Genomic DNA, 144,179 nt, shown 5'->3' on the forward strand with positions numbered 1-144,179 from the left:
TCCGCATGGAACGCTCCTGCCATCTAACGGTAAAGCTTCGCATAAGATATCCCTATTAATATACTGTCCAGCTTGGCGGCAAGCAGGTGTAGAATTTGCAACAACGCGGCCAGTTTAAGACGTAAACAAAGAGGAGGAGTCACGCTGGAAATAGCAGCGACTCGTCCACAGTGAATATATGAAGGGATGGGAATGGGACAGTCCAAAGTCACACTTTGAAGATAAATAGTTTCTTGTGGGAATTTATTTCTTATGTATATGGGGAATGTACTAGTAAAACGTTACATAATTTACTAAAAAATTAACACAAGTATACTCTGAAGAAATTATGATACCACACCGAATAGAATTGAAGTCTAAACTTTTAAGGGGTTAGGTGCAGCTTACAGCAGTAAACTTTTTGGAAATATTTAACATCTTTTTCCTCCTTTACTGTATCTTGTACAATAATTAAAATTGGTATGTGTAAAACACTGTCTTTCTGCTATGTGAAAAAAAAATAATTTAACGATTTAAAAAAATATATATTTATATATAGCTATTTTTTTTTTCAAAATTCAAAATGGTGGTAATTTACTATACAGTGATGAAGCGTTCTCTCTCATAACTCATAAACTTGGTAACTTTTTAATGTTCTCTCTCTTTTATTTTATTGCTGAAAGTCATGTTCACAATATAATGCTCTTTCAACTACATTTCTTAATGTATAATATTTTTTTTTTATTTTATGTTAGAAGAGAATACTGATATTTGACCATTTTTTAAAATGAATTTATTTTTTATCAGACAATCTATCAAAGGTAGAGAAGTGATTTTACATCATATTGTAGATATGACATTCATAAATACACACAAAAATATCACAGAATGTTGGATAGTTTTTGAGTTATGAGGTATGTACATTCCTTAAACGGCATTCGAAAATCCTTCCGCTATCACTCAAGAAAATACTAGTGGAAACACTAGTAATGCCCCACTTTGATTATTGTGATTTTCTACTGACTGACCTCAATGTCAATCAGTCGAAAAAATTACAACGTGTTCATAATTCTTGTGTTCGCTTCATCTACGATGTCCGTCGTGCTGACCCCATTACCCCATCCTTCCAAACTCTAAACTGGCTACAGCTTAACGAACGTAGAAATTTTCATTCTCTTGTTCTCCTTTTCCAAGTCCTTCACACCTCTACACCTACCTACCTTGCCTCCCGTTTCAGTTACCTGTCATCATATCATAATCTCTTCACACGCACGTAAAATAGCTGCATACTAGCCATACCAACACATAAGACATCATCGTATTCATCATCATACACAATCTCGCTCTCGCGCTTGTGAAATACCCTACCCAGTGACATCAGAGTCTGTCGGAATTTAGTAGCGTTCAAAAGCAAGCTTATTAAACATTTTCTTACTGCGTAGAGTAGGTTTAATTTTTACTTAATCAATAAAAGAAATGCTTCTCTCTACTTAACTTTTACAATAAACTGTCTAGCTTTTATTAATCAGTTAAACTTTTAGTACTTTGATTTTTATTGTATTTGTAAATTTAATTTTAATTGTAATTATAATTGTAATTGTATTCTTAATATTGGAATTGTAATCCCCTGGTAGAGGGGAAGAGAAAGCCTGATGGCCTTATCTCTACCAGGTTAAATAAATAAATAAATAAATAAATAAATAAATAAATAAATAAATAAATAAATAAATAAATAATAAACGTTTCATCACTGCAAAGTGAACTGCCACCAGTTTGAATTAAAATATATATATATATATATATATATATATATATATATATATATATAATCGTAAAATTATTTTTTTTCATATAGCAGAAGGACAGTGTTTTATTCATATTAATTTTTATTATTGTACAAGATGCAGTAATGCAAAAACAAAATGTTGAATATTTCCAAAATTTTACTCCTGTAAGCTATACCTAACCCCTTAATACGCTCTCTTGTGAAATTTTGTCGGTGTGGCTTAGGACTGTATCATTCTCACCTTTCATACGATTGAGTTTATTGATATTAATAATGATTTTGTGAATGAGTAGCCTATATTTCTGTGTAAAATAATTGGTAATAAAACGAGGGAAAAGTAACTATGCAAAATGAAATATTTAGTTAATAGAAGAACAAGCGAATGAAATAATCTGATAGTGAATTCATGAACGGAAAAATATATTTATTTTGTAAAAATTAATGACTGCAAGTCTAAGGATGACTTCGTAAGCTTGACATGATTGCTTCCATGAGTTCTAGCGTTGACCCTCCTCTTTGAGGAAAGGTGAGATGGGGACTATTGGTCCATCTGTGAGAGGAATGTTGTGTGCTTCAATAAAGGAATATGACATTGCATATAAAGTTATTATCTCGAAACTCCAGATTACTGGATATTTCCAACGAAGAGAACACTGTTACACTTTTTCAAAATATCGTGCTTTAAATTTCCATCGCTACAACCTTCCATTTTCACCCTTATATCTGCTCATTTCCGCCAGATCCATTAATTCTCACATGAGAATTATATTCTTTTTCATTCGAAATAAAATTAGGTACTTTGTCAGGACACCGGTGGCCAATTATTCTAAAAGTGCAACTCTCACAACGAATGCAAAGCAATTTATTCTCTTAGAATCCTATGCAGACGGTTACATTAATTCTTGTTCAGCGCTAAAGTAACGTGTAATTAAATTTGAGAGGGAGACAATTGAAGTCTGCGCGGATACGTGAGTTAGCGAGCCCAACGGTGGTTTTGCATGATAGGTTGTACATTTAGCTAAATGCATTTCCATCTTCCCTTATTTCTTGCAGAATAGATTAACTATATGTCATTGGTCTTTCACGTTACAAATCATACAGTATTACATTCGTTTAAATGTAATAAAAATCTATATCTATCTGTCTGTCCGTCCGTCCGCCTCTTCGCCCGCCTGCTCACAAATTTCTGAAAGGTTATACAATACTGACGTATGGACTAGGCCTATATAAATATCGCCCCTGGGCTTCAAAAAGGCGTAGTGGCAAAAAAAAACCTATTGCCATCATCACACAAGGAACATTTTCCTACAAAAAGAACTAATATTATTTTTTTATCTATAGTAATCTCACTGAAGGTTTTCCAGTAATGTGGCTCTTCTATATCCAGATTTCAATCCGGTAACTTTTGGTTGTGTGGTTACCTAAAAGAACGAGTTTTCCTGACACATCCAACAACCCTACTGCAACTAAAAGATGCCAACTCGCAAGAAATTGCCGATATTCCAAGACATTATTTGCAAAATGCTGTGTATGGTGTCGCAGACAGAATACTGTACGTTGAACAAGAGAACGGTGGACATCTTCCCAATGTTTTGAAAACCCCGTTGATTGCCCAACACTGTGATGTTTTTTTTAATAAGTTATTTTACGACGCTTTATCAACATCTTAGGTTATTTAGCGTCTGAATGAGATGAAGGTGATAATGCCGGTGAAATGAGTCCGGGGGTCCAACACCGAAAGTTACCCAGCATTTGCTCATATTGGGTTGAGGGAAAACCACGGAAAAAACCTCAACCAGGTAACTTGCCCCGACCGGGAATCGAATCCTGGCGACCTGGTTTTGCGGCTAGACGCGCTAACCGTTCCTCAACAGGTGTGGACATGTTTTTGTTTCTTCCTATCTCAAATATAATAATATATATAGCGGTTTAATGTTTGAACTGACTTTTGAAATATCCTATATAACTTATTAAGTAATGTCTGATACGTGACTATCCATAATATCATAAAGAATAAGCCACAACATAAACTAAATAATATAAGGAAGATAAGTGATAGAAAAGTTTTAATTAAGGATGATGACATTAACATGAATAATTGTAAAAGGTACTAATGTTGAAAGTACAATGTAGGGAAATAAAGAAACAAATGTAAGGGAAGTGATAAAACAAATGCTAGGGAGGTGATAAAAATTGTGGGATAAGCATTCATGATTGGTTGAAACACGTTGTTCCGTACCGTTTTACTGGTCAAAAGTAGTATGACATAGTAAAAGTGTAATCGTCATTGTAAAAACTCTGTTCTAGTATCCCTTAATTTTTGTTGTGTTGTCTAGATGTCTGGAGATTCCGCAATGTGTGAGTAGAATTTTAAGATCGAAATTTCATAAAATGTAGATTATTTTAGGAATAAATAAATTCCATTATTTGATTTCAGAAAGAAGTGTCCAGGTATAAATCTTTTCCTCTACGTAATAGTCGAAATGAATCTAAGAGATAAATCCTCCCCACCCACATCACATCACAGCGACTGGCGGTCTGATGACTTCTATTCTTCGCCGCAAATCAAGAGGATCCCCTCAACGACTCCAATATTACACCATTATGAGCTGCTGACCGACATTACGGCTTCTGCGCACCTGTCTCCACCATTTTCTGTCTGCGATGAGCTTGCTCTCAGATTTTGTAAGAGTATATAGGTAGAAAAAAACTAAGGTTTTTTTCCTAATATCTTTTGATTCTAGCGTAGACTATAGACATTAAGATAAGGTGAAAGCGGACGTTTACTTATACAGTAACGGCAATGGAACATTTTTAGTCGGTTACATTTTAACGACGCTGTATGAACTACTATTATTTAGAATTGGTGGAATTCATGGGAGCAAAATGGTTTTATACAATTCATGTTGAATTTTTCGGTTCCGATAAGCTATAGGCCTACTTCTTTTCATGCTACTTAGGTAATAGAGATCGCGGTATTTTAGCTGCCCAGAACAAAACAAGAGCCATTCGCGCCCAAGCAGCGTTGACTAGTTATAATGTTAAGACTCAGTCGCTGTTAGTTATGATAAGTTAAATATTACATGCGTCGAGATAAAATATTGTAGCCACAAAGATAAGATGTAAGAACTAATTCGCGTGAAAAAAAATTATAATGATAACAAACCTACCAAAATTGTTGTAAAAATTTTCACTCTGAATGACTTATCTAAATGGTGGAATGAAACATTTACAGTTTTACGCATTCATATGAACAAATGTTTTAGTCTCTTAACATCATCATGTTTACATTGAATTTTTACAATATCTAATACGTCACTACTATACAATTTGATATTTTAAAAACATTTTACAGAAAGTTCATTAATACAAATTAAGTTCATTAACATGGGTTGTGGCTGTCATATTATGTGATAACGATTTAGAATTATAAATGTAGCATGTTGTAATATGTTATAGAATAATAATTAGAGTTCGAAGGTTTAGCCAGTATTCTATCCACGACGTGCAGCATAGCGTTTGTGTACTGCTGCGCGATGAATAAGACACGTACAGTCAACTCACAAAAACACTCATGCAGTAGAATCTCGATTTTTTGCAATCGTAATAAAGCATTATTAAATGTTACTGGGTATAAATATTATTTGTTTATTTTAAGGTTAAATAGACAGACGTTTCATTTCTAAAAAAGACAATCATATAAAATAACGAATTGTGTTATTAACAACATATTATTTATGTTTGCATTTGATTGTTCTTTAAGATATCGTCAGTCTGTGGTTTTGATGTAGTATTTGAATAATAATACGTGTGTGGTTGCTTTTACCAGCTAGAGTTGAGGTTGAATATTTTATAACATACATTTATAATTTAATGTAATATTATACTAATGATGGTAGGAAAACAAGAGAATGCTAGGAGAAAAAGGGGATTGCAAGGAGTACAAGCGAATTACAACGAGAACAAAAGGATTACAAGCACAAGGGGGATATAAGGACAACAAAGGGAATACAAGAAGAACCAGGGAAAGATAAGGAAATGGGAATGACAACAGATGATAGCACCAACACTTACTTCCACATAAAGATACGCAGCATAACAAGGTTATGCAATTGTCGATAGATGATCGCACCCACACGTAGTTCTACATAAAGATGTGCAGCATAGTAAGACTATGCATCTGTCGACATATAATCGCACCTACACGTAGTTCTACATAAATATGTGCAGCATAGTAAAGCTATACATCTGTCGACAGATAATCGCACCTACACATAGTTCTACATAAAGATGAGCAGCATAGTAAAGTTATACATCTGTCGACAGATAATCGCACCTACACGTAGTTCTATATAAAGATGAGCAGCATAGTAAAGTTATACATCTGTCGACAGATAATAGTCGCACATACGCGTAGCTCTACATAAAGATGTGCAGCATACTGAAGCTATGCATCAGTCGACAGATAATCGCACCTACACGTAGTTCTACATAAATATGTGCAACATAGTAAAGCTATACATCTGTCGACAGTTAATCGCACCTACACGTAGTTCTACATAAAGATGAGCAGCATAGTAAAGTTATACATCTGTCGACAGATAATCGCACCTACACGTAGTTCTACATAAAGATGAGCAGCATAGTAAAGCTATACACCTGTCGACAGATAATCGCACCTACACGTAGTTCTACATAAATATGTGCAACATAGTAAAGCTGTACATCTGTCGACAGTTAATCGCACCTACACGTAGTTCTACATAAAGATGAGCAGCATAGTAAAGTTATACATCTGTCGACAGATAATCGCACCTACACGTAGTTCTACATAAAGATGAGCAGCATAGTAAAGTTATACATCTGTCGACAGATAATAGTCGCACCTACACGTAGGTCTACATAAAGATGTTCACCATACTGAATCAATACATCTGTCGACAGATAGTCGCACCTACACGTAGGTCTACATAAAGATGTGCACCATTCTGAATCAATACATCTGTCGACAGATAGTCGCACCTACACGTAGTTCTACATAAAGATGAGCAGCATAGTAAAGCTATCCATCTGTCGACAGAAAATCGCAGCTACACGTGGTTCTATTTGATGATATGCGGTATTATATAGCTAGATGCATCTGTCTGATCGTACCTAAATATAGTTTTACGTAAAACAATGCAACTATAAATTTATACAGCTGTCGATACTTGCGGAGTAAGGAATACCAGAATTTATATGTATTTCCTCGTAAAGCTCTAAGTAGATTTTGAGCAAGAATCATTTTCCCTCTCTGTGAGAAGGTAAAAATGTAGTTAAATTTTGTGACTATCAGTTAACTCAATACAGAAATATTCCATACATAGTAAAGTTAGCCGAGTACCACAACCGCTTCTGCCATATTCGCGCTCGATTCCACAACAGAATAGCGTGATCAGTTTCCCATGCAAAAATATAAATTCATAAACAGGCGGAAGTGGATGAAAATAGCAGGTGACCCGAAACTGTGGAGCCGGGAAAGTTAGGTTGCAATTTAATGCAGTGCGGCCAACCGTGTACTAAGCATTTTGTCGGTCCAATGCGCTCAGAGAACGCAATTAGTTCGATTGCTACCACCGAACGTATGAATATTCTACGATGTGCGGCTTTACGCGTCTTTAAGCAGACGTGGTGTGGAGAGGACCTGTCCTCTGCACCAGCAAACCACAATCTCTCTGTTGCCAGGCCTTTGTGTGGCTCATCGGAGTAACAGGGAGAGATATCCTGGATAATGATGCCCCTTTATTCACCAGATTAACACAAAATATAACTGGAGATAGATATAGAGAGGTAGTTCGAGATCAAGTTATCTCGTTACTTGTATGAGAGATTAAAAACTTAATTATTAGCTATGACTTAACACTTCTACAAAATTTACCGTGTATTTAGATAGGATACTTCAATATATATTTCTAAATTATGGACATCAGCTCAAAGAATTTGAGTGACCACAAGGGTCCTGAATACAATAAACATGTACAACAATATAATGTGATGTGATACATTAAAGAAAAAAGAAAGTTAATTGTTGAAGGCAAATAATATAAGTGGATTAATTGAAATAGAGATGATGATGTAATATTTGAAGAGAATCCTTGATAATATTTATAAGAATAGACATTACATAATGATTCATCTGAGTTTCATTATGACGTCCGTAACCAGATGGAGAGATTATTTGAGTCGGAACAGGCCATGAGACAGCCTACCATGATGACGATGATGATGACAACATTACATAATCAAAAGGTATGTGAAGTTCCTTAAGATAATTCCATGTGAATTTTGTAATCGAACCTCTTCTGCCAAACAGCAAACCAATGACAGACCATTATTTAAGAGGGACGTACTTTTGAGAAAGCTAAGGCAGACAAGGTTCATATATAGACTTCTTCTCAATATCAACTTCGGTGGCCTGATTTAGGTTTCTTTCGAAACGGATAGTAGGGTCAAGAACAAGAGCCCGTTTTAAGCATCCTTTAATAGCAATAATGTCTGCCCGTCTAAAAGAACCATCTGATGATACACAATGTACTTCCTCATGAATCTCCCAATTTAAAGTTTTCAACGATGTCGCCAAAGCATGTCGTACACGACGATGTCTAGCATTGATCAGCAGCTCGCCTTTAGGGCATTGTCCAAGCACGTGTCCAAGTGTTTCAAGCTCGCTACAGTCTGGATGACGGCAGCGGGTTGTGCTTAGAGTTCTGCCCGGTATTGCGCGAACCGCCGAAATATTGCTTGATATTTTTAAAGCATTGGTCCATTCTGAGGAAGATAGGCCCTTTCGATTGCTTACCCATGAGTTAGCCTTGGGGAGATCACTATAAACAATAACCCCTTCACCACGCAAGGTATGGTTTGTCCAAGTTTGGAATGCGTCATTTACTTTTAATAATATGTATCTGCGAGTCTACAAACGGATGAAAATGAAACGCAGGCTAGCGCAAAAGGATGCTTATCAAAATTAGTCTGTATAAATTATTACATTTCTTACTAACTTATAAATGGCTTTTAGAGAACTCGCAGGTTTATGGCCGCCCTCACATAAGCCCGCCATCGATCCCTATCCTGAGCAAGTTTAATCCAGTCCCTACCATGATATCCTACATCCCTCAAATCCATTTTAATGCTGTCCTCCCATCTACGTTTCGACTTTCTCCCAAAGGCCTTTTTTCCTCACGTCTTCCAACTATAAAACTCTCAACCATACAGAACAACCGGTAATATAACTCATTCATTCATTCATCCATTCATTCATTCATTCATTCATTCATAGTGTTCTGCCCAATGGGAGGTCTATCACTGTAAACCCAGCATTCTGCAATCTTTCCTATTGTCCGCCTTCCTGTTTATCTCCTATGGTAATATAACTTTTTTTTTTTTTGTAAATTATAACGTTCAGCTGTTTTGAGAGCAGACTGGATAACAAAAGCTTCTCAACCGAATAATTACACGCATTTTCCATATTTAATTTGCGCTTAATTTCTCCCCAAGTGTCTTAATATCCACAAACGATTAGGGAAAACACGGGAATTTTACTGGAAGCAAGTAAAGAGATAGGTTTGGAAGTAAATCCCGAAAAGACAAAGTATATGATTATGACTCATGACGGGAATATTGTACGAAACAGAAATATAAAAATTGGAAATTTATCCTTTGAAGAGGTGGAGAAGTTCAAATATCTTGAAGCAACAATAACAAATATAAATGACACTCGGGAGGAAATTAAACACAGAATAAATATGGGAAATGCCTGTTATTATTCGGTTGAGAAGCTTTTATCATCCAGTCTGCTGTCAAAAAATCTTAAAGTTAGAATTTATAAAACAGTTATATTACCGGGTGTACTTTAGGGTTGTGAAACTTGGACTCTCACTTTGAGAGAGGAATATAGGTTAAGGGTGTTTGAGAATAAGGTTCTTAGGAAAATATTTGGGACTAAGAGGGATGAAGTTACAGGAGAATGGAGAAAGTTACACAACACAGAACTGCACGCATTATATTCTTCACCTGACATAATTAGGAACATTAAATCCAGAAGTTTGAGATGGGCAGGGCATGTAGCACGTATGGGCGAATCCAGAAATGCATATAGAGTGTTCGTTGGGAGGTCGGAGGGAAAAAGACCTTTAGGGAGGCCGAGACGTAGGTGGGAAGATAATATTAAAATGGATTTGAGGGAGGTGGGATATGATGATAGAGAATGGATTAATCTTACTCAGGATAGGGACCAATGGCGGGCTTATGCGAGGGCGGCAATGAACCTCTGGGTTCCTTAAAAGCCAGTAAGTAAATAAGTAAGTGTCTTAATATTTCTTACCGTTGCTCCAAGATATTTGAATTTTTCCACCTCTTCAAAGAATAAATTTAGAATTTTTATATTTCCATTTGGTACTATATTCTGGTCACGAGATATAATCATATACTTTGTCTTTTCGGAATTTACTTCCAAATCTATCTCTTTACTTGCTTCAAGTAAAATTCCCTCGTTTTTCCCAGTAGTTTTGTTTTGATTTTCTCCAAACATATTCACATCATCCGCATAAATAAGCGTCTGATGTAACCCGTTCAATTCCAAAGCCTCTCTTTTATCCTGGACTTTCCTAATGACATATTCTAGAGCAAAGTTAAAAAGTAAAGGTGATAGTGCATCTCCTTGCTTTAGCCCGATGTGAATTGGAAAAGCATCATACAGAAACTGGACTAATACGGACTCTGCTGTATGTTTCACTGAGACACATTTTAATAATCGAACTAATTTCTTGGGAATATAAAATTCAATAACATTATTATTTATAATACTTCTCTGTTAACCAAGTCATATGTCTTTTTAAAATCTATGAATAACTGATGTACTGTACCCTAATACTCCCTTTTTTCAATATTTCTTAAATATAAAAAATCTGATCAACAGTCCATCTCGTATTACGCCTAAAACCACACTGATGATCGCCAATAACTTCATCTACATATGGAGTTAATCGAATTCTGGTACGTACTCGAATAATAGCAGTTGCCTGAATTTCGTAAATGTAGGGTAGAGTTGGGTAGTATCGGACATCGGGTAATATCGAACAGTGCGTTTCTTTCATCTACTACCAGATGGTAGTACCTGAATGACATGGTTACGTTTCTGTATGCGACATCACAGAAACGTAACCATGTCATTCAGGTACTATCATCAGGTGGTAGAGGAAAGAAACTCACTGTCCGATATTACCCGATGTCCGATACTACCCAGTCCTACCCTAATAATTAATTACTAAGGCATTACAGAGCGTTATATTTTGAAACACTTTCAGCAATACTCTGGTAACCAAAATTATATTAGACGTCATTTCATTCCTCATTTCTCAAATGGCAAGCCACAGTTCAGTTCAGAAGCTCGGAGAGTGCAGTCGGGTTTTTTGTATGCTCCGTGGTGCGAGTTACTACAGTCTTAACAATGGGTAGAAACAAGGGTGCAAACTGTGAAGGAGGGAGTGGGAAGGATCAGGACAGTCAGATTATTTCCACCCTCAAACTTATGTTTGAGGATATTAAATCTTCAGTGCAGATGGAGGTGAATGAACTAAGAAAATCAGTTGAATTCATGTCTTCCAAGTTCGATAGTCTTAGAGAGGAATTGGCGCACACAAGACATGAACTCAACTCCACGCAGGAGGAGATGAAGAGGCTAGTGAAAGAAAATGACCATCTTAAGCAGGAAGTGAGTGATCTGCAACAGTACACACGCAGAGACAATATAATGCTATTTGGAGTTCCGGAGGTCGATGAACAATCAACTTATGAAGTTATTGACCAAATATCGGAAGTCATAGGCGGTAGTGAATTGGTGCAACATGATGTAAGCATAGCACATCGTATACCATCCAGGCCAGGAAAGACGCGTCCTATTGTCATCCGCTTCACAAAGAGGAGAAGTCGTGATGAATGGTTCCAGCTGTTCAGGAACGAGGCCAAGAAAGACGACAGCGGCCCTGGGATTGCGACAAAGAAAGTCAACAGGGAACTTCCGGAAGGAAGAATCACAGCAGGTGACCAACTGACAGCAGTGACCAGAGACCTTTTGAACAAGACAAGGGATGCAGCACGACTGAAGAATTATAAATTTGTATGGACAAGAGACGGTAAGATATTTGCAAGAAAAGATGAAGCCAGCCCCGTGAGTAAAATCACTAATGTTGACGATGTAAATAATTTGTAAATAATATTGTGTCGGTAAACACGTTTAATTATACAATATAATTGACTTAAAAATGGCTAGTAATACTATATTAAATGAAATCCATCAGTGCAAATTTAATAACAATAATAACACAATGGTTTTTAACGATTTACTTCACTGCAATGAGTATATTACCAATATTCTATCAGATCTTAAAATATTTCACTTAAACATTCGTAGCATCAACAAAAATTTTTCCGAACTCTGAGTTTTACTTAATAATTTTTCCTTTTACTTTGATATTCTAGTTCTAACTGAAACCTGGCTTGATCATGACTCTGGCTATGATATTAATGGTTATAAAAAATTTGTTAAAAGTAATAAGTATAATAAATGTGATGGTATAGTTGTATATTTTAAGAAAAACATCGTAGTGTCTTTAAGTGATATTGACATTTCCCATTGCAACGCTATACATTTTCAATTAACACTTATTGATGATACTCTTGTTAACCTAACTGCAATTTACAGATCTCCAAAACTATGCAAAAATGAATTTCTGAAAAATTTTGAAAGCTTCTTGTCAATATACAAAGATTTAAACAACCATGTTATTCTGGGTGACATAAACATTCAAATTTTAGAAAATAGATTAGATAATTTTGGCAACACGTATTTAAATATCATGCATGAATATGGATACGTGAAATACTTAAATTCCATTACTCGTCCATCATCCAATTCATGTCTTGACCATATTTTCCTAAAAACGGGAAATAACTTAAATTTTATACCTGGAGTATATGCAAGCGCAATAACAGATCATTATATGACTTTTGCATTGTTGTCAATCAGTAATAAAAGTATTAGCAGAGAAGCCACTGAACCTTCGGACAATTATAAGCCAATTATAAACCATAAAAGCTTAATATCAAATATTAATAATATTAATTGGGAATCTATATTCTACAATGAAGACGCAGATACATGTTTCGATAATTTTTATAAAATACTCTGTAACCTAATTTGTAAATATTCTAATCATGTCCCTCTCAAATTCTCAAGTAAGTACAAAAAAATTAAATCTTGGATTACCACAGGTATTGTTAAATCAATACGATCTAGGGATAAGTTAGCTAAGCAAGTTAAACGAGACCCACAAAACAATGTTTTATTAAATTACTACAGAAAATATAGAAATATTCTCACTAATGTAATAAGAAATCAGAGAATCAAATATTATTCTGAAAAATTTAACAAAAATAAAAATAATCCAAAGCAATTTTGGAAGACCATAAACGAAACTACTGACACCCAATGTAATAAAAATAGTATATTAAAGACAATTATAAGTCGAAATGGAATAACAATTGAAAATAAGGAAACTATCGCAAATGAATTTAACGATCGTTTTACTAATGTAAGTCATGACATCGTATCTAATATAAAAAAGAAAGTATTTGGTACTCATCACTATAAGCTTTATAATAAAAGTATATCATCTATGTTTATGTTTCCTGTAAACGAATGTGAAATCATTAATATTGTAAACAGTTTAAAAAATAATGTGGCTCCTGGTATTGATGGTATTACAACAAATACCCTGAAACTTATTATCGAAGCTATTTCTAAACCACTTGCCTTTGTATTTAATTTGTGCATATCTCAAGGTGTATTTCCCTCAGCCCTAAAACATGCTGTGGTGATACCAATTCACAAGTCTGGTGACAAAAGTAATCTTAATAATTACAGACCCATTTCACTATTACCCAGTCTCTCTAAGGTATTTGAAAAATGTATAAAAACACGGTTAATAACATTTTTAGAAAAAAATAAACTACTAAATGATAATAAATTTGGTTTCAGAAAAAAATTGTGCACTGATTATGCTATTATGACAGTTACCTCAAAAATAATTCAAGAATTAGATGTAGGAAATAAATGTCTAGGAATTTTTCTAAACTTACAAAAAGCTTTCAATACGGTCAATCACAGTATACTTTTGAATAAAATGGATAGATTAGGGATTAATGGAGTTGCTTTAAAATTATTTAAATCTTACTTAAGTAACAGAACTCAAGCAACTAAAATAAATGATCACCTTAGTAAATCACGTAACATTGATATAGGTGTACCTCAGGGGACGATTTTAGGTCCTGTTTTGTTTTTAATATATATCAACGATTTACTTAAAATTGACATTGAGAAATATTCTGGTACTCTGTATTCTTATGCTGATGATACTGTGGTTATATTTAGCGGTTCGAGTTGGAATGAAACTTATCAAAAATCTAACAGTGGTATTAATATTATTAAAGAATGGCTGGATGCTCACTTACTTTCTTTGAACGTTTCTAGAACAAAATTAATACCATTTTCATTAACAACACATGGCCTTGAGCAACTAGAAATAAATAATAATATAAGTATAACTATACATGATTGTAACCTACCTACTTGCTCATGTAACGCTTTGAGTATATCCTCACAAGTTAAATATTTAGGCATTATTATTGACCAACATTTAAAATGGGACAAGCATATCTCCTTTCTGTGTAACAGATTGCGTAAAACAATCCACAAATTTTCCATTCTACGCTCTTATTTACCTGTTTATGTTCTGCGTACTGTGTACTTAGCTCTGTTTCAATCAATAATTCAGTATGGTATTTTAGGTTGGGGAGGAATGGCAAAATCGACTCTCCGTCCTTTAAATCTGCTCCAAAAAAGAATTATCAAAATTTGTCTATATAAACCTTTTGATTACCCAACAAAATTAATTTTTCAGGAATTTGGCGTATCAAATCTAGAACAAATTTATAAACAAAAATTGCTGATTTACTTCCATAAAAACCACAATAAATTTAAATATGATCCTCATGAATACCAGACGAGACAAAACTACAGTTTCTTTCTAAATACTCCCAAATGCCACACAACTGCTGGATTAAAACACAGCAGAAATTTTGGACCCAAAATATATAATACATTAATTAGAGCTTACCCTGAGCTAAGTACACTTAACACACATAGATTTAAGAAACAAATCAGATTAATTATTTAATTGTTTAAGCTAATTGAGTTAAAATTGTTACTCTAATATTCATGTACTTCTGTATTTTTTATTTGTATATAGACCCTGTTATTACATGCTGTATGTATTTTACCATTTATTAATGTGATTGTGCTCAATGAACTCTCGTAATTTTGTGATATATTTTGTATAACTGATCTGAACTGCGCCCGAGCACGAGCTTCTGCTCTTTCGGGCTGCAATGCCTAATGTAGCTCAAGTGTATAGTATTAATAAATATTATTATTATTATTATTATTATTATTATTATTATTAAATTTCCTTGCATCCTTCCAGATATTAGACGATTATTATTATATATTCGTGACATAAATTATTTAACGAACATAATCAAATCCTCAAAGGGCCATCGATTCATAAGCGTACTAACAAACATATGTTCCTTGGGGAAACACACTTGCTTGACTGGAGGTGCTGAAATCACATTAATAAACCAACATCAACCTCTGTGGCTTTCGCATCCCTAAGGTTGATTAAATCACGGATATACGCTGTTCCTGTAATCAATGCTGTGGTTGCTAAACAATAACGACATATTCAATTGCACTGCGATTGTCGATAATTAAACAGGTTCGAGGAAACAATGACAGCCACGAAATAGACTCATCCTCAGTTCGTGCATAGCAATATGGGATGACTTCACAGATTACCAAACCTGTTCTTAAAGTTCAAAACGGTACTAAACAAGAAATAATGAATGTCTTCTTTGGAGTTATATTTTTGCCTAGCATCACCAACTTTATTGTAACTTTATTTAACAGAAATACGTATGGGAAATAATGAGGAGGAAGCAATATAATAGTACATTATGCAACGAGCCTATAATGATAGTAATTAAGAAGCGAGTATGGATGTTTATGAAACGAGCGCAAGCGAGTTTCATAATTTTCATACGAGCTTCTTAATTACCGTTATAGGCGAGTTTCATACGACTTTTTATGCTCGACCATATTTCTAACTTGAAATTATTCAGATGTATACATTTTATTTGTATCTGACAAGATCCGAAGTGACCTTGTTCTAGGTCGTGAATTGTGAGATGTGCGCAGACGCGAAAGTATTAATTTTTTTCCGAGGAACAATAATGTCATTGACCTTGATGTAATCCCGTTAAACTTGATATAACCTTGATTATTGAATTCGACATTGAAAAACAAGATGACAAATTGAATTTATTTGAATATTATTTAGAATTAACGCTAATTATTATAGTAACAGAACATAACCTTCTGCGAAAGTATTGGATTTCCAGCCTCCGTGACTTTTCGCTAATTCTCTTTCGATTGCATATCCGAGAATAATCGATACTTGCGGTTTTATAACTGTACAAAGCTGACTTGTCATTGGCTGAACATCTGTAAGCTGAGTTGTCATTTGCTGAACACCTGTACTTTAATGAGTAGGTGTACTTTAATGGCATGCATTAAAGGACTGCTATCAGGTGTATAATTACTACATTTCGGCATGGTCGAGCATAAACGGTATTAAAATTTCAAGAAGCATAGAAATTCAGATTATTTCATTTGCAAATGATCAGGTTCAAAGAGCAAAATCAGAGGATACACTGCAAAGATCAATACACAAATTACAAAAAATAAACTCTGCCTATGGCTTTTAACTTTCATTGTGTGGGAGTAGATACATTTTGAAAAACTAAAAAATTAAAAATATGTATATATATACAGGGTGTTTCAGAAATACTTTGACAAACAAGAAAAAAAGTTCATATAAACATATGTCCGAGAATCCTTAGATTTTTAATTATTATTGAAAGAACACATGAAACATCTGTTAAATATTGTCAGCTTGGTAGCAAGTGTTGCAAATTTAATCAATTCCTAAACTCATAACAATGAAAGTTTATGTTCAACTCGTTTCGTGGTACAATTCAACAACTTAAGTTTGTAACATATTAATATTCATTTTGTTAGATAATCGAATGATGTTATCAACACAAGTCTGCTGAAGCACCCATTGTATCTTAGATGGCTATGTGTTCCAAGGGGACTTGTTTGCTATAGTCATTTGTCATTTGAACATTTGTTATGAGTTTCTGAATTGATTAAATTTGCAATACTTGCTGCCAAGTTGACAATACTTAACAGATGTTTCATTATGTTCTTTCATTAATAACTAAAAAACTAAGTATTTTCGGACATATGTTTATATGAACTTTTTTTTTGTTTTGTTGAGAGGAACATACCCCCAATATTTTTAAAAGTATTTCTGGAACACCCTGTATAATATATAGACAGGAATCTTCAAATACTTGAGTAGTACTATAAGCCAGGAAATCAAAAGAAGGATAGCAGTGGCCAAGGAAGCTTTTAATAGAAACAATCTTCTGCGGATTTCTGGAAAAAGAACTAATGAAGAGATTAGTGATGTGCTTTGTGTGGAGTGTAGCATTGTATGGGGGCAGAAACATGGATATTACGACGAAGTGAAGAGAAGCGGCTAGAAGCACTTAAAATGTGGATATGGTGAAGAATTGAGCATGTGAAATGAACAGACAGAATAAGAAACGAAAGTGTTGGAAAGAGTGGGTGAAGAAAGATTAATGCTGAAACTGATCAGGAAGAGAAAAGGGAATTAGTTGGGTCACTGTCCCACTCAGAACTTTTGTACCAGGGCCGGGGTCGCACTGAAGTAAAGTGAGGGCAAGGTGTTCTCAGCATCAGAAGTTCGAGAATCACTGAGCCTAACGACTATAGGCTACCGTTAGGCATATTACTCTTTGAGTTGTTACAGAATATTATCTTCAAAAACCTATGATTAATCTATACTAATAATAAATCTGTAGCCGAAATTTTTCTGGTAATTTTCGATTTTCCAAAAATAATTGGTCCTAACCGTCCTGAAACCGAAAATCCCTTTTTTGAAATTTTTGTTTGTATGTCTGTCTGGATGTTTGTTACCATTTCACGCGATAATGGCTGAACCGATTTATATGAAAATTAGAATATAAATGAAGTTCGTTGTAACTTAGAATTTAGGCTATGTGGCATTCAAAATATTTTATTTAAAAGGAGTGTTATAAGGGGGCTTGAATTAAATAAATCAAAATATCTCCTTTATTATTAATTTTCATGAAAAATATTACTTAAAAAACGTTTCTTTAAAAATAATTTCCGATAAGTTCTATTCTATAATAAATTTTGATAGGACCGATATTTAATGAGATAAATGAATTTCAAAATTACAATAACAACGCCATCTAAGGCGGTGTAATGAAATAAAAAAGAAATGACTTCGTCTATATGGGGTCTTGGACAACAACAATCGAAAGCTATGAAACATAGCCTACAGAGAATGTTTCTGTGTCCGTATGAAGTAATGTCGGAAGCTAAATTAACCGATTTGTATAATTAATTATTAATTCACCATTGGAAAGTGTAGTTTCACTAGATGGACATAATGGTATAATGTTATTACAGTAACTTCTGAGTGAATCGAGAACAGGTAAGATTAAAATAGCTTCTTATGCACAGAAAACTTGATAGGCTAGTCTGTACATTCGTTTCCTGTATTTCCTAATAGTACATTATGCAACGAGCCTATAATGATAGTAATTAAGAAGCGAGTATGGATGTTTATGAAACGAGCGCAAGCGAGTTTCATAATTTTCATACGAGCTTCTTAATTACCATTATAGGCGAGTTTGATACGACTTTTTATGCTCGACCATATTTCTAACTTGAAATTATTCAGATGTATACATTTTATTTGTATCTGACAAGATCGAAAGTGACTTTGTTCTAGGTCGTGAATTGTGAGATGTGCGCAGATGCGAAAGTATTGATTTTTTTCCGAGGAACAATAATGTCATTGACCTTGTGTAATCCCGTTAAACTTGGTATAAAATTATATATAATAAAATAATATAATACAGTTATATGAACACTTTTTAATAATTGAATAAAATTAATAAAATCGGTTAAAAACCATACATTTTTCGGAGGAATGCTCCTCCATCTTCAGTGGTAGTACCACGACGCTGGTACAGATGTTCGACCGCGTAACGTGGCTTAAGGAAGACTGCTTTTTTGTTTAGCAGTTCAATTTGGAGATGCATGTCGTGGTACTGATTGATGAAGTTTTCTTCACTAGTAGCCATGATTAAATTACATAAGTTAGGTCAGATGCAACAGTGTTCATGAGTAAGATAGTTATATATAATAAAAATAATATAATACAGTTATTTGAACACTTTTTAATAATTGAATAAAATTAATAAAATCTGTTAAAAACCATACATGTTTCGGAGGAATGCCGATTTTATTAATTTTATTCAGTCATTAAAAAGTGTTCATATAACTGTATTATATTATTTTTATTATATATAACTATCTTACTCATGAACACTGTTGCATCTGACCTAACTTACGTAATTTAATCTTGGTATAACCTTGATTATTGAATTCGACATTGAAAAACGAGATGACAAATTGAATATATTTGAATATTATTTACAATTAACGCTAATTATTATAGTAACAGAACATAACCTTCTGCGACAGTATTGGATTTCCTGCCTCCGTGACTTTTCGCTAATTCTCTTTCGATTGCATATCCGAGAATAATCGATACTTGCGGTTTAATAACGGTACAAAGCTGACTTGTTAATGGCTGAACACCTGTAAGCTGAGTTGTCATTGGCTGATAACACCTGACCTTTAATGAGTAGGTGTACTTTAATGACATTCATTAAAGGACTGCTACCAGGTGTATAATTACTACATTTCGGCATGGTCGAGCATAAAACAATTTTTATGACCGAATGAGTGGTCTCTGGATCAAAATGATCGCATTTTAATTTTTTAACACAATTTAAATTAAGTAACATAATAAACGATATATCCTTCTATCAAACACGAATGTTCCCTGGATCAAATGTCCTATTTTAATTATGTAATTACTTTATATTTATTTCTAACGGGTGCAGCGGAGCGCACGGGTACGGCTAGTTTATAAATATGCAGAAAAATACACACTATCTGAGGAAACTTATATGCGTAAGGAACGGATGTTACACGCTTACGTCCACAGCACACAACTTTGAAGATGTTCTGTATGGGGAGGCATCTGATCTATTCAATATTTGCGCTCAGGTTGTTTGAGAAAGTTCCTGTACAGTACATATTTAAACTCTTGTTCAAGAAACATGGTCGGGGAAGTTTAACCTATAGAGTGAGAGAGGGTTTCGAGGGAATTTCATTACAAAACTACCAAAAACTACTACGAATCTAGTCCAGGCGTTTTGAGTCGAGTGGTCTGTTTAACAACTTCGAACTCCAAAAGGTTATTGAAAAAGGGGAAGCACTAGACACCAGTACACTCCAAGTATATTGGAGTAATAAGGAGAAATGCTGAAAGAGGCAAAGGATGTCATATAACTTAAAGCAGTTCTCTGTAAACACTTCTTCCCCGTTAGTTGTGCGAGTTTCAGTCAATATAACACGAAGAAGGAAACGATTGGATTTTCCAATACAATAAGAGCGTGGTTCTTTGCTTGCAGTTGGAAGTTCTTGGTTATGTAAGACTTTAGGTTGCTTTCCATACGTGAGAAAAACATGTCAATATTGTACTGTTAAGGATTTTGAGAATTTTATAAGTATAATGAAAAAAGATCTGAGGAGGTACATAAAATATTTAGGACGAGTAAAGGAGGCCGGAAAGTATGAGGAGGGAACGAGTTGGGATAGCAAATCACAGTACAAGGAAGACGAGGGAGGTAGGTGCAAACAACGAAGAGTGAAAATTAGTTGCCAATGAACATGTAGAACTATCAGATCTAATAACGAACCTGTTTCCTGGATGGTGAAACAATGACTAGAGATAATATAGGGCCAGGAAGTTCATGCCCTTAATAACCTAATAAATATGCCTGCAAGTATGTCTTTAAAAATCCTAAAATATACCAATAAAATAATATGCACGAATAAAATTCTATATTTTTTGATATCACTAATAAAAGTAATAAATAATAACATTTATTTATTTATTTCTTTACGTACTTACTCATCTATCTATCTATCTATCTATCTATCTATCTATCTATCTATCTATCTATCTATCTATCTATCTATCTATCTATCTATCTATCTATCTATCTATCTATCTATCTATCTATCTATCTATCTATCTATCTATCTATCTATCTATCTATCTATCTATCTATCTATCTATCTATCTATCTATCTATCTATCTATCTATCTACCTACCTACCTACCTACCTACCTACCTATCTATCTATCTATCTATCTATCTATCTATCTATCTATCTATCTATCTCATCTATATCTGTCTATCTATATCTGTCTGCCTGCCTGCCTATCTATCTATCTATCTATCTATCTATCTATCTATCTATCTATCTATCTATCTATCTATCTATCTATCTATCTATCTATCTATCTATCTATCTATCTATCTATCTATCTATCTATCTATCTATCTATCTATCTATCTATCTATCTATCTATCTATCTATCTATCTATCTATCTATCTATCTATCTATCTATCTATCTATCTATCTATCTATCTATCTATCTATATATCTGTCTGTCTCTCTGTCTGTCTGTCTGTCTCTCTGTCTGTCTGTCTCTCTGTCTGTCTGTCTCTCTGTCTGTCTATCTATCTATCTATCTATCTATCTATCTATCTATCTATCTATCTATCTATCTATCTATCTATCTATCTATCTATCTATCTATCTATCTATCTATCTATCTATCTATCTATCTATCTATCTATCTATCTATCTATCTATCTATCTATCTATCTATCTATCTATCTATCTATCTATCTATCTATCTATCTATCTCATCTATATCTGTCTATCTATATCTGTCTGACAGCCTGCCTATCTATCTATCTATCTATCTATCTATCTATCTATCTATCTATCTATCTATCTATCTATCTATCTATCTATCTATCTATCTATCTATCTATCTATCTATCTATCTATCTATCTATCTATCTATCTATCTATCTATCTATCTATCTATCTATCTATCTATCTATCTATCTATCTATCTATCTATCTATCTATCTATCTATCTATCTCTCTGTCTGTCTGTCTGTCTGTCTGTCTGTCTGTCTGTCTGTCTGTCTGTCTGTCTGTCTGTCTGTCTGTCTGTCTGTCTGTCTGTCTGTCTGTCTGTCTGTCTGTCTGTCTGTCTGTCTGTCTGTCTGTCTGTCTGTCTGTCTGTCTGTCTGTCTGTCTGTCTGTCTGTCTGTCTGTCTGTCTGTCTGTCTGTCTGTCTGTCTGTCTGTCTGTCTGTCTGTCTGTCTGTCTGTCTGTCTGTCTGTCTGTCTGTCTGTCTGTCTGTCTGTCTGTCTGTCTGTCTGTCTGTCTGTCTGTCTGTCTGTCTGTCTGTCTGTCTGTCTGTCTGTCTGTCTGTCTGTCTGTCTGTCTGTCTGTCTGTCTGTCTGTCTGTCTGTCTGTCTGTCTGTCTGTCTGTCTGTCTGTCTGTCTGTCTGTCTGTCTGTCTGTCTGTCTGTCTGTCTGTCTGTCTGTCTGTCTGTCTGTCTGTCTGTCTGTCTGTCTGTCTGTCTGTCTGTCTGTCTGTCTGTCTATCTATCTATCTATCTATCTATCTATCTATCTATCTATCTATCTATCTATCTATCTGTCTATATGTCTGTCTATCTATCTATCTATCTATCTATCTATCTATCTATCTATCTATCTATCTATCTATCTATCTATCTATCTATCTATCTATCTATCCACCCACCCACCTACCTACCTACCTACCTATCTACCTACCTACCTACCTACCTACACTGGACAACAGCCAGAAGTCAATTACAGTTGAGCACATTGTAAAGACAGAAGAAACAAAGGATGTAAAATATAAGCGAGAATAATTAAATTAATATGCATACAAACAAAACATAAATAAAAATAATGTAAACAAACGGACGTACATTACAATAAATAGTCTATATTATACTCGTACGTTAAATGGATCTGAATTCATCCCAAGCAAATTCGCGTAATTTATGCATCTACAGACCGGACAAAGAGATTATGAGTTTCTGATGTAATTTTTTTTTTATATTAATCCCTTAGTAGGAAGACGAAGGCTGATAATAATAATAAAATAATAATAATAATAATAATAATAATAATAATAACATAGTTAATACTAGATGAGATTAAACTTATATTTATTGTTGAGAAACTTTCAATATTTTCCTGGTAAAAATAATTATAAGAACTTCACTCTATGCCAGTTTTTTAAAATATAATATGGTACTCTTATTTTAAAAATTGAAACTATGTATTTTTATGCAGCATAATATCAGCTTTAATGAACTTATATGCGAATATATATCACAATAATATAATTATCATGATATTACGCATTTATAAAAAACCCAAAATAAGCAAATATACGCAACATACAATTTGGTTTGATAAGCTTAAAAGTTGATTATTCGTAATTATTATGCATTTCTTTTACAGTCTTAAACTTTCAAGTCGACAACGGTGTGGTCGATTTATTCCATGTTGAAGGAAACACTGAAATTGTAAGATAGAGTAGACATATATAAATATGGAAAGGTTACTGCGTTTTTGAAACAGAATAACGTGAGATATCAAGCAAAGAAAGCTAGGATCGTGTCGCGACTTTTCTGATAAAAGGAAATACCTAACAGAAAGAATCTGCATAACTCCTCAAAATGTGAAATGTTGAAATACATTTTGACGAATTTCTAGTCTTGTATTTTGCCAAGAATTTATCAACAGTAATCCAACTAGAGGTTTTGATTTATCTAGAGAAAATCAAAACTCGAGTGGGATTTAATTGACTATTACACGATTAGAAGAAAGTATATAAAGATTAGAAGTAACGAAGTACTCCAATACAATAAAATATTGACTTACGAAAATACATAACTGTCTTCAAATTTGTACCATCTCAACATTACAAATATTACGCTAGTAGATGGCAGTAGTGTGTTATGATTAGCTGTTTTCTTGTGCCAACTATGGAATCTTCATTGAACTCTGTGGACGGTTACTGGTCAAGAAGGCTTTGTTAATTCAGTTTCATTTTTATTAAAACAGTTGCATTCCACTTCAATTATCCCGATCCCAGTAATCAACGTCACTTGACAGATGATTTTCAATAAATCTTAGTATTAAACAATCTCTACGTGACTATTCATAATATCATATAGCAGAAGCTATAACATAACCTAAATAATATAAACAAGCGTTAGAAAAGTTTTAATTAGGGATGATGAAATGAACAAGAAAAGTTTTAATTAATGATGTTGTAATAAAAAATGAACATTAATAATTTTAAAAGGAACAATTATTGAAAGTACAATTTTCAAATTTGAATGTTTTAGCGGTTGGTGGTTCAGTTGATATATTGAACATGTGCGTAAAAGAAGTGGAACTCGTTGATGTACATCTGACATGGTGTATTCTTCAACTTATTCAGGATTTCCGAATGGTGCTCTTCATTTATTTGTAAATAGGATTTCAGGGAATATGCATAGCTATGACTAGTGATCTTTATTAATTCTTGTTCTTGAATGCCAATGCGAGTCATATTTGAAAGTGCTGTGTATCGACTGGAAGTGGTTTGTAATTTTTTTTTTTTTTTGAAGTCCAGACCAATGCAGTTTGAAATGTTGGCAAACAAAGAAACAAATGCTAGGGACGCGATAAAATTGAACAAATGCTAGGGACGCGATAAAATTGAACAAATGCTAGGGACGCGATAAAATTGTGCGATAACCATCCATGATTGGTTGAAAGAGGTCCTTTCGTACCGTTTTATTGGTCAAAAGTAATACGACGTAGTAAAAGTGTAATAGTCTATATAATAAACTATTTTATAGATATTTGAAACCAGGATAATTATTTTGTTGTTGTTTGTTTTTATTTCTCTCGGTTAAAATATGAATGTAAGCTGTGATATAATAAGCGGCAAAAACTTCAGCAAACTCATCACGTTAAGAGTTTTTGAATGAAAAATCTTAAGACAGGTATAGGAGTCGAACTATGTGAAACAGAATTCTGTGACGTAAGGCCTACGTTTTAAGAGAGCTTTGCGTGTTATTGTTGCTGGATTCTATATGTTGCTATATAACCGCGTAATTAGAAGTTATTGACGTTTGCGATTTTCCACTAATTTACACAAATTAAAGCATAAATTAATGTAAGTGGGGCTGCCGCCAGGCAGTGCGTCTTCTGTGTAGTGTTGTGACGTTATACAGTTGAAACCAGTAAGTGGAAACTCGTGCTTTATTGAGAAGTATTTTGCAAGAAAGTATGCCGAAATCAGGGTCTGAACGGAGGGGAACCTGATATACAAATACGTAAGAAATTTAATTGAATAAATGCGTAATTTACGCAATGAATCAACAACAGGATCTGGGACAACTATTGATACAGTTTTCTCGCGTCATTTGGAACGATTGCAGTCTAGAGTTTTCATATTATTTTAACCATCATATTATCAAAAGCCTAAAAGAACAGAACTTCATTATCCACTTCGGATGGGTCAAGGCTCATGTAGGAATAGAGGGCAATGAACTCGCGGATAAAACAGCAAAAGAGGCAGCAACAGAAGATGGCCTTGAAGTGGCATACAACAGGAAACCTAAGTCCACAATTGTAACGGAAATAGAAGAAGAAGGGTTCAACGAATGAGAGAACGACTGGAAAAACACACTTAAAGGAGCTATATGTGAGAAGTTCTTCCCATCTGTAGGTCAGAGGATGAAATAAAATATCACGCTGACAGCAGAAGTAACCGCCATGATCTCAGGCCATGTAAAAACCAAATACCTACACAGTTTCGGGATCAAAGACGACTCAACGTGTTCATGCCTTCAAGATGCACAAACGGTAGATCACCTAATATACTCGTGTGTCAAATTGAATAAACAAAGGGATATACTGAAGAAGGGAATATATAGAAATCAAGATAGATGGCCAGTGTCACATGAGAAACTATTGTTAAAACACTATAAGGAATTCAGAAACTTTATTCAATCAATAGATTTCACATCACTGTAAATATTGTACAGTAAATAGTGAAAATACTACTCTACTTAAAATTAGTATTAGTAATAGTAGTACAGTAGTAGTAGCAGTAGCAGCAGCAGCAGCAGCAGTAAAATAATTATAAGCAATTCACGACCTTTATTAAATCAATAGACTTCACGGCAGTGTGTTATATTGTAAATAGTGAAAATACTACTCCAGTTAAAATAGTATTAGTAGACTATTAATAATTTTAAATAATTCATAAATTCTATTCAGTCAGCTGACTTTACATCCTTGTAATCATCATATTTAATTCTGAAGAGGTTTGAGTATAAAGATGTTAAATTTAATTCTAATGTACGTCCCTCATTGCAGGAACATTTGTAAGCTCATTACACATATTTTACAACTACAAAAGTTTCACTTTTTCTGCGAGTAAATGTTACAAACTAATTCTTTTCTGTTTATACAAGCTTGGGATTAATACTAATATCTATACAAAATCCATTAATTCATAAAATAGTTATACAATTTGTATTGTAGTAAAAAATATATAATGTAAAATATTCCATTAAAAAATGAACAGATTAATACTAAAATAACGTGAATTTTGAAGCTATATAGACCCAATAAATTGGAAGTGAAGGCTATTCACATGAAACTTTGGTCCCCCAATAAAGCTGTACAGTTCAGATAATTACATACGAACTTTAAATATGAATAACGAATATGCAATTACCAATTGGACCGTGTCTAACATGAATTATCTCTGTACCCCGAAGCAATAAACATATCTGCATACTAAACAGAAAATCTGCTATGGATGTTACTACAAAATGTAGTTATGTATTATTTGTGAACATATGACCACGTATGAGCGTAAATAATTATGATGATTTAATATGGATAATAAAATTTACGACAACGAGGTGGAATCATTTCAAACACATTTTTTCTCCTATAAAAACAGTATCAAAAAACATGCAACATAGACATGCTTGTTTCGACAACATTACAATATCGGATGTAATGATGCAATAGCACCTGTGCAGCCAATCAAGACGTGGCTGAAAAATTTCGAAGAGACGGGTTCTGCTCTAAAGAAGAAGTCTACAGGTAGAGTAAGATGTGTGCGAACATCAGAGAACATCGATGCTGTAAGAACCGCATTTGAGCGAAGCCCTAAAGGTTTTGATCGACGTCACTCTGTTTCTCTTGGAGTATCGCGTTCTATGTAATCTGTGCCGAACATTGCATAAAGACTTTAAGTTTCATCCATACAAAATCCAAATCGTTCTAGTGTTACAGGAAGGTGACACAGTACGTCGTGTGGACTTCTGCCAGTGATTCCTACGTCTCGTGAATGATAATGAGGACATCGTCCATAACCTAATAACTAGCAATTAAGCAATTTTTCATCCATCGGGATATGTTAACAAATAAAATTTTAAATACTGGACCAGAAAAACCAACGTGAATTGCACCAGGAATCATTACACAGCGCCAAGGTCAATGTATGGTGCCCCATGTCGTCGTTTGGAATCATTAGACCTTTCTTTCATGAGGATGACAATGACAACTTTATTACAGTAACCGCACAGCGTTATGCCGCAACGATCGATAACTTCCTAATAACTCAGATTCCCCAGCACCCAAAAAGCAACAGAGACACATGGTTCCGGCAAGTTAGAAAATTAATGAGACGCTTCAGACACTTGTTTCCGAGTCACATCATTTCAAAATAGAGTGATATCCCACGGCCCGCAAGGTCACCAGACCTAACAAGTTGCGATTTCTTCTTGTCGGGTTATTGAAAATGAAATTATTCAGTCGTCCTGCACTACAAGATATCTAACTGTAATAACTATGTAAGCAAATGTATTCAATTAGAATTAGAGTCTGGCTGGGCGGAAGAGAAGGCCTACTGGCCTTAGCTCTACCAGATTAAATAAATAAATTATTATTGTTATTAACAACTGAAAGAAATAATTTGTCTTGAAGTGTCTCGAATCCTTGCGCAAAAGTTGCGCCATGTGATGGGCTCTCTACGATCCAGAATCGAAGAATGTGTAGAGCTAAATAGAGCACATCTTAGGAACATCAAAACTTGAGATTTTTTTTACAAGAAAGCAAATGGTATGTTAAGTAAGAAATATGATAAGATATGAAAAACCTCAAATCCCATAAGAGCAACGGCTTCCTACAGAATGTAGGGTGAGCTGAAGGCCTACTACATTTGGGGAGCCAGTCCAAGAGAGCTTCCAATATACTTACAAACTAAACACATAAACAAACTATGCAAATTAAACATATAAATTATACAAACTAAACACAAGTTATGCAAAGTAAACACACAAGAAACTATACAAACTCAACACATTAAATTATACAAACTAAACATAGGTAGAAACTACCCAAAGTAAACACACAAAAATCTATACAAACTAAATACACAAATTATACCAACTGAACACAAATTGTAACAACTAAAATATGTTGAGTTCTTAGTACTAATTATAAGTAGCATTTGATGAGACATATATTTACTTACTTACTTACTTACTTACTTACTTACTTACTTACTTACTTACTTACTTACTTACTGGCTTTTAAGGAACCCGGAGGTTCGTTGCCGCCCTCACATAAGCCCGCCATTAGTCCCTATCCTGAGTAAGATTGATCCAGTCTCTATCATATCCCATCTCCCTCAAATCCATTTTAATATTTGATGAGACATATATCAGTAATAAATATCAACGATTCAAAATCTCCTGTTTTTTGGTCCACCTAGTACATTCAAGGGGGTATTATTTTGCTTAAAATGTTAGTAAAATGACAAATGTCTCAGTTCCGATGGGGATTATGTTGAAAAATAGCTCAACAATTGCTGTATCTGCTCCAGTACCTATATCTTTCCATGAAATTGTGTTTTCTTTCTTAAACTTGTTTTGACATTGCTAACATGGTTGAAGATAGAAAATAATAACTTTATCTGCCCCATGAGAATGTTCGCTTGTAAGATGATTGAAAGCAATGTTTCTGAGATGTCAACATGAATAAATAATTTAATTAATTAATTAATTAATAGAACGCTACTAGGAATCGGAATGGGAAGACGTCATCGATATTAGGTAACCGATATATATATATATATATATATATATATATATATATATATATATATATATATATATAATTAAATAAATGAATGACGAGTATATATAGGCTATATTTATTTATTTATTTATTTATTTATTTATCTGAAGTCCACACATGTGGAGTAACGGTCTGCGCGTCTGGACGCGAAACCAGGTGGCCCGGGTTCGAATCCCGGTCGGGGCAAGTTTCCTGGTTGAGGTTTTTTCTGGAGTTTTCCCTCAACCCAATACGAGCAAATGCTGGGTAACTTTCGGTGCTGGACCCCGGACTCAGTTCACCGGCATTATCACCTTCATTTCATTCAGACGCTAAATAACCTAGATGTTGATACAGCGTCGTAAAATAAGCCATTAAAAAATTATCTGAAGTCATCCATATATACATATATTTATTTACTTATGTATTATTTATTTATTTATTTATTTATTTATTTCCTTGCTTTGCGTAGCTTTATACCTAATTCATAATTTGTTTCTTGGCTGGTTGTTCGGGTGGACAATGCAATAATGACGGGAGCAGCAAGGGACATGTTCCATATTGCAGAATATGTTGCAGCTATGTAGCTCAGAACTTGCCCGTGAGAGACGAGGAACAGCTGTAGCCACAAATAAAGGAGTGTTTTTAAATAGGGGACTGCAGTGCACGGTGCATGGGACGAGGCATCCGGCGAGGGTCGTTATATCCGCCTGCCGGATCTATTTTGGGCAACATTACCGCAAATAAAATAAACGCACCCACTAAGTACGGAAGAGGTAGCGGCGTAAATACTGCGAGGGCCGCAACCAGGTGCGCCGACAAGATCTAGCTTCCCGTACGCCCGTCTATTACAGGACTCCCTACCTATGCGGTGCCGTCCTGTACAGAAATAGTTTCTAGTTTACGATGCACGTTTCAGCTCTCAGGTAGCTAGTCAGTGAGCGCAGGAAGACTATTCCAACAATTGCTTCGATTCCGAGTATTAACATTAGTTATATTTGTATTTAATATTGATTTACTTAACTCTAGCATTATCAAGATTTTTGTTTTGTCGTGGATTACGAAGGATGGGCAAAAATAGCTCACCAAATTAAATTTAAATAGGTCTATACTACTACTAGTGTAACAAAAATTCGTATTATTGTATTACTTTATTATCAATGAACAGTTAACTTCTTTTCTAAAGATCAAATTTTATCACCAAAAATGTTTACATTACTTTAAAAATTGCACATCAGTTTTTCGTCGCACTATTACCTTTACTTTCTAACTTTGCTCTAGAATATGCTATTAGGAAAGTCCAGGATAACTTTTTTTAGGTAGGTTATTTTACGACGCTTTATCAACATCTTAGGACCTTAGGTTATTTAGCGTCTGAATGAGATGAATGTGATAATGCCGGTGAAATGAGTCCAGCGTCCAGCACCGAAAGTTACCCAGCATTTGCTCATATTGGGTTGAGGGAAGATTCCGGAAAAAAACTCAACTAGTTAATTTGCCCCGACCGGGAATCGAACCCGGGCCACCTGGTTTCGCGGCCAGACGCGCTAACCGTTACTCCACAGGTATGGGCTTCCAGCATATCAGAGGGGGTTTGAAATTGAACGGCTTATATCAGCTACTTGGATGATGTGAATATGTTACGAGAAAATCCACGAGCTGTTATGGAAAACACGAGAATTTTACTTGAAGCAAGTAAAGAGATAGGTTTGGAAGTAAATCCCAACAGATAAAGTATATGATTATGTCTCGTGACCAGAATATTGTATGAAATGGAAATATAAAAATTGGAAAGTTATCCTTTGAAAAAGTGGAAAAATTCAAATATCTGGAAGCAACAGTAACAAATATGATGCCACTTGGGAGGAAATTAAACGCAGAATAGATACAGGAAATTCATGTTATTTATTATTCAGTTCAAAAGCTTTTGTCATCAGTCTGCTCTAAAAAAAACTGAAAGTTATAATTTGTAAAACAGTTTTATTACCTGTTGTTCTGATATGGTTGTGAAACTTGGACTCTCACTTTGAGAGAGGAACAGAGGTTTACTATGTCCTGTGTGTTGCCTACATTCAGGGCAGCCCTGAAACGTATTGTCTCTCGTACTAGCAAAAACAACAAAAGTTGATAATATAGGCTAAAACACGATTTAACTATTATGAAAATTGATTATGTTAAGATCGAAGCATCATATCTAACAACTTATTGAAACTCTAGTTCATGCAATAAAACACTCCTTTCTAGTACAGTTTTAAATTGTAGTAATGTCCGGCTATCCCTGACTTCATTAGCTTCAATGTTGCATCTTTCCATGTAAATATATTATGATGGCTGCCCTTCATAAATTATAACCTTAAAATAACTTAATAAAAACGTATTTCCATCAGCACCGGAATCGTTGGTCCCCCTGCTACATTTCTTTCTATGCGAAGTGCAGGTTTCGATATTTTTGAAAACAAACATGAGCTGCACGTTCAGCTCTCGCGATGTGCCCTGTGACAATATGACCGACACGCAGGCAGATTGTGACGCTCCGTCGCCGCAGCTCTCTCTATCGATTAAAAGAATAGATTGCTGCGGTCACATAACACAGCTAGCTGCAACCAGAATGCTGAATACCACATCCATCAATCAATAGTAACTGATTGAAAAATACTCCCTCCGTTCAGTAGCAGTCACAATCTTGAGGCCACATTCCTCGTGTAATGGATGTTCAAGGGTGTCCAGTAGAGATGAGCAAAACTAACTGCCGCTCTCGCTCGCTGTGTTCGTTGCACTCTTCTTTCGAGTCTCGTCTCGTAACTCTCGTGCGCTTCGAGCCTTGCTGATCATTCTGGAAATAGCATTTGGTCTGCGTGGAAATATTTCGTAACATACATCATAGTTACCTTATTATATCACAAAATATTTCAATATCCGATAATTTCAAGACTATATAATTTTATTATCCTAGGTATAAATAAAATTGTACTTCAGTAAAAAAAATCTTTCTTTGTTCCTAACTTCTATAATAAATTGTCTAGCTTTTATTAATCAGGTAATCTTTTAGTACTTTTATTTTTATTGTAATTTTAAATTAAACATTAATTGTAATTATAATTGTAATTTCCAAATAATATAGTTGTAATACCCTGGTAGAAGGCAAGAGAAGGTCTGATGGCCTTACCTCTATCAGAATAAATAAATACATACTACACTACACTACATCATTGAAATAATATTAGAGATGTTTTATTGATAGAAAAATACAAAATAAAACAGTATCATAGTTATCAAAATGTTCTGGTTAACAGATATTACCTATGGTTATATAAATAGAAAATTTTCATTTCTAAGAAACATAAAACATAATGTTAAATAAATCGTTAATTATTTTTACTTGGAATTGTAAACTTGATCTCAAACATACGAAAAAAAAATTCCTAGCCTTTTAAAAAGGGTCTAGTAATTAAATAAAGATTATTATACACTGAAAAGTAGAGATGATATTTCAAATAGGCTACTTAAGGGGTTAGGTACAGCTTACAATAGTAAAATTTTTGTAAATATTCAACATTTTTATCCTCCGTTATTGTATCTTGTACAATAATGAAAATTGGTATGTTTAAAACACTGTCCTTGTGCTATATTAAAAAAATAATTTACGATTTAAAAAAAATATTTATATATATTTTTTACAAATTCAAAATGGTAGCAGTTCACTATGCAGTGATGAAGCGTTTCCCTCATAATTCATAAACTTGTTAACTTTTTCATATTCTCTCTTTTTTATTTTATTACTGAAACTCATGTTTACAATATCATGCTCTTTCAACTACGTTCCTTAATAAATAATAATTGTGTTAGGAGAAAGTACTGATATTTGACCATTTTTAAATGAATTTATTTTTTTTATCAGATAATCTATCAAGGATAGATAAGTGATCTTGCACCATACTGTAGAAATAACATGCATAAATAGACCTACACACAAAAAATGTTATCAAAGAATGTTGGATAGTTTTTGAGTTATGTGGGAAATACTTCATCACTGCACAATGAAATGAATTTAAAAAAATATATAAATAATTTTTTTTAAATCGTAAAAATATTTTTTTTTTTAAATATAGCAGAAGGACAGTGTTTTACACCTACCAATATTCACTATTGTACAAGATACAGTAATGGAAAAAAAATGTTGAATATTTCCAAACTTTTACTGCTGTAAGCTGTACCTAACCCCTTAATTGTTTATACATGTATAACAGTTGCCAAAACAGATAAAATTTCAGTCTGGTATAAACAACTGTGACGATTCAAGGCTGCTTGATGTTCGAGAGTTGACCACTCCCGAAGTCTTGATCGCTTGATTCATTTACAAGGAGTCAACGACGTCGTAGCAATATTGTCGTGCGGGTTTTTGGCTTTGCGGGCGCTGTTAAACTTGATTTATCGATCGTTGTCCAAGTCCAGTGTCCAGCTCCTGATAAAGTTCACAGTTAATATAAGGTGCAACGGAAACATTTCTATCAAGAGTTTTCATACAGTTGTCGTGATTCCATTTTTGACGTATACGTTTATGCTCGACGGTCAAATAAATAAAACGTTACGGAAGTTTCAACATCTGACGTCAATTGCTTAGCAACGGATGAGACTCTTTAATGATATGGTGTTTGTTAGGCTGATAGACTTACTTTGTTGCATGAATTATAGAGGGTTCCCATAAATGACCTTTCCGATTTCGAACATGTAACTTAAGTCTAGTGAAACTCAGATTCGTAACACTGGTACCAATAGAAGGAGAAACTCTAAAAGTTGTGTTGTAATATATCACATGTGGTAACACTACTACGTAATAACATTTGCTCATTGTTGAGGCAAAATGGCTGCTATGGTGGACAGAAAGCTTCACACATCATCTCTATATTCACACATCATCTCTGTATTCCTCATCTTTCACTGTTGCTACCTCTCGTCACTGGAACTCTCTGCCGCCAGAAGTCAAGGGCTGCCGAACATTGAAATCTTTCAAATCCAAGTTAGAAAATTATCTTATGACGAGTTGCCAAACTAACTTACTATTATGACAAATGTTGTATTGCATGTTTCCACGTATTCACATTTTTTTAAATGTTCTAGTGATATTTAACTTATTTTATATTTTTGTTTTCATATTTTCCGATAATGGTATATCTACAATGTAATAAGTTGGGCTATATATAATCATAATTTTCCTTACTGTGTGTACTTTAAAATATTGTATTCATTGTATGCTTTGTACTGCACTATTTTACTACTACTACTACTACTACTACTACTACTACTACTACTACTATTATTATTATTATTATTATTATTATTTTGTCATTATCATTATTATTATTATTATTATTATTATTATTATTATTATTATCAATAATTGTCTTATTTTTTATACTTTGTATGTCTCATTTATTTTGATCTGCTGTTCACATTTTATTATGCTTTCTCCTTTCTTTCTATATGTTATATAAGGCGTTCAGAAGTCAACATGATTAACTCCTTTTCCAAAGATTTTGAGATATTCAGGGTTAAAGATGAATACACACAATTGATTCTGTGTTGTAGTCAAGAAGAATATTGCATTCTTTGGGCTTTTTACTGAACTACGGAGTTAATCACATTGACCACTGAAAATATACTCAATTTAATACATTGCCAACTTAGAAACTCTGAAATAACCAAAAGTGGAGTTAATCATGTTGACTTCTGAACGCCTCAATATTATGTCTGATTTCTACTTACTTGTTGTTTACATTTTATTATTATTATTATTATTATTATTATTATTATTATTATTATTATTATTATTATTATTATTCAGTTTTGTGTGTAAAATTGTAGTGTACTTTGTAAATTTGTAGTGTTTTTTGTAACGCAGTTTTACTCCTGGTTGAGTGTTAGAGAAGGCCGTATGGCCTTAACTCTGCCAGGTTAAATAAATTATTATTATTATTATTATTATTATTATTATTATTATTATTATTATTATTATTATTATTATTATATCCTTGATTTTCATGTTAACTAGTCAGTTATTAAGCCCACGATATTTCCGAACAAGGTTTGCTGCAGAACCAACCAGTGGTCCTACAATCTGCAAGCGATACTCTGATTTTAAGGCAAGGGAATGTACTGTATTTTTGTAAGAGGAAATCCACCTCACGCCCGCCAGTAAGCGAGGAAACAGTTGAGCGTATCATAAGCTTCTCACGTATTCCGCGAAAATCTACAATCAGAGCCAGCAGAGAGCTAAAAATATCGAAGTAGACTTCCATCTTCCTATTCCGGGCAGTACAATGGGCCCACCCAAGCGGCCTGCATGCGAGGGCAGTCCCCAGCTAGTTCTCCTCTCCTCTATGGGGACTAACAGAATAGATCTGAATGGTAAATTCACACGCTATCCGCAGAACTAAGCTTGAGGGCCCTTATACTGTATTCTCAATTGATTTAAAATTATGCAATTCCTGTCCTTCTCCACAATTAAAGGCCTCCCCTGAATAAGGGTGTAACCAAAATATCTATAATACACGTTTCAAGGGAAATGAAAATGATTTCAGGGGCATATTTCGTTAGGCATATATTTGCTAGCAGAACCATTTGACTAATGAAGGATACAAGTTTATTCAGCTATTAAATGCAATCATTTATTGCAATAAATAAATGCTTCATAATTACTTTTTACTACTGTTGTGGGATTTAATCGATTAATCGAACAATTTCTGTTGTAAGATTAATCGATCAAAAATATTTAATCGAATAATCGAGTCGATTAAAATTAATTCATTGTAGTTGATATTAATTATTATTTTGTTAATATAAACTCATACTAAAAATTCCGACAATATTTCTCTCTCGGAAATTGCTTACTTAAAAGCATAATAGTACTGTTATTTTCTAACTGTAAACCAGGCAGCGTAGAGAAAATCTTTGCACAAACACTTCAGAAAGAAATGGAGAAGTGAGGACAGTGACCTAGTCTACCTCTATTGAAAGCTGAAACACAATGCGAAACCCTTATTAAGTTTTATGGTTTTCCAAGAAAACTTCCACCTTGTTGTCAGCTCAACTTCCTAGCATATGAAATACATACTTTTCTGGAATTCGTCCTCATCCCTTATAAAATAGCCATGTGTACACTGTGTGCAAGTGAGAGCATAACTACCTTCTTCTCTTTCTAAAACCTGGTAATTCGATTACAATAGGGGCCAGTCTTCTTGTTTCGACCACTGTAATTTTGCAGGAATTGCAGTTTCTGTACTGAGTTTGTATATGAAGGTTGTGTGTTTAGTTTGATAAAGAAAAAAAAAAATCAGTTTTCTGTGATCTGTGAAAAGTGTAAACTCCATTATATGATATGAGAATTTTAGAGGTAAACTCGGTGAAACGTTTGGATTTAAATTGAACGATCGTGGAGAAGTGCTTGACAGAAAAAAAATCATGTTTATTGATGCAAGAAACATTGCTACTAAACGTAGAGCGGCACTTAATTCGGAGAATGTGAATGCAGCAATCACATGTTTAAATCATGGATGAAGCGGTATTAACTAGGTGAGTCTTCATACTTTTTTATTTATGTTTGTCTAAAAAATTCCCGGAGAAATTGACACAATAAATTATAAGCCCCATAATAAATATGTCAGTAAGTAATTAAAATAGTTGTTTTGTAATATAACGATACAATATATACAGATGTACAACATTTAAAACGTATTTAGCAATAATTGTGTATTACAGTATATTAGAATATTTTTTGAACTCGATCAAAACTCGATTAATCTATCGATTAACCGATTAAATTCAAATAGTTGATCGATTACATATTTTGATCGATCAACAGCACTACTTTTTACACCTAAGTCACATATTTCATTAATTTGATGTTACGTCCTTTTTCAGGGGTAGTCATGAATTGGATATTCATAAGAAATTTTGGACGATTCTGTTTCTGGACATGGTGCTAAAAAATAACACTACCTGCGTTAAACTCCGTGTAAGTCTTATATCATACATTAAAATAATAGAATATTTTCTAGTCGACGTAGAACATAAATTTTCTACTTTAATAGAAACGCAAATATCTATGAAGTTACATAGACTGTCAGTAAAGGACCTGTCAATATTTGTTTTCCATTTACAAAGCAGGAAAGAGTGGTATAAAAAGAAATTGTATGAAAACATGTGGTCACATGCGGTTATATTGATATTCAGGAGGCTTTTGATAGTTTTAAAACTACAAAACAAAAGCTGTGCACAATATTTGTGGCTGTTCTGCTTTGCGAGGTATGGAATCGTATGAATGTCAGTAATGTGGAAAATGTACTTTTATTTGATTCGTGATGCACAGAGCTATGCCATTCATACCTTTAATAATATGCTAGAAATTTACGTAGCTTCTCGTACCTTAGAGCCTTATACGATAACATTGTAGCTACAGGCATTTGTTAATATAAGTTGAACAGCATTTGTTGGAAGGATGTACTATTTCTTTGGTTGCTCAGTTTTACAAATTATAGTGACCTTATGAATCTCACGTAAGAGCCTACAATTTTTCGGGGTATACATTTTTTCCCTTTCTTCTACTCGTATATTTTACTTTTAAATCCAAATTTTTTACCGTACTGCTGTAGTTTTCATATAAGAGTGATGCGTAACCCTAATATCTAATGTTTTGCCCAGAGACAAATGGTATTAAGGAGTACAGAAATTCCGAGACTCGTCCCGACGAGAATTTCTTGTTTATGTTTCTTTTATACTACTAATACTGCTATTATTACTACTGCATTACCATTATTATTATTATTATTATTATTATTATTATTATTATTATTATTATTAAATTTAATTTTGCGTGGTTCAGGAAAAATACGTCATGGTAATGGCTTCACGTGACTCCAACAACCAACCGAACCACATAATTAGCTTTTTTTAAGATGGCGAACTAGCTACATCTGCTCTGAGCAATTTTGAGGTTAAGTACGATTGAACCACAAAGCAGCCATGGAGACATACATTCTTCCATGGGAAGAGGGGTGATATTTTGATGGTGACAACATTCAATGTGACAAACATTCAAGAAGTTATCGTTTCTAAGATTTTAAAATAAATAATTCGTATGGAATGTATCGTTTCTAAGATTTGGAAGTAAATAATGCTGGTTAAAATGAAAGATTCAAGCGTGACCAACATTCTAGAACTTATCGTTCCTAAGATTTAGAAGTAAGTAATGTTCATTAAAATAGTACATTCAGTGTGACCAACATTGTGGAACATATCGTTTCCAAGATTTCGAAATAAAAAATGGTGGTTAAAATGGTAGAACGGTATTAAAGATAATCTTTTTTAACAATACTTTTGTCATGTTAATATCTTTCACGCTCACTCACTTTAATTCTTTATTTTCGTGACTAAGTAACAAATTTAAGTTATTACTTTTTTAACTTTTATAGCAATAATAATAATAATAATAATAATAATAATAATAATAATAATAATAACAATAATAATGATTTATTTAACCTGCCAGAGTTAAGGCCATACGGCCTTCTCTAAAACTCAACCAGGAGTAAAACTGCGTTACAAAAACACTACAGATTTATAAAGTACACTAAAATCTTACACACAAAACTGAATAAGATAACAATAATAAAATGTAAACAACAAGTAAGTAGAAATCAGACATAATATATAACATACAGAAAGAAAGGAAAAAGCATAATAAAATGTGAACAGCAGATCAAAATAAATGAGACAAACAAAGTTTAAAGTACCTATAAAAAATAAGACAATTATTGATAATATGTTTTATTGTTGTCAAATAATTTGATTTTTTACAGTATGATAGAAGTTGAGCTAAACCTGAATTTGGTACAGTGTGCAGTTAATATTTTTAAAGTTATTTTGAAATCATATGCAATTATGGAGGAGTTGTATATTCAAAACTTAAAAAAAGAATAGCAATCTTTCAGTTATGTAAATTTATCCTTCTTATTAAAATAAAGACATTTTCCAGTTTTTCCGTAACTGTAAACAAGGCACAATGCCAAGCATTCGATAAAATTGGATTTTTTTACAGCACCCAGTTTTCACACATGGAAAATTTTATGTAGCGCTATCGATAATACGATCGCAAAATACACGGTGAGCATAAATGATTGCCCTAGTTTGGGGATTTTTTTATAGACAAACCGTGAATGATACAACAATGGTACTAATATTACCAAATAAGGTTTCTCTCAAAGTTTTATTTGAAATTATCCGCGCGGCGCAATTCCACTTCTTACCGGTAGAGGACTTCAGTTTCCAGAGTTTACAGAAATGGCTGGTGTTGAGCGTGCATTTGTAGCGTTGGAATTTCATTCCACAAGATCAGTCATAACAGTGCAGCGAAATTTTCGAACAAGATTACATAAAGATCCACCAGACCCCAAGATCATTAGACGATGGTACAATCAATTAGTGACCACAAGATGTCTGTGTAAAGGAAAATCTCCTGGTCGGCCACGCGTCTCACAAGAAACAGTTGAACGAGTGAGGGCATGCTTCCAGCGTAGTCCACAGAAATCTACACGCCGCACCAGCAGGGAGTTAACTGTACCGCAAAAAACTGTACCAAACAGATGGATTGGTCGTGCGAGCTGAGACGATAAGCAGCTATTGTCCTGGCCTCCACGTTCCCCTGACATAACACCCTGTGATTTTTACCTGTGGGGATATTTTAAAGACTCTGTTTTTGTACCTCCATTACCGGAAAATCTGCCAGAGTTACGCGACCGCATCATCAACGCCATCGCTGCAATCGACATGGATACACTTCATCGTGTATGGGACGAATTGGACTACCGGCTTGATGTCTGCAGGGTCACACATCGAGCACCTATAAGGTATGTTAAAAAACTTGGAGAGTTTCTCTATCTACTTGTATATCTAAATATTTTCTATGTTAAATCGTTAGTCCACAAATGATTTTCGTAACTAGGGCAATCATTTATGCTCACACTGTACTATAAAAATATATGTGACACAAAACGGGGAAGAGGACCAGCTTTTAAAAAAGAGCTGAGTTTTTATGACAAACGTAGCCTACAGAGAAGTATTTCTGTTTGAGGTGAGCGACATATTGCTTCTATATTTTTATCAAGAAATTGTAGGTTCCTTTATTGTCAATTATGTGTATAGGCTACATTTGCAATTAAGATTCTGTACATACTCAATGAACCATTGACTAGCAACAGCACAAATAAGGTGGAGAAATTCTGGAAAGAAAAATAACAAAATGTTGGAAAATCGCAAAAACTATAACTAAGTTAACAAATTTAGATGTTCATACATTCTTTTCTAATTATATCACCATGGATACATACATTGTGGATCCATGAACATTTTAATTAGTTCTGTTATGTTTTTTTTCGCTGTTTCCCAAAAATTTATTATTTAAAACGTTTCCCCTTTTGCAAATCGACAACAGAATTAAAGGCAAAACTTTCGTTATTAGACTGTAATTATTTTATTTTTTGAAAAAAAAAAATAATAAAATAAAAGTTTAATTTGTGACGGTCTCCACATAAAAGTTTACATCTTTGGTAGTTAAAATTTATGAAAAAATAAAAAATGGTGATTTTTGAGTTGTGAAGGTCTTCTTCCAAGACAACGAAAGATCCACTTTTACTTTTTCAATACGGCAAATCAATAAAAGCATGCAATTGTATGAAGTTTGCAATCTATTTATTTCTGTATAATAACCTTAATATTACAGCGACCATAACTTTTATTTAGCTTGTGGGCGATTTTAATAATGCAGTATTCGTACCTTGACGCATGACACTTGAAAGTAGTAACAATATCCAACGTTATATTTGTTTTATTGACATCAGAGTTAAAATCACAGTGAACATACTGTTTCCGTCGAAACTAAACAAAAAAGAAAAAAAGATCTTTAAATTGCAAGGTGTTATCCTCATAAGGCTCTACTCAAAATTGATAATTCAACATCTTATTATATCTCTCTTCACGCTTAATTTATTTCTTTGGATTCAGTATGTAGTTTTATTAATGAATTTGTTTCTTTATGGCATAGATAGATCGAAATGAGTTGCCCGGGGCGAATACGATGAAGTTAGATGTTTAAAGTGTGTACACAGAGCTCAGTCGCTACATATCTGAGCGGTGAACGGGACAGAGTTAGCAACTACTGATGTGGTAGCGCTCTGGAGAGTTTGTTTAACGGAAATCGTTTTCCTACTTTATTCTCTCCTTTTCCTCTAGTGAAAGAGACCTCATCCTCTGTTTTGTGTTATTTAGAAGATCCCATACACTGTAACCGAAAATTATACGAATGAAGCGTTATCATAACTTCTCAACTGTGGTTTAAGTATGAAATATACATGCAAAGATAATTATAGTACGGAGATAAAGTGTACAAAATATGAAGTCTCTACCTTAAAAATTTTATAAAATAGAAATTTCACTCATAATCTTTACCAAAAGTGTATTTCATTTTTGATTTCTTTTATTGTTTTCTATAGATCTTTTGTTGTTATTTAAGCTTTAAGATGTGGAAACAGTCAAGAGTTACAACATTTTTGGCGTGATGAGATGATGATACCAGCGAGTGAATCTCGCTGTAGAATACCGTTAACAATATACAACTATAAACAAGTAGGAGAACAATGTGTTGACAGACAAAGGAATCGCTTGAGATAATGTTCTTGAGAACACACAAGACTTCGTGAATTCTGAACAGATCAAGAGACCTAGGGTCGAATTCATAGTCGTCACTTATAAAATGAGGAAACACTTAAGTAACGAGCGTTTTCTTAGCACTTATTTTAGATCGTATTGCAGAGACGTTACTCTTTCATATGCACTGAGCATTCCCTTGGCATCGAAAGAAATATGGCAACAAGGCTAGATGTGAGCGCTTTCGTACATTCAATTGTTTTCCAGCGCCTTGAAATTGTTAAATCGTACACAAATGCAGAAGTAAATATTATAGAGCTAAAAATTATACAAAATGTCGTGAAAGCATTTTACAGAAGAAGAAAGAAGTGAGTTAAGAGAACTAGTTATGAAATAAAGAGACGTCGAAAGTAAAAAATCTGATAATTTATCTCTAGAAAAGAAGAAATTAACATGGGACAAAATTGCAGTTGAGTTTAATGCAAACTCCGAAAATATTCCTGTAAGTAAATAATTTTAATTAATTTTTCAGTAATTTTTATGGTATACAAAGTGGAAGTGATATAATTATGCAAATTTTAACAGCTTATTCCTTGGGTAGAACACAAACGAAAATGAAAATAATACTTTTTTGGGACGTGAATACTTTTCGAAAAAAAAAAAAAATACCACTTAACCATATCTGAAATTATGCTGTAGCATAAAATCTCAAAGGAACCAGTATTTTCAGCAGTGGTGAAATCGGTAAGCCTTATGGTTGTATTGTGAATTTCAATGAGAGATACCAGTGTTCTTGTTGAAACTATATCTACTCTTAAATTGTTGGTCATTGTACATCTCTAAAGGGTTTTCCATATCTCTGATATATCTTTTGTTTTCCCAAAACAAATTTTCATTTTCATTTTCGTTATAGAAATCAATAACTTCATCAAAATCATAATCATCATCCACTATATACTGAATCAGCTGATTACAAAGCATATAAGGAAACACTTGAGTAAGCTGACAGGCTATCTTATTTGAATAAGTGTTCACTTCAGTGGGATTTATGAATTGGAAATGATTATAAGTAACTGCTTAAGGGTTTCCTTACGATAAGAGTTGACTATGAATTCGGCCCTTAATCCGTGATGTACTGTATATGATGAATGTGAACTCAATATTCCAAAGCATTTAAATATGTTTTAATACCGCGCTAAATTTTAAAATGTGATATGCTCACATGATGTTGCGTTATTACAGTGACGGAAATAATCGTAGATAGGCCTATATATTGCTACTAGTAGGCCCTAGTAGTAATCTAGTAGTAGAGGTGTACTAGCCCACCGGCCGCATGAGACCCCCCACCCGCTCACCCAATGATCCCCCTATACCCCCCACCTTAAGTTCATACTCCCAAGAGCGTCGCGCTGAAATGAAAGACTGAAAAATTACTTCGCTTGTAGAAAACTACGAAGATTTGTAAGCTGAGGTATCCCCATTATAATAATCAAGCCGTTTCTTACATATCGTGGTTGTTTTTATGAAACCTCCTATATGACAGAACAGAAAATAATATCAATAGGCCTACACTCATCCTCGATGATGTCATTTTTATGTTCATCATGTTCACCAATGTTTTCTACCGACTTATTTTGTTATTTTATGTACCCTAATTGATTTTTAATTAACTTTTATGCTCGACTATGCCGAAATGTAGTAATTATACACCTGGTAGTAGCCCTTTAATGCACATCATTAAAGTACACCTATTCATTATAGTTCAGTTGTTCAGCCAATGAGAAATCACTTTTGTACCATTATAAAACCGCAAGTATCGATTATTCTCGGATATGCAATCGAAAGACAATTGGCGAAACGTCACGGAGGCTGGAAATTCAATACTGTCGCAGAAGGTTATGTTCTGTTACTATATTTTTTTTATTTTATTGAGTTATTTTACGACGCTGTATCAACATCTAGGTTATTTAACGTCTGAATGATATAAAGGTGATAATGTCGGTGAAATGAGTCCGGGGTCCAGCACCGAAAGTTACCCAGCATTTGCTCGTATTGGGTTGAGGGAAAACCCCGGAAAAACCTCAACCAGGCAACTTGCCTCGACCGGGATTCGAACCCGGGCCACCTGGTTTCACAGTCAGACGCGCTGACCGTTACTCCACAGGTGTGGACGTTACTATAATAATTAGCGTTAATTGTAAATAATATTCAAATAAATTCAATTTATCATCTCGTTTTTCAATTCTAAATCAATTTCCAGGTTATATCAATATTAATGTTGATGTTATTCTCTAGATTATATCAAGGTCAATGACATTCGTCCCTTGGAAAAAATCAGTACTTTCGCGTCTGCGCACATCTCACAATTTAGAAGGTCAGTTCCGCTCTTCACTTAGATAACCATAACATGAATACTTATGAATAATTTCAAGTTAGAAATATGGTCGAGCATAAAAAGTCGTATGAAACTTGCCTATAATGGTAATTAAGACGCTCGTATGAAAATTATGAAACAAACATACTCGCGTCTTAATTACTATCATTATAGGCTCGTTGCATTATGTACTATTTCTTCCTCCTGAAAATTTTCTGTATTGTCACATAGAAGGTTTGATAAAAACAACGACGATATATTATGTAACCAATATATCTTTCGTTTCACCCTTTTCAATTAATAAGCATGAAATAATTACAATTCTTTTTTCGCTATCACTCAGAATTAATGGGCCTAATCTCAAAATTCCTCTGTTTTCAATGTCAGTACTGTACGTCATATGATTCAAACCAAATAGCTGATAGGGAATCCGATGAGGCGATGAGGTATAGCCGTTACAGTGAACGCACTCCACTTGAAATATCCGTTGCGTGCTATTCGTACGAGGAGTGCGATACGATGTAGTGAACGCCTACCTTAACTCTACGTCAACAACCCCTGAGCTCCTGTCGTAACTTTTGCAGTATTAACACAGTCTAGAAGCTTGAGTTGTGGGGGTGCTAGGAACAATAGACTGTGCCGGTACTATTTTGCATTGTCTGTAATGAGACGATAGTAGCGATCGTAGTGGTTAGCAACTATCTATGGATGCATATTTACTACGTATTGAGCTTCGTAACTGTATATACTAGACTGTGGTATTAATGTGGCACAAAGATGTATGAAACGTGTTACTTGGAGGTTCCGTATCGTCATGATAAATGAATATATCCTCATATAAAATCAGTTGTATAAAATAAGAGTGAATGTATACTGTACTTACTTTATTTTTCACATCAAGAAACGTCAGGTATATTGTGTCTTAATGACTGATGTTTGGCAGTTGACGACACATACCTGAAACCATCGAAAGAACAAATTATTACATTCTATTGACCTCAGAATGATTTCGTTATACGGAAAATACGGTCATTATATATAATGTTTGAAAATTTATTTCAAGAAACACAATACATTATACTTAATCAGAGTCATTTTACAACCAATTGGCTAGTCTCATAAATTGAGACAAATCATCCTGCCTGTGGTTTTCAGTGGATTTCCTGTGGCGCTAACAAGCAAACATTCTCATGGGGGCAGATAAAAAGGTTAAATTTATTTCTTCCACCATGTTAATAATGTCAAAAGAAGTGCTTATACAAATTTTGGCCACACGACGCAATTACGTGATTTTCTCTGGGGCTGTTTACAGAAAAAAACACAAGTTCATATAAAGATTTATTAAAACGGATACATCAATTGTTGCGCTATTTTTCAACATATTCTCCACTGGAATTGAGACATTTGTCATATCATGGGATCAAATTTTGTATCCTTGTGTCGTGTTGTGCACCTCTCTGTTGATCCCACAGTATGAGAAATGTATCAATTGTGGTGGGGAATATGTTGAAAAATAGCGCAAAAATTGCTGTATCTGTTCGAATAAATGTTTCCATGAAATCGTGTTTTTTTTGTAAACGGCCCCAGAGAAACCCACTTTTTGGACTGCCTCGTAATTGCGGTGGAGTGGCCAAAATTTGTGTAAGCACTTGTTTTGACATTATTTATTTATTTATTTATTTATTTATTTATTTATTATTTATTTTCTTTATTTATTCTGTTGTAGTTAAGGTCATCATGCCTTCTCTTCCACAACACCAGGAATACAAATGCAATAATAGAAATAAACAGGAAAAAATACATTATATACAAAGTAAATCTACACAAGAAATAAAGAGAGAGAGAGGAAAAAGCACTATAAACAAAGTAAAGCCACACAAAAATATACATAGGTTGCAGTCACACAAACTTTAAATGAGTGATTAAGTATCATAATTAATTGTATCCTAACTAATTAACTAATGTAAACAAGAAACACAGATCAATACTTCTAGCAATATCTAAAAACATTAACTAAGACAAAATTTTCCAATTTAATTTTGAATTGTCATAAAGTCTGGCAGTCCCTGACATCATTAGGTAACGAATTCCAGAGGCGAGGTATTTCTACAGTATAGGAAGATGAGTATAAAGACGTTCTATGATGAGGGATAGAAAGAAGTGCTTGATGTCGGTTTCGAAGAGTGCAAGAAATTGAAAGCGCGATAACAGTTCGGAGTAGAAGTATGCATGATTCTAAACAGAAGAGATAGTGAATGTATTGTTCTGCGTTCCTTCAGACGCACCCATATGGTGGAAGAAAAAATATAACTCTTTTATCTGCCCATATGGGAATGTTTGCTTGTTAGACAAAAACGGTGGGATGACCCCTAAAGAATTATACCACAGACCAACACCTTCACTCTCACTCAGATTTCGTACGTTTGCTAATTAGAACCTCTTGAAATCGTAGTCGTGTCTTTGTATGTTGCCTCCGTTAATCTAGGGCGGGTTTATTAGGACAGCCGAAGGGCTCGGAACTTTTCTCTTTAGTTGTTTGTAGTGATGGGCGAAGTTGTTCTTTTCCCGGAACAGTTCCGACGGTTCCGGTTCCGAAAAAATACTATGTTCCAAATAACAGTTCCGAAATAACAGTCACCAGTGGTGATGAGTCGGAGTCGTTGAGTCGTTCAAACGAACGGTACAGTACCCTCCCTCTTCACCATAGACAAATAACACCATGCAGCTCACACTGGAGCACTCATAGGCATGACATAGTACACATTCTTATCTATAGATGGCACTGCAATGCACATTCGAATCGATTTTGGAAAATTGCTGTGCATGCGGACAGAACTCAAAAGCTTAATGTTAGTAATTACACAGCTGTTGACTACAAGGACAGAATACAACACTTTGTTTTCGTACATAAAGTTATAAAGACATGGTAGCCAACTAAAAAAAAATAACATAACATTTAAAACATATGGTATGTAATTTCTGTTCTATTACATAATAATAAAAAAACAAATCATTAATTTTTATTTTTACTTTTCTTAATGCACAGTTATAATAATAATAATAATAATAATAATAATAATAATAATAATAAATATTACAATTTCATAAATAAAAAAGATATATATTGGCAGTACTGAAACCTGGAAACCCCGCAGTGGGTTAGTAAAATGTTGGAATCGCATCTTTACCAAAGTGTAATTTAAACTTCGCATTAAACCTCGCTCTCCAAATTAGTACTTATATGGGTAGTTTCCAACAAATAATGCTACAACATTTTTGTCGTTCTTTGATAACAGAGAAGATAGCACAAAAACTTGTGCTTGTCAGACTTAACCTCAACAAACGACATACAGACATTGTAACTAAACCACTCATTACCATTTACGACTTTAACCTTTGTATAGAATCAGCTGATCAATGAATTAATAATAGTATGCGTACTTTATGACTTTGTAGAATGTTTATAAAACAGAATTAGTCAACTAATGGTGAAATAAACCATAAAGCGGGAATCATATTACAGATTATTGAATACTTACTATAACATTACAGATGATTGACCAGTCTTACAAATGTTGATATTAAAGTTCGCGCCACCGCAAGGATTTCAATGTCCATGCGCCCCCCTCCAACCATGTGAGAGTTTCAAGTACAGTGTAACTGCAGCTGTCGTTGGTTCATCGGAACAAGCTCCGACGTTCCGACTGTTATCTCGGAGTCGGAACATACCTTGTGCAACGCGGTACTGCGAGCCCGCAACAGCTGGGCAAGTGAGCAGCTCGGAGTCGGAACACTGTTATTTCGGAACGGGAGGTTTCGACCTACTGTTCATTTTTGCAACAGTTCCGAGGGAGTCGGAACATACCTTGTGCCACGCGGTACTGCGACCCCGCAACAGTTGGCAAGTGAGCAGCTCAGAGTCGGAACACTGTTATTTCGGAACAGGAGGTTCCGACCTACTGTTCATTTTTGCAACAGTTCCGAGACCGGAACAGTTCCAAAATAACTGTTGTGTTATTTTTTACCCATCTCTAGTTGTTTGTTCAAATGACCTAAATAAATTCGAAGTCTATAATCTCCAATGTTTCTAAATTAGAAATACGTCAACCTCGTAATACATTTTCAAAGAACATCTAGATAGATGATGAGAATTTTACGCAATCAGTAATTTGTTCTGTAATGTTGGCATCGCAATCGATAACTTATATAGGTGCAACAAATGGGTATATCCATCAACCCTCCCTATATATGCAGTCGCACATCCTCGGGTTGTATGTCGAACAAGCTTTATATTACATCTGCATGGCATCAAACTTTGAAATGCGCTGCCGTAATATAGAAGCCCCCCATCTCTTTGTATATAGAAACTGTTCAATTAGATCTATTGGGCTCCACACAAAGTAATCAGTAGTGTAACATAGTTTTGGAGGTTTAGCGACCATGTTAAAGTAAAGCTACCGTTTGTGATGGAGCCCATAGCTTTCAATTCTGTCCGACCTTTGAAAACTCATATTCTCAATTTCAAAATATAGTGTGTTGCCCTAGGGATGAGCACGATAGATTTATTGGTGCATTTGTGACGGAATAAAAAGAATAGTCTGTCAACTGGGCTATTCGGAGAATTCAGGTTATCTATGTTGTGTTAATATTGTACGGTAATAACGGAACAATATAATATAATAGATGTGACGTGATGTGATGTGATGTGATGTGATGTGATGTATATAATATAATATAATATAATATAATATAATATAATATAATATAATATAATATAGTGATAATATCGCCGCCTGAATGCAAGAACTAGGTAACTTCATTTTTCATATTTTGTGACATTGCCTATTTACTTATTTATTGCACTAAGGAATATGTCTCGTTTTATTTTACCTATCTGTTATATTGGAAAATAGATGTCGCTGGTATCGTTCGATCAGTTACCTAGATCCTGGATTACATTCTGTGCGATTTTTGCTATGCTACAAAAGGGGCAACTAAAAAACGCAAATTTCGAGTTACCTAGTTCTTGCATTCAGGCGACGATATAATATAATATAATATAATATAATATAATATAATATAATATAATATAATATAATATAATATAATGTAATATAATATAATATAATATAATATAATATAATTTAATATAATATAATGTAATATAATACAATATAATATAATATAATATAATATAATATAATAGAATATAATATAATATAACATAATATAATATAATATAACATAATATAATATAATATAATATAGTATAATATAATATAATATAGTATAATATAATATAATATACTGTAGTATAATATAATATAATATAGAATAGTACAGTATAGTATAATATAATATAGTATAGTGTAATATAATATAATATAATATAATATAATATAATATAGTACAGTATAGTATAATATAATATAATATAATATAATATAGTATAATATAGTATAGTATAGTATAATATAGTATAATATAATATAATATATAATATAATATAGTATAGTATAGTATAGTATAATATAATATAATATAGTATAATATAATATAGTATAGTATAATATAATATAGTATAGTATAGTATAATATAATATAGTATAGTATAATATAATATATAATATAGTATAGTATACTATAATATAATATAATATAATATAGTATAATATAATATAATATAATATAATATAATATAATATAATATAATATAATATAATATAATATAATGCAATTCTATGTTTTTAACGAATATCTGTACTGTCTATTGTAATTGGGGCTTTGCCCTGTTATAGGCATAAATAAATAAATAAATAAATACATACATAAATAAATAAATAATATTCACTTTCATTCATACTGTTCTGCCCAAGGGCAGGTCTTTCACTGCAAACCCAGCATTCTCCCAGCTATTTTCTGCCGTCCTCTTTGTCTCCTCATATGATCCACATATCTTAATGTCATCTATCATCTGATTTCTTCTTCTACCCTGAACTTATTTCCTGTTCATCGTTCCTTCCAGTGGATCCTTCAGAAGACAGTTTCTTCTCAGCCAGTGACCCAGCCAATTCCTTTTCCTCTTTCTGATCATTTTCAGCGTCATTCTCTCTGCACCCACAGTTTCGTTTTTTTATTCTATCTGTCCATTTCACACGCTCCATTCTTTTCCATTTCAACATTTCAAATGCTTCTAGTCGTTTCTCTTCATTTCGTCGTGAAGTCCATGTTTCTGCCCCATACAATGCTACACTCCACACAAAGCACTTCACTAGTCTCTTCCTTAGTAATTTGTTCAGAGGTCCGCAGAAGATGCTCCTTTTTTTATTAAAAGCTTCCTTTGCCATTGCTATCCTCCTTTTGACTTCCTGACAGCAGCTCATGTTACTGCTTATAGTACACCCCAAGTATTTGAAGCTGTCCACTTGCTATACTGCCTGATTTAGAATTCGTAAGTTAGCTTCTTTACTTTTCTTCCTATGACCATGGTCTTCACCTTGCTGAATAATATAATTTGACTTGTGTGTGCGTGTGCGTGTGTGTGTGTGTGTGTGTGTGTGTGTGTGTGTGTGTGTGCAATGCATTGTATTATATTGTATTTAATTGAATTGGTTGTTTCAGAAACAGCACATCTCCACTTTTGACATTGTATGTGGCTTATGCGTATTTTCGATGGCTATTTACATAGGGTCATCGTTCTGTGCATAAAGAACGTTTCTGTCATTCTTCGTTCAGGTTTAAAACATCAAGGGAAATTGTTTTGTTGCTGCAGAAAAAAGCATTTCTCTTGCAGATGTGTTATTTCTGTTATATACTCACGATAACGTTAGCATACCAATCTTTGCAAAATGGTGTCTAGTAAAGAGATAAATAAGGAAAACAGATCACATTTATTCACTGAAGGAATATATAGAATTAATTGCTATTTCGAACAGAAACAATAAGTTCACGATACAAATGGTTCACACTGGTGATATTATTGATGACCTATACAGCGTAGAATTACTGTAAAATTCACATACTCATTACATAATTCACAAAATACTATACATATTTTTGTCAGTTTGTTTCAGAAACGACACTTCTGTATGACTTTAAAAGAACCGCCAAATTTTTTCTATAAGGACAGAGGGTCAAGACTATCAAGTCGCGACGCTGTTATTCCCGGCGTGACTCTTCCTCTTTACTTACGTCTTAGGAAGTGAAGACTCTATAAAGCCTAGGTAGCTAGCATGTTCGCCATTTTTGTTCTTTCGTTGCCGAGCTACCATACGAGGAATCTATTTGCCACACCGTTAAACATTATCATGTCGTAGCTCCTATGATAATAAATCAAACGCTCTTTAATTCAGAAAATAATTGAGCGGCAAATAACGTCTGCGTGTGCTTTCTGCGAACGCCAACGAAAGAGCGAAAATGGCGGGCGATTATATTAAGTATTTATCGAGCTTTAAAAAATGAATAACGTCTTCCTCAGCGAATCACAAGACGCACACGTTTAAATGTAGCCGACCTGCAACGCGATTTGCTGCCGGAAATTAGAGCGACGGGACTATAATTATTATCAAATGTTTCATTATTTATGATTTAATGCACAAAAAGAAAAAAACTTGTTTAAGTAGAACTTTAACTGGCATATTTACACAGTTTTTTGTTTTCAATTTTCCAACAATTTTGATTCTTGGACATGTGCTGTTTGTGAAACTACGGATTCAATTGTAATGTATTGTAATGTGTAATACAATTTAGACTCATTTCAGCAGTTTCTACTTGCCGGTATTTTTTTTATTAAATTAACTGATCTGTATACTATTTATCAACATATTGAAGTAAAGATCAGTAATTGGTATACACTAGAAAATAGAAAGAAACTATGCAAACGTTGCAGAAATTGGGCTTCCGTCAGCTACGTCCAAATTGTTGGAATTAAAGATAAAACGAGTTACGGTCCCTGAACCTCGCGCTATCAGATTTTAGATGTTACATCACTCAAAGTCTGGATTTCTAGGAGCCTTATATCGCATGCATCGCGTGCGAACACTAATGTTGCTGTAAACGTCACTCCCCTAGCAATTACCTTCAGCTGGATGACATGCTTTTGCAATATAATGTACTCTTTATCCCTTCGATCTGTTTCTATGCATATTCACACATACGCCTTCAATCACGCATGACACTATAGAAGTGTGTTTTTTTTTTTTTTTCAGAGTGAATAAGAAATCTCTTTTAACTAATCTTTCATTTATTGTTATTATTATCAGAGACCGGAAGTTTGGCATTATGAATCATTAAAATAGGCAGGCAAAAAGGCATTATAAATAGATAAAATACGCAATAAAAGGCAATTACAAAAACCTTACACTGGACCCACAACCTTGCACTTTCCACAAAGGGATTTCGGCAGCAAGAAAGGCTTTACATAAGTCGAGTGCAAATTGAGATGTTCGACTCGATGTTGCAATTACTGCTGGAAGCAAAGAAATCTTCTTCCCAGTAGCCTTGGAAAGTGCATTTTTGTGTTTGGTTCTACTGATGTTGCGATATTAAATATTTAGCTATAGTCGCGACGCTGTTATTCCCGGCGTGACTCCTCCTCTTTGCTTACGTCTTAGGAAGTGAAGGCTCTATAAAGTCTAGGTAGGTAGTATCGTTCGCCATTTTTGTTCTTTCGCTGCCGAGCTACTATACGAGGAATCTATTTGCCACACCGTTAAACATTATCATGTCGTAGCTCCTATGATAATAAATCAAACGCACTGTAATTCAGCAAATAATTGAGCGGCAAATAACGTCCTCGTGTGCTTTCTGCAAAGGCCAACGAAAGAGCCAAAATAGCGGGCGATTATATTAAGTATTTATCGAGCCTTAAGAAATGAATAACGCTTTCATCAGCGAATCACAAGACGCACACGTTTAAATGTAGCCGACCTGCAACGCGATTGGCTGCCGGAAATTAGAGCGACGGGACTATACCTACAACAGGCTACAACAACGTCGCAATGAAAACTGAAAGAAAAATAACCGTTAAAAATAACGTTAGACCCGCACTCATTGTTGCCTTGTCAAATAAACACAAGCGAGAATTAAAATGCTTACTGTTATACATTTTTGCACGGCAGCACTCATGTTGCAAAGAGAATATGAACTGATTGAAAGACAATAATATAGATTCGGTGAAGTCACTTTAATTGTAGCGGTTATAGAAATAAATTAAAATATACATGTAGGCAACTTTTTAATAATAAATTAATAAATAATAGATAAATAATCAAATAAAGACAAAAAAGCATTTATTTTGTAAATTAGGCATTTATATTAAAAAAAAAAAGGCAGAAAAGGGCAACATTAAACTGTGACGTTTCAATCACAAAGGTATAATTCGTATAGCATTTACTTTCAAAATGAAGATAGGTTTAACACATTTAAAAAGGCATTCTGCTAAAGTTCCGGTCTCTTATTATTATTATTATTATTATTATTATTATTATTATTATTATTATTATTATTATTATTACGACATGATAATGTTTAACGGTGTGGCAAATAGATTCCTCGTATGGTAGCTCGACAACGTAAGAACAAAAATGGCAAACGATACTATCTACCTAGACTTTATAGAGCCTTCACTTTCTAAGACGTAAGCAAAGAGGCAGAGTCACGCCGGAAGTAACAGCGTCGGGACTATAAAACTCTTACTGTTATAAATTTTTGCACGGCAGCACTCTTTGTTGCAAAGAGAATATGAACTGACTGAAAGACAATAATATACATTCGGTGAAGTCACTTTCATTGTAGCGGTTATAGAAATAAATTGAAATATACCTGTAGGCAACTTTTTAATAATAAATTATTAATAAATAATAGATGAATAATCAAATAAAGGCAAAAAAGCATTTATTTTGTAAATTAGTCATTTATATTAAAAAAAGTCAGAAAAGGGCAACATAAAACTGTGACGTTTCAAACACAAAGGTATAATTCATACAGATTTACTTTCAAAATGAATATAGATTTAACACATTTAAAAAGGCATCCTGCCAAAGTTCCGGTCTCTGATTATTATTATTATTATTATTATTATTATTATTATTATTATTATTATTATTATTATTATTATTACTAATTCCTTCTGAAATATCCAACGTTTAATATAACTTTATAAATACTTTTTTTAGAATCCCGCGATGTAGGGTAGTGTCAGTTTGCTACGCAAATCTAAGCTATTCACACTTTTGGGGTTAGAAACAGAGGGGAATGCAGGGTGAACCGTAAATAATGACCTTAACTTCAGAGATTAAGGTTATTCTTTGAGATATTTCTAACAAAAAAGTCTGATAGAGTTTTGATGTTTTTTGCTTCCTTTTGGAGATAAAAAATTGTTTTATATGAAACATTTCACCGAGTGATTTAGGAATGTCATTGATTTAATTCCCAATATGTTAAGTCAATTTACGAGAGCAGTATAATATGATAATAAATGATTGAAAGAATTTTAGTTTTGTCCTTTGAATTTGCAGAAACTTGATCCGAACAAATATATAGCATTGTAAAAATTACTTTGCAGATCGAAAAGTTACATAATGACATTTAGTCCATATTTATGGTCCTTTATTCTGATTCGTGGATCCTTTAGTCCAGTCGTCATCAGCACTCACTGAAATGTGCAACGGGTACGCGGTGCCGTCCCGTGTGCACCGTAGTGCAACAGGGAGAGATAGAGAGCATACCCGCTAGCAGCTACGAGAGCACTATAGTGCACTGCGTTTTCCGCGGGTAAGAGAGGCTAGCCCCAGCGTGCTCTGTGCTGACGACCCCTGCTTTAGTCCATACCTTTATTCTCCTAAAGTTTGTCTTAATTCTAAATTAGTTCCGTTAAATCTCGTATATTTACTTCAATCTTTTTTAATTAACATTAATTAATTTTTTCTTTATTCCAAATCGTTGATCACTAGTTCAAATCGGTGATCCATTATTCCAACATTTTTTCCCCTATAGTTTCTCTCCATTCTCTATTGTTTTGCCTTGAATCATTTGACCTGATTCAAAATTATTTGTATCTATATTTACTATTTTTTTTAATTATTCCAAACCCTTAGTCCTTTATTCAGAATAGTTAATCTTTAAATCCAAATGATTTTTGACCCCATGGTTTATCTTAATTTTAATCAACTTCCCATCAATAATGTGTCTTCTTTCCAATCGTTTTTATTTAATGTAAGTTGTTTGTCATTTATTCCTGATTGCTTATTTTGATTCCAAATCATTGATACCTTACTGTCGGCCTCGGTAGCGCAGTCGGTATAACTCTGGCCTTCTGCGCTCGAGGTTGCGAGTTCGATCCCAGCCCAGGTGGATGGCATTTAAGTGTGTTTAAATGCGTCAGGCTCATATCAATAGATTTACTTGCATAGCTATAAAAGAACTCCTGCGGGACAAATTTGCGGCACACCGGCGACGCTGATATAACCTCTGCAGTTGCGAGCGTCGTTAAATAAACCATATTTTTTTTTAATTTTTTATATCTTACTGAAACTTTTTGGGTCCTTTAATTCTAATCATTGATCCTTTATTCCAAGACGTTTATTCTCCTATAATTTGTTATTATTCAATACTAATATTTCTTGAATAAATTGTCCTTTTTTTCAAAATTGTGTGTATATGTAATGAATTATTCGTCCTTCACTCCAAATCCTCGATGCTTTAATCCAAACCCTTTATTCTTCTATAAATTTTATTTTTTCTTAATTACGGTCTCTCTAGCCACCGGCGTAGTTCAGTCGGCCAAGGCGCTTGCCTGCCGATTGCGCTAGAGTGACGGTGGGATTTCCACTTAGGTTGATTACCTGGTTGATTTTTTTTTCGAGGTTTTCCCCAACCGTAAGATGAATGTCAGATAATCTATAGCGAATCCTCGGCCTCATCTCTCCAAATACCATTTCGCTATCACCAATAAAATTGACGCTAAATAACCTGGTAGTTGATACAGCGTCGTTAAATAACCAAGTAAAAAATTACTGTCTATTGAATCTTATGTACTCTGCTCTGTCGTTTGTATTTTTTATACAGTATATTGTTTGTTGATAATTCGAAATTGTTCTTTCTTTACTCCAAATAGTTCATCCTTCGTTCCAAATTTCTGGTGTTTTAATCCAAACCGTCAATCTTCTATATGTTAATTCTGTCTTCCTTTCCAATTACTTTCTTTTAATTTGTTGTATTTATTTAAGATCGTTTTTATTTATTTTCAATTACTTCAAAATCGTTGGTTAGGAGTTTATTACTCTGTTTCATTTCGTTCGTGAAATACATCTATAAACAACACTCGAGGTTTTGTTACCGTAGCTAAATTTACTCGTAAATGTAACGATAACCACGAAACCTCTCATTACCTACCATAATCTCCACATCAACGTATAAATTTTGTTAAATAAAAGTATGATACAACCCATGATATTTAGGCTATAATATATTTTTTAATATACAGTATAATTCAGTTACAAGTTATACCACTGAGTCACCGTACTATCCAACATTTCTTGTCCCATTTCGCTCAACTTTTTTTTTCATTCTTACTAAAGAGTTTGTAAACAGAATATAGACTACCTAAACCAATTTTATTAAGGTTATATGTACTGTACATCAATATTTTTGAAGGAACCCTTTTTTGTTTCTTTTGTATTAAAAATTACGCAGAGTTTTCTGAATCCAGTGATATATAGGTTATTTATTTATTTATTTATTTATTTATTTATTTATTTATTTATTTATTTATTTATTTATTTATTTATTTATTTATTTATTTATTTATTTATTTATTTATTTATCTAAATTTAAATATCGTATACAGAATAAAGAATATAATTACAAAACAAACAAGAGAAATAGAAATAAAATAATACAAGCAATATAAAAAGAAGATACAGTAGTATTAACAAAATTTGAGACCGAATGAGCAGCGCTCGTGCTCGGTCGCAGTTCAGATATAATATTAAAATAAAAAATAATAGTAATAATAAAAATAAATAAGTAAAATAAAATAGGAACTATAATATAATTACAGCGTCAATGGTATTATATAATATAATATTAACACTGAAGAAGAATAATATTGCACGTGAAAAGTAGGACTAAAATATATATATGAAAATTATAGAATATAAATATAATATAGGTTGATTAATTCGTACACATAGGCTATAAATTTATTTAATCAAATTGAAGATATTAACACGTTTCTAATTGTCTTGTTATATGTTAGTGGGTTACATGTTAGAAGTTCTGGGTGTAATTTAGTTAAAGCATTGTACAACCGAGGGCCAAAATTTATGCTATGCTTTAGACCAGCAGATGTGAGACATTTAGGTTCTATTAATGTTGAATTAATATTTCGTCTTGTGTCATAATTGTATGTCTGTAATACAAACTTATTACGATTTTTATGATAAAATTTTAACAGCATATACTTATAAACTGGTTCAATATTAAATACATTAAATTCAGAATAAATTAATTTAGTTGGATAATCGAAACGTTTCTTCAAACAAATTTTAATTATTCGTTTTTGTAGTAAATTTAACGGACTAAGATTATTTTTTGTACTTCCACCCCAAACAATTAACTCTAATGGAAGTAATCTCTGTGGTGATAGTGATGAACACAAGGCTTAAATGCAATTTTCATGTTGCATAAATGTTGCGGAGTTGGGTTCAGATCCAGGGCATAGATTTTTATTCTGTTTTATGCTCCGTTGCCTTGTCTTTATTATAGCATAGGTGGCATATCGACTACACGTAATGGAAATTTCACCGTGTGTCTCGCTAAACGCCGGGTGAGATAACCTCAATTTGCTTAGGGCAAACGGCGACAGGGAATTGGAAACTTTCAATAGATATAAATTTATCACTGTATTTGATATAGAAGCACGAAGCTATTACTCTTCTCCCACCTGGACAATGCGTCTCCATATATTCAACGCCCAAATGCTTGCAAAGCCTGTGGTCAAGGGAAGTCGCAAAATAAATCAGGATCTATCTGCAGCTGTAAGCCAGAGGAGATCAGTTGGATGAAAAAGTGGTAGCATATTCTCTCCTCGTAGCGTCACCCGATAAATCCATGATCCCACCATATTCCCTTGAAACACGCACTCCACGTCTTCAGTTCCTCCAGTCTCATGTTTTTCAGACTTCCCGATTGAATCTCTAGTTGCTTTACATCAATGTAGCGCAATACAACTCAGTTCATTTCCTGTAGATGTAACGAATGTAAAATGAGTCGGTTAGAGTCATAACTCACATGTTCAAAAATTAAAATGTTCACAAATGAGGTAATAGTAATATACTTTACAAGAGCGGCATGTTGACGTTTTCATGTTCGAGGAAAAGATTGAAAAAGCGAAACGTAGTTGAGCTTTTTTAATTTCCGAGAACATGAAAACAAACATACCGCTCGTGTATCGTACATTATTTTGTGCGAAGATCGTTTATTACATACCTGAAAGACGAATTTCTAATTAGTTGCTATGAAATCTCCATGTTGGTTTCTGTTTAATGACGGCAACTTCGGAAAGCCAAAATATCTTTCTTCAACATTGTTGCTATAAAATGTTTTCTGTGTTTACTATACTCCAGCAGGCCGTGATATACGTCTGTCTTTTTTCCCCCAGTCTATAAATGCGAACTTACAACAAACGGTAAGATTATGTAATGATTTATTTTTCATTTTAATATTTTAACAATATTATTTATATAACATATTGCAGTAATAACATCGGCATCTGGAATCTTGTTGATTTTTTCACGGCTTCCTTAATGTTACTTGCATTACAAATGCAGTAACTTTTGTGGTGTTGTAGAGTTTACTTAATTTTTGCAAATATTTAAAAACAATAATTAACATTGCAATTTAGGTGAAATTGCAGTGGTAAGTTTCCAATTTATAATTATTACTATGTTAAACGTGTCTAAAAATAATATGTTAAAAGCCTAAAGCTGTAACATGAATGTCGCGCTTAAGCGGTGAGAAGAGGGAAATTGTTATGTGTGTTACGTTGGGAATACTGAATGTGGTATTTCACACTTATCGCGTATTGGTTCTGTGCGGAAAACAAACAAATACGCACGATCTCGCACAAAACATATTTGTAATACTTGGAGCCCAGTTACTTCACAATGAAGGTTAATAAATGAAAGAGCAATGATTAAAAAATACTATTCAGATTTGTAACCGTATTTATTTATACAGGAGTAAAAGTTATTTAGCTTTAAATTATGGATCATACGAGTTTTGACAATGACCTTTGGATCATGAGTGTTCTGAGAGTGCTCCGTTTGGAACATGAGATTTTAGATAATGACCAGATGGGATCATGTGAGATTTGACAGTAACAAATTGAAATATTACACAATAACATTACCTCAAGCATATTCTTAAATTCAATGTAAAAGAATAGGTGTCAAATTATTAAATTTTTCAGTTGTGTACATTTTACAATATATAGTACAATATAAATTGAGGGGTCCAGTCAGAGAGAAGCATAAGTCACAAATCTTTGAATAGGGAAATTAAGTATCCTCAGAAGAGTCTGAGAATTTATGGTGGAAATTTAAATTCCAATGGGCTAAGCTATTGCCAGAGTTATTGCAATTATGACACAACATTCTAGAGACGAGAAAACTACATTTTTAAAGGAAAGCGGTTTCTCCCCTTATTTGAGTCGACCTCTCAATTTACAACCTATAAAATAAATACTGATTGTAAATGTTATTGAAACTCAAATTTTCGTTACTACGTTCCTTTATATCACAAGATTAATATCTGCTTCCATCAATTCGCACATTCAGTATTGTCCAGTTGATTATTATTCACGGCACTATCAATGACATACATGTAGAACTTGAATATATTACAATTGTGATAAAACACTAGGCCCTACTTAATTTACCAATACATCAGTAGGAGCCAAGCAGAATCAGAAAAGAATATTAACCTTGCTAATTTGGCCTGGTTTCTTTTCGTTATTTCTTGAGCTGCTATACAATTCCGTGGTCGTCCTCTTTCTCCAACTGGTAATATGTTCTCTTCAATAATGTTACGTTTACTAAATGCTCAATTACAGCCGCTAAATTCACTGATATTTATAAAAATAACAAGGTTACACATAAGATACTCATCCATAATCCTATTCTACACAACAAGAAGTGGAGAAGCGGGAGGGAAATACTGATCGGTGATTGGTCGAGAAGCGTTATACAACAGAACTCACAAGGTCCAGTGGATCATGAGACTTTTGACATAAACCGGGAAGTTTGTCGCCTGTTTACATAAGCATCATGTAAGAAATGTGACAAATTAACCTCTGAATCGTGTTACGCAGAAAACGGCATGGGAATATAACGGTATCTCAGTTTTTCATTTTTTGAAGTATGTGAATTATGACTCTAACCGAATCAAATATCTTCTGTTCACCTTCTAATGATAAGGAGCAAAACGACGAAATATTGTTTTATAAAAAGTATATTACAAGATTATCTTGGAATACATGAGTTCACCATTTGACTTCAGAAAATTGATTTGGAGTATGCTATCTATTTACAGACAACAATATCTCCTACACTATTTCTTGTTTTCGGGGTAAATTAAAAGGATTATTCCTAAATTTTTATCCCTGTAATGTGCAGATGGCTTAAACTACAAACGATTTGGAATGAAGTAAAATTGACTTCAGATAAATTAAAATAAATATTGTACCGATAAAAAATATATAATAAAATGCAAACAGTACAAGAAAAAGCCAGCCTAGAGTGAAGCGCAGATGACTAAGGGTATATTGAAAAAAAAAATGATAATAAAAAAGATTGAGTGAAGAACAAAATCGATTTAGAATGGAACACAACCGACTTGGAATAAATTAAAGGCGTTATAAAGACAAATGATTTCTAATAAGAAACAAACAATTTAGAGTGAAGAACATAATATTAAAATAAAATTTAAAGCATTGTTAAAAAGAAGTGTTATCGCAATGTACTATTACGTGGTATTGTAAGTGGCATAGCATGAAATACGTTACCGGCGTCTTGATTGTATATAGACTTCTTCACGAAGAATTTTAAGCAATGCGGAATTCGGATTTTATAATGGAATTGGAAATGATTTTGGACCAAGTGAAAAGTAACACAAACTTTAAATAAGTTTACGTTAGAAATTCACCTATAATTTTGAGAAAGTTTCTTCTATTAAATCAGTTACATAACTTTCCCTTTCAAAAAGGAATAAATGAGCTAAATAAGTTTACGTTAATTGCTTAAAAACTAATTATCGTGGAAATACCGCATGCCTCAAGGTAGAGGTGCTGAGGTGTGTTAAACTTACAACTGAAAGTTTGTGTTGTGAATGTTGCGAAGTTGCAAGTATGAAACGCAGGCCGCAAGCTTCAAGAAAAGTGAGAAATACAGGAAGAACCTTAATGCGCACAACAGCTTCCAGTGGCGTAGTTTCTCGTCACAAAATGAGAACAAGATGTCATACAACTAATATTCTGCTGGATCGAATTTTTGAGCTAGCAAGTGCCGTAGAATGGAATAGTATAGAGTGAACCGTAAATACTTTAATTTCATTAATTTCAGGGGGTTATTCTTTGTGACATTTAAAACAAAAACGTTTAATACAATTTGCTCGGTTTTGCTTCCTTTTCGAGATAAACATTCTTTCATAAATGAAACATTTCATTGCGTGGTTTGGGAAAGCCATTGATTTAATTCCCAATATGCTCAGTCAATTTAAGGCAACAGTGTATTATAATAATAAATTATAGAAAAAAATTTAGTTTTGTCCTTTAAGTGTTCAGAAATTTGATCCGAACAAATGTAACTTTTCGATCTGCAAACGAATTTTACAACATTACATTTGTTCGGATCAAATTTTTGCGCATTTAAAGCACAAAACTGCAATTCTTTCAGTAATTCTTCTCGACCTCTGCCTGATCGATGGCATTTAAGTGTGCTTAAATGCGACAGGCTCATGCCAGTGGATTTACTGGCATGTAAAAGAACTCCTGCGGGACAAAGTTCCGGCATACCGGCGACGCTGACATAATCTCGGCAGTTGCGATCGTCGTTAAATAAACCATAATTTAAAAACATTTTTCAATAATTTACTATTATAAGACACTACTCCCTTAAATTGACGGAGCATATCAGGAATTAAACCAACGAAATATTTCGTATATAAAAATTTTTATCTCGGAAAGGAAGCAAAAATAAGCAAAATTGTATAAAACTATCTTATTTGAAATATCTCAAAGAATGTCGTCACGTATCACTGCCACCAGGTATTTACCCATTTATAGTGTGAATACACACATACCAACGTCTTCCTCCGACGAGTTTAGCGCTGGGACCTGAGGTATTCTTGCCATCGGTGGGGGGGGATGTTGCAGGTAGATTCTTTTGTTGCTACAACCAAGCCGAGCCGAGCGGAGTGGGAGGTATTAATCGTCCAAAAATATGCAGGCTTCAGTTTGTAGTAGTGTGTCAATATGTCATATACGGCCTATATGGTTTTGTTATTAATATATTAAATATATTGTTGCAATTTTTGCTCAAACATCTCCCTGATGTCAGCTATGTTAATATTATATGAATTACTGATATTAAATATTTCACCGTTACAAGTCATTTTTAAGGAAACATGCTGTAAAAACGTTTTTGGTTTTATTCTATTGGAATTTTGGGATATGTGATTGGTATCGTGAAAAACAGATTCCTATAATGTCATGCGAAAATCATTTGTTGGTCATATCTTAAAATACAGATCAAGTAATTTTACTTCTCAAGTGAGTTCAGCAGTACAGTATATTTAAATTGATTACTTTACAAATTTAATTCAATTCTACTTATCACTAAATTTTATAGTGTGATTCTTCTTTTCATTTATATTATTGTAGTTGTATTATGATTTTTCTTTTTATTTATTTTATCGTATTTGTATTTCTAGTGGTGTGATGGCCTTAACTTCACCAGAATAAATAAATAAATAATAAATAAATAAAAATAAATAAATAAAATTTTCTACAATATTTTCCTTCTCTGAACACGTAAGTACGAATGGTTGTATCTCTATCTCGCCAAAAATACGTTAGGAAACTAATAGGCATACTGCTCTCGTAAATTGGGCGAATGTTTTCAGTATGATTGTACTTCCTTCCAGACTGCCGCTGTCACTGTTCCCTCCCACTCCAGTAGCGCGTTAGACTAGTCGGAACCGCATTCCTCTCAGCACTAAACTCCTCAGAGGACGACAGTACATACATACATACATACACGGATGGCAGTAAAAGTGAACGTGGAGTTGGAGCAGGAGTAGCAATATTTCAGAGTAATGAACTAATCCAACAACTAAGATTCAGATTAGACAATAAATGTTCAAATAACCAAGCTGAACAACTTGCTATCATGAAAGCGTTAGACAATATAAAACGACTAAGAACAATAGGTGAAAGACCATTAGACGAAAGACGAATAGCCATCTACACTGATAGTAAAATTACTCTGGATTCTCTAAGGAATGGAAGCAACCACAACAACCTAATTGAAGGCATCCGAACGAATCTACGGCTGGTGGAGAACGACAGATGGCTAGTGGACTTCGGATGAGTCAAGGCTCATGTGGGGAACTACGGTAACGAACTGGCAGATCGTCTAGCGAAGCAGGCAGCGAGTGACGTCGATCTACAGATCTGTTACGACAAGGTCCCGATGAGTGAAGTAAGGAACCAGCTAGCGGTCATATCCAAAGGAAAAATGGGAAAGTGAATGGTCAACTACTTCCAAAGGTACTCTAACCAAGGCGTTCTTCCCTAGTGTCCAAGATAGATTGAAATTGAAGATAGAAGTAACTCCTAACTTGACGACTCTGTTGACCGGACATGGAAGACTTAACGCATATTTTCATCGATTTAAAATCAAGAATAGTGCGACATGTGTCTGTGGGGATGGGGATCAGACAGTGGATCATATCATTTATGACTGTACGAAATTAGGAAAGGAAAGAAGAACACTAATCCAGTCTATACATAAATGTGGTGGAAAGTGGCCTGTGGACAAGACAAAATTAGTGAAAAGTTATGTAAAATATTTTATAAAGTTCGCAAATAGTACAGACTTTGAACAACTACAGTAGGCTGGCTAGTATATAAGGATAAGTTATTTGGGAAGATAGGTTAAAAGTCCAAGTATATTTATGTATATCCTTATGGGGGAATGTTGTACTTTTGACAATTAAGTTTTTCGATGTGGCAAAGTTGACTAATCTAACTCCATTGTCACTACTAATTGCGTGTAGGCTCTCTTTTCCAATAGTTGGTCTAAAAATATCCTCCCGTCCTACTTTAGCATTGAAATCCCCCAATAAAATTTTCATGTGATATCTAGGGAACTGATCAAAAGTATGTTCCAATTCCTCATAGAAGCTATTCTTTATATGGTCGTCTTTCTCTTCTGTAGGGGTGTGAGCATTTATAACTATGATGTCGCACCATCTACCCTTAAGTACTAAATATGATAACCTGTCACTGATAAATTCGACCTTTTTTACTGCTGATTTTATTCTTTTATGAACAAAGAATCCTGTTCCTAATTGGTGATTATTGTTTCCTTCCCCATAATACAACAAGTAATCTCCTATTTGTGATATGTCATTCCCATCTAACCTAACCTCTTGTACTCCTACGAAGCCTATTCTATATCTAGCTAGTTCTTTTGCTACTAATGTTACCCCTCCTGTTCTATAAAGACTAGTTACGTCCAAGTGCCAAATCTCAAATCCTTATTCCTTTGCAGTGGTCGTGCCAGAGAATCAGTCCTATTCCGAGGCTTATTATAGGGATACGTAACAAGCTGTTTTTTACGGTGATAGGTTGTTAGCCCTTCGCCCAACCCCCAAGCTGGAGGACCACCCCTTATCGGCGGTATTCCCAAGAAACTAGTTCGATTAATTAAAATGTGTCTCAGTGAAACATACAGCAGAGTCCGTATAGGTCAGTTTCTATCTGATGCTTTTCCAATTCACTGCGGGCTAAAGCAGGGAGATGCACTATCACCTTTACTTTTTAACTTTGCTCTAGAATATGCCATTAGGAAAGTTCAGGATAACAGGCAGGGTTTGGAATTGAACGGGTTACATCAGCTTCTTGTCTATGCGGATGACGTGAATATGTTAGGAGAAAATCCACAAACGATTAGGGAAACACGGAAATTTTACTTGAAGCAAGTAAAGCGATCGGTTTGGAAGTAAATCCCGAAAAGACTAAGTATATGATTATGTCTCGTGACCAGAATATTGTACGAAATGGAAATATAAAAATTGGAGATTTATCCTTCGAAGAGGTGGAAAAATTCAAATATCTTGGAGCAACAGTAACAAATATAAATGACACTCGGGAGGAAATTAAACGCAGAATAAATAGGGGAAATGCGTGTTATTATTCGGTTGAGAAGCTCTTATCATCCAGTCTGCTGTCCAAAAATCTGAAAGTTAGAATTTATAAAACAGTTATATTACCGGTTGTTCTGTATGGTTGTGAAACTTGGACTCTCACTCTGAGAGAGGAACATAGGTTCAGGGTGTTTGAGAATAAGGTGCTAAGGAAAATATTTGGGGCTAAGCGGGATGAAGTTACAGGAGAATGGAGAAAGTTACACAACACAGAACTGCACGCATTGTATTCTTCATCTGACATAATTAGGAACATAAAATCGAGACGTTTGAGATGGGCAGGGCATGTAGCACGTATGGGCGAATCCAGAAATGCATATAGAGTGTTAGTTGGGAGACCGGAGGGAAAAAGACCTTTAGGGAGGCCGAGACGTAGATGGGAGGATAATATTAAAATGGATTTGAGGGAGGTGGGGTATGATGATAGAGACTGGATTAATCTTGCACAGGATAGGGACCGCTGGCGGGCTTATGTGAGGGCGGCAATGAACCTTCGGGTTCCTTAAAAGCCATTTGTAAGTAAGTAAGTAAGTAAGGTTAAAAGTCAGAATTAAGTGATAAGGGTCAAAAATAGGTTACTTACATTCTGTAAATAAGCTACAATATTAGAAGGTATAATTTATCTGAAAATAGGCTGATCAAGAGATAGTAAATATGTAAATACTGTAAATATTTTAATGCTAGAATATGTAAATAGATTCTTGTACTTCATAGGTTAGGAATAGGAAAATAAGTTAGATTAAGAAGTACCAATATTATCTTGGCAGTTACACATAGTAGATGAACTACACTAGTCCATATTTAATCTAGAATGGCAACATAATAATATATAATGTAAATGGATTATGTACTTGAAGGTAAACCTAGGTATGTAGTATTACTTTCCATTTGTAATGGAACATGCTGCTCAAAAAAAGGCATACATACATACATACATACATACATACATACATACATACATACATACATACATACATACATACATACATACTGTCCACACCTGTAGAGTAACGGTGATTCCCGGTCGAGACAAGTTACCTGGTTTGAGGTTTTTTCTGTTGTTTTCCCTCAACTCAATATGAGCAAATGCTCGGCAACTTTCGGAGCTGGATGCCGGATTTATTTCACCGGCATTCCCACCTTTATCTCATTCACACGCTAATTAACCTAAGATGTTGATAAAGTGTCGATAAAATTGTCTTCGTTCGAATGTAAAAACCATTATTGGCAAAAATCCACTTTTAATTTTTCAATATGGCGAAGTTGCGTGAAGTTGTGCGTCCTTTTTATAAATATCATTTGAAATTGAGCTTGAGGAGCGAGCACCACTTACTGAAGCCAACCACGAACCTAAGTCAGCGGAAGTTGTAGCTAATTATAGTGAATACGGAGATGCGTCATTTGCTACAATTGGCTACCGTTTTCAAACCGAGCGGTATTATTTATATCAGAGACAGGTATTGCTTGCTATTTTATAACTGGAATATTAGCTTTTAGCATATAAAATCCGGTCTGTAAATGAAGGAGGGAAACGAGTGTATACCAAGAAAAATCCCTTTGTTACTTCTTCTTTGTTCAGCAACAATTTTATTACGTCCTGAATGGAATATTTCTTCAAAAACTGATTTAATAACAAATTGTTGTAAGTATTCTTATAAATTTTCTATGAGCGAAAACAGTTGATTTGATTTCTTGTGCTTTAAGGTAAACCATAAGTGAAATTTGAAACTCTAAAACTACTCTCCCACATTCTGTCACACATTCTTATAAATTAAAATAAAAAAAACTGGCAAAATTTCAAATCCGTAGACCAAATAGTTTCCGAATCATAAAATAATTTTTATGTTTTTGTAATTACATCACAAAAAATATCCCCCTTGTTATAATTTTTCTTGTAAGTGTTACTTTTTTGTGAAGACATTTATCGTGGTTACGGTTCTTAATTAGATATCAATTTATTTATCTACATTGATTAGTCTGGCATATAGAAATTGTTTGTCAGTTTTAAAAATTGAATAAAAATAATCATAATACATAATTAAACGTCTGAAATGTGTACTTCATTAACCTTCGAGTGAAAACACAATTGTTACTCTTGTTCCTCATACGTTTCCTATTTACATGCAATATTTTGTCTCCATAGGACTACAAGTACAAAACAAGAGACTTTTACATGACGCAAGACGCACAAAAAAATGTTTTGAGAAATAAGCAGATAAGATTTGGCATCAAAGATTTTCATGTATCTTATATGAGGGGTTCAGAGCCATAGTGGGCCAAGCGCCATTTACTAAAACCGTAGAAAACAAGGGTTAAAATGAAGTTATTACCATAATCCAATGGAAACATATAGCAAGTAATATAAAGTACACACATTCAAACTAAATGATATGTCAATCTTCATTAAACTATGGTATTCACTTAACTTTAACCCTTGCTTTCTCCATTTTTAATAAATGGCGCTTGGCCCACTATGGCTCTGAACCCTTCATATGTTCAAAACTGCACTGCTCCATATGTTGTCTCAATAGAGTTCTTCTTATTTTCTTCTTTAGTCATTTTCTGAAGTATCGATTCTTTTTTAAGTTTAAAAACAAAAAATGATTCTTCTATCAAATTTGGTCCAAATTTCACGCATGGCTTACTTTAATGTAAATGTAAAGCAATTGAATTCCAATAATATTTCATTAATGAGCCTAATGTGAGAATAACTGTTGTGGTACAATTGCAATAACAATATAAACACGCAAATGTAATCGCAATTCAAAGGTTCTTAGTCAAAATCATAGAATGCGCTACAAGGACTACACGCTCTGTTGTGTGTTAATTCGGTTGTAAAATTGAGAGTTAGCTGAACGTATTAACACATGAAAACGGCCCCCTCACTACTCCTATTTCACTCCAAAGTGATTCCGTTATTGCTTACAATTTCCCTCCCTACTTGTATCTGCACAAATATCTTTCTCATTAAAGGTTTGTAATTACATTTAGTTTCAAGCAATTGAATTACTCATGCCATCAGATAGTATGTTCTAGTACTAAATTTAATACACAAATAACTGTTACAAGTTATTTCTTTCTGAGACTAAGACAAAATACCCATGCGTAACTATGCAACAATAATTCTTCATTTTTTAATCACGAGATTCGTCCTCGACGATCTAGATCAGCGGTGACCAAACTGGGTATCGTGATTACATCCTGTAATCAAAGACATTCATACTGGTAAGGGGAGTTTCCTGTACATTGCTCTCTGTCTCGCTCACGTACTGAAGGTAAGCAGTATCGGTGTCATGTCGCTCTACAAACCATGTCTCTAGCAGGAAGAGAAGGTTTCGTACAGGAATTTATTCGCTGTTCTGTTGGAGAAAATGTAATATGTTGCCTTGCTCAACGGTTCAATTAGTAGCAGTATATAGAAGCGACATTACAGGGCATTACGTTGAATACACCAGACATAACAGGTATTATTATTATTATTATTATTATTATTATTATTATTATTATTGTGACAGCGACGTGAGATTCGAACTCACGACCAGCGTCCCGCAAGAAAGCAGATCGCGCGGGGACGGCGCGTGGCGGAGAGAAGTAAGGGGAAAGGGCCTACGCGGCGAGAGAGTGGAGAGGGAGTTTGCGCGCGCATCTTCTGCTTGCCTAGAGAGGCCGAGAAATCCGTCGAAGTGGAAGACTCGCGAATTCGAACTTTCGAGGCTACGTCGCTGTGGTTATAAATTACGGTCGCGAAGGAACGACAGTAGTTTTCAGTTATTCAGTCAGTGAGTAAGCCAGAGCAAGCAAGCCAGACTTGTGTGCCGGAGTTCGACTCGAGTGTGCGTCCGCATCTGCGTCAGCATCCGAAGGCCTGAGTTCGAGTGCAGTGGACCGCAGTTGGAGGGACCTGAGTTCGAGTGTAGTGGACCGCAGTTGGAGGGACCTGAGTTCGATTACAGTGAACTGTCTCTGAAGGTCTGTGGTTCGAGATACTGTGAACTCGAGTGACTGAGATAGAAGAACTGTGAACTGAGAACTGATAGTTCTGATTTGTAAATAGTGCTTTGTAAATATTAGTTAAGATTAACAGTTCATTGTTGTTCGTAATAGTGCAAGTAAATTGTCATTGTCGTCGGTGGAATGCTATAACGAATATTGTGTTGAGTGAAAATCCAATTGTTGACGAGAGCGTTTAAGGCGAATTGTAGAAAGGAATTATTGTTGGAAGAATAAAATCCTATTGTTGATTTGAAATAAATTCACATTATTATTATTATTATTATTATTATTATTATTATTATTATTATTGTTATTATTATTAATCAGAAAGTGTTACCATAATTCTTATATTTTAATTTTTTTTTAGATCTTTTGATGACTATTATCAGTTATTTACTACTAATATTAATAATAATAATAATAATAATAATAATAATAATAATAATAATAGTAGTATTAATGTAAAAACACTGGTTGAATAGGCCTATTACATGCTAGTGTAGTAATGAAACGAGCTATTAAACTCCAAGAACTGAAATCAGCCATAAATCATCGTCATGAAGAGAAGGATGATATAAATAAAATATAACGAAGCCAGCTATCTAGTGGCGAACGAAATAGTTCCTTCTCTTAAGCCTTCCAACGGAGAAGAGTTTTTTTTTTCAAACATAATGATTAAGGTGGCTCAAATAATTTGTCCAATGAAAGTTGTTAATTAATTTTGAAAAACTGCGCTTTCTCGCCTAAATATCCAGAAGAGAATTCAGGAGATTTCTCATTGTGTTCATGAGGAATATTGGAAAAAAGCAAGAAAATTATATATATTATTGGCTCTTGATGAGAGTAGTGACATTACTGATACAGCAAAGCTTGCGATTTTTATTAGCGGGTTGAAAAAGAACTCAATGTTAGTGCACGAACCACCACTGGTTGTAGTTTTCATGCCAAGTACCTCTCCCCCGTCTCTTTACTTCCTAGGACCTAGACCAGGCCTGCACAAGGTTTGCGCTCTCCGAGCCGGCTCACAGCTCATGAGCAGAATGCAGATATTAGCTGCGCTCTGTATAAGGGTGGACTGGAAGAAGGGGTGATCTCGTATAAAAATTGTACACAAAAGAAAGCACTATTACGAGTACTTATGAAATAAATTCCCGTTCAGTGTTTGCAATTCTATCTTGGACTATTATTAATTAATAAAGAAATATTTATTTTACAGAAATAATAGAAATTCTATACCTACTTAAATGTACAATATCATTTTGTTATATTTTTATTTATCAGTACATCAAAACGAGGTTTTATGCTGTTGGCAGCTGAAAGGAACAGTAGCCTACTGATCGTAATGAAACGTCAGTTACAGATGTTCGATGTATGCCTTTATTAAAGTTGATTATAGAAAACAGTTGCTCACAAATACAAATGTTGAGCCAAACATAGCAATCATTTTCACAGCCAGCCTGTGTAGTCGTGGATATTATTGCAAATGTTTAGTCTTGTAAAACTCAACCAGGCTAGTAGTATTATTCAAACGATCTTTAGCCCTTAGGTCACATTGAAGATCAATAAATTCGAGCTGTAAATCGTTAAATGTTAAATATTATGTTCCGTCTTTTAGATTCCTCCATACTATACTGTAGCAGTAGGTAAGCAAAGTGAAACAGTTACTGAGAATAGGCCTACACACTGCACTCCACTCCACTAGATAACTGAGTGGTCGTTTCCTTCTCTCTACCTATATCAAGTCTATGTCATTCTGACGTATCTCCCTCTCCGTTTCGGCGAGCGGTAAACACAGCTCTCCCGCTCCGAAGGAACGCGCGCGCTCGTTGAGCGCTGTTTGTGCAGGTATGATTCCGGTCTCGGAACAATTTTTCGCTTTAATTTATATTATTTACAGGAAGCTAAGACTGGAAGCCAGAATTTAACTTTATCCATCCACATTCTGGGCTGGGGGAAGTTGGTGCCTGGAGAACATCATTTTATTTTTACTTCAATTTTTATTGTACCTGAGTTTTTGAATTTACTTCACTCCCACCCCTTCTACTAATGAAGTTTAACCGTCCTCCACACTGATCCAAGACCGCATATACAGTCATAGTAGCCTTACGGTCATACTGAACAGTACGTTCCAAAAATATGTTCGCGTTTTCCAATGACGAAAGATCTTTCAATATTGCATCATTTTCCATTTACCTACGTCGCATCCCGGTTTCCCCCACCTGCTTCTATTCGCCTCTCTGTAAATGCTAGTGGCTGGGCTGTCTTAGCTCTTTTCTGGGAACATTAATTTATGTTAGGAATTGGACGTCTGCATAATATTATACGCATACAATTGTTTAAAATAACTTAAATAAAAGGGTCTCGTTAAATAATTAACTTTCACGTGATTTCCTCCCTTTCTAGACTCTGGGACGTAACCACTTGGACGGACAGTAGATAGCATCTGAGTAATTTTTTCTTTTAGGATCGGGCAGAAGTGAAGATTGAATTTACAGTACGTAAGGTCTCTTTTATAGAGTAGGTACAGAATTATTTCAACATGAGTTACTGATACGAAGTACGAATCTGGTAATTGGAATTACGTACAATAGTCTATAGTGCGATAATATGCACATTAGAACTGAAGCCTGTACGAAATGAACGGCCACCATTTCCAAAACTGTGTTTAAATATCCATGTTATGATTATTTTTCAATTTAACTTCATTCTCTATATTGTACGCTAATGTGCTGTAGACAGTATAATATACACTTTTTTTTTTTACAATTTATATTTTCAGATATGCCTAGTAATATAATAAAATAAGTATATATAAATTTAAACCATAAGACACATCTATTTGCAAATGTTTATTTGCTATATGAATATGGAATATATTAACGTTTTCGCCTTATTGGGCATCATCAGATATAATAAAATATGTAATCTGAACCTTGATCAAATTGAGGAAATAACAAATGAGCAATGTTTATACATGGTGTTGGATCTTCATGAGCTTTATGTATAAAACTATAAATAAAATTGGAGGATAATTAATTTCAATGTGATGCAAACTTTTAAACTTTTCAATTTTAAAAGTTTGCATCGCATTTCAAATTCAATATTAAAAGTTTGCATCACATTGAAATTAATTATCCTCCAATTTTATTTATAGTTTTATACATAAAGCTCATGAAGATCCAACGCCGTGTATAAACATTGCTCATTTGTTATTTGCTCAATTTGATCAAGGTTCAGATTACATATTTTATTATATCTGATGTTGCCCAATAAGGCGAAAACGTTAATTTATTCCATATTCATATAGCAAATAAACATTTGCAAATAGATGTGTCTTATGATTGAAATTTATATATACTTATTTTATTGTAATATACACTGCATAATGAATACGTCCGCATGGACAACTCAGTTCGTGAGTAAAAACACTCATTGTTAATACTGTACTGTATTTTGATTAAACAAAAACCTAATGAAAATTATCAAACTCAAAATTGCGATATTTCCTAGTTTACGTAAATGGATGAACTACTTTTCTTTCCTCCTATACCTAGTAAAGTGATTTGTTTGTATATTACGCCAGTATAATCGAATTCCAGTCGTGGAAGGAGGTAGCAAACGGTGCTTCCGGTTCTTAATAATAATAATAATAATAATAATAATAATAATAATAATAATAATAATAATAATAGTTTTATTTTCCCTGGCAGAGTTAAGGCCATCAGGCCTTCTCTTCCACTCAACCAGGATAAAATCCCATACAAAAAAATACATACCGGTATACAAATATTAACTTAAAAATAATAATAAACATAATTAAGTAAAAAGAGAGATTGAATACATATGCATAATCAGTATTAACTTTAAAATAACAATAATAAAAATATATATAATAAAAAAAGAGACTGAATACATAATCACAAACAGGAAAATACATCTAGTATACAGCATTAACTTAAAAAAGAATTAATACATATGAATATAATCTCACAACTAAAGGAATAGTAGAATTAGTATGATCAGCACAGCACGTGTTACATTGAGACAATGACAATTACCTAGATATAAGTGTTAATGGAAAAATAAAGTAATGATTGTGTAAAATAATAATAATAATATTAATAATAATAATAATAATAATAATAAATAAATAAAAATGATACCTAAAAACTAATTCTTTGCATTTAAAATATATCTAAGCAACCTAATTTTAAACAACTGAGGACTAAGACTACCCCTGATTTCGAACGGCAGCGAATTCCATGAGCGGGCTATGGCTATTGAGAAAGAACTTGAGTACAGAGATGTCTGATGATGTCCCTGTACTTCATAGTATGGTTACCTCCTGGAAGGATGTTGGTCCTATATCGTAGATTTATGATATATAAAAGAAGCCTGTCATTGCTGCTTAACTGTCTTTTAATATCAATGAACTATAGATACAGAATTTGTAGAGATTAGGAGCTGACAATGCACAAAGAGTTCGGAGTTTGTGAAGCCCTGCGCTGAGAGAACACGTAGAAATTCAAGTTATTATAGTGGGCAAAATGCTCCCCATTCCTGCGGTCCGCCAGCTAAGGAACACAATTCCAGTATATTGGATTCAGAACTTCCCCGCGGTCGACTTGGGCCGTCTGCTACAGCGCACAATATTGGATCAAGCAAGCTCCAGTGCATTGTGTAATGAGCTCATTAATGAGCCATCAAACACGGGGACAAACCTCACTAATATCCCTGCGATCTGCTCGCTGCCAGGTGAAAGTATAGCGCAGCAGAAGCTGAGGGAATCCTGTCTTGTCGTAAAGACCACCTTACAGATTTCGAAGATATGACGTTCTCAGTTGTGGTTCGGTAATATGAAGGCTCTTTGTTATGTTACTCAGGATTAGAATACCAGGTGAATTTAGGACAATTAGTGGAGACAAAAGGCTATGGAGTGTTGATTATGTTTCCCCTGAAATTGTAATTCTAGTAGAAGAATGTTGATGTTATTATACGAGACCTTTCAATTCTAAAATTTTATTTCCGACGTGGTTTCGCCTACCGTACAGCCGTTAAAAGTTGGCGCCACGTGGTCGCATGGTTGCCGAATTTGTGAGGAAGACGTCGTGGCTCTTTGTTAACACACCCGAGGGAAGTGCATGTGCTCGCAATGTGTTCTGCTTTAAGTTGATGTAAGTTTTTTAATTATTTATTTTAGTAATAGGCATATGTAATACCGTGTAGTGGTGATAGTAACAGTAGAAATAGGGAAACTACTGTACTTCAACCACGAGAAAGTCTTTGGGGAATGAGACGAAGCGGGGTAATGCTGTGAATGAATGTTGATGTCCTAAGATGCCATAAGGTCACACACGTGGGTGCTCGTATCTGTATTCGCTAGCTCTCACACGACAAACAATAATATTGATAAACACATATTGATACTACCCTAGTCACAAAATTAGACCACTGTTAATCTCCTGGTCTTTTAATCTCTACATACAGAAAATAACATATATGCAGGAGATAGCATGGTTTTTAAACTGACGTTATAACGATAATATTATGTACTGTACCTACTTCGTTCCATTAGATGACGCAATAATAAGCACATTCCTTTCACGGTTGATCTTCTGGTTGGAGAACAGTATTCATTCTCATAGCAGAGAGATAATTTTGGATGTGCGAGATTATAATCAGTGATGGACAGAATCGAATAATCTGCTCTCGAATAATATTAAGAATCGAATAATTTATTCGAATAAAAGTTCTCGAATACTTTTATCATTCGAATAACTATTTGATTGTTCGCGTAGGCTTCCGCGGCTGGTGAACATGGTGTGTGGATAAGCTTCAGGACTTCTACCGCGTTGTCTTGGTGTTATTGGCTGACGTTTCGACCGCTGTGTTGTGGCCATCTTCAGAGCAGCTGTTGGAAAGCCCTGAAGCTTATCCACACACCAACTATTTGATTACCCACCGGCAGGTTCTCGGTTCTCTTATCCAACATCCAGCATGACAGAGATAACGATAGCAGTGACAAGAGTGTATTGTGGAAGCACAGGAATTTACATTTTTCTATTATTCTATTCAAGTGTTGTAGCTATCTGCAACTTACGATAAAGATGTTGCATTTCTGCGTTCCGTAATTAGAAAAGAGAAAGAAAGATAAGAGAGGTGAGACTGAGAGAAGAAGATCTGGAGCAAGTCTTTATTGCACGCAACTACAATGAATACGATTGATGAGCAATCTGTGTTCTCGAGAACTTCTCTATGATGTTTTTTTCAGTTCTCACACTTCACTTCTCGCAACATGTACCATCTGAGCAAAGTATTCGAATTCACGATTCGAGATATACTTCGAGAACTTGCAAGAATCGAATAATTCGTATTTTTTTTTTGTTCCAATACTCCCATCACTAATTATCAGAGACCGGAACTTTGGCAGAATGCCTTTTTAAATGTGTTAAATCTATCTTCTATTTTGAAAATAAATCTGTGCGAATTTTACATTTGTGATTGAAAAGTCACAGTTTTATGTTGCCCTTTTCTGCCTTTTTTAATATAAATGCCTAATTAACAAAATAAATGCTTTTTTGCCTTTATTTGATTATTTATCTATTGTTTTTATTAATGTATTATTAAAAATTGCCTACAGGTTTATTTTAATTTATTTCTATAACCGCTACAATGAAAGTGACTTCACCGAAGGTATATTATTGTCTTTCAGTCAGTTCATGTTTTCTTTGCAACATTGAGTGCTGCCGTGCAAAAATGTATAACAGTAAGTGTTTTAATTATCGCATGTGTTTATTTGACAAGATAACAATGAGTGCCGGTCTAACGTTATTTTCAACGGTTATTTTTCTTTCAGTTTTCATTGCGACGTTTTGTAGCTAGCTAAATATTGCATATCGCAATATATCAGTACAATCAAACACAAAGTGCACTTTCCAAGGCTACTGGGAAGAAGATTTCTTTGCTTCCAGCAGTAATAAATTGCAACATCGAGTCGAAAATCTCAATTTGCATTCGACTTATGTAAAGGTTTATATGTTTTCTTTTTAATTACAGTGCTGCTGTAAATACCAACTTTTAGAACAGATTATGGCAGTCTTACATAAATTACACAAAATTATGTCACAACTTACATAGACATATTGTCTTCCGAATTCCTCTACCCACTTCTGTACTTTCGTACTTATTTTAGGCACCTTTATTTCAGCTAGTAGTGCGTAATATCATAAACATTGCTAAACTGAAGTGTACTGCACTTGTTTAGGAGTAAGGGACCTGTTTAGAGTGACTCTGTAGTGAGTGTTACTTGTGTTTGTGGGCAGGGTGTCTACTGAAGGACACGTGACGCAATGTATATCCCGTGCACACTTATACTTATCCCATTGTTGTGGGACTAAGGTAACGATCCTTATTTATAAATTACAAAAATTATAACAAAGGAAGTCTGGTATATATATACGTAGAAGTATATTATATAAAAGTTCACCGTTGTGGCTGAGGGGTTAGTGAGTCTAACTCCGAACCCAGCGGTCCCGGGTTCGATCCCCGATCAGGACGAACTGCCTGGGTGAGGTTTTTTTCGGGGGTTTTCCCTCACACCTATCGATGAATATCAGGTAACTTTATCAGGCGATCGCCACTTCCTTTCCTCCCCCATCATCCTTTCCTCATCATCCCGTTTCTGGTTTTTCAGATCACTCTACCGGCGGCCTCCCGAACCTGCTGACTCTCTCGACCGGCCTTCGTGGAATGTAGTTCAGGGATGTTGGATGGCTTCTGCAATGGCACCCGAGGCGGACCTACTCGGACCGACAGGGGGGCCTTGAAGGAATATGCCGAAGTAGGAATGGTATATGGATTCTGTCGGCTGTAGGGACCGGTCGTTAAGGGAGTCATGTGTTTAGGGCGGTGCGCGTAGGGGATCTGTGGCATGCAACTCATTCCATATCGAGGGTTAGCGCAATAGATATCAATAGGTCGCAGTGCTGAGCCATCCGTGCCACCCTCAGTTAAATTCCATTCCATTCCATATTATATAAAAAATGAGTCACATAAAACAATGCCTGATGGAAAAATTCTGATTACATATTTAAATTCAAGATAAAGAACTGCACTAGATTCGAAATTCAGTGTTCCTGTCAGACTGCTGCATTGGAGTTAAATCGCTCGCTTGAACTCGGTCGAATGTCGCACCCTCGAGTGAGATAAGATCGGTCGTTATACGCTCGTAATAAATAGAAGCACAGTACAAGGTCATCTCACCGACGTGTGTTATCTTGTATGGAAGGCGACAGATAAGATACACATACGTATGTTTTGCTCACACGGTAAAAATAAGGCTTTATTTTCTGCGTTATGACAAACGTTTAATGGAACGTACCAAAGCAGTAACATGAAGTTATAAATAAAATAGTATGAAAAACTTCGATATACAGTTATTATTGCTAATTAATAATTATTCAATATTTGATTTACCACATATATAATATGATAGGTCTGTACATAGTGTTCCGCCTATATACTGCGACAATGCAGAAACGTTTTACAAAATATTATTGATATAGCAGTAGATTAATAATAACAGTATTAGTACAGAGATAACGTCACAGAAAATATAATAAAACGAATAATCTTGCTGCACAACTGTTACAGACGCAAAGATTGATACACTAATTATTAGAGATTATTATTATTATTATTATTATTATTATTATTATTATTATTATTATTATTATTATTATTATTACTAGAAAACTTGATACGGTTCTTGCATTATCGTGATTGTGTTCTCCGTTTATAATAATTACATTTACATCCAATAACATCTATCACATGTGGCAAAAACAAAATCACTCCTGTGTGTGGGGGGGGGGGACATTTACCTACAACATTTATATTACATTTTAAAGCAAGTTTTGTAGTTGTACTATGGCGAGGTTAGCTAAACGCTGCAAAGTTTTGAAATAATAAACATCTATGATGTTACTACACAGTTCACCACTGTAACAAGAACGAAAATCTAACGCTCGGCTTATGCCGTTCGAGGATTTATCGCTCGTGACAGTTTTACCCATCATGCATGTGCGCTACCTATCGGATAATGCTGTGAACTACTTGGGGCTCGAGCGAAAACGTCCGATGCAGACCTCTGGTTCCTGTGAAAAAAATCATGTTGACTAGTGAGCTTATCAATGTTCGTAAATATGATCATATTACCCTATCCCTGGAAACAATAGGTTGGCTTAAACTAGATAAGAAAAGAAATTTACATTCACTTCTCCTTCTCTTCGAAATCTTGAACTCTTCTATTCCTTCGTACCTGTCGTCTCGCTTCACTTACCTTTCTTCCCACCACAATCTGAACACACGCTCTCACCATGAAACAATACTAACAATACCATCCCATCGCACCTCCTCATCTCATCTTCTTTCACAATAGCCCTGCCAAGACTCTGGAATTCGTTACCTGCTAGCATCAGGGACTGTCGAAATAAAATTGAATTCAAACGCAAACTTACTAGGCACTTGGCCAGTAATTGAGACTCGTTCAGACATGGTTTCTTGTAAATAGTTCTCTTAATCTGTCACCAAATATTTCAATATCCGGTAATTTCATTACTATAAATTTTTGTTATTGTAGGTTTAATTTGTAATTCAGTAAATACAAAAATATTCTTTGTTCTTAACTTCTATGATAAAATGTCTAGCTTACATTAATCAGGTAATCTTGTCGTACTTTAAATTTTATTGTTTAATGTTAATTGTAATTTTATTGTTCATATTATAGTTGTAATCCCCTGGTAGAGGGGCAGAGAAGGCCTGATGGCCTTATCTCTACCAGGTTAAATAAATAAATACTAACAGTCTTACTAATAAACCGTGTATAGTTTTTATACGAGACTTATGCAGAGTTGAGACAGAAAACGTTACTAATAAACCGTGAATAAGCTATGGACGTTTAAACAGGCTGTAACTATACAATGGGAATTACTTTGCAGTAGTTATATACACGAAATCCCTTGTTTTAGCGTTGTATATAGGGAAAAAATGGCCGCCCCTCTAACAGCTGTTCGTATCGACTGTCATTCTATGATGATGGTTACCTTGTAACCACAGAAGAACAAACCAAATATCATAGAATTATTAGAATAATATTGCTGTAGCTTGTACTGTTTGACCAAAATGTAGTGTGGTAATCGATTAGAGCCTGTTTTACTATCTATATTTAACACACCACACTAGAGCGCTCTACCGGATGCAATAGAGAACCTCAGATAGTCTATTACCACAGTCTACTATATACAGTCGCGAAGCTCAATATGTAGTAAAAATGCAAACATGGGTAGTTGCCCACCACTAGGATCGCTACTATCGCCTCATCATCGCGGATCTCTCTCCTAGCAGCCGACAAAATGTGTTACTCTTTCGTTGTGTTCTTTTGGAAAAATTAACACCTTCCTTCCATTATTGAAATATTAAATGCATAAAGTTAATTTATTATTTTAATTAAGTATATTAAATTCCACCATAAACTCGAAAATACCTGCAAGAAATAAGTTAATATTATTTTTGTTTGTGCAAAACGAACTGAAATTTACTATAATCGCTTCACTCATTCAAGATTATAGCGATAATTAATTATGAAACCAATAAATATTAATTTGCATTTCTCTTTACAACAATAATATTGGAAATATGAATTAATGGAGTAACTTACGTGTACCGATACTTGTAGTGTAGGCTTACGTAGTTAAAAAAGTGGGATGAGGTTAAGCAATAATAATCACACCAGAATTGGAAATAAAACGTGATCAATAAATTTTATTGTAACAGACTTTTTCTACGTCTCTAGTAAAGCAACAAATAAAAATAACAACAAAATTAACAGCTATAATTAAAAACATATCCTTTGAAGAAAAAAGTAGGCCTAAGCAATAATAATCCCACCAGAATTGAAAATAAAACGTGATCAATAAATTTCATTAAAACAAGCTTAATTTTTCTACGTCTTTAGTAAAATAACACATAAAAATAATAACAAAATTAATAGCTACAATTAAAAATATATCCTCTGAAAAAAAAGTAGACCTAGCCTTTATTTCTCTGGAAATTTAGCAGCCTAAGTGACAGAACTTTAACCGGTATCTAATGTCCTTTCGGTTAGACTGAAACATTTCATTGTGAAATTTAAGGATATAATGTATTCTAACAGTCACAAAGAACTTCAAATTAACAGTTTTGTTTCTGCACAGCATTCTTGTGGAAACCCAGGAACCTTTCTGAATCTTTCGGAAATCGGAAAAAGGATAACTCTGGCCTCTTTCTCTCACTGTTGCTACAGTTTATAGCACTACAAACGTCTCCTCCTTGTCCCATATTATTATTACAATTATTATATTTTAGCCATTAACATTTTCATTATAACCAATAACGAACATTTCACAAGCATCAATGTGAAATACGCAACGAGCTAGCACTCGATAGAAATACGACACAGTCCAAAGTCGACCATGGACAGTCTATTGTTTCTAGTTGCTAACCGCTTGGAGCGCTTTATCACGAGATTTGCAAAAAAACACCTCAAACTTCGCGACTGTATATAGTAGACTGTGCTATTACCTTTCGTAACGAAGTAATGACGAAACTATGACGTAGCTGTGTAATAGTTATACTGTTATACAAGACGTATGTAGTGATTATTAGTAAGAAATTTACACTCGACTTATAAATGAGCTACTCATTGTATAAGTATAAGACAGTTAAACATCTGTATATAGAGTTTTTATTAGTAAGACCGTAATACTAATACTAAGGTAATTTATTTTGTGACAGCAACTTCACATTTTAACTCTATCTCCGTAATATGATAGTAGCGATACCTGCTGTGCTGATTACTAGGGTTATAATTATTGTTTGTATAGATAACGATAAGACTTTCTTAAACGAAAAGGGATTCGAACCCACATTTCTGATCTCCACGCGAGGGAAGAAGCTCCGAACTAAAGCGATACACAAGCCAGAGCTTCTCGTGACTTGGAGTAAGTTGTCTGAACTGCCTCTAACATCGATTACGAATGCGAAATTTGCTTTAATCAAATTTAATTCTCTTCAAACTCGAAAGTTCCTGGCGAACTTCAGCATAATCCATCACCAGGATGCAATGTGGCATTGCTGGAAGAACGCGATACGGTCTGAAAATGGAAAGTAGTTGCGGAAGTTATTCCTCCGATGTTAGCATTGTTTACCACTTTCTGAATAAGGAAAACCCTCGAGCTGAAATTAAGGTTAGCATCTATAAAATACGGGCGCATCGGTAGTTTAGTTGACAGAGCGTTGCTTTACAATAAATTCCAGTATGTGTATAGCTGAATTGTACAGGGACGGCGAAAAGTCTCACTACATCTGTTTATTTTTCTTGCAAAATAAATTTGTGCATCGCGTCTGTAGTTAAAGTGCTAGCGAGCTGATGTTCCATCCAGGCGGTCCGGGTTCGATTCCTGACCTGGTAGTTATGAAATTTGTGGTGAAGAAAGCAGAAAATACAGAGGATTTTATTTTTTCTAGGGGTACTCCATTTTACCTCTGTCATTTAACCACTACTCTCCACTTCATCTACACTTCCCCTCTCTCATTATCATTTCCAATTATTTTGCCAATTTTACGCTTGCGATCGATGCTGAGTCGACTGCGGGCCGCCATCGAACTTGGACCACATGGTAAGCGGCCATTAGTTGTTGGTGGTAGTACTATGTACCATGGGCTCTCCCCTGAGCTCAAGGTACCCCGATCAAATCATTTTATAGTTCAGTAGGGAGGACTTCTTCGAATGGAGGGTTCCTAGCTGTATTCATATGAGAACAAAAACATAGAAAAACAGATAATAAGTAAAAAGAATTAAACCATAACGGAATAATAAAGAAAATCTATAATATGAACGATATTGAACTTAATTTATAAACTGTGTTGTTAATTTTAACATGCGTAATATTTTTTTACTAGCTGACATACAGATAATGTAATTATTTATGTTAGTTTGTATTTACGAAATTCGGTATTTGCGAGTGACATAAAACTACACACATAGACATTTTTGTTTAGTCACCCGTAACGAATGCTAAATCAGAGTGAGATAAATGTTCAACAAACTTAGAGTTGACATATACAGGGTGTTAAAAAAGTATCCAATATTTTAGGAGGTGCTAGTAGCCTAGACATCAAAACAAGAAAATAATGTCTAATAAACATGGGTCCTACAACACATACTTTCTGAAATCCGAAAACTTTTTCGAAGCTGCTGACTCTCTCGACCGGCCTTCGTGGAATGTAGTTCAGCGATGTTGGATGGCTTCTGCAATGGCACCCAAGGCGGACCTACTCGGACAGACAGGGGGGCCTTGAGGGAATATGCCGAAGCAGGAATGGTATATGGATTCTGTCGGCTGTAGGGACCGGTCGTTAAGGGAGTCATGTGTTTAAGGCGGTGCGCGTAGGGGATCTGTGGCATGCAACTCATTCCATATCGAGGGTTAGCGCAATAGATCTCAATAGGTCGAAGTGCTGGGCCATCCGTGCCATACTCAGTTAAATTCCAATCCATTCCATATTATATAAAAAGTGAGTCACAGAAAAATTTTTGATTACATATTTAAATTCAAGATAAAGAACTGCACTAGATTCTAAATTCAGTGTTCCTGTCAGAGTGCTGCATTGGAGTTAAATCGCTCGCTTGAACTCGGTCGAATGTCGCACTCTCGAGTGAGCTAAGATCGGTAGTGATACGCTCGTAATAAATAGAAGCACAGTACAAGGTCATCTCACCGACATGTCTTATCTTGTATGGTAGGCGACAGATAAGATACACGTTTTGCTCACACGGTAAAAATAAGGCTTTATTTTTCATTGGAGGTGCTCAATGTGACGTCCATTCATAGCAATGCATTTGTCTGCCCCTCGGCGTAAGGGATCACGCACTTATTGAAATATTTTATGTCATGAAAGTCAGATAACGATCCCCAGTTAATCTCTGTGGTAGCACGTATGACCCTATTAATCTATCACCAACAACGACTGCTCATAAGTTGATTGAGAATCGGTGCTGATGCCTTGTTTCTTCAACACATGCCGATTACGAAAATTCACAACACCATCTCTGCTGAACTCTGCTGAGTTTTGTTTTCAGTATTCCTTGCGACGTATCTATTCCATGCCAGGGGTGTCAACTACGGTATGATTATCTAGTAGCCTGCTGTATTGTAGGGCAGAGGAATGCATTGCCATGAATGGACGTCACATTGAGCACCTCTTATGAACAAGTGTTCAGATCTCAGAAAGTATGTGTTGTAGAACCCATGTTTATTAGACATAACTTTCTTGTTTTTATGCATACTATCACCTTCTAAAATATTAGATACTATTTTTAACACTCCTGTATATTTCCTCTCGGCTTAAATTCCCTTTCAAGGAACCGCGATCTCATAACATTAATTTTTTCTTCTCCCATTTCCCCTCCATCCATCCATCCATCCATCCATCCATCCATTCAGTCGTACTCTTTAGTACACTCTACAAATGCTTTTACGAAAAAAAATTACTACCTAGAAATACAAGGAGAGATTATTCTCTGAAGACAGTGGCTAACACTGTTAACCTGGAAGCTGACAGGACTTCAGATATTCGCGACCAAAAGTAAAAATATTCTGCATAGAATAATTATTAATCGCTGTATCTGGAGACATAGCGGGTTGTACACACTTTGGTACGGAAAATGGTCGTTCTCCTATAGCGTGAATTTGTCTAGGTTTAACCGAGATTCACACGAAGAAATATTAAACATCGAGGTCCGAAGATGAAATCAAGTCGTAGCAGCGATGTATCTGTCTGTCACGAAACTACATATTCCCTACGAATCCTTTACGGCCTAGCGACAGAGCTCTTTCTTCTTGTTACATAGACCGGGCTTCGAATCTCTCTGTGTGAAACGGACGAGTGTAAACATAGCGGACACGATGATTCCCGAGCTATTCCGATGTGAGCCTCAGTCTATGAACAGCGACCAATTTCCGTGTTACAGAGTGTACATTTCGTATAACTTATCTCATTTTTCATGCAAATTATATATATATATATATATATATATATATATATATATATATATATATATATATATATATATACCTCTTGTAATAGATTTCGAGTACAACATAATTTCATAGTTTCATGACATTAATTTTATGATATAGTATTATATTTAATATCGGATATAGGCTTATATTGTTTTATATGATAGGGTATGATTTATTGTCTTTAAACAAACACCCAAATTCACGTTTCTGCATTCAGGGATTCACCATCACTATTTACAGAGTTCTATACTATACTATCCAGTTCTCAAAAATACATTCCTGGCCATAAGTTTAACCCGTTATTCATTCTCATACAATATTATCTTCAACCCACCTCCAATAACACCTTACCACAGTGATACACCAATGTCCGCCGAGTTGGCTCTGTAGTAGCGTGTCTGTCTCCAGACTAGCCGGCCCGGGTTCGATTCCCGGCGGGGTCAGAAATTTTCATGTAAAATTGCTACCTCGGGACTAGGAGAGATGGAAGTATGAGAGATGGCAGTGCACAACTTCTAATCACTAGATTCTGCACCAATATGCCTGGGTTAAATCCCAAATCTCTCCGCAGTGCATATGAAGAGAAGACATATGTCACTGTTGATAGTGATTCGTCCGTCGGAAGGGGACGTTAAACCTGACGGCCCCCTTGGTGCTATTCGACAGGAATAGGCTACGTGCCTTTATTTATTTTTATTTCATTTTATTGGGTTGTTTTACGACGCTGTATCAACATCTAGGTTATTTAGCGTCTGAATGAAATGAAGATGATAATGCCGGTGAAATGAGTCCGGGGTCCAGCACCGAAAGTTACCCAGCACTTGCTCGTGTTGGGTTGAGGGAAAACCCCGGAAAAACCTCAACCAGGTAACTTGTCCCAACCGGGATTCGAAACCGGGCCACCTGGTTTCGCAGTCAGACGCGCTGACCGTTACTCCACAGGTGTGGACGTGGCTACGTGCCGGCACCGGGCTTCCCCTTCTCCCTTCCTCATCTTCATCATCACTCATCCCAGACACTACACTTACACGAACACTTACACATACACTCACCCTAGTACACGACATAACTCTCCACAGATACACATCATGTACAGCGTGACCCGCCGAAGTGGTGTACAACTAGAAAATGGATCACAGTTCTGTCATCTATCCGCAGTATGCGGAACCCGAATCACGCAAGTGAGGTGGGTAGGCATTGGATACACACACATACACATACACAGTGATACACCACAAAACAACACATTTTCAACCCTACCTATTCTGACGACCAGCCTGCAAATTCATCTATTATCTTTCCAAATATTTCCCCTTTACACTAAAATAGCTTACTATCTACCCTATACACGATACAATAATAACAATTACCACAACAAGTTCTACTCACTATTATTGTTCTTGGTCCACTAATAACCAAATTGTAATTTTTTTGTAAAGAAGGACAACAAATAGCCAATATAAATAGAGGAGTACGACAAGGGTGCCCATTGTCACCGTCACTTTTTAATGTGTATATGGACGACATCGTGTTGAAGTGGCAGATGGATTTGAAAGTACATTTTAAAATAAAAAAACATGAACTTAGATACGATACTTTTTGCCGATGGTCAGGTTTTAATTTGTGCTTCCGAAGATGACCTACAAAGGGAAATATTTAAATTAAACAAAATCAGCAAAGAAAATAGCTTAACTATATCGACTACTAAAACAAAAGTGTTAGCATTTAGAGGATTAGAAACAATTAGAGCCAAAATCGTGTTGAATGGAAGACTGATAGAACAAATTAATACTTTTAATTATCTGGGCTGCAATATCTCATATGCAAGAAAAGAAGATTTTACAAATAAAATAAACAAATTTAATTATTTCTATGGGGTAATAAAAAGAACTTTAAAATACACTAGCAAAGAAACAAGATTAAAATTTTATAAAGTTATGGCAGTCCCTATGTTGCTATAAGGCTTTGAATTCTGGACTGTTACTAAATCCGAAGAAAAAAGAATCGAGGTGACAGAAATGAGATTTTTGAGGAGTATAGCAGGTTATACTCTCTTAGACAAGGAAACGTAGTGAAGACATCAGACTAGAACTGAATATATTCAATTTAATTGAAAAACTCACAGAATATAGGAATAAATGGAAGCAACACGTTGAAAGAATGACTCAAGACCGTATTCCTAAATTAATATTCGACTACAGACCAACTGGTAAACGAAACATAGGTAGAGCCAGGAAAAGATGGCTTCAACAATTTTAAAATGTATATACTTCATGAGACCGGAACGAGCCAAACAAGGCTTAAATCATGTGGCTGATGATGATGATGATGATGATGATGATGATGATGATGATGATGATGATGATGATGGTCCATTCTCAGTTCTCTCAATTGTTTACTCTCGTTTCCAGAGACACATAACACTTCACTCATACAAACACTTCACCACGCAACAAACCTTCTTGGCCACACTCCTAATACTCTCACTCCTTGCCCGTTGATCTTGACCCTTCCCCGTTTCACTTGAACCCTTCACACCAATTCCTTAATCCGTAATGCTTCTTATTTTTAGCACACTTATCTTCTCCTTCTCACTAGTTCCCCTCCCCGTCTCCTTCTTCTTTTTCGGCTCATTTACTCTTTCCTGTGTTGCCCCCAACATTTGGATATTGTTTTATAATATTTAACATGTTCAAAATCATCCACAAACGATTAGGAAAAACAAGGGAATTTTACTGGAAGCAAGTAAAGAGATAGGTTTGGAAGTAAATCCCGAAAAGATTATGACTCGTGACCAGAATATTGTACGAAATGGAAATATAAAAATTGGAAATTTATCTTTTGAAGAGGTGGAGAAGTTCAAATATCTTGGAGCAACAGTAACAAATAGAAATGATACTCGGGAGGAAATTAAACACAGAATAAATATAGGAAATCCCTGTTATTATTCGGTTGAGAAGCTTTTATCATCCAGTCTGCTGTCAAAAAATCTGAAAGTTAGAATTTATAAAACAGTTGTATTACCGGTTGTTCTTTATGGTTGTGAAACTTGGACTCTCACTTTGAGAGAGGAACATAGGTTAAGGATGTTTGAGAATAAGGTGCTTAGGAAAATATTTGGGGCTGAGAGAGATGAAGTTACAGGATAATGGAGAAAGTTACACAACACAGAACTGCATGCATTGTATTCTTCACCTGGCATAATTAGGAACATTAAATCCAGACGTTTGAGATGGGCAGGGCATGTAGCAGGGCGAATCCAGAAATGCATATAGAATGTTAGTTGGAAGGCCAGAGGGAAAAAGACCTTTAGGGAGGCCGAGAACGTAGATGGGAAGATAATAATAAAATGGATTTGAGGGAGGTGGGATATGATGATAGAGAATGGATTAATCTTGCTCAGGATAGGGACCAATGGCGGGCTTATGTGAGGGCGGCAATGAACCTCCGGGTTCCTTAAAAGCCAGTAAGTAAATAAGTAAGTAAGTAAGTTGAAAATCATCCACTACTTTTGGAGAAAATGCTATACAGACAGACCAAATGGTTGCTGACGGCATTGTGATAACGAGTATCTTGATATAACTAATTCTAAAAACATATGCTCCCGGGATAATTGCAAAAAACTAAATTTTGTAGCTCCCCAATACTTTCTGGTATATTGCACAGACCTACAATGAGAAAATAAAAAAATGATGATAAAAGTAGCTATTTGTGTAACTGTATTTCTGTTGTCTTTGCTTCAGAACTCCATTGATACTTCACACTTTTTCGTAGTCCAAGTATTTCCTTCATAAGGCATTAATTGTGTTCGTGTTGTAAGAGGTCTCCCATTTCTATAAGGTTAGAATTTCCCGGTTGTTGCTGCAATTTTTGATGCTGACATTGTTAATTGCCGCAATTAGCAACGCTCTTCGTATGTTCTCGACAGCCACTTTAATTCCCACTCCGATCCTCTTTTGTTTCCACCGTTACTGCAAGCTCTTCTCTTTTCTTTCCTGTGAAATATTCTTTACAACAACAACAGGGTGTTGAAAAATCCTTTATGGAAATCCCGGGTGTCAGCAACACTTGTGGTGAGCTTGATTTATTAATGGGGACTAAAATCTATGTTCTCATCCAATGAACTTACTACACGAAACATCGCACTGCTATTTGACTCGCATCTGTGTGATTATTTTCTCATCCCGCTGAAAGTGTTGCAGTGGAGGTATTTCAGTGAAGGCTTTTTTAAAATTGTGACTATATTTTTACTTACTGTAATGTTTTGATTTATTCCTTGATACTTTTCGTTCACGAATATTTCAGCATGAACGTTTAAGGGGTGAGATACACCATTGGCGCGCAAAAATTGTGTGAAATTCATTTTCTTTATATCTCAGTTACTATAAAAGCTAAATGAACAAAACTTGCCATGCTTTATATATATATATATATATATACATTACACTTTATAAAACACTATTCAGAATATTAAACTAGTTATTAATTACCTGAGAAAATAATTTCAAATTTGCCTTTTTTTTACAACCGTAAAGCTTTTACATAATAAGATATACAATTAATTAAATATCTACATGATTCTTTTACAGAAATATTCCAAAGATCTACATTAACAACATAATCTAAGTTCTTTTATCTTTTCCTTCAGGAAATATTTTTTTAATAAAATATTTAAGATAATTTAATATTTAAGATAAAGATTAAGAAAAAAGTATATCTTGAAGGAACAGTTCAAAGATCCTAGATCATGTTGTTGACGTAGGTCTTAAAAACATTCCAGTGAAGAATCATGCAGATATTTAATTAGTGAAATTGTATATTTTATTTTGTAAATGCTTTATGGTTGTAAAAATACTTAATCAAATTTGATATTATTTTTACAGGTAATTATTACCTATTTTAATATTCTGAATAGTGTTTTATAAAGTGTAATGTATGTATATTAAGCATGAAAGTTTTGTTGAGTTAGCTTGTATAGTAGTTGAGACACAAAAAAAAATATATATATATATATATATATATATATATATATTTTAACTAAATTTTTGCAGGCCAGAGGGGAGGTGCAACATTTGCTAGTAAAAATTTTACTATATTTGAACATGTTGTCCTAAGAATCTACATAGGCTCTTTGGAAATAAAAATTTCATGCTTATTATAAAATTATCTATACATTACTAAGAACATTTATTTATTTATTTGTTTGTCTATTTAATTATTTATTTATTTAATTATTTATTTATTTATTTATTTTATTTATTTATTTTTATGTTTTTGGAATCCTAATAGTTACTTTATTAATTATGAAAATCTGTGAATGACTTAGTTCACATGGACAGCATAAGGTAAAGTACCCAAATAAGAGACAGGTTCCTAATAAGAGATACATTGTTAATTTCTCCGGTATAATTTGCCATCTCTCGACAACTATGGTAAATTAATGTTTGTGCTTTTAAGACATCGTGTTCTTTGTCTAACCTCAGTTGAAAGTAAGCAACGAAGCTGAGAGCAAGCAAACTAACTTTTCACATTTTGAACTTTTTGATGGTTTTTGTTGAGGAAATGAACAGCAGTTAATGTAAAGTACTACAAAATTATTATTAATTTTATAAAATTGCTGGGAAAATATTGCATATAATAAGATAGATTGCTAATAAGAAAGATGATAATTTATGAACTTGGGTAGGTATTTCATTTTTATTTATTCCGTTCCCTAATAAGAGATACCTAGGGGTCCTATTAAGAGATAGTATCTCTTATTTAGAACCCTTATTGGTTTTATTATGATGCTCACGTTTGAGGATTTACGAAAGGCGTTAATGCTTCTAGTCGTCAGTTTGTCTGCCATAAACTACATAAAAACCAATGAAAGATTAATTGAACTATTAATTAAAATAGTTACGAATTAGGTCAATCATTAATTATATCCATTGTACTCAATTATTCATTACAAAAATTACTCATTGAAATGATTGTTATCATTATTAATGATTAAAATTAATTATTCATTGAGATGACAATAATATCAATAACTAAAATCAATTAAAATTGGCTAGTCCGACAATATTTACCTTACTTAAAGCTCGAAACATAAGTACGTAATTCGTGAAATATTCTCCACATATTTCAAATAAAAATCTTGTGCAATTATTAAAACTATTAAATTTAAATTTCATTCCTGGTTTCGAAATTTCGTTGGACCTGTGTAAATATCGCCATTACAGCCAGTACCAGCGTTTGTGGCGCTTGTCCTTGAGTAAAAAGCCAGTCAGTGAGCACTTGTTGCCAGTATAGCTGAGAACGGTAACACCCAACACGTCATGTAAGCAATCTGCCAATCACAGTTGTCAGTCTTATTGGCCACTGATTGCGTCAAAGGCAAGACACTCGCACTTTGCGTTTCTGGGATGTGTCCTTGAGTACACTGTCTAGTCAGTGGCATCTGTTACCATTTTGGCTGAGAGTGATACCATCTCCTTAACAGATGCGACGTCAACAATCTGCCAATCACAGTTGTCAATAATGTGTTTAAACAAGTAAGCTGACAGCTGTATTGAGGTTACGTTGAGGATTTTGCTGACAAGAGTAAGCACGAGGTTAGACACTGCCCTACATATACACATAGAATGTACTGATTCAGCTATTCTGTTTGTTCTCATATTGTCGGCATCTGCTAACCTCTATGCGATATTTATTACAAGAAATAGTTAAGTATTGTGTAAACGAGGAACTGAAATTTAAATATAAATATGACTGTGGTAAAAGATAATTAGATGAATATAGCATCAGGGACGATTTATATACACTTGTTTATTATAGAATTAAAAAAAAAAAGAAAAGAAATGAGGATTTCAATCTTACCATGTAAACAAGTTTTGAATGTGTAAAATAAATGCGATAGGGTGAAAACTTGCACTAAAACCAGAATAAGTGTAAGTTAAACCAACATAAGTTGAATAATTATATGATAGAAAATTTGTTATTAAATTGTGTAAATATTCTGTACTATCATTATTTGTGAATGTATCAGTTTTAAGGTTAAGTTTATGGCTTTCATGCCCACAGACTGTGGCATAGAAGAGTTATTCGCTCTCAGCTTTCCCATTACTTATTTCACGTGCTAGAAACGGTGACTTTAGTTATATCACAGTTACAGAAGCAGCAGCAACCACCTCAAGACCCGCAAGTTTCAACCAGTGAGGAGTCGCATGTAAAGTATCTAGGGCAGGAAAAGGAGCTATCATAATATCAACTTTTTAACAGAAACAAATGAGAAAGAGTTTAGATAAGAAAAAACAAAGAAAAGATGGAACTCGCAAGAAGTTCGAAAAACAACAAAAACCACAGAAAAACTCAGTCCAAGAGCACTGCTTGAGTTCGTCCAGTAGTGAAGAATCCGATGTGGAAATGCAATTAATTAACTCTAGTGACTCGGAATATAGAGAAAATTGTGATGATGGAGAGTGCTTGTTTTGCACTGGATTATTTTTCAGAGGACATTAGGGCCCAGGGGGGGAGAAAAAGCCTCAGTGTTCAAAATGCCATCGTTGGGCACATGAAGGCTGCGGCTCTGATGAACAACTTTTTATTTCTCCAACTTGCTCAATACAGCGAAATAAGAATTGTGTCAATTAAAGGGGTCACAAAATAAGTGCAATCAACTTAAATTTAAAATATGGAGATCGAAGTTTAATAATCTACCATTTTTTCTTTTTCTAGTAAAATATTGACGTTAGCAATAGTAGTCTAAGTAAGATTAGTACATTCATGTCCGATTTTACCGACTTTGTGTTATTTTCGTACAACATCTTAATTTCACTTGGAAAGATTTCAAATAAACAACAGAATTTCTGTTGAGAGGACTTAGACCACTGTTGCACTGTCCCCTTCAATTTTAAAATGTTCCTGAATTTATTAAAGTATCTACATGATTTAAAAATGTTATATATTGCTTCAATTTTCACCCAATGAAAATACTTTTTGTCCATATTCAAAAATAAAGTTAAATAACACACGTATCTCTTATTTGGAACCTCTTTCCAAAACATCATTATTTCCCAGCTTTACTTCTTTTTATAATTTAAAATAATATTTAAAACTGACTAAAATTTGTATTGTCAATTCTAAAAATAGACGAAATGCTGTATGTATTCCACTCATTCAGATTAAAAATGTCTATTCCCATCCTCATTTATAAGCAGTTAAAAAAAAGTGTCTCTTATTTGGGTACTTTACCTTATACATCATAACTCAAAAAGTACTTAATATACTTCAATAAATATTTGTGCACATGTCAACAATGAATTCTAAAATTCTTAATGTAGAATATATAGTTCAGTACTTTAATAATAAAATCGTTATGTAAAATTTAGTACCTACGAAATTTAAAAAAATGAAAGAAAAATATTTATTCGACATATTATTAGATATGTTATTGTGTTGTAGATATTTTATTAAAAAATATTTCAAAAGAAAAATTACATCGCAATTCAAATGTTTGAGTAATACAAAGGTTGTAACTTTAATGGTGAAAACTATATATTTATTACTAATACAGAAGTGATACCTGTGTGAAACTGCTACAGTTCCTTCAATGTAGTCACCAACATTGTGAACAACTCGTTGCTAGCGATGTGGAAGTCGTTAGTATTACTGTATCAGCGCCTGTTCTGTTGATGTTTCTGATGGAGCGATCTACTGCATACAGAATCTTGGGAACAGTCCGGAATCGAATACCACGTAGTGGTTTCTTCATCTTAGGGATCAAGTCATATTCACAGGGCTTAATTCCGGTGAATGTGGTGGGTGGAAAGTCCTACCCAACCCCAGCTACGGTACAGATCAGCTAATAATACACGGAGCTGTGGCAATATCATCTATGTAGCAAGGGGCGGAAATTTGGGGTTAGGAAAATGCGGGAAAATTAAATACGATATAAACGAATTTCCTAAAATGGATACTTGGCATTGGAAAAAGCACAGCTAATTGTGGGATGTTAAAAGAGTTTGGGCTTTAATACGAAGCAATTAATATTGTGACAGCGACGTGAGATTCGAACTCACGACCAGCGTCCCGCAAGAGAGAAGATCGCGCGGAGCACTTTGGGATGGCGCGCGGCGGAGAGGGGAAAGGGCCAACGCGGCGAGAGAGTGGAGAGAGAGAGTGCGCGCGCATCTGGTGCTGGTAGAGAGGAGAGGGCTCTGGATTTTTCTGGAGTGCCATCTCTAGAGACGCGTGGAACTTTCGAGGCTACGTCGCTGTGGTTATAAATTAAGGACGCGAAGGAACGACAGCAGTTTTCAGTTGATTAGTCAGCCAGTCAGTGAGAAAGCCAGAGCAAGCAAGCCAGTCTTGTGTACCGGAGTTCGACTCGAGTGTGCGTCCGCATCTGCGTCAGCATCCGAAGGCCTGAGTTCGAGTGCAGTGGACCGCAGTTGGAGGGACCTGAGTTCGAGTACAGTGAACTGTCTCTGGAGGTCTGTGGTTCGAGATACTGTGAACTCGAGTGACTGAGCTAGAAGAACTGTGAACTGAGAACTGATAGTTCTGATTTGTAAATAGTGCTTTGTAAATATTAGTTAAGATTAACAGTTCATTGTTGTTCGTACTAGTCCAAGTAAATTGTCATTGTCGTCGGTGGAGTGCTATAACGAATACTGTGTTAAGTGAAAATCCAATTGTTGACGAGAGCGTTTAAGGCGAATTGTAGAAAGGAATTATTGTTGTGGCGAATAAATTACATTGTTGTTACTAATAAAATTCACAATATGAAAGTCAGGGTGGTAAAATACTGGCTAAGAAATATATTTTGAGACCAAACGCTTTTACGGGTGATTTGTCACAAATTCAACAAAGAGTGGAATCAGGCAAAAGGATGAGTTTACAAACTGCAGAGGGGCTGAATCGTACAGGAATGGGTTGGGTGTGGTAAAAAGTATCAGATAATAGGATAAATGTATGGCGTAAATGTGAAGATGCGTTTAATTAATATCGAGAGGCAAGAGATTGAGCTCCAATGTTCGGAAAAATCCTCAATGTATTTAAAATCAGTTCTCATGCTTTTGTGGGAGGTGTGGGTGTATAAATTCTTGTAGCAAAGATAGAGAGCAGGTTTGGCGTAGCCAAGATTGGCTGCATGGAAGGATCATAACATTGTCAACAGAGAGGGAGACCGCATCTGTCCATTATGTGTTGAAAAGGGGTCATGGAAACACATTCTAGCATACTGTAAACAAACAGATAATTTCCGAAAAAATATCCACCACCCTCGATGCTAGGTCGGAATAGGGGTTTCCTTGAATGCCTTGACTTAATGGGGAATAGAGAACATGAACAAAAGACTGAATTGTTCATCTCCAAGCTGTTGAAGTTTGTGATACGAACTGACAAAGGAATAATGCTGACTATTGAATTATACACCTTTATGTCTGTTAATAGGTTAGGTTAGGGTATATGATGTGTTTTGTATGTACTACTTGCATGTTAATTTGTGTGTTTTCGGAAAGTGGTTGGATTTTAATTATAGATGAGGAGAGAGAAACCTACAAATTAGGATCGGTTGCGCAGAGCATGTACGGTCCAAAGAACCTTGCACTGGATTTAAAGACAAATCGATGGCTGAAAATCAGTCGAACTTCTTATAAGAAAGAAATCTGTGTCGTTTATTACATACCTGAAAGACGAATTTCTAATTAGTTGCAGTGAAATCTCCATGTTGGTTTCTGTTTAATGACGACAACTTCGGAACACCAAAATATCTTTCTTCAACATTGTTGCTATAAAATGTTTTCTGTGTTTACTAAACTCCAGCCAGACTGACAAACCCACCAACTTAGTTAGAATATTCACAAAAGACATCACCACAGCAGACAAGTTACTAGGAGGAATTAAACTTGCAGGACGGTATTACAGAGTAGAGCCATCACACGAGACAATCTTCCACCGACCGTGCCTTAAATGTGGACAATACGGCCATACAAGGACTAACTGCGACAAGCCCAAAACTTGTTTTAAGTGCGGCAAAAATCCCGACCTTTGCAACCACAACCGCCTATCCCAGATTAGGTATTGCGCCACGTGCAACAGCGACACCCATTATACGGGCCAAGCTCGCTGTCCAAAATATCCAAGGACTAATCTCATTACCTCCACCGATCCCACGCATGTCCCCATTGACACCCACAAACCAATACAGCCACCTATACCCAAACCATCACAGTCCGTCTTCAAACCAACACTACCCAAACCTGAATTGTCTTATGCGGATGCAGCTAAGACTACGACAACCAAGACAACCACTACAGACGATCCACAACAGACAAAACAACCACGGAACAGCTGGTCGAGGGGGTTCTACGTTCTGCTATGCAGAAAATAGAATCCTACATAGACCGGCAACTAAACAGACTACAGGACGAAATAGTGACATTCACTATTTCCTTACTCACTACAGACACAAACCCCACGAAACGACACACGACACTTGCCACAGCCAACCAGGCAGCCAGACGGCTTCTACGGAAACGAGTAGCCCACCACTTTGTTGGTAACAGGTTACGAGTCTCCCTAGCGCCACTACAAAAACGTGACTAGGACAGAACTGACCAGAGCACTGGATTCTCCACCTCTCATTAACATCTGCGAGGCATGGTGCTCACTTCACTTCACTTCACTTCATTCATTCAATCACAAGTCAACTGTTAGCGTGTACATCTTTCATATAATCATTTACAGGGGAAAATACACTACTGTTAGTTGAGAGGGCAAACGGCTTATAGCTGGGTACCTCGATCTAAAAGTTAGTGAATTGTTAGTCGTGAAACCAATGGAGGCATGGGATGCTTACCCTGCCTGCCATTTTAAACATCATTCATTCTTTTTTTCGTCCCCCTTTCATTCGTTCGTTCGGCTAAACTCCAGCAGGCCGTGATATACGTCTGTCTTTTTTTCCCCCAGTCTATAAATGCGAACTTAAAACAAACGGTAAGGTTATGTAATGATTTATTTTTCATTTTAATATTTTAACAATATTATTTATATAACATATTGCAGTAATAACATCGGCATCTGGAATCTTTTCGATTTTTTCACGGCTTCCTTAATGTTACTTGCATCAGGAATGCAATAAGTTTCGTGAAGTAGTAGACTTTACTTAATTTTTGCAGATATTTAAAAAGAATAATTAAAATTACAATTTAGGTGAAATTGCAGTGGTAAGTTTCCAATTTATAATTATTACTATGTTAAACGTCTCTAAAAATAATATGTTAAAAGTCTAAAGCAGTAAAATGAATGTCGCGCTTAAGCGGTGAGAAGAGGAAAATTATGTATGTTACGTTGGGATTACTGAATGTGGTATTTCACACTTACCGCGTATTGGTTCTGTGCGGAAAACAAGCAAATACGCACGATCTCGCACAAAAGTAATATGCGTTATGATCTTTTTATTATTTAGGCCTACAATGTTATTGTAAATTATTCGAAAAATTGTCCAAATGAATATCAATCGAGGTTTTGGCTTCTCCTAATTTAATGTACTCAGTACTATATTTTCTCATAAATTATTTGTAAAATGTGAATTTCTCGTGAAATTACCTGTGACTAATCCTCGGTAGTGCTGTGAAATCCCTTGATAGAGAGATAATTGTCTGAAATATAAATCTCTTTCCAATTCAACTCTAAACATACTTGGATGAAGTTCTTAATTACGAGTGTCATTTCAGTATTGTGTAACAGAACGAATTGATGGCCGGATGTCTTAATTTGCTTCATTAGCATGGAGCAGCAGCATTTCAGTTCTACAGCTAATGTAAAACATATCGATAGATTCTTCTTCATTCACTTGGACATTCCCAACAGAATTCCGATAAATTTATTAACCACACTAGATTCACGTATGTCATGTTCGGCAATAAATCTATTTTAATGGTCATCTGATGGAAGGATTCAAAGACTTTAGTGTATAGACGTGCACACATTAATCAATTTGTAAAATACACTGAGCTACATGGCGGATTCGAATTTAATTCGTTATTAAACATGAATTTAAAAGAAAATTAAATCACTATCATCCAAATGAAATGGATAGAGGAGGGCAATTTAGACGTTTCCCCACTCTAACTGCATTTAAATGGCACAAAGCGAGGAATAATGAGGTAATATGATTCCATTAGGTAATTTAACGTGACACAAAAGCAACCAAAAACAAATGACACGCAGTTGTAAAATGTCAATCAGAACCGACCTCTATACTGAGTTTTAATTACTGGCCTCTAAATGTGTTTTTCTTGTAATTTGATTTTCTACGGCATTACCACACGTTGAAGTATTCTACTGTTACTTGAGACGCACGTCACAATCTCGAATTGTAATGACCTTTATAACAAAATTCGGTTTAGTAAAGATAACTAAATAGAGGAATCATTAAAAAAAATGCATCAGAGTTATGCAAGTCTTATGTTCAGAAATCCTAACGAAACATTAAGTTCATGTTTATTTTATTTACCTAATTCATTTTCATTTGATTTAATTTATTTTATTCAGTACATATTTTTCTCTCTTGCTCTCCTGATTCCTGAGAGTATAGTATAGTATATTATACTTCATGCATGATTATGATATAAGATGTATGTGCAGAGACCTGGTTTAGTAAAGATGGATGGATGGATGGATGGATGGATGGATGGATGGATACTTTAGGTTCGTTCCAACAAGCGGTTCATGGATCAGTTCATGTACGGTTCCTGTACCATCCTATGCGCATGCGCTAGTTGAGCATCTGCTATGGGATTGGAACTGGACTGGACCCTGTTGGAACGCTTTCTCGGATAGTTACATACTAAATCCAGAGATGCTATAACTGTGATCATCTTTGCTAAGAACGGGATGCTTAATTATTATCGTTTCGCAGCTAATTCTAATTGCAGAAAATAGAATTTCGATCATTTTCTATAAAAAGATGACAAAAAAATATGGAAGGAATAATTCTGCTAATTCAATGTCGTGTACTGGGGGACTCTCATCCAAAAATAGTTCTTTTTTAATTATTAATGTACCGGTATGTACGTATTTATTATACTTTTAGTCAGAGCTGCATGTTGAAATTGTAATTAACTATTTCAATACCCAAATAAGTTCCATTCCCTTTCTTTTTGGCGAAAATTTAAATTAAATCTCTAGTTTTATTATTCGTCTGTACTGTCACTTTTCATCTTTAACCTCATTGATGTGAACAGTCGATCATGTCTTTCTTCAGTATCCAGGAGACGTTGGTGAGCTTATGCGCATGCGCGTCTTGCGTGCTCTTCCGTACATGCCTCAATCCGCGGACTATTTCTGACCGTTCCGAACCCGTGTCAAAAGCTTGTTGGAACGCCCAACTGCAGTACATGTTTCCGGTTCAGGACTGGTTCGGATTGTGTTGGAACGCTTTTTCTGTACTGCGCATGCTCACGATGATTACGGACGGTTCCTGACTGTTGTTGGAACGAACCTTTTATTGCTTCGACATGAATACATTCTGCATAGCAACGTCAATATAAACAAGGCCATACAGAAGTATTTGCCAAGTTAAAATAGTCGTTAATGCTATACAAACTATGTTCAAACAATTTTCTTTTAATTAACGATTTGAATAAATCATAATTTAAATTTTTAGTTGAACTTGGTAAGCTATTATGGCCTATACAACTTCAGAGACATATTGTGAATTTTATTAGTAACAACAATGTAATTTATTCGCCACAACAATAATTCCTTTCTACAATTCGCCTTAAACGCTCTCGTCAACAATTGGATTTTCACTTAACACAGTATTCGTTATAGCACTCCACCGACGACAATGACAATTTACTTGGGCTAGTACGAACAACAATGAACTGTTAATCTTAACTAATATTTACAAATCAGAACTATCAGTTCTCAGTTCACAGTTCTTCTAGCTCAGTCACTCGAGTTCACAGTATCTCGAACCACAGACCTCCAGAGACAGTTCACTGTACTCGAACTCAGGTCCCTCCAACTGCGGTCCACTGCACTCGAACTCAGGCCTTCGGATGCTGACGCAGATGCGGACGCACACTCGAGTCGAACTCCGGTACACAAGACTGGCTTGCTTGCTCTGGCTTTCTCACTGACTGGCTGACTAATCAACTGAAAAACTGCTCGAGTTCGCTGACGCTTCTTCTTTTATAGCAAAATCATAGTTGCGAGAAATCTCTACAGGTGTGTAGAGAATTATCTAGATATCTCCACTTCGACGGACTTCTCGAAGGGTCGGGAAGGTCCGTTTCCCATTCACTGCGTTAAGTAGCAGCTGCGCGCGCAGTCTCCCCTCGCGTGTAGGCCCCTTTCCCCACTACTCCGCCGCGCGCCGTCCCCCCGTGCTCCGCGCGATCTGCTTTCTTGCGGGACGCTGGTCGTGAGTTCGATTCTCACGTCGCTGTCACAATATAAATTTAGGAATCATTAAAGAAGTGCATCAGATTATTGCAGGTATTATATTCAGAAATTCTGAGGAAAATGCAACTTAATATTTGTTTTATTTACCTAATTCATTTTCATTTAATTTAATTTATTATATTCAGTACATATTTTTCTCTCTTGCTCTCCTAAGTCCTAAGAGTATAGTATATTGTGCCATACTTCATACATGATTATGATATAAGATGTATGTGCAGAGACCCGAAGTATAGCATACTATATCTGCATTTGTGCCCTAACTGTAACCTGCAGAATTTTTCAGCATTTTTCCTCATGTTAGTGACTTCTTTAAGTGTAGTAGATTTATATTTAACTTTAAAAATAAAACAACAAATGTCTCAGGACTCAAGAGATTACAGAGAGAGCCCGAAGGCTTGCTCTAAATTGTCTTATTTAGATAGGGATGATAGTTGAAGTCCGTGGGACCGCATTCTTGTAAGTATCGAGATTCACTATTTGGTGTCATCTATCGATTCAGCTACGCAACACTGAGGTCTGATGAAGTCCGCGTGGTCAAGCAAGTTTTGTAGCCTCCTCAGATCGATACCATCTGTTTGCAAATCACGTTACTATATCCTGCTGCATCCTATAATGACCTGAAGTTTGCATTGCTGTAGATATCGCCATTCACTATTTGGTGCCCGCTGTCAACTACGTCGCAAATCGCCTATCGTATCCTATCCTATCCTATCCTATCCTATCCTATACTATATATGCATCCATCCATCCATCCACACATCCATCCACCCACCCCCACCTGCCTATTTATTTATTTACTTATTTATTTATTTATTTATTCATTTACTTATTCATTTATTTATTCATTCATTCATTTATTTATTCATTTATTCATTCATTTATTCATTCATTATTCATTTATTTATTTATTCATTTATTTATTTATTTATTCATTCATTTATTTATTCATTTATTTATTCATTCAATTATTTATTCATTTATTTATTTATTCATTCATTTATTTATTCATTCATTTATTTAATCATTTATTCATTTAATCATTTATTTATTTATTTATTTATTTAGTTATTTATTTATTTATTTACTTATTTACTTATTCATTCATTTATTTATTTATTTATTTATTTATTTATTTATTTATTTATTTATTTATTTATTCTGGTAGGGTTATGGCCATGAGGCCTTCTCTTCCACATTATCAGAAGTGAAATACACAATGAAACAATGACAAAAATAGTAGTCATACTTAAATAAAAAAGAATAAAATATAAATATAAAAGTATAAAAAATAAATATTTGTAAAGACGAAAGATAATAATAGAAAAATGACTTTTTAGCAACCTCAGCGACAGTATTACTAATTTTCATAGTCACACCTGCTCCACACTTTCTATTACAGCGAACTGAATTACTCCAAGGCCTATTAAAACGTTCCTGGCGAATATTCTATACTGTGTTAACTGCCCACGCCATCAGATGTTGTGGAGAATTATTTCCCACTTTATTACCAATCATTGCACAGTCCATCTGTGGCTGCACTCTGTGGAGCAATTATTGATATTACCCTTCTATTAGTGCGGTTAAAACTAATCGCTTGGTTAAGAACGTAATCCTCTTATTCTTTTGTCGATCAAATCTCACATCTGTTCGCAAAACTATTCATATAATGCGATTAACACAAACATACATCTCAATATAATCGTCATTACCAACATTTTTCTCATTGTATTCCACTTCTTCTGTTTTTAGTACTCTCATTTTCCTTGTATTGACATTTTTTTTCATTGTATTCCCTCATAGGTACCCTACATAATTTTCCCTTCATTTTCCTTCCAAACTCACTTGTTCTTGTATTCCCATTATCTTCTTTGTAGTCTCCTTGCTATCCTTTTTTTCTTTTTTTTATATAATTGTATTCACTTTCTTCTTCTTGCATTCCCTTTGTTCTCCTTCTATATCCTTTTTTATTATTGTATTTTCCCTTTCCTTGTTGTTTTCCCTTTGTTGAGATGATATCCAGGTGGATACAGGGTGAAAAAGGTGAATATTTTATTTATTTATTTATTTATTTATTTATTTATTTATTTATTTATTTATTTATTTATTTATTTATTTATCCAAATGTTTTCCTTATACTTACCTTGTTCTCCTTGTGTTACCCTCTTCTTCATTGTCTACCACTTCTTCTCTCTTTATTACACTTCTTCTTCTTGTCGTTCGGTTGTTCTCGTTGTCGTCCCCTTATTTTCCATGACGTTCCTTGTTTTCATTATATTCTTCTTGTGTTCTCCCTGACCTCCTTATATTTCTCTTCACCTTCTTCCACCTGTTTTCCGATTTTTCCCCTGTATTCTTCCTGTTCTCCTTTCATTTCCTCTGTCCTCCTTGTAGTTCGCTTTTCCTTCCTGTATTCCACTCATTATCCTTGTATTCTCTTGTTCTTCTTGTATTACATTTGTCCTTGCATTTCTCTTATTCTCTTTCTATTCCTCTCGTTTTCCTTGTTCTCCTTTTGTTTACCATATCCTCCTTTTACTTCCACTCCTCTTCTTGTATTCACTTTGTTCTCTTTCTATTCTCCTTGTTCTCCCCCTCTTCATTTTCTTCTTCTTCTTTTATTATCCTTGCTCTCCATATAGTCTCCTTTCTGTCCTTACATTGCCCTTGTTATCTTTCTCGTTTCCTTGCTCTCCTTTTGTTCTTGTCCTTCTATCCCCTCTGTTCTGCTTGCATACCTCTTATTCTCCTTGTATTCCTCCTATATTCCTTGTATTTCCCTTGTTAACCTTTTAATCTTCTTGTTCTTATTGCATTACACTTGTTCTCCTTGCATTTCTCTTTTTCTCCTTGCATTCCCCTCATCTTCTTTGTATTCCTCTTTATCTCTGTTCTCCATGTATTCCCCTTGTTCTCCTTGTACTTTCCATTTTCTTCCTGTATTCGCCTGTTAGCCATGTATCCCCTTTGTTCTCCTATTACCCTTGCCCTTGGATTTATCTTGCTATCCTTGTATTTCCCTTGTTCTCATTGTTGTTCCCTTGTTCTCCTTCTGTTCCATCTGTTCTCCACACCCAAATATAGCTCTACCGTAATTAACAATATGTAGCGTAGTAAAGTTGCTCACCTGTAGATATTGTTTTCTTGTTGTTAAGATTCTATCTAATGATGGTTTCAGAATTACTCAATTCGAAAAGTAGGTAAGATATTAGAAGCGGTCATCAGCACAGTGCACCCTCGGGTTAACGTCTCTTACCCGCGGATAAAAGACTGCACTATGGTGCATCCGTGGCTGCTGGTGTCTATGCTTTGTTCCTCTTCCTGCTGCACGATGTTGCACATTACGAGGCATTGCTTTACCCGTCACACATTTCACCTAGTGCTGACGATCATTGCATGGATAAATATATAATAGGATGTGAAACTTACTGAGTTTCCCCGTAACACATGCTAGAGGCGCTAATGAAGAAATTAATCTTGCTGCCACCTTTTGGGCGGCGGAGAAATTATTATATCCAGCAGCGCACCAAGTATCGTAAATAGATACTAATTATTCCATGCCAGAGCAGTGTATATTGGAGAGTACCGCATTCTTTTGATCCGGCAAATGCCGACGCGGCGGCCATATTTACTCCTGCGGAGACTCAGTACACCGCAAGACTTGCATAGGAACACAGGTTTCTAGTGTGATATTTCACTGTTATCTTGAAGAATGCCGTGTTGTTGTGCAGTTAATCAATGTGTAATCAATTGTTATACAAAATTATCATTAAGTCACAAACAAGACGAGGAATATACTTCAATGATTAATTTTCTCAACGACATAATATTTTCACTGCGGGGTAAAGCAACGAGATGCACTGTCACATTTACTTCTTAACTTTACTCTAGAATATGCCATTAGGAAAGTTCAGGGTTTGGAATTGAACGGGTTACATCAGCTGCTTGTCTATGCGGATGGCATGAATATGCTAGGATAAAATCCACAAACGATTAGGGAAAACACGGGAATTTATTTCAAGCAAGTAAAGCGAAAGGTTTGGAAGTGAATCTCGAAAAGACAAAGTATAAGATTATGATTCGTGACCTGAATATTATACGAACTGGAAATATAAAAATTGGAAATTTACTCTTCGAAGAGGTAGAAAAATTCATATACCTTGGAGCATCAGTAACAAATATAAATGACACTCGGGAGGAAATGAAACGCAGAATAAATATGGGAAATGCGTGTTATTATTCGGTTGAGAAGATTTTGTCATCTAGTCTGCTGTCAAAAAATCTGAAAGTTAGAATTTATAAAAAACAGTCATATTACCGGTTGTTCTGTATGGTTGTGAAACTTGGACTCTCACCTTGAGAGAGGAACAGGATTAACCCTTCGCTGGGCATGTGAGGTCTTTTGAGACCCCATGACCCATATGCCAATACACGTAACATTTTTAACATGTCCAGCGGAGGGTTAACAGTGTATGAGAATATGGTAATTAGGAAAATATTTGGGACTAAGAGGGATGAAATCACAGGAGAATGGAGAAAGTTACACAACACAAAACTGCACGCATTGTATTCTTCACCTGACATAATTAGGAACACTAAATCCAGACGTTTGAGATGGGCAGGACTTGTAGCACGTATAGGCGAATCCAGAAATGCATATAGAGTATTAGTTGGGAAGCCGAAGGAAAAAAAGGGCTTTTTTGAAGGCCGTAGATGGGAGGATAATATTAAAATGAATTTGAGGGAGGTGGGATATGATGATAGAAACTGGATTAATCTTGCACAAGATAGGGACCGATGGCGGGCTTATGTTAGGGCGGCAATGAACCTTCGGGTTCCTTAAAAGCCATAAGTAAGTAATGACAAACTATTTGTAATTGAAAACATCAAGGTGGGCAAAAGGGGACGTTGGAAGCCATCCCTAACTGGTATAATATTTGTAACAAAAACAGTTCTTGATTTTCAAGAAAATTGTCTTAATAAAGCGAACTTCAAATATCTTATGCCAGAAAGATGCATGCAGGATGCGTTAGAAAAGTTATTTTCTACTGTCCGTTCCATAAATCCAATCCCGGATGCAAAATAATTCAAAACTGCATTAGGATTTCTCAGTTTTTCTCAAAAAACAAAGCATTAAAATTACGCAAGTTGCGATTCCGAACAATTAATTGAGTTTCTAGGTACAGATGTAAGTAAATCCGAAACAAAAAGGTCTAGTGAAGGTGAATGTTAGTAGAAGGAAATTCATATAGGCTAAATTGTAATTTAACTGAAAATATAAATAGTGACTTGAGTGAACAACATGCTCTTTACTATTTGTTGGGAACAGTATTGTTCAAAATAAAACAAAATAAGTTATATAATATTTGTGAAAACTATTTTTCATCTCTAGTAACTGATAACAGGGATGAATCTATGAATTTTATTAGCATATTAGTGACTCTCAAGTCGTACATGGAAATGTCACTTGTATACCCTTGTAAATTCGTATTTCATATAATTCTATATGCAGAAAAATGTGAAACGTTGGTAGAAAATGAGTTGAAATTAAAGGATTTGAAGTCTTTATTCATTAACACTTCAACTCATACGTTCCCAACATGTTATAATAGTTTTGAAAACGTCTTATCACTGTATTTTAGGACTAGAATATATTTATAGTTAAGAAAATTGTCTATTATAGCAAATGCACTACAACAATCTGCTAAATGTGGTAGTCGAAGTGTTGGTATGAGAAATGTAGTAGAAAATTGCTGATGTTATCCCTATTGAAATGGACATAACATAAATAATAAAGTGTTATCTCTAATGAGTCATTTCACTATGACAATAATGTTTATCAATTCTTGTCTCCTGTATTCAATAAACCCCAACAACATGTGTGATATCGCCTTTAATTACCTTTCTTCTAGCATTACTGCTTATGCTTCTGTGCCGAGCAAGGAGTAAATATGGCCGCCGCCGCCGAGAATGCGGTACTCTCTAATATACACTGTTCTGCTCCATGCATTTAGCAAGCGCACCTGGCGACGAAAATGTTAAACTGTGCAGAAAGTATTCCCTCCCTTATCCTTATTCTCAAACTAACCCAATTTAAAATTAAATGTTTACATTTTTATTCCTTACAGCATCTTCCACTGAAAATTCTTACCGGAGCCAACAGGAAGATAAAAGAGATGATCTCAGACAGAGACAGAAAATAAAGCAAAGGTTAGATAATTGGGATTGTATTCTTTGGGTATTTAGTGTACAGGCAATGGAATATTCTACAAAAACCACTTAGATAGTTCAATTTATTATATTCCTATTACGTTACAATACATTCCACAACACTATTTTTACAGCGTCCATAAACATCACTGTTTAACATACACTGCTTATACACACACGTAGTATATCACTTTATGCCCACTTTTAGCAAGTTTCTGGCTGCCATCTTGCTTCTCGAGCAATGAGCGTATTCCGAATCTCACCGGTGAGCAATCCGATGGCATCATCGTGCACTGTTGTGTCATGGCGGTGTATTCTGCTTTAGTTCTGCTGCATTGTTTGTAATAAGCACAACGTAAAAACAATATGTTAATGGCTTATGAGCGAACATGTCAACGGACCCGTTATTACTACCGGTTCAAGAAATAAATTGTTTATGCTATCTTTTTTCTTTGAACGAGATGGGAGTACGAAAATTTCGCAAAATTTTGCTAGTGTAGCACAGATAACAACTTGTACAGTCACCATGACAGCCATCGATCCTTCCAGCAGTTTTGTTCCTTATTTCGCTGCAACGTGACGTCATTGATGCCACCGGACCGGTGAGATTCGGAATACGCTGAATGTCTCGAACGAACAGATAAATAGAGAACTCTGGATAATAGTGATGAGCAGAAAATAACCGACCTGTGATTTTATCACGGTGATCGAAAAATAACGATCACATCTGTGATTAAACAGCTCTTTAAATAGTGATGACAGTTCTGGGCTAAACTGCTCACCAGCTGAGACAGTTCATGTTCTTTACTCCCTGCGTGCGTTGCGCTGCTGTGCTTATGCTATCTAGTGAGAAAACTGGGAACAACTACGCCCGCGAACTGTGAGCAGTGAGCTCTATACTGAGCGGTGAGCGCCCGATTCAGTGTAGCCACCTCACTAGATTTAAATTTCTTACAGCCAGAAAATAAACTATTGTCAGCCGACAGCCGAAAATATGGCAGGATTTTACATTGCTTAATTGACTCCATCGTTTTAAGCAGTGAAGTGTCTACACTATTCAACTACTAAAACTACAATAATAACAAAATTTTATCAAATATGACAACGATTTAAAAAATAACAATGTTTCATTCATTTTCTGAGTGATGTGTGAATTATGTCAACATTACTAATTTTCCATTTACCTATATAATATTTCACTCAGGAATACTATACAAGATCAAATGGACAATCATTATATTCGGTACCCAGACGACAGATGTTCAGTTTGTCGATAACATCAGATAGATAGATAGATAGATAGATAGATAGATAGATAGATAGATAGATAGATAGATAGATAGATAGATAGATAGATAGATAGATTAGATTAGATTAGATTAGATTAGATTAGATTAGATTAGATGAGATGAGATGAGATGAGATGAGATGAGATGAGATGAGATGAGATGAGATGAGATGAGATGAGATGAGATTAGATTAGATTAGATTAAGATAGATAGATAGGTAGGTAGGTAGGTAGATTAGATTAGATTAAGATAGATAGATAGGTAGGTAGATTAGATTCGATTAGGATAGATTAGATTAGATTAGGATATATTAGATTAGGATAGATAGATTAGATTAGGATAGATTAGATTAGGATAGATTAGATAGATTAGATTAGGATAGATAGATTAGATAGATTAGATTAGGTAGGTAGATAAATCGATAAATCAATAAATAAATAAATAATCCATGGCGCTACAGCCCGTGAAGGGCCTAGACCGACCATCCGGCTGGTGGCCTCACGCCCACATGTCGAAGCAGAGGTGGACGATCATCCAACCAGAATGGAGGTATCGTGTGGTTAGCACGATGATCCCCCCCAGCCGTTACAGCTGGCATTCGCAACCGGATTTCGCTACCTATCGTAGCTCCCCAAGTGCATCACGATGTTGGGTGGGCACCGGTCCCATATATTGGCTGAAATTTCATGAGAAAATGTCTTCTCCCATTAGGACTCGAACCAGTGCGCATTCCGTAACGCGAGTCCTAGGCAGGATGCCTTAGACCGCGACGCCACGGCGCGGGACAAATAAATAAATAAATAATAATAAATAAATACTTTCAAACTTTTAACCTATTTTTAAAATGATGAAACGCCTATATTTACAATTCAGTATTGTGCTTACACTTCTATGAAGTACAAACGGATAACCTCAACATTTCTCGCCTTCTCCTACCATGTGCGAAATATCAAGAGCATTGAAACATAGCAGTGAGACGCTCTGATGAACGGGAAAGAACGGACTGTTCAGTGTTCACTTCAAACAAGTTCGCAGTTCAATCATTGTTTATCACTGTTTCACTGTCAAAGATCAACGCGATCATAAATGAGCAAATCACAGGTCAAATAGTGATAACTAAAGAGCAGTTTGTCTCATCACTACTGGATAATATACCCAACACGTAGTTCTAATGTTCACCATCTACGACGTCGGGCGCTGATCATCTTATTTGAGCTCCCTGCCGCCAGATGGTGCTGACCGCAGTTTCGAATCCTATTATAAATTTATCCATGACCACTGTGTTAGATCAAACATATGCTAGTGGATTCTAGCGATTTTCCAGTTTGCAGGTTGAATTTTCTTTTACCAACTTCGTTTCGAATTTCGATACTGACAAAAACTACAAATGATAGTGATTTTGTAACTGGTATGTTGGCAGCTGAGACAAATATCGACAATATTTGTCGGTACTGGAGTTCCATGAAGTTAAAATTTTACTAGATTCCTGAGCCGGTTACTGGAAGCTAGTAACATACTAATAATTAATTAACATCAGTATTAATATTAATACAAAATAGTTCTTTTATGTGTCACAGGTTGAACAGTGATAACTAAAGAGCAGTTTGTCTCATCACTACTGGATAATATACCCAACACGTAGTTCTAATGTTCACCATCTACGACGTCGGGCGCTGATCATCTTATTTGAGCTCCCTGCCGCCAGATGGTGCTGACCGCAGTTTCGAATCCTATTATAAATTTATCCATGACCACTGTGTTAGATCAAACATATGCTAGTGGATTCTAGCGATTTTCCAGTTTGCAGGTTGAATTTTCTTTTACCAACTTCGTTTCGAATTTCGATACTGACAAAAACTACAAATGATAGTGATTTTGTAACTGGTATGTTGGCAGCTGAGACAAATATCGACAATATTTGTCGGTACTGGAGTTCCATGAAGTTAAAATTTTACTAGATTCCTGAGCCGGTTACTGGAAGCTAGTAACATACTAATAATTAATTAACATCAGTATTAATATTAATACAAAATAGTTCTTTTATGTGTCACAGGTTGAACAGTGATAACTAAAGAGCAGTTTGTCTCATCACTACTGGATAATATACCCAACACGTAGTTCTAATGTTCACCATCTACGACGTCGGGCGCTGATCATCTTATTTGAGCCCCCTGCCGCCAGATGGTGCTGACCACAGTTTCGCATCCTATTATATATTTATCCATGACTATTTTGTTAGATGAACAATAGTGCATGGAACTCCCGGTGTTGCAGAAGATTGACACACACAGACACATTGACGACTCGCGTGGGCACAGTTTTGCGGTGTTCTGTGTGCAATGACCGCAGCTTCACGGTGGGGAATTATTTCGTGATGAAAACGCAGCGGCTCCCTCGCCCGGCAGGAAAATCGCGGGATCTGCGTTCGGATATTTCTACATCGGTTTGTCATAGCTACTGCTAATTAGCCGTCGTCAAACCGCAGGCGTATTTTGCTTAACTTTCGATGCCGGAATGATGGATCAGCACACACAGGCCTGAATGGCAATGGTTTCGTGGTGCAAACCTCGAGAACCAGCTGGTGTTTTTGTATTATAAATTCTTTAGTTAAGCCAGATTCATCAATATTACATCAGCTAGTTGCACTTGTCAGTAATTACAATGATATGCACAATCCATAGAATGAATTTGAGGTAGGTCTATACCGTATGTTTAGCAAACCAAGTGATAAGAATTGCCATTCACGAAATATTACTTGACATGAAATGAAATTAAATGAAATGATTAGCCTAAAAAGGTCCCGTTAAGGGCAGAGGCCCCCTCCTATAGAGGGAGAGCTCTATTTGTCTCACGCAGTGAGCTACTCCGCGTAAGAGATGTTTACATGCTTGAAATTAATAATTAATAATTGTATATAATACATTTTCAGTCAAATACACTTTTCAATTTGTGAGGTCAGATATCTGTTACATCACAATATTTAATACGAAGTCACTAATATTTTCGACTTTAAAAAGTCATCTTCAGGTGCATGAGATGCAAACAATATTTTAAAAATAGGTGATAAGTTGATCTAACAATTAATAACATAGTAAGTAATGCACGTACTGGCATTTACAATTATATAAATTTCGTGCCTCTTGAGGTAAACTGTACATGGTAAAGCTGAACACTGATGCTAGATTCTCGTGTGTATATAAGACAAGGAGAAGGCACAGCATGATATTAACCTTATACAATTAAAGGCTAAGTATTCTCATTAGATCGTATCATTAAAATTAAATTTGTACAGTTTGATATTAACTATGTTAAAATGTTAAATATAATGTATAAATTTAAAAGAGATGGAGAAGCTGTGATACAAATGCTGTTGGTAGGAGAGCACGCAGTCTAATTCGTCGTGGTGAATGTCATAGTTGTCTGAAAATATTTTAGTTAATACGTTATTATTAATTTTGAAAAGGTTGTGAGAGCTGATATCAGCGTTTCTTAAAGGTTTATTATATTTGTACTTACATAGTTGTTCAGTTGTTTGCATCCAGACAAGGGGGCGTGTTTCACCCTACGTTACATGTTTTAGACTGAGTGATGATGTATGGACAGATAACTGAAAGGGAATGCCAGGAGTGACTATTCTATAACATATTATTTTAATAAGTGATATAGGGGATTACGTAAATTTGGTATTTGCTCATTTAATAATGGATTATTAGTGTCTTGATTTTTCACAATAAAAAACTCTTCTGCAGTATTGATAAGGTGTGAATTATTTATTACTTTTAAAAATTTTAAGGTGTTTTGTATACTATTAATTTCGTGGCCTGAATCAATAAGATGAGTAGCAAATTTAGATCTATTCCTGTTATTATAGAAATCTGATTTATGTTCTTTAAATCTAATGTGGAAGTTTCGTTTGGTTTGTCCTATGTATTTTCTATTGCAATTTTTACATTGTAATTGATAAATACCACTTTGTGAAAATTTATTCGTTTTGCGCAATGTCTTTCAAATGCTTGAAATTGTTCACTTGGTTCACATTTTGCACTGTTTTGATATTGTTCGCTTGTTTCTGTCGCACTGGTTTTAGTCGCTGTTCACTTGTCTTCTTAGGTTTTTCCAGTCTTCCCTATTTCTTGCTCTGCTTGACCAATGGCTTCCTACACGTTCATTGAAGAGGTCGGTCCATCTTCTTGGTCTTCCGAGTGATCTCTCGCCAATACGGGGGTCTCATAGTGTGACTTTCTGCGTCCATCTTCCGTCTCTAAGTCGTGCAACATGGCCTCCCCACTTCCATTTGGTGTTGGTGGCTTGCAGTGCTGGATCTTTAATTTCTGACATCTTTTGGAGCACTTCGTTTGGAACTCTGTCCCTCAGTGATAAGCCTAGTATCCTTCTCAGCATCTTCCTTTGGCATATTTGGAGACTGTTACGAAGTTTGGCAGTGAGAGACCATGTCTGACACCCATATAACAGTACAGGAGTTACGCAGGTCTCCAATATTTCTACTCTGAGTTTCCTGCTGAGTGTTTTCTCCTGTATGATGAACTTGAGAGTCCAGAATGCCTTCCACGCGAGAGAAATCCTTCGTGAAATATTAGTTACAGCTAGCTTATTCGGAAATAATTTAATACACGATAATTAATAAACTTACACCTTTGACATGTTATAAGATTGATGCTTGTTAACAACGTTGTTCACTATGTTGTTTCTTACATTGTCAGAACATGATAAAATCCGATCCTTTCATTATGCGCACCCGACATTCTGTACAATCTTCAACCTTATTTTAACTTAGGAATATATTTGTGATAACATTTCCATGTGTTCAAATGTACATAAACTCAGTTTGTAAATCTCTACAGATTCTACCAGAAGTTTAAGGACACCCTTCGAAAGAGTTATTGCACTCCTGTCCTATACTTATGTGAAACCCCCTTATGTTTATACAGGGACTAAATTCCTGTGAAAAATGAAGTATTTTTTTACTGAAAAACCCAATCTCTCTATCTTTCAAACTGTGAATTATATAAAATTTTTTATGCTCGACCATGCCAAAACGTAGTAATTATACACCTGGTAGCAGACCTTTAATGCATGTCATTAAAGTACACCTATTCATTAAAGGTCAGGTCTTTCAGCCAATGACGACTCAGGTTACAACTGATCAGCCAATGTCAGGTCAGCTTTCTACCGTTATAAAACCGCAAGTATCGATTATTCTCGGATATGCAATCGAAAGAGAACTAGCGAAAAGTCACGCAGGCTGGAAATCCAATACTGTCGCAGAAGGTTATGTTCTGTTACTATAATAATTAGCGTTAATTATAAATAATATTCAAATAAATTCAATTTATCATGTTTTTCAATGTCTAATTTAATTTCAATGTTATCTCTGTAGGTTCTTATGGCCTAGCAAGGTCAATGTGGATATCTGTTCCTCGGAAAAAATCAATACTTTCGCGTCTGCGCACATCTCACAACATAAGGAACATTGCTGAAGGTCAGATACAATTAACATTAATAATATCAAGTTAGAAATATGGTCGAGCATAAAAAGTCGTATGAAACTCGCCTATAATGGTAATTAAGAAGCTCGTATGAAAATATGTATATATCCATATTCACTTCTTAATTACCTTCATTATAGGCTCGTTGCATAATGTACTATTCAGTTATGAAAAGTTACTGAAAAATTACATTTTTTTGTAGGAAAAAAATTAATTACTCCACAATGAATGTATTTAAGTCAATGAATTTTGGGATAGAGTTAGATATTATCTGTAGTAATGTCGCTAGATGTCTGAGATTTCCCGATAAATCCACGAGCGAAGCGAACAGCATAAAAGTTTAAAGCAATATAATAATAATAATAATAATAATAATGGCTTTATTTAACCTGGCAGAGTTAAGGCCGTAAGGCCTTCTCTTACACTCAGCCAGGATTAAAACTTGCTTACATAGCTGAACATAAAGCTGGATCAGAATTAGCCTAAGTAATTACATACTGTTACAATTTAGATACATAATAAGATCAAAAGAGGTAGTTACATAAAAATTTACCTCATAAAATAAAAATAAACATAGTGGAATGCATATTAAAGTTGTTAGAATCAAATACGAGTCACATAAAAACAGAAGCCGATAATTCAATAAAAGATGTACACAGTAGAAATAAAAATAAACACATTAGTATACATATTAGTATTAGATTAAAATTAAGTAGGATTTACGTAATTAAACCAGAAACCGACAATTGAATAAAATGTACACAAAAAATATATTAATAATAAAAAAACAACACAGTGGGATACATATTGGCGTTAAGTGATAAAGAAACACGATTTACATGATTACACAAAAAAAAATAAGGAAAAGAAATTAAAAAAAAAAAGTAAAAATAAATACAGTGGAACACATTCCATTAAATATTTGCAACGCGTTAGGTCTGGCAATTCATCATAAGATATTTTTCTAATTTACATTTAAAGAAAATTAAAGTTCGGCAGCCCTTGACTTCAGGCGGCAGAGAATTCCAGTGACGATAAGTAGCAACAGTGAAAGATGAAGAATAAAGAGATGATGTGTGCAGTGGTATTTCTAGCGTGTTATCATATTGTGACCGAGTATTTAAGTTATGATACTGAGAAAGACTGTGGAATCGGACAGATAAGTAAGAGGGAGTAGAGGTGTGCAAAATTCGGTATAAGAGAGAAAGGGAATGTAACTTTCTCCTCTCATTTAACCTGAGCCACAATAATTTATCGAAAGAAGGCGAAATGTGATCGTAGTAGCGGACATTACAAATGAAACGAACACACGCATTATGAACACGTTGCAGTTTCTGGGATAAATCCACCCCGAGATCACTGAATAAAGCGTCACAATAATCGAAATGAGGTATAATAAGAGTCTGTACAAGCGTCTGCTTTAATTTAGCTGGATAGTGGTACAATCTTTTTAATGAGTGAAGAGTGGAAAATACTTTCTTGCACGTGTGTTTGATATGCGTGTCCCAGGTAAGGTTATAGGGATTCGGTTAATCCCCTGTCACTTTTGTTTTTTGTAAACCATTCTTCAGCCTATACATTATGTCGAAAATTGTGCTATATCCCATGTTCTGATTTTATGAATATTAATTTTCTCGTCCACATTTTGTTACATCGTCTTTAGGCCTCGTTAGCACAGTAACACTGTATTAATTAAACGAACAGCAGTTGTTGCAGGCAGACTGCAATTTTGCTGGGAACGCACTGGCAATATCCTGTCCACTGTTTATATTATCCCTCGCAGAGTGTAACTTGCACAGACTGCAGGGACACTATGAACCACGCTGTAATGTTGCCAGCATATGTGTAATTTATCTGAATAAGACGAGCTTACATCTGGGCTCTAACAGCAAGATAAAGTATCTAGCTTGGCTTAAGAAATGTAATCCCAACAGTTCTCTTTTTGTAATACAGTGGTATCCTACCTGGGGCACTCATATCATGAGGAATGAGTGCCAGAATGTTATTCAATCGGTTTTTAATTATATTATTGTCACTTATTTTAGAAATTAAAAAGTTAAATATAGCCAAAAACCTTTACAGGGCAATGGACTTCCTACTTATAAATCCAACCTTTATCCGTTAATTTTACTACAGAAAAAAGTATTAAAATTTTGTTTAAAATGCAGAAAGATTACTCAACTGAATTGTTGTTTAAACATTTCAAAGTTTTCAACATTAAACAAATTTATTACTTTATTTTATTAAAATATTTTCACAGAAATCTTAATAACTTTGAAAGATATATACATAAATATAGAACTAAAAATACGAATTCTTTGCGTTTGTTTGAACCTAAATGTAAAACCAGTACAGCTTTTTATCATAGCATGAGTCAAGGTCCCAGATTATTAAACAAATTTTATTCTAGTATTATTTTAACCACGAATCCTCTCCAAATTAATACAAATGTAAAAAAATTTGTATTGGATTTATAGTTTGGGTTTAAACATATTAAACACTTTTTAATCTGTATTTACCCTCAATTTTAATTTTATTTTTGTCTGTATTGGAATCCCCTCCTGAGCACGAGTCTTACTCATTCAGGAGTGGCTTAGTTTGTCTTACATTGTATTAACTTGTATTCATTTCAAATTTACTAGCAAGAAAATAAATAAATAAATAAATAAATAAATAAAATAAATAAGTAAATAAATAAATAAATACTGAAAGTAGAAAGTTCGAGTCTTCTCACAACGTGAACCAGTCTACGAGAGATCTAACATATTTTATAGATAAAGGATATGTGGAGCGGAGAAAAATTCTCTCCAGTACCGGCACTCGAAACCGGGTGTTCAGCTCTACATGCTGACGCTTTATCCACAAAGCCACACCTGATTCCAGTTCCGATGCCGGATCCAATCCCCTCAGTCTAAGTTCCACCTCTTAGTTTCCCTTTAGTGGCCAACTCTCATGCACTGTGTCACAGATGTGTGACAGTGGCACAATGTCCAACACACTATGTGCAGAGGTGCACTCATTACGAGTGACTAAGTGGCCGGGATCCGTCTGAGAGGATTCAATCCGGCATCGGAACTGGAATCCGGTGTGACTTAGTAGAGCTGAAAACCCGGGTTCGAGTCCCGGTGCAGGAGAGAATTTTTCTCAGCTCCACCCATCCTTCATCATATAGTAATGCAGAACTGCACGGAAATATCATACGTGCCTCAGTATATCGCAATAATAGGATATGCGTATATAATCACTTAGTGATTTAAGACGACGCTCATTCCGTCTGCTCCTAAGCTTACAGTAATTAATGTCAGAGATGCTTAAATTTTTATAGTACTGTATTCCTAACGCATAAATTCCTTGTGGTGTCTCGAAAGTAGCTTGCTTTCTACATTCGGTAAGCAAGTCTTCAAAATCCTGCCTATTATGTAAGTGCATATTTGTGTTATCTTTATACTCCCATTTGTAGATCATTTGGCGCAGCAATACTGGTTTCAGTATCAACATACTGACGCAAAATAGTTAATTTATATGCAGGAACCAGAATTTCCGACGGTAGAAGGCTTTCTTTGATTATACGCTGCCTTAAGAGCTATGGAAAAAGCCAGTTGCCGACTAGTGCAACTAAAAAGCTGACCTTAGCAGATGGGGAAAGATTCAGAATAAAAAAAAATTGTCGACAAATATTGGACGAAATTCAAACAGACTTCAACTTCCGTTGGTCGATCCACAACACATAATATGAATGGTCCCTAAGAAGTTAAAGCTGTAGATACGATAGCAGCCTCCGAAAGGAATAGGTGAAGCTTCGATTTCTTGTAGTCAAAGCTTAGATAGAAAGAAATTGACAGAGCACAGATTAAAGAAATTGTTCAATATATCCTCGTCATACATGTATGCAGATCTAACTTGACAGAAACGTATGATAACATTTATTTGTTACATGAATATATCGCAGGATAGCTTTATAGATATTCTGAATTCAATTTTACGTTTATGATTGTACTTTCTCTCATGGGACATTTGTCTATTGTATTGTATTTGTTAACATTCCATGGTATTCGTACATTGCTTCACAGCTGGAACATGGAACAAGTCAAAAAAACTTAATACTAATTACTATAAAGTCTAAGTGCCATATTCATAGACATTCTTAGCGCGGGCTTCCGGTGGATGGTCAGCGAACTAACGTTTATCGTATTCATAAATCAGTGTTAGCGATATGATAAGATATGAATCCTGTACAAGTAATCAGTCGATAGTCGGGGCTAGTTTAGTACGCTCGTAGCGCGGGCTAGACAAATGTCTATGCATAGCACCCTTAATTTATATTCACAGTCTAGTTTAAATATAATTATGCAGAAGAGGTTTACAATATAGTCTCCTAGTACAACACTACGTTTTAGTATCAATTTCATGAAGCGTTGTTGAATGTCATGGATTCATCTACAGAATAGAAGGCGTGAGAAATTAGATACTTCTTTAATTTGGTCCTAAATAATCTTATGTTTTGGGTTTCATTTTTTATATCGATAGGAAAGAAATTTTTTTGCCATATAACGCACTCTTTTTTGATAGCATGATAGATTTGCCGATGGAGTATGAAAGTCATTTTTGTGACACGTATTTATGCTATGAACTGTTGAATTAGTTACAAAGTTTTCACGATTACATACAAGTAAGATTTTAATGAAAAAATATACTGACAGACCATGGGCATTATTTGTAGTTTCTTTTTAATAGTCGTACACGATTCCATAGATTTGACACATACTATCAATTTCATGAAGCGTTGTTGAATGTCATGAATTCACCTAGGCACTTCTTTAATTTGGTCCTAAATAATCTTATGTTTCGAGTTTCATTTTTTATATCTATAGGCAAGCAACTAAAAATTTTTACTGCCCTCCTTTTTGATAGCATGATACATTTGCCGATGGAGTATGAAAGTAATTTTTGTGACGCGTATTTATGCTATGAACTGTCGAATTAGTTGCAAAGTTTTCACGATTACATACGAGAAAGATTATTAATGAAAAAATATACTGACAGGCCATGGGCATTATTTGTAGTTTCTTTTTAATAGTCCTACACGATTCCCTAGATTTGACACCTACTATTAATTCAAATTACTCTACTCTAATTACTAAGTGATTTTATCCGTTGTCATTGACTCGCTCGAAATACGTAGTTTAAAGACTAATTAGATTACAAGTAACAGTTAGTTAAACCTCACTTAAGCAAGGATCTGTAAATTGTGGGCACACTGACTTCAAATAAGAGAGAAAAGCGTATTATTGATTTTTTTCTTGGAACCGGGCACGAGGCTTTCATTTTACATATTCTCACGTAAAATTTTATATTCTCGGCAGATAGCCTATGGCAAGGACGGGGAACGACCTCTCCCAGAGAGCTTAGCTTCTCCCTTACGATGGTAGATATTAATGCAAACTGCTCTGTTTACAAACGGGAATCCTGTCCCTGGCCTATGGTGACATGAGTCGACGATGTTATTCATTTCAACTACAAACACGTATGTGATTTAGCAGTGATTGCGTAAAATATTACAGGTAAATGCTTGTTACAATGTATAGGATTTAAAATTTTGATCTACATGAAATATAGAATTTAAATAAGATAAATATTATGTCCTTATTGTAAGCCAAAGGAGAAAACGTGTAAAAGTGATAAAAGAAGAGTGTAAAATGTAGTTAATACTCGTGCAGTGAAATTAAATAAAAGAAAATAGTATTTCTTTTACTGTCCTTAGCAACCTAAATAATGACTTTATTCACAGCACTGAATTAAATTTTTTTAACCACTCTCTCCTTGACAATTAACGACAAGAAAATCCATACATTCAATCATTTATAAATTATCCACAAACAATGCATTACAAAGGCGTACAATTTAAATTTAAATTTAGACTGTCGTTACTCCTGTGATAGTCAAATCAATCGCGCTGTAATTTTTAAATTTATTGCTCAATGTCTAAGGAAGGCATAGGTAAAATATTGATATGAAATCTTTCTTGAAAAGTGAGAACAAAATACTAATTTCGATGTGATCTGTTGAGAATAGACATTTACACTTTAAAAAGTTGGTCAGCGGCAAACTTCTTTATTTTTCACTTTAAATGTGAGGTAAAAAGGGAGAGAAATATTGATAAAGAATGGGAAATATTTTTAAAAGTGATCGCTACCCAAAATATTTACTGGTTTCCGAGTTACGGCAAGTTAAACAAATGAGCGTTTTCGCTTGGCGAAGTACTCACGTCTTTTGTATGTTGGAATCTTACCAGAGCCTTTTCTTAATTCGGCCTAGAAATTATCCGTCTACAGTTGTTTAAGTAGATGAATATCTTCCACAGTGGTAAATATCAAAGCAGATGTCATGTTTTAACACCGAATTATTCCTACGGTAAACTTCGTTCACTTCCACGTTATCCGTCTAGAGATAGCGGGTCCGCTATTGAAATAACGTGAGGTGAATGGCTCTGATTGGCTTTTTTATCAATGACGTCAACATAACGTTAACCGTTTAGCGTAAAATAGGGTGCGAAAACTCTCTATTATCTTTAAAAGGCATGATGAGACCGATAAGCTAATTTATTAATAATAACAATCAAGATTTTATTTCATATACCGTCTATGCTTACCCTTTTAACAAATTTATTGGTTTATCAATATTTTGTTACATATATTTTGAATTTGAACGTTTTCGGCTCTATTGAGCCATCATCAGAACCATTTATGCCCATATGCATGATAAAGGTACACATATAATGCAATACAAATAAACCCAAATAATATCAAATAACAAGATTCTATGTAAAACAATAAATATATGGCGATACTACATTCCTATATAAAACTGGCTATATAAGCCATATTCAGGTGTTAAAATATTGATGTTAAAATTATTACATGATAAGCTTTAAAATTGTAGGCATCAACCCGATAACTACAATTGTTTTACAATTTTAATGCTTATCATGTAATAATTTTAACATCAATATTTTAACACCTGAATATGGTTTATATAGCCAGTTTTATATAGTAATGTAATATCGCCATATATTCATTGTTTTTTTACATAGAATCATGTTATTTGATATTATTTGGGTTCATTTGTATTGCATTACTGTATATGTGTACCTTTATCATGCATATGGGCATAAATGGTTCTGACGATGGCTCAATAGAGCCGAAAACGTTCAATTCAAAATATATTAACAAAGTGTTGTAAAACCAATAAATTTGTTAAAAGGATAAGCATAGACGGTATATGAAATAATTCTCTATTATCTTATTTTACAAGGACAGTTTACTATTCCCCAAAATTAAAAATATGAGTTTAACAATAAATTTTAGAACTTCAACGATACAGTATATAAAACTAAATACAAATACAAATATTTAAATACGGAATACTAAAAAATTTTACAAGAGAAAGAGTTGGAGTCATGACGCTAAAGTTCTGGTATCTCAAATAGGCCATATTTTAATCTCCATTACTGGTGATCGTCGTTGCACTACTTATTTGCGTCAACGTTTAAGTATTGCAATTCAACGAGGAAATGCAATGAGCGTTTTGGGTACCCTTCCTGAGTCCAGCCCTTTGGACGAACTCTTATTTTATATAATTAACTACATTTTAATTTCTATTAGATTAGTTGATGGTTTTATTACAAGTTAAATTCGTATATGTCAATCAGTCCGCCCACGCAAAAGATGAGAACAGTTCTAATCAAACAATTTATGACCTCAACAAAATATTTAATTGAATATAAATTTAATAGATATAAAAATCTTGAAGCGAGAACTAATCAAAAAGTCGAAATACGAATGGTGGTGGTGGTGGTGGTGGTGGTGGTGGTGGTGGTGGTGATGATGATGGTGATGGTGATGATGATTCTCGAAATCATATGATTGGTGAACAGTGCCCCATTTTACACATGCAGCTTACAGTACAGGTACATACTTTGACCGTCATGTCAGTCTAAACTGCTGGTGCTTTTGCTGTGTTAGTTGCTTCGTAAGTAGTGTCTTGTGCGCCGGTCTACTCTTTATGACAGGATGGATTACACAAATGCTGAAATGGCTGACATGGTTTACGTGCAGGTAATGCGAGAGCCCTAGGTCGTATTCACGTGGAACGATTCCCAGAACACTGGCTTCCATATCGTGAAACATTCACAGAGTTTTATCAGGGCCTCAAATACTGTATAGGTCAACATAAGAAGGAAAACATAGTTTAAGCATAACGAGGAACTGGCTTATTTCCTATAAAATTTTCGTCTCCTTTTTCATAATGTTTTACAATTTTAAATATTATTATCTACGTAATCTCACAAATTCATTTATAATTTAATTGAAAATATTGATTAGGACAAATACCTATATGACATATTTTGCTTAGAATGTCTCCGGAAATAAGCTCTTTAAGTGACGCAAATCCTCGTGAATAACCCTGTATGTAAGAATCTGTGAAACGTGATCTTCGCCTAGTTTTGTTGATTTTCATTTGTAAAAAAAAAACTGTTCGTGCCTATAAATGCTTCCAAATATTGATGTTACTTCTGCAAACTTACGAGCGAGATGAAGTTTAAACAAATAAATAATAACCACAATAATTTTTTTTTAAATTGTTAACAACACAGAGATTTAATTTCTAGTTAGATTTTCAATATGTTATTAAAATTTTGGACTACTTATGGTTCTAAATGTTTTTTTATAGTCATCAACTCATCAATCATTTTTATTCTACCATCTTCCGTGACGTTCTTGTATTCTTGGGAATTATATACATCGTAATGTAGCTGTACATTAAATTTCTTCCAGATATTTTCACATATTGTACATTGTGCCTCTCCTTTGTGATTGCGGCTTGAAAGCTTGAATAGTCAATTTTCCTGCTAAGACTGAATAACAGCTACTGCTGATTGTAGTACTAGTAATGCGATTTGAGTGCCAGTTAAATAGTCTTCACAATTACACTGATATCCATAACGTAATTTAACCATACAGTGAACAAAATGGATCATCTTCCTATAATAGTACATTATGCAACGAGCCTATAATGAAGGTGATTAAGAAGTGAGTATGGATATTTATGAAACGAGCGCAAGCGAGTTTCATAATTTTCATATGAGCTTCTTAATTACCATTATAGGCGAGTTTCATACGACTTTTCATGCTCGACCATATTTCTAACTTGATATTATTAATTTTAATTGTATCTGACCTTCAGCAATGTTCCGTATGTTGTGAGATGTGCACAGACGCGAAAGTATTAATTTTTTCCGAGGAACAGATATCCACATTGACCTTGCTAGACCATAAGAACCTACAGAGATAACATTGAAATTAAATTAGACATTGAAAAACGACATGACAAATTGAATTTATTTGAATATTATTTATAATTAACACTAATTATTATAGTAACAGAACATAACCTTCTGCGACAGTATTGGATTTCCAGCCTCCGTGACTTTTCGCTAGTTCTCTTTCGATTGCATATCCGAGAATAATCGATACTTGCGGTTTTATAACGATAGAAAGCTTACCTGTCATTGGCTGAACAGTTGTAACTTGAGTCGTCATTGGCTGAAAGACCTGACCTTTAATGAGTAGGTGTACTTTAATGACATGCATTAAAGGTCTGCTTCCAGGTGTATAATTACTACGTTTCGGCATGGTCGAGCATAAATAAACATATAAATATGAAAAAGAGTTCATTAATTCTTCCCATCACCCCAACAAAATAAATTATATATATATATATATTAAAATAAAATAACTAAACAAACATAATGCAAAAATATATAAAACTCTATAGGATCTCAGTAACACGTACCCGCATGTTGTTTTCAATAGGCACTGTAAAGCAAGCAATGATATATTTCGTATTATCAGTGTCCTTCTTCATCCCTGCCACCCCTCTTCCAACGAAAGAGGAGAAGTGTATAGACGCCCGCGAGCACGACTGTATACCCTGCGGGCGAAGTACTCATCGCGGGCTGATGCTGATATGACACAATTATGTCATATCGTTAGGTATCAAAATTCAAAATTTTTAAAATAACATAGGCTAGAAACTCTAACACACATACCTTGTGCGTAAGTATATTCTATTATATTTGTCTACTTGTTCCTCCAATATCTCTATGACATATTTTATATTTAATGGGTGAAATTAATACACCAATAGGTACATTTAAGACAGACGTATATAATTTGAACTTATTGTGTGGACTGTATACATTGATAGCATTATCATAGTTGGTAATTTTACGATAAATAACTACATTCCACTTACATTTACAGCCTGCTCTTGCGCTGCATTTCATATCACGCTATCAACCGGTCTAGTGTATGATAACTGAAAGCCAAGGTCGACATTGTTTGAGGCACTGGACTTGGTCACATAGCAACTTTGACATTGAAGCCTCAACTACAATGAAGTTTTCACGCAACAAATAATTATGTTCTTGTTATTCCTATAACTCAACACAAAATTACTGTTATAGTTATATGGAATTGAGAACAGGGAAGTGTTTCACATTCTTAAGCGTGGAGTGGTAGTAATAGTAGTAGTAGTAGTAGTAGTAGTAGTAGTAGTAGTAGTAGTAGTAGTAGTAGTAGTAGCTGTAGTATTAGTAATACTTGCAGCATCAGTAGTAGTGACAACAGTAGTATTGGTAGTGATAATAGTAGTCCCAGTAGCAGCAGTAGTGACAGTAATAGCATTAGTAGTACAGGGACATCATTTTATTTTTACTTCAATTTTTATTGTACCTGAGTTTTTGAATGTACTCCACTCCCACCCCCTCTACTAGTAAACTTCAAACTGTTCTCCTCACAGAACCAAGAGTATACAGTCAAAGTCGCCTTAAGGTCGCAGTAAACACAAACAGTATTGAGTTAGTGAGTATAGTACGTTCCAGAAATATGTTCGCATTTTCCAGTGACGAAAGAGCTTTCAATATTGAATCATATTTTCGCACAGGTACTGTCGTCCGTTTGCCTACGTCGCATCCCGATTTCCCTCACCCACAACTGTTTAAAATAATTTGAATAAAAGTAATTAACTGTCACGTGATTTCCCCCCTTTCTACGATCCTGCGGCATAACCACTTGGACGGACAGTAGATAGCATGTCTGAGTAATTTTATCGGGTCGGGCAGAAGTGAAGATTGAATTTACAGTACGTAAGGTACTCTTTTATATAATAGGTATAGAATTATTTCAACATGAGTTAATAGTACGAAGGACGAAACTGGTAATTGGAATTAGATTCAATAGTCTATAGTGCGATAATATGCACAAAAGAACTGAAGCCTGTATCGAAATGAACGGCCACCATTTTCAAAATTGTGTTTAAATATCTATATTATGATTATTTTGCAATTTAACTTCATTCTCTATATTGTACGCTAATGTGCTGCAGACAGACACTGCATAATGAATACGTTCGCATGGATAACTCAGTTCGTTAGTAAAAACACTTATTGTTAATATTGTATTGTATTTTGATTAAACAAAAACCTAATGAAAATTATCAAACTCAGAATTACGATATCTCCTAGTTTACGTAAATGGATGAACTACTTTTCTTCCTTTCTATACCTAGTAAAGTGATTTGTTTGTATTTTACGCCAGTCGTGGAAGGGTAGCAAACGGTATTTCCGGCTATGAATCATTAATCCAAAGGTATAGTCAGTTTAATATTAAAAAGTTAGTAAAAATAAAATGATGTCCCTGTAGTATTATTCACAGTAGTAGTAGTAGTAACAAAAACGGCAGCAGTATTAGCAGCAGTACTAGGAGTAGTAGCATCAATAGTGGAAGTAGTAGTAGAATATTGACAATAGAGGTAGTAGCAGTAGTAGTGGCAGTAAAAGGAACAGCAACAGTAGTAATGGCAGTAGCAGAAGTAGAAGTAGCATCAGCGTAAGTAGTGGCAGTAGTAAAGGAGCAAGCATTTCCTTTTTTGTCTAATTATTTATGTTATTGTTTTGCTCCTATTTTTAGCTTATTTTTGTCTTTATTGGTTTGATTTGTAATTCCTTATTTTACTGGTTTTATTTCTTTTGAACTGGGTTTATTATTTTTTTCTTTATTGTACTAGCTTAGGTGTATATACTGTTATGATTGCTGGTAGTAGTAGTAGTAGTAGCAGTAGTAGTAGTAGTAGTTGTAGTAGCAGTAGCAGTAGCAGTAGTAGTGACAGTAGAAATATCAGTAGTAGTTGTATTGAGCCATTCAGAGCAAAAGTGGTGTAAGTCAAAAGTGGATAATGAAGTTTAAAGTAAAAATTCTGTAAAATACAGCGCAAAGTACTAATTAATATGTCAATCGTGCTATCCACTGACTACTAATAGTTTAAATAAATTGAATATTAATTGTTGCTTTGCGCTGTATTTTACAGAATGTTTACTTCAACCCTCATTACCCATTCTTGACTTACACCACTTCTCCTCTGAACGACTCAATTGTAGTAACATCAGTAATAATATTAGTAGTATTAGTATTTGTAGTATCAACAGCATTTGTATTTGTAGTAATGTTAGTAGTATCAGTATTAATATTAATAGTAGTAGTACTGTAATAGCAGCATTTGTTGTAGTAGTAATACTAGCGGTGATGATAGCGTTTTTCAATTTTGCAGTGTGTGTTAAATGCAAAAATTTAACTTTTGTAAGAAATTGTCGAAATCTTTTCCCTGGAGTCGCATATCATGGAAATGATGAGTTTGCCTGAAGTAAATCTGCAACATGGATCCCAAACTTTTACTTCTCTCCCACAGAAAGCCAGTTAAAATTGTTGTCACTCTTAAAATCCTTCTTCTGGACTTCAACAGTGAGTCTATACATTCCCATTGTCGACGTTGTCTAATGATTGTGGGAAAGTATATTAAGATGACTGCATTTCTGTGACAGGCACATATTGTACAAAGATAAGTAATGAGTGATCAATATAACATAAATTTATACATACGCGTAAATATTTCATAACTCAAGTCATTCTTTATAGTGGCAGGCCTAAAGCAGACGAGTGTTGCTTCTATTCAAGACTGAAGGTAATTTAATTATGCATTCCTAGACTTTGTAGCAGGGATTTACATATTTCCTACCTCTTGATGGCTATTATCTCGCTTCGGCAGTTTCCCGGGAAGACTTGTTGCGTGGTTCATTTTAATCACTGTTATTTGGCACTGTTGTAGAAACTGGAAAGTTTTAATCGCTTGTATCAGTACTTAAACCTTCGCATGAATTTCAGAACTTTCTGGTTCTGTTTATGTAAAGTGAATAGCCTTGTAGATCATCAGGGTGTATTAACTATCTCTTCATAAATATATACCACAGAGTCTAAGTGTATAATAAACTGTGCACTGAGTCACAATAGCTCTTTTTGGATTTGTATCATCATCCTCCTCATCATAATCATCATCATCATCATCATCATCATCAATTTCAGTCCACACCTGTGGAGTAACAGTCAGCGCGTCTGGCTGCGAAACCAGGTGGCCCGGGTTCGAATCCCGGTCGGGGCAAGTTACCTGGTTGAGGTTTTTTCCGGGGTTTTCCCTCAACCCAATACGAGCAAATGCTGGGTAACTTTCGGTGTTGGACCCCGGACTCATTTCACCGGCATTATCACCTTCATATCATTCAGACGCTAAATAACCTAGATGTTGATACACCGGCGTAAAATAACCCAATAAAGTAAAGTAAAGTAATCATCAATTTCATGATTTAAGACTGAATGTCCTTTCCAGCTCCAGTTTTCAATTCCTCTTTTCATCTCTGCCTGCTGTTCTTGTTTCTCTTGATCGATATTGCCTTGCTTGTTGTACCAGTGAGATGACTTCCATACGTTCTGGGTACTCGAATCAGTTTTTCCTCCTTTCTTCTAGCATATAATTTGTTGATCTTATTTTTAGATTTTCTCTTATAACTTCATTTTTAATTATATTGTAACTTTTATTTAACAACAATGATGTTGTTACTTTTATTCCTAGCTTTCAACCACACACCCGTCAACAATGGGTATTCCACTCAACACTGCAACACAGTAGTCGTTATTGCACCCCACAGAACGACAATGACTATTCACGTGTATTATTGAGAAGAACAACAATGTACAGTACCTGGCCACATTATTATAATCAGTCACATTTTTACTGTACTTTACATATTACTTCCTCATTTGAACTCTGATTTCCTTTCTTTTGCAGAATTCACATTACATATTTAATTTTTAAACAATACTAAGTAAAATTACAATTATAACAATGTTAATTCAAGAAATATTGATAAATAACCACTGACTGATACTGGGTGTTTAACTGTGTCAACCAGGCATCCAGGAGCAAAATTTTCTCCCTTTCGTCGACGAACAAACATTGCTTTGTCCATCAAACACTGAAAGGTTAATTCATCGGAGAATCAAACCTGAAAATTGTCAAAGAAACTGATAAAAACTCTAAATTTTGTCTTTAGAATTAAATACAAGACAAGAGATGGCAAAAGAATTTATTACTACCAGAGTTCGACTTAGTGAAAGGCTGACACATGTTTGGAATCACAATGAGAGGATCCAGGAAATAATACAGAAGTGTATTGTAAGCATGCCAAAGAGAATGGAAGCCGTAATTAAAGCCAAAGGAGGTCGTACGAAATATTGAAATTTCTGTAAAAATGAGGTGTAGTTGGTTATTTATTAATATTTCTTGAATTAACATTGTTATAATTGTAATTTTACTTAGTATTCTTTAAAAATTAAATATGTAATGTGAATTCTGCATAAGAAAGGAAACCAGAGTTCAAATGAAGAAGTAATATGTAAAGTACAGTAAAAATGTGAGTGATTATAATAATGTGGCCAGGTACTGTACTCCTAATTTCAACTATGTTCACAAAACACTATTTACAAAACAAAACTGTCAGTTCTCAGTTCACAGTTCGTTCGCCTTGGCTAGTTCTCCTAGCTCATTCACTCAAGTTCACGGTATATCGAACCTCAAGCCTTCCAGATAAAGTTTACTGCACTTCAAGCCGAAGACTTTTAGATACAATTCTCTGCACAACGAACCCAAGGCTTCCGCATACGCCGAACTCACCTGGACGCTGCCACAGTTGCGGTCCTCCTCATGTTGAACCCCGGTCTCGAAGGCTGGCTTCCTTGCTCGCTCGCTGCTGATTCACAAACTGACTACACTGGCTAAACTGACTGACTCGCGGCTCTCTCGCCCATTTTCATTTATTAAATCACACGTTCTCGAATGTACTGCGTCCCGAAGTTTCTACAACAATCGGTCTCCAGACGTTTCTTTACTTCCGCCGCAGTCGGTTTCCTTCCTCCTCTCTGCCGTGCCGAGCGCCCGCCAAAGCTTGCGCTTCTCTCCCCGCCGCCTTTCTTCCCGCGCACCTCCTTTCTCCCCGGACGCGCGCGAAATTCCCCGACGCGGCTAGAATGTTCCGGCCTGCAGCCACAATATTTTCCTGTGATTTCCTGCACTGCTGTTACAAATCTCATTTCTTCCGTCTAAATTCTTCTGGTATATTACTTGGTTACAATCTATTGCTTACTTCCATATTATCGGACCGTAAGTGCCATAGTTTTATAAAACTTTAGCAAGACTTTTTCTAGTTTTATTTTGAGAATTCTGTATATTGTCCGACAGATCTGGTAGAGTTTAGTTATTTTATTATCTACATTTTCTTCTTTATACAGTGATAGTTGACAACCAAGATAATTGAAACTTGTTACTTGTTTTTTTAGTATGTTATTTTACGACGCTTTGTCAACATCTTAGGTTATTTAGCGTCTGAATGAGATGAAGATGATAATGCCGGTTAAATGAGTCCCTGGGTCCAGCGCCGAAAGTTACCCAGCATTCTCTCATATTGGGTTGAGGGAAAATTCCGGAAATAACCTCAACCACGTAACTTGGCCCGACCGGGAATTGAACCTGTGCCACCTGGTTTCGAGGCCAGACACGCTAACCGTTACTCCACAAGTGTGGACTTCATATATGAACATTTACATGAATATGAATGTGTAAAAACTGTACATTCTCATGAGACTTGAAATAACCATAATATAAATAACCTAAATATAGAATAGCCAAGGTTTGTGATAGCAATTTTCTTGTGAAACTTTTTAATAAAATTCGTTCTAGTATTAGAAATAGTAATAGTAGAGTTTTTAAAACCAAATTAATAGATACGCTTCTTAGCAAAAACGTTTACACAGTACAGAAATATATCGAATGTCATTTTAACTAATTTGTACGTAAATATATTTAAATTTGACGAAGCCTGTAAAGGAGCTATTACCTAGCTGAACAGTGATTGATAACTGTAGTTCTTCCACTGAAGATATGAGATACTCTAATACAGTGATGTCAAAGCAAGCGCATTTTTCTGACCTTGACGTCGTGCGCGGGCAGCAAGCGCTAAGTATGGAAAGAGGAAGGGTTGTGTATATGAATACGCAACCTGTTGGATTAAGAAAACAGTGGTGCACAAACTTCAAACGGAACGTGAAATTTTATGTCGTTATTTTTATATGGCTTCTTTCTGTTTAATATTATCTATATTGTATGTAAAACAAATGTACTAACACCGATTTCTTAATATTGCACCTGTGTTTTAAATCTTAATATCATAATAGAGAGTTAAGAAGGAATATTCACTTAAATTCCATAGTAGTATAATATTATACTGTATTACGTGGATGAAACACATCATTCATAAAGAAAGTGATATTCCAAAGAAATATACTGAGTGTGATATGATAAGTTGGAATTTATATTGATGGTATCTTTAGCCTTACAAAAGTAATCAATAAACTAATCAAAACAATATTACAGTACAAAGCAAAGTTATCTAGGTACTGTATCTGTTTTAAGTGTAACTAATATTACATAACAAAACTCTTATCGCATTATGCTTTTAAGGTGATATTTGTGAGCAACTTACTATCATCAGAATATTAAATTATTTTCTCGAAATCTGCTGAAGCTATATAGAGCTGACATTTTTACAACACATGGACACGTATCTTTTGCTTATGATGTAAAAGTTGTTGCTTTGTTAATTCATTTCCTTACAAACAATTTCCATGCGAATATTTTCAAAATTTTCAATACACTATCTTCAGTAATACGTATATATGGTATATTAGATTCACGAAAACTTCTGTAAGGCTACTAAATAAATAGGCCTATACCTGAAAATTTCACTTTTCTGTACGAAAAGTTGAGAAAATATTCCTTTTGAATAAAAAAATCAAACTTGTGAAAAATGAGCATTAAAATTAAAACTTACATTCTTATAATGCACTTATACTTCTCAGGCAAATCTAAAAATTAACATTTTTTAATAATAATAATAATAATAATAATAATAATAATATTTATTTAATACTATACACTTGAGCTACATTAGGCATTGCAGCCCGAAAGAGCAGAAGCTCTTGCTCGGGCGCAGTTCAGATCAGTTATACAAAATATATCACAAAATTACGAGAGTTCATTGAGCACAATCACATTAATAAATGGTAAAATGCATACAGCATGTAATAACAGGGTCTATATACAAATAGAAAATACAAAAGTACATGAATATTAGAGTAACAATTTTTAACTCAATTAGCTTAAACAATTAAATAATTAATCTGATTTGTTTCTTAAATCTATGTGTGTTAAGTGTACTTAGCTCAGGGTAAGCTCTAATTAATGTATTATATATTTTGGGTCCAACATGGATACAGTTTTAATAAGTTCTCTTCCCTTTATCTATTGAATCAGTGCTGGCCATCCCTGAATATAGCTCGACCAAGCGGCATATACCACCTCTTTCGACTGTCTCTTTCCTTTCCGCTGTAAAGCGCTCAAGCTCTCCTATGCTCTAAAGCGCGCGCTTGCTCCTATGGGCATCAATTGACATGCCTGCACTAATAGCATATGAAGAAGGATGACACATGTAATGTTCTATGCAAAACTAATAGATCTAAGTAATTTACCTATTCCGTTGTTATGTCCGTCTACATGATATTACTTGCGAAAATAAGCTTCTTCCGAAAACGATCTTGACGTAATAATTTTTTCAAGCAAATTGAACACTGTGCATAGGAATTCAAAACGTCGCGGACAATCATAAAGTATGAACAGTATACATAATCTCTTCTGCATGACTTTATGAATGGTTGACCTCGTTTGGAGTAGTTAGGGGACGTTTTTCTAATCGAATTTTGAGTACTGCGTGTAAAATATGTTCAATGGATTCTTGGGAGAACCTATGATGTTCGTTCTGAGAAAAATCTTAAGGGCCGTATTCATAGACATTCTTAGCGTGGGCTTCCGGTGGATGATCAGCGAACTAACGTTTTTAAACCAGTGTTAGCGACATGATATGATATGAATCCTGTACAAGTAACCAGTCGATAGCCGGGGCTAGTTTAGCACGCTCGTAGCGCGGGCTAGGGAAATGTCTATGAATAGCACCCTAAATGTTTCTCTGAAATATGGAACCAAGTCCTCATATTTGATAGAGGAGACTTCCTATACTGACTGTGATATTTTCTTTACATGACAGTTACAGACAGGAAGCCTACAAAAATAAAACAATCACCGACTTTTCTGTAAAGTCATCATGTTTTTTTTTTTTTTTTTTTTTCGATTGCGATGTGGATCACAAAGACAAAATAGAATGACAACTCGATTTGTTGCAGTGAATGAGGAAAAAGGCTACAACTATCAATAATGTAAGTAATTAGTACCCAGTAACAAACATAAAGATCGGAAGTACAGTCAGCGCAAACATTTTAAACTGGCGAATTCTCGAAAATAAACAGCATTACTATATCCTTTCTGTTTCTTCTGTAACTAATTGTTAAATGAGGAACAGTATTTTTTGAACACCGTATACTGGGTGTTCATTTCAAAGTGTCATGACGTCACTGTTGTGAGTCAGCGATTTGAAGCGAGTTTCAACTTTTATGTCCGAGAAGTTGCCTATTAATCAAGGCGTTCAATCCGAACTTGAGAACGTGTACGGTATAACCTGAACGTCGTAGCAACAGATGGCGGTCTGTAAAGTCTGTGTGCTACCATAACCTCTTTCGAACTTGTTTTGCGCGGGCAAGTCGTACGCAGGGTATTTGTTATCATCGGTTGCGTACGGCAACATTCCACAATACAAATCAAATGCTCCGTGTCCATGTTGACCGTCGAAGTTAATGTCAACAAATAGTAAGTAATCATCTTAACCCTCTCCACATATTCCGACAGTAAGAAAAAAAAACTCACCTCAGTACATGTTTTCAAATAGTTCCCATTCCTGCCACTACCCGGCGTTACCGTACGTATCGGTAAGTACTCTTCAGAATGAACTCCGTACTTGCTAGGCAACTTCTCTGGCACTTAGGTAATACGCCTCTGCGGAAGTGTATGAAGATTAAATTCTCTAGGCTCATCGGCTAGTCACATGACTACATACAGCGAGCCATGACACACTTTGAACTGAACACCCAGTATAAAAGAATTCAGTTCCAAATATGCATAATATTCAACCCTTTACTTTAGCGTACATTATTTAATGTATAAATTTACAAACACAATTTTATTTACCTTCAAGGAAGGTAAACATTTTCCAATTCACGGATGGTATAAATTTATAAAGCGACTGTTCATTTAAAATTTTTATTAGCAAATCTAAGTCCTCGTGCGAATGAAGTTTACATTACAACGTAAACAAACAAGGAATTAATTAGATACGGTTAAGGTAGAGAGTTTTCTATGACACCTCTGCGTAAAAGAAATAATACAATTTTTAATATTTGATAATAAAACGAAATAGATTAAATCATTTATTTTATAGCAAGGTGGAGTAAAATTATTACGAGCGTATTAAGGATTGATTTTTCTTTGAAACTTTATTTACACAAATTTTTAGCAAATTTAAGAGTGATCTGAATAACTCTATTTGTTCTTCTGATGCCAACTTAAGTTGAAAAGATATGATACTAAAATTAAGAATATTGCATTTTTTTAATTTTAAATTGCTATTAGAACAATGTACCTTCAGAATGCAACACTAATGATGTAAAACCAATATATAAATATGAAAAGAGACATAATGCTACAAATTTCGGATATACACAAAAATAAAAACAAATAGACTAAGAAAGATAGCAGTATATATTTAATTGAAAAGAAATGGGATTCAGGAAAGGTAGATTGTGTATAAATAATGTCTTTACGACAAAACAAATTATAGAAAAGAATAAAATCTAGACTGCTCGGGAAAAAGAGTATAAGTCAAAAAATGATCAAAATAAGATAAGTCAATATTATGTTGCACCATAACATGTTCTACAGATTGGTATAAACAGTATAAGTAAAATAATATAATTATTCAATAAAAACCAGTTTTCTGGTAGGTATGTAACATTAGCAAACAGTAAGACTGTAAACCATTAAATTGCTTGTACTGAAAAGTTGTATATTTTGACTTATTTTCTTTTTCCCGAGCAGTCTAGAAATAAAGCATATATATAATATTGACTATGTCAAGGCTTATGGTGAAGTCATAAGGGAAGAATTATAATACTGCGGTTAATATATGTAATCTGTAATAACGTGAAAGAATTAAAGCAAATATAGGACTAAGACGAGGACATAGGCTACCACCAATTTTTATTTATATACATATATATATTTAAACCAATTTATTGAAAGAATGTTAGTTTTATCCTTTAAATGTGCAAAAATTTGATCCGACCAAATATAACTTTTCTTTTTTTATTTTAGTATGTTATTTTACGACGCTTTGTCAACATCTTAGGTTATTTAGCGTCTGAATGAGGTGAAGATGATAATGCCGGCGAAATGAGTACGGGGTACAACACCGAAAGTTACCTAGCATTTGCCCATATTGGTTGAGGGAAAATCCCGGACAAACCTCAACCAGGTAACTTGCTCCGACCGGGAATTGAACGCATACGCATATCATTTTTCTGAATTAGGAAACAATCTTTTGCACTGACACACCGTTCAAATCAGGAATCCGTCAAAACCAGTTTCAACTAGTAAAAACTATTTCAAGGAAATATAGATAGATAGAAAGCGAGTTTTCTTAAGATTTAGAATTAGTGACAGGTTATGTTTGGTTTGTTTAGGCTTTTGTTTAGTAGAAGCCAGTGGCGGCCGGTGAGGCATTCTGGTGGTGGTGCCAAAAAGGTTGTACGCAAATTACCCTAGTGAAATTGGTAATCGCAGCTCACATTTGCATTATGTTAAATAATACACATTAATTAAACCAGCTATTTTACCAGGTGTACAGTTAAATAATGCATTTAGTAACAGTTACAATAACACTTCCGAAACTAATAACGAAATTTACAGCTACAGATATGTAAAACTTTCACAGTATTGTTCGTCCAATACAAATAACTTTTATAACTAGTAAAATTACTGGCAAGAACACACGAGATAAACAGTGGTACAGATAATAAACAAATAGGTTTGCACTTTATTTAACAGGCCGATGAATCCAAGGCAGCGGCCTGAATAATACATGTTCATGTCCTGCACAGATCTCATGTATCGTTAACAAAAGCATCAATACTATAGCAAGAGTGTAGTGATATTTAGTTGCTGCAAAATAAAACAAATATTACACAACATTAACAAACAGTTTTACATAATATGAAAAAAATATTTATCTTTATAAAAACAACCATGACTATCTCCGCATTCAATATACAGTAGTTAAATGGATAATAATTTACACATTCAAATCCAAGTTATGTGCATTAGTTTTGAATTGGCAACATTAAATTAACATTTGGCGCGTAACTGTAACTTGTGTTTTCGTGCAAGTCTGCGGTTGTTGGTTCCCTTCCTAACGTCTCCAACAACCCTGCCATCTAGCGGAATTTCTGCATTACTGTGCTCTAGCGGGCGGAATATTAACTACTGAGTCAAATTAAATTCGGCTCAAAGTCTGCCATAAGAAAGTATATAAACTAGAATCAGTAGCCTTTTGTACAGTGTTATGTGGACATAGGCAGTGCCACACCGAAGTGGCTCCAACGTTCGGAAAAACGCTGCAAGAGTGCGTCCGGATCTGTGCGCGCGCTCGTTCAGATGAAATACGAATAAAATATGTAGAAATAAACTATTACAAATGCTTTTTAGGATATTATTTTTTTGTTTCTTTCATTGGTGGTGCCATGGCACACTGGCACCACCCCAAAAGCCGCCCCTGGTAGAAGCCTAAACAAACCAAAACCTAACCAGTCACTGATTCTAGACCTTAACGAAAACTCGATATTCATATAGGCTATGCTTTTTGTTCGTGATTTTGTTTGCTTAAAGTAGTCTTTACTAGTTGAAATTGGTTTTAAAGGATTTCGGGTTTTGACGGTAACAACACAATTTCCTCACAATAAAATTCCATAATTAAAATGAGAGTGAAAAAAAAACATGATAGGCATCTAAGAAGGCGCTGTCAGGAACCAATTTGTTTTAATCTTCTTAATAAGTAAATGATGTTTGAAATTTGAAGCACCACGCTTAACGATATGCAAAATATACAGTAAACTTACTCTTCTTTGAGTGATACAAACTGATTTGTATTCTAGAACAATAGGCATATATAGTGTATTTATTCCAGTAAAAGATGCAGTTTCGATTAGAGGAAAAAGCGTGGTTGAATATTAAGTCATAACAAAGATCGCGTGTTTACCTGCTCTCTTATGGCTCAAAGTAAATTTATTGTGATTTTGTGTGAGCTTACATAGCAAACGAAATAAACTTGAACACCACCCTTCCATTTGCAGTACATTCCCCATTAGTTAGATTAATTGTCACGATATAGCTGCACGTAATAACCAATATATCTGTGAATTTCTTTTTGTTTTTAATTCTAAGTTGAGTTACAATGCACCTAGATCAATACTATTGTTTACAGTGTAATGTATCTTACGCAATGGTTTTCCCGGATGGAGGATTTCGTGTCTTCAGCTCGTTCACCTTTGGTTGTCTGACCTCTCGTTTGCATCAACTGTTTAACTCTGACTAGAAAGTTTTTGGCCGCGTCTGTGACTAAGACCTTATCGAGGTGGCCGACATCCCTGGCCAGTCGTGATGGGATTTGGTGAACAAAACAGACTTTGCAAAAAAATTTCTCGAAATACTCCCGTTTTCCTCTATCATTTTATCAAGACATTCCACCTCCTGTTTCGTCCATCATCCGCAGTTATTGAAAAGAGGTTGAAGTTAATTCATGAATGTAATAAAGGTTTCCAATGCTGATATAGGAAAGGTTTTGCTCTCCGGGACCTAGAGGCTTATCAGGTATCCGTCTTTGGATGGAACCTGGCTATGTCAGAGACCTGGTAGGATGGTTCACATATCAGCATCGCATCTACGAATGCAGCCCATGTCAACAGTCGATCTTTGACAATAATCGTATAGGCTTATAATTATATGGGAAAGGGACATGGTGAAGAGACAGTAAATAATAATAATAATAATAATAATAATAATAATAATAATAATAATAATAATGGTTTATTTTAACTGGCAGAGTCAAGGCCATTCGGCCTTCTGTTCCACTCAACCAGTATGATAGAAAATTATTACAATGCTATGAATATAACATAATTACTGTAATACAATACAATACAATACAATTCAAAGCAATACAATACTACAAAACAAGACAATATAATACATAATTAATATAATACAATAATATAATATAGCCTAATTATAATATAATACTATTAAAATATAATATAATACTATTATAATAAAATAATTGATATAATACAATAATAATAAAAGACTTAGGGTGGGAATTTCTCAAATCAAGGCGACGAAAAGCCAGACTGACCGCATTGTTTAAGGCACAAATGGGACACAAAGCATGGACCGATATCAATGCTAGATTAGTAACACTATCATACTTAGGAAGGGCTGATCATATTAGGAAGTTTAAATGCAGAAAACAAAGAACGGAAGTGCCAAAATTTTCCTTTGTTAACCGCACAATAGTAGACTGGAACAGCTTACCTGCGACAATCATTCAGGGTGTTCCTCTCAATAATCAATACATTTAAGGAAAGGGTGAGAAGATTAGACTGAAAATGTAATTGTAGATGCAGTGTAATTATCTAAGTTGTGTCATGTAAATAATTAAGTTGATATGTAATTAATTAAGATGATATGTGATTAAGTTGATATGTAATTAATTAAGGTGATATGTAATTACTTAAGTCGTTAATAGTTGGAGTTAATGGAAGTGCTTATAAGTTAAGCGGCCGGATAGCTCAGTGGGTACAGCAGCTGGCTATGGACGGAAAGGTCTGGGGTTTGATCCCAGGTGGTGATAGGATTTTTTCTCGTTGCCAAACTTTCAGAACGGCCCCGAGGTTCACTCAGCCTCCTATAAAATTGAGTACCGGGTTTTTCCCGGGGGTAAAAGGCGGTCAGAGCGTGGTGCCGACCACACCACCTCATTCTAGTGCCGAGGTCATGGAAAGCATGGGGCTCTACCTCCATGCCCCCCAAGTGCCTTCATGGCATGTTACGGGGATACCTTTACCTTTACCTTTACCTTTACCTTTACTTATACTTATAAGTTAGGTTTACTTTGCTTATTGTAGGTGTTATTATAGTATATTTTTTATTTATAGTCCTAGGTTCATTGCATCTATTTAATTATAGTTAGAATTAAATTTACGTTTATTTTATTCTTTTATTGCTACAATTATTGTAAATTTTATTAATAAAATTATTGTAATGTTATTATATATTATATATCAATGCCACCACCTGGTGTATATCCAATTGTAGTGATAATACATACATACATACATACACGTACGTACGTACATACATACACACACATACACAGAGTGATTCAGAACTTATGTTATAGAAGAATATGGTAGATAGAGGGTACTAAAAGAAGCATTTTTCATTAAGCAATGTATGTCGTATGTCGCACCGGTGAGGCGCTGCACTTGTTTCAGTGTTGTGGCTAGTAGGCAATTATTCATGTAAGGGCCAATGGCTTGACTTCTTCCTGAGTGAGCTTACAATGAAAAAACCGAAAATGTGCACTTAACATTTGCATTACAGAAGAGCTTGGAACTAACTCCCACTTTCTTGTAAACAATACTGGCATCGCTGAAACATTGACTGCCGCGTCCGTTCAAATATGCCAGGTTTAGTACACCGTGTTACAGGCGTCGACAATCCGTGGAAGAAAACCATCGATCTGGTCTACAGGGGCGGCGTACTCTAGGGCCTTCAGGTGTCCCCACAAGAAGAAGTCAAGCGATCTTGCTGCTCATGGGACGGGATCTTGATAACCAGTCCATCTGTCACCAAATGTTGCCGTCTGCTGTTGCTTTGCCGCAAGACTGAAGTGCGCAGGGGCTCCGTCATGCTGGAACCATATCCTGGTGCGTACTTCAAGCGGTACCTTTTCCAATTAAACGGGCAGGGTGTTTTCCAGAAAGTCCCTGTAATTTTCTCTCTTTAGGCGATTTCCCATAACATGTGGACTGAGACAACAAAAAATCACAATCACAACATGGTGAAGAGCCACAACACTGAACATAAGTGTAGCGCAGTACCGGTGTGAGATAGGACACACATTACTTAATGAAAAATGTTTATTTTAGTACCCTTTTTTACCATATTCTTCCGTAACATAAGTTCTGAATCACTCTGTAGAATACGATGGGTCAGTGTAAGCATGCGTAAGGATCCGTTTCGGGTCGGCCGGCCATTCAAAAGCCAAGGATAGTTACATCAAGAAAGTTCATGACGTAAAAATACTTCTTTCTCCTCGCAAGGTATGGAGGAGGAAACATGGGAATTGACTGTCACACACAAATGCTATCACCCTTCTTCTTCTTGTAAAATATTGGTTGGTAATCGAAGCATATTGTAATACGCTTATAAGCGGATGTAATTGTGTGTTTTTATTTTACTTTTTACTTGTTAGGAGGGAGAGAGGGAGGGAACATCCCATGTACTACAACCTGAGGTCTATTGTACACCCCCGATATGGGATGAGTTGCGTGCCCAGCGATCCTCTACGCGCACCGATCTAACCACCTGACCTTCTTAACGACCGGTCCCTACAGCCAACAGAGTCCAAGCACCACTCCTGCTTCGGCAACCCCCTCCAAGGCTCCCTTAACGGTCCGAGGCGGCAGTCCTCCCCCGAAAAAGTCTACCCCGGGTTCCGTTGCAGAAGCTATCCATCATCACTTGAATACAATCCACGGAGGCCGGTCGAGAGAGCCAGCAGCTTCGGAGGTCCGCCTGTAGAGCGATCTGAAAACCAGAAGAAGTAACGGGATGATGAATGAAAGGATGATAGGGGAGGAAGGGAAGTGGCGAAGATGAGTGGGGTTCCAATCACCTGATAAAGTTACCTGATATTCATCCACAGGAGTGAGGGTAAACCCCCCCCCCAAAAAAAACCTCACCCAGGCATCTCGTCCCGACCGGGGAGCGAACCCGGGCCAGAGCAATTAAAAGTAAGCAGTTTTATGTAAATTAACGTTCATATTTGAGGTATAATTTGTGCATTATATGAAAGCTTTATTATATTTTGTCCCATTATATATGAGAAGAGACATATTGGGCTTATTTGGAAGACAGATTACGAACATTGTAAATTTCCAGAATTCATAGCAAGTTACAGAAGATTGAGACGCAGAATGAAGGATAAGTTACTGGTTGGAAAAGTACGTAAAACCTTAACAAGAAATAAATCCAATGCACCGTATAGAATTTGAAACCTTTGTGTGCGTCTCTACTTCCTAAATTGGTTTTGATTGAAAACTTTCCAACCATTTCATACAGCGTCAGTTTTTATAGAGAAGGATCGTGCAGAAATGATTCCAAGCCGTAAGCAGCTTTACGCATTTCGTTCACAATATCAACTCTCCCTTCATTTACAGATTTATAAAGTACAGTTACTGTATTTCGTTTCCTTCAATGCTGTGTTGTCAACCATCTCCTCACTTCAGACAAGCAACACACATTAGAGTGTTGGTTGATAGATAATGCGTGTATTTGATCTGTTGGCTTTCGTGGATTGCACTACAATATGATTACAATATACAGGGTGATTCACGAGGTTTTACCGAGGATTCCGGCCGCTAAGTCACTCAAATCAGTGCGCTCCTTGTGTCATGAGTCGTGATGACTTAATACGAGTATATCTTAATATTACATAATAATAATAATAATAATAATAATAATGATGATGATTTATTTAACCTGGCAGAGTTAAGGCCATACGGCCTTCTCTAACACTCAACCAGGAATAAAACTGCGTTACAAAAAACACTACAAATTTACAAAGTACACTACAATTTTACACACAAAACTGAATAAGATAATAATAATAAAATGTAAACAACAAGTAAGTAGAAATCAGACATGATATATAACATACAGAAAGAAGGAAAAAAAAACATAATAAAATGTGAACAGCAGGTCAAAATAAATGAGGCATACAATGTATAAAAAATAAGACAATTATTGATAACAATAATAATAATAATAATAATAATGATGATGATGATTTATTTAACCTGGCAGAGTTAAGGCCATACGGCCTTCTCTAACACTCAACCAGGAGTAAAACTGTGTTACAAAAAGCACTACAAGTTTACAAAGTACCTACACTGCAATTTTACACACAAAACTGAATAAGATAATAATAATAAAATGTAAACAACAAGTAAGTAGAAATCAGACATGATATATAACATAGAGAAAGAAGGAAAACAACATAATAAAATGTGAACAGCAGGTCAAAATAAATGAGACATACAAAGTATAAAAAAATAAGACAATTATTGATAATAATAATAATAATAATAATAATGATAAAAATAAGAATAGTAATAATAATGATAATAATAGTAATAAAATAGTGCAGTACAAAACATACAATGAATACAATGTTTTTAAGTACACACAGTAAGGAAAATTATATTATATATAGCTCAACTTATCACATTATAGATATGCCATTATCGGAAAATATGAAAACAAAAATATAACATAAGTTAAATATCACTAGAACATACAAAAAAAAAAAAAACTGTGAATACGTGGAAACATGCAATACAACATTTGTCATAATAGTAAGTTAGTTTGGCAACTTGTCATAAGATAATTTTCTAACTTGGATTTGAAAGATTTCAATGTTCGGCAGCCCTTGACTTCAGGCGGCAGAGACTTCCAGTGACGAGAGGTAGCAACAGTGAAAGATGAGGAATACAGAGATGATGTGTGAAGTGGAATTTCTAGCGTGTTATCACGTTGTGATCGAGTATTAATATTATGATAGCGAGAGAGAGAATGAAAACGAGCGAATAAATAATAGGGGGATGAAGTGTGCATAAATGCTGAACATGGAGTAAGGCCACTAAGGCAGTGATTCTCAGCCTTTTTTGACTGACGACACACTTTACTGAACGCCCACGATATCACGACACATTTATTTGTTTTTAATAATAATAATAACAATAATAATAATAATGTCCACACCTGTGGAGTAACGGTCAGCGCGTCTGGCCGCGAAACCAGGTGGCCCGAGTTCGATTCCCGGTCGGGGCAAGTTACCTGGTTGAGGTTTTTTCCGGGGTTTTCCCTCAACCCAATATGAGCAAATGCTGGGTAACTTTCGGTGCTGGACCCCGGACTCATTTCACTGGCATTATCACCTTCATCTCATTCAGACGCTAAATAACCTAAGCTGTTGATAAAGCGTCGTAAAATAACCTACTAAAAATAATAGTAATAATAATAATAATAACCCATGCACTTCATCTGTAGAAAAAGATGGTGGAACTCCGTGTACAATATTTTATAGCGGAAGGAGAGACGATTTCTGTTCACTGCACGGGAATTTTGTCGTTTTTAACTTCCTTTTCGTCCAACTAAGACTTTCAGAGTGTTATTCATAGACATTTCGCTAGCCCGCGCTACGAGCGTACTAAACAAAATTCATATCATATCATATCGCTGACACTGGTTTATGAATACGAAAAACGTTAGTTCGCTGATCTTCCACCGAAAGCCCGCGCTAAGAATGTCTATGAATACGGCCCTCAAGGTCTAAGCAGAATTCAGAGCAAAATTATATTAAAACATGGTTGTTCACATATATTTCAGTTCCACGATGAAAAATTCAATAAAAAGAAAAAAAGCGCTGATTACTTCTATGTAGTGTCGGACATCCAGTGTTGCGGATAGGTCGATGTTAACATGCAATCGAGAATAAAAAGAAAGCAAGCAGCAACTTTAGTGGCATTAGAAAAAGACAAAGGTATGTGTCAGAAATCCCAACCTATCCATGCTGGATGTCGATAAAAGTTTCTATTGTCGTTTTTGAAAACTCACCTCTTTAAATCAAGATGAAGTTTGTGCTTTGTGGGTTTCACAGAGTTACTCTATACGTGGCTTTATGGTTTTCAGGCCTAAATCATCTTCAACATGCAGCAGTCTGTTCCTTTGTTTAAATTCCACTGTTTTCATGGTAGATAATGCTTATTCACACAAGTATGGCGTTGAAAACGACAGCAAAATGTTTATATCCTTCTTTACAATTGTAACACATAAATACAAATGACTGCACTGAATTGTGTAGAGATTTTTGTTCATAGTTGAATCGCATGACAAATCTAGCAACTCATTTTTTTCTCGTTGACAGTTAGAAAGAGACTTTCTCGATGTTACAAAATTTATTTTTCAATTCCAAAATTTCGCGGCACACTCCATGGGGCTGCACGACACACCGGTTGGGATCCTCTGCGCTAAGGAAAAGAAACAAAGAGAAATATTCAATCAGGTGCTGTGGATTGATCTTCGTATAGCTTAGTGCTTAGAAGGTTAGAGCACCCAGTGCGTAGAACTTGGGTCCCGGGTTCGATCCTCGGTGGCGGAGCGAATTTTTCTCCAGTAACAACAAATAGTAACCATAACGGATAATTCTGTTGGACCAAAAATTTAATCTTTACGTACATATATTAGAATATTGCTTAGGACATGTCAGGTTATATTGCAATAGAATGAATCAAGAAATATACCCTTGAATTGTCGGACATTACGTTGCGCGTAGTCTGTACATTACTGGTTGATACTGTAACCTATGTTTCTCAATTAAATTTTTTATAAACTTTATAACTCTTTACCATTGCAAATAAGAAACACGTCATATTTTACTGTCAGAAGAATGGTGAGAAGGACATTGATGGCAAATCCATTCTACAGTGCAAATGAGTTTAGCAATATTACGTTTCAGACATTATTTGTTTTAACCTCATTTAATTGACAAATCTGTACATTTTAACCTGATTTTATACTATTTCTTTTAAAACTTTTAACCTGTTTTTGTGATTATTTGATGATTGTATATTTATTTTTCATTTTATTTTTCATTTATTCATATTGTAGTAGCCATGTATTATATATTTCTACTCTGACGTTGTCTAAATTGTTGAATGACATTAAATTCATCTATCTATCTATCTATCTATCTATCAATCTATCTATCTATCTATCTGTCTGTCTGTCTGTCTGTCTGTCTGTCTGTCTGTCTGTCTGTCTATCTATATCTATCTATCTATCTATCTATCTATCTATCTATCTATCTATCTATCTATCTATCTATCTATCTATCTATCTATCTATCTATCTATCTATCTATCTATCTATCTATCTATCTATCTATCTATCTATCTGTCTGTCTGTCTGTCTA

This window comes from Periplaneta americana, chromosome 3 (genome assembly GCF_040183065.1).
Source record: "Periplaneta americana isolate PAMFEO1 chromosome 3, P.americana_PAMFEO1_priV1, whole genome shotgun sequence".
NCBI classification, from domain to species: domain Eukaryota; kingdom Metazoa; phylum Arthropoda; class Insecta; order Blattodea; family Blattidae; genus Periplaneta; species Periplaneta americana.